Source organism: Ostrea edulis, chromosome 1, assembly GCF_947568905.1.
Source record: "Ostrea edulis chromosome 1, xbOstEdul1.1, whole genome shotgun sequence".
Lineage (NCBI taxonomy): Eukaryota > Metazoa > Mollusca > Bivalvia > Ostreida > Ostreidae > Ostrea > Ostrea edulis.
In genome coordinates, this window is record NC_079164.1 from 84658696 (window position 1) to 84765825 (window position 107130).

At 34.7% G+C, this 107130-nt stretch overlaps 6 protein-coding genes across 14 annotated transcripts in view; 5 read left to right on the forward strand and 1 right to left on the reverse strand.

Moving 5' to 3' along the window:
• Positions 1-16973: 16973 nt before the first annotated feature.
• Positions 16974-72936, forward strand: LOC125677673 (ephrin type-B receptor 1-B-like). 9 transcript variants are annotated; one of them, XM_048915795.2, is made up of 19 exons: positions 16974-17259; positions 28805-28887; positions 44299-44971; positions 50955-51110; positions 52959-53136; positions 53358-53703; positions 58630-58705; positions 58925-58957; positions 61646-61763; positions 62051-62118; positions 63053-63094; positions 64377-64520; positions 64702-64887; positions 65137-65198; positions 67345-67443; positions 68461-68574; positions 69492-69686; positions 69946-70088; positions 70566-72936. In XM_048915795.2, exons 1-19 carry the CDS (start codon positions 17172-17174, stop codon positions 70864-70866), a joined length of 3105 nt encoding a protein of 1034 aa, XP_048771752.2. In that variant the 5' UTR covers positions 16974-17171; the 3' UTR covers positions 70867-72936. The 9 variants fall into 9 exon arrangements, with proteins under 9 accessions (XP_048771752.2, XP_048771759.2, XP_048771777.2 ...); XM_048915802.2 differs by having other exon boundaries at positions 17128-17259; positions 62051-62112; XM_048915852.2 differs by lacking the exon at positions 16974-17259 and adding an exon at positions 27441-27454.
• Positions 72937-73430: 494 nt separating this feature from the next.
• On the forward strand, positions 73431-75360 carry LOC125677833 (putative defense protein Hdd11-like). Its single transcript, XM_048915952.2, has 4 exons — positions 73431-74391; positions 74493-74715; positions 74806-74879; positions 75023-75360. Exons 1-4 carry the CDS (start codon positions 74166-74168, stop codon positions 75343-75345), a joined length of 846 nt encoding a protein of 281 aa, XP_048771909.2. The 5' UTR covers positions 73431-74165; the 3' UTR covers positions 75346-75360.
• A 551-nt stretch (positions 75361-75911) lies between these two features.
• On the forward strand, positions 75912-83100 carry LOC125677710 (AT-rich interactive domain-containing protein 1B-like). The gene is made up of 4 exons (XM_048915863.2): positions 75912-76457; positions 80035-80278; positions 80376-80452; positions 80535-83100. Exons 1-4 carry the CDS (start codon positions 76241-76243, stop codon positions 82904-82906), a joined length of 2910 nt encoding a protein of 969 aa, XP_048771820.2. The 5' UTR covers positions 75912-76240; the 3' UTR covers positions 82907-83100.
• A 2885-nt stretch (positions 83101-85985) lies between these two features.
• On the reverse strand, positions 85986-91937 carry LOC125677838 (N-alpha-acetyltransferase 38, NatC auxiliary subunit-like). Its single transcript, XM_048915964.2, has 4 exons — positions 91891-91937; positions 88847-88952; positions 88670-88741; positions 85986-86331 (listed from the first exon to the last, which is right to left on the reverse strand). The coding sequence occupies exons 1-4, from the start codon at positions 91906-91908 to the stop codon at positions 86219-86221; spliced, it is 309 nt and encodes a 102-aa protein (XP_048771921.1). The 5' UTR covers positions 91909-91937; the 3' UTR covers positions 85986-86218.
• A 195-nt stretch (positions 91938-92132) lies between these two features.
• LOC125664822 (cytochrome b5 domain-containing protein 1-like) lies at positions 92133-93777 on the forward strand. Its single transcript, XM_048897626.2, has 4 exons — positions 92133-92310; positions 92607-92683; positions 93000-93218; positions 93468-93777. Exons 1-4 carry the CDS (start codon positions 92190-92192, stop codon positions 93696-93698), a joined length of 648 nt encoding a protein of 215 aa, XP_048753583.1. The 5' UTR covers positions 92133-92189; the 3' UTR covers positions 93699-93777.
• Positions 93778-104082: 10305 nt separating this feature from the next.
• Positions 104083-107130, forward strand: part of LOC125677648 (uncharacterized) — a 4757-nt gene continuing 1709 nt past the window's right edge. The window contains exons 1-2 of the mRNA XM_048915788.2: positions 104083-104777; positions 105057-105332. Of these exons, the coding sequence (XP_048771745.1) occupies positions 104702-104777; positions 105057-105332 (352 nt within the window). The 5' untranslated portion in view covers positions 104083-104701. The remainder of the gene's footprint in view (positions 104778-105056; positions 105333-107130) is intronic.

The window sequence follows — 107130 nt, forward strand, 5'->3', positions numbered from 1 at the left end:
ATAACTATCTAGTTCGTCGATACAACCTATCGTTGGGTCAAATGCTGTCTTACGTGTTTCATACCGATTGTTAGGTTGTTCTTGGTACACTGGTTTTGACTACGGATAACTCCGTTTACCTGAACAGGATATAGGGCTTACGGCGGGTGTGACCGGTCGACAGGGGATGCTCACTCCTCCTAGGCACCTGATCCCACCTCTGGTGTGTCCAAAGGTCCGTGTTTGTCCAACTATGTATTTTGTATTGCTTATAGAAGTTATGAGATTGATCACTGTTCGTTATCTTCACCTCTCATACAGGACAGACAAGTATAAAATGATATTCATCTTCAGTCAGCAGCACATGCTTGGCAAAACATGTTGGTTCTTGAGATATTTTATGTCTACCTGTTTCAATACAAAAATCATGTGAGTTTTAATATTGATTTTTCCAAATAGTCCTATAAACAAAAATTATCAACTAGGTGTTTGTAAGTGTAACATTTATGTTCACGTTGTATTTTGCTTTGTAAGAACTCAATAAAATTATTGTCATGTATTTATTAGTCGTATGCTTGGCCGGAATAGACTTTGGCTTTAAGGACTTTTGGATTAATCAAAAAATCGAAAAACATATGCCACAGATTTTACAACAAAGAATTTTGGATCAAGCTAAGGAAGATATTTTTTCAAAGATCGAAAATTCAAGAAAATGTTCATTTTACAATTAGTTAATTGATAAATTATGTCTTCAATGTTATCTTAGAAAACCGACACCCGTAAAGTTACTAAAGTGTGTGTCCAAAATGCTACTATCCTCGCACCATTTAGCTATAGGAGCAGATAGTTCTGATACAATCAGAACAAATAGATGTTGTACTTTTTGTGTGAATAATATTGAAGATGAATACCATTTTATGTTAGCTTGCCCTGTATATACAGAATTACGAAAAATTATATTGCGGAATATTACTACAAAAGACCATCAATGTTTAAATTAATACAATTGTTTAACACGGGAAAATTCAAAGATCTTTGTAACCTTGAAAAATATATATCCAGTAGCATGATACTAGAAGAAAGTTGTAAATCCGTGATTTTAATATTTATATATATATTTATATATAAAATATACATATATATATATATATATTCCAGTAAATGTAGCACCGCCATGTTTATATTGTTTACAATATTGTACCGATAAGCTGTAAAGTCATAAAGAGAACTTAATTGACAGGTAGATTAATATTACTTTGACAGCTCCATACCTGTAATGTAGTTGTTCACTTGATAAAACAAACTCAGTTTGGAATACAATACAAACAATCATATGCTGTTCTTAATATACCATTTCCAGACCAACCAAGATTTGAAAACTACGAGCAAGATACAAAGGCAGTGGTTCTGTCTCAATTGGACTATTATTGCCGTGTTACATCACAAAGCCCTGCAGCCAATCATGTTCAGATAAAGAGGAGACGGTTGTCCTAAGGCCGTTATATCATGTTGACTGAGGAGAACGGAATCCCCGTAATTAAAGGGACACTTTCATAGCCATTCAAAATAATAATGAAATAAAATTCATTTAGTATAATATGATATGCCGTGCTTGTTGAACAGAAAACCGCGTGTTAGGTCGCTTGGTGAACGGAGAACATATCAGCGGGAAGAGGTCCATGTGCCATATCGTTCACATGAGCACTGCATCTTCCGTTAGTGGCTTTGTAATTGATATGTTAAGTTTTCAGAAAACAACATGTATCAGTATGTTTGCATAACAATTTAGGAATGTGTACTGTTGGGGGGGGGGGGGGTTGATTTTAATGTCTCTCTGTAATCCGATGTTTGTAATCCTATCCTTGTTTTGAACATATTTTATTGAGCAATCAAAAGGATTGGGAACATGTTCTAAACGTTTGCATTTTTGAATTCTTGATAACTACTATTCCAATACTTTTTCTGGTTTGAAGCATCTATGGGACAAGGGGGACATAATCTGTAAATTACAGAACTCCTGCACCCCTGGGCCTTAGGGATGGGGCAATATTTGCCACAACTTGACCAATTTTCAAAACCCTTCTTTTCTACAACTGCACATCTGTATAAAGAATTAAATGTATGGTCATGTAGAGCAGGGGGACCTCTACCAAAATTGTAAATTTCACGATCCACGGGGTTCTGACTCCAGAACAGGGCAAAGTGTAATTCATAATGTTTATGTGTAAAACATCTTTTCAATGCTCTTGATACTAGATTAAAACTAAAAATATAGATACAGTACATTTAAAAGGAGCAGGTAGTCCTAATTTTATACAATCAGATGAAGGAATTTTTTTTTGGTTCCAGGGTCAAAGGTAGCATAGTGGTTATTGTCTTCTAGCACTGTAAATACTTCTTTAATTTTGCTGATACTGTATAAAAACTAAATGCATATTTAGAAAAAGCAGAAATTAAGGAATGTGCCAAAATTGTGAATTTCGCAGCCGCGGGTTTCTGATTGTAGAGTGGGTACAAAATTGGCACTTTCGGGGGAATATGTGTTTTAGGAACATTATGTTTTATACTGCTGATGATTAATCAGATGCAGAACAGGAAAATCATTATAGATTTCATAGCGCTTGGAGTTAATGATCATTATAGATTTCATAGCGCTTGGGGCTAATGATACAATGTACATTTACTAATACTCAGGTGATCGATAAACCTGTGGGGCTCTGATTTTAAGAAAAATGTGGGTGTTCGTTTCGGAAATACTTGGAAAATTCTGTTCTCCTGACCCTTTAGCTGCCGAAAATATTCCAGTTTTTAAGAATATGTAATTTTGAAAAAGGCTCATGTACATTGTTTTTTTCTCTCTCTTACTTTCTTGGCAAAAACTCTGTTTGACCCCTCCCCCCTTTCTCCCTTATGCGTGTATTTGTAAAAAAAAATTTTAAAAATTCTGCACCTCATGCATTACATATGCGTGATTTGCATGTTATAAATTAATTCGAACATAACAAGCCTTCAAAATATAACTATCAGACTGTCTTACTTTAAACCGGTATTTAACTATTATTTTCACAATTAGTGGGCGTCTACCCAATTCACAATAGATAAAATTATTTATAGTTTTCTGGTATATACCTAGGGGTTTCTTATGAAACTTTTTGTGTACTGCCTCGATGTCTTTAGTCTGATGCCAACTCCATATACCCGTGACACTCAGGACTACACTACTTACAGAAGCACCGAACACAAGTACTTCAGTTTCTACATTAAATACATGATACTTTAAAGAATTAATTTGAAATAAAAATGGCTTTTCTTCCCGGCTCAGCAGCGTTCTTTGGATTTCTTATATTTTCCATTGTAATCAAATAGTATTCCAAGGTACATGTATTTGAATTCATCATTTAACGATTTTAATTTGTTCATAATGATTATCTTACATGTACATGTATTTTCATCCGAATGTATAAATTCATATTACCATTTCTAAATACAACAATCTTTGTTTTAGATAAATTTCTGAAATGTGATTTGAGTGTAATATGACATGATATTAAAGAATATTTCTTAATGCATATAACATTTGTGGTAAACCTCTTGTTGTTTTGAAAAAAAAAATCATCATGCCATCGGCATACATCAATAATCAAAGTACTGCAAGTACTGGGAAGCGCTAGGTTTGGTTTGTTATTATAGTTCTACTAGCATGATAAAACATAATTTTCAATAATTTGCTGTATTTGCCAAGTAATGGAAAGAATAAAATACGGGAACACCTTTCTAAGCAATTATAAATGCATGTTATACTAGTATTTAAGATGAAAATGAAATGATTTTTTTTTTATGAAATGGAAGAATTAATGAAACGATTTTATATCTTCTAAATGAACAATTCATGTCGTTGTAAGAATGACTGATAACGGGACCGCATTTTACAGTTATATACATATCATGCTTAAAACATTTTGTTGGAATAAATACAAACTCGTTTTGATATGTGAAAAACACATCTTTTTATTAAATAACATTAAAGAAGAATAATGCTTGGTTTTTCCTCAATGGTGTCACACAATACCACTCAGAACTAATATACCGGTCGTGGTAGCTCAGTGGTAGAGCGTTCGCTTCGTTATCGAAAGGCCGTGAGCTTGAGCCCGTTCGTGTCATGACCGCTTCAAACATAAGACGTTAAAATAGATAGTGATTGCTTCTTCGCCAAACGCTCGGCATTTAGAAGTGAGAATCACAGGCCTTTCGGATATGACCTTAAAATGGAGGCCCCGTGTCGTAACAGGCGTTGACACGGTAAAGAAACCTCACTGCTACGGCTGCAAGCTCTATGCATAGGTCTAAATCTTTTAAAAGTACTTCACCTACTGCTGGTGACGTCTCAATCTCGACGGGACGTAAAACAAACAATCAAAACAAAACCAATAAGCACCGCAAAAAGTAAAAAAAAAACACAATTAAAACTGTATTTTAAGTATATCTCTCAATAATCTCGTGGACGTTATCAAATGATTCCAAAGAAAATTCTCATTCACCTGAAAAAATGTCAGAAATATGTATCATCATATCATCTCCAAACTTCAGGGTATTTCACAGTAACTGCTGTGAAGGAGAAACCTCAAACGCACTGTGCGACTACATATGCCAAAAGTGGTGTAAATCAAAGGCGGATTTTTAAAAAAAATATCTTAAAACCTTTCAGTGAATTTGAAATCACAAAACTTTTCTCAAATCAACATCAAAACGATTGACTTTTACACAACCATTCCTCACGATACATTTAAGAATAGACTTTTTGATATCATGGAAAGTTGCCTTTTCAATAAAAATGGAAAAAGGAAATATCCATATATTGTGATCAGTCATTCAGAAAGTTACTTTGTTAAACACCACTCTTATTCTATGCATAGGTATTCTGAAATTGATATTTTAAAAAATGCTGGGGATCCTCATTGACAATATCTTCGTAGTCTTTGGTGATCAGTCCTTCCAACAATCAGGGGTTTAAACAATCTCGTTTAAAGTCAGTGTTTCGCAAATTTTATAACGATTTAATTTACCAATGCAACCTGTCATTGGGTAAAATGCTGTCTGACAAAAAATAAAGATTTGCATAACTCCAAACCTCAAAACAAAGATAAATAAATGAATAAATAAAAGGCCTAGATCTATATGATTTTGAATGTTTTTCAAATGATTCCAAAACAATATTGTGATTCTCCTTAATTATTATATAAACTTATCTCTTCTCAATTTACTTGAACAAAGAAAAACTGTCTAAATTTTTTATTGGTCTTGTACGTTGCATTAAATCACATTAAGCTATCTCTAAAGGTTTGGGTCTAAATATGATTACTTAGTATAAAACAAGTAACATTTATGTACCTGGCCTGGAGGTTATAAAACTTTTGTGAGCACGTTTTCATACTCAAACTCCGTGCTCTAAATCGTACTCATATTTAAAGGTGAAGGTTATAAAACTTCCGATAAAATCATTCTCATTTTCAAATGGAGTACATTCTTAAGATTTGTCGAGTATGCTTCGGAGCTTGTTCAGAGTTGTACTCAAAACAAACATGTCTCAGTTTAAGTTTGAGTATGGTATAAGTTTTATAACCTCCAGGCCAGAACACACTTTGAACAAAAGTTTGATATACACAAAGTCCACAGGCCCCATGACTATTTTCTTTTTCTTACCAATACAGTGAATACATGTATGTACAGTACGCTGATAATGTGACATATCAACAGAAGTAGATACATTTCAAGTACAGTCAACAACTGATAACATATTAAATAGCGATCTTTAGTACATCATTTCATACAAATCATAGGTAGACTACTCGGTCTGATGATTTATCCGCCCACCGGTATTTGTTTACAAACTCCCAAACCCCGCGACCTCTTCCAACCCATGCGATCTTCATAACCAGCGTTACGTGTTTCAAAATGTGTCACAGAATATTTGCATGCCACCATAACACAAGAACATTTAAGAAAAAAGTACTTTAGGGAAATATATTATACTGTGTCGTTACTTTGATAGATTGAATATTGTTTTACGTTCCTCTCGAGAATATTTCATTCATATGGAGACGTCACCACTGCCGATGAAGGACTGCAAAATTTAGGCCTATGCTCGACACTTATCCCGTGGGGATCCGGGTTAGATCAAAGGATCTTTATCGTGCACCTGCTGTGACACGGGACCTCGGTTTTTGCGGTCTCATCCGACGGATCGTCCCATTTAGTCGCCTCTTACGACAAGCAAGGGGGTACTGAGGACCTATTCTAACCCGGATCCCCAAGGGATGAATCGACATATGAATGAAACTTATTGTTAATAGATAAAATGTTGTCGATATATCAAAACGTCGAATTGAAGGCCACGACAAGAGATTTTTTTCTTCTTACGTGGAAGTTTTTTAAAAATAAATTCTGCTTCATATGAGTATAAAAACAGTTCAGCTAACAAAGGAGCATAATTCGTGCCCATGGGAATTACAACAGACTGTTGGAAGACTTGATCACCAAAGACCACGAAGATAAATGTCAATGGGGAACTCCAGCATATTTTTTATTTCAACTTCAGAGTACTTGTGCGTGGAATTAGAGTGGTGTTGAAGAATGTTATTTTTGGATGACTGATCACGGAATATGAATATTTCCGTTTTCCATTTTTGTTGAAGAAACAACTGTCTATGATGTCAAAAAGTCTAGTCTTGTATATATCGTGTGGAATGGTCGTGTAAAGTGTTGAAAAGTCATACGTTTTGGATTTTTTGATTTGCGATTTCAAATTTACTTAAAGTTCTTTAGAATTTTATAGAATCCACATTTGATTTACACCACTCCTGACATGTAGTCGCACAGTACGTTTGAAGTTTCTCCTTCACAACTGTTAATATTTTCGTGAGGAACAAAGAGAGGGCCGTGGTAAAACCTTTACTGGTTCCAGCAATGTACATGTATCTTTGCTTGTAAGGGTTTTTATGACGTTTCGGAATCCATTATGGGTTCGGTAAATGATATCCATCCGACCCATTGACTGGGATATTAAATGTGTCTAAAACTGAAGCATGGTTTTGAAGAATTTCATCTTTTGAAAGGGCAGTTGGAGTACAATTATCAAAAGTGGAATTAATGCCAAGTTCGTTTAAAATACAGTTGTAATAATGAGCATTACAAACAAAGACAATGTTGTTACCAGCTTTGTCAGCTGGAACCAAAACATTCCTCATGTAACCTATCCACTTCTTTTGTCACTTCTGGTTTTCTAAACACAGAAGGATAGATGGTACATACTTTTGTTTTGATGCGTTTAATACGGGATTTCAGTGGCGTAGCTTCCATTGAGGCAACCGAGGCAGGTGCCTCGGTAAAAAACAACCACCTTTTACGTTGTTAAAATGTCGATAGCTTCTGTGGGGCGCAGCCCCTCAGACCCCCTGCCTCGGTAATATTCGAACCCAAGCTACGCCTATGGATTTTAATATGCCTCTTAATATACTTTTAATCCATTCTGACAATGTATTAAGTTCTTTTTCATACTTAGAACAAACTTAGATCCCCATTACCGTCGACTGCCTCGTGTCAAGTTTGGTTGAAACTGGTCCTGTGGTCATGGAAAGTTACAGACAGACATACAGACAGATGGTACAACTTATCAGGAAACCTCGGGTGAGCTGATCACACTGATTGTATGTAACTATTTTTTTATTACACGCGTCCATATTCATGTCGAACATTCTCTCACTTATCGCTACAGAGTTATTTCTCTTCAGGAGTAGATCCAATTATATCCAAAATCAAATTTCTTAACAACCAAATGAAAATGAAATTTCGATTATTCTAGTAAAATGAATTGCCGAAGGTCAATCCACCGTTTGTGTTCATGAATTCTTTAATAATCTACCTTCCCCAAGGGCATCTGTCTAAGCTATCATATATTTTTTGTCGTTATTTGGTGAGGTAATCGTTGGATTCTACGAATTGAAATGATGAAAAAGGGAGTTGAACATATGTACCTATGTAATTGCGGGAATTACAGGCTTAGGACCTTCCTGAACAGGCGGTATCGGGGTGATTTTTTTCTTTCTTTGTTTCTTTGAGCCAACTAGTTCATCAGAGCAACAATCGAACACAGTGATAATTGTAGGTAATTCAGAGAGAGAAAGAGAGTGATTCTAGAGAAAATGGTGATTGTAATGACACGGTGGGGGAGGGGGGGGGGGGTCCTGGGTTCGATCCCCGCCTTGGCCGCGTCAAACCTAAGACGTAAGGATAGAATGCTTCTTCGCCAAACGCTCGGCATTTGTGGATTTTTTTGGATGAGACGTTAAAAATCACAGACACTCTACGTTTTATATATATACAGTATCTATAATTAAGAAAAAAATGTCTTCCTATAAACAAACTATTCACGAGAATATTGTTTATAGGAAGGCAATTTTGTTTATTATAGATATTTAAAACGTCGAGTGTCTGTGATAAAAAAAAAATGGAAAAAAAATGGAGGTCTTGTGTCGCTCTATCTTGAGCGCCATGCATCTAAATCAAACTTTCAATCAGTGTGAGAGGGTAGTATATGTATGTATATATGTGACAAAAATCAAATAAATTATATAAAAAAAAAAAAGTATTTAAAAAATTTGTGGCACTTCGCCTGCAGCTGGTGACGGAGCACACCCGAAGGAATGTAAATCAAACCTTTAGTCTGAGGACACTGGATATCCCGAAATAAGTTTTTAAAACAATAAAATTTACAAAATAATACTGAATTTAAGCATTGTATTATTTAACCAAGAACTTTTATTTTTTTTTATTATTTTTTTTTTACATGTTCACCTCTCCTGTGCTACAGTAAATCATCAGTCTATTTCTTTATGTATTGACCAGATTTGTATCTTTTGAATTATATGAATTTAAGTCCTTATTTAAAAGTATGAATATATCATATGACTTTCTTTTTCTCTACCTTTCTCTAAATAAATACTGCAAGGCGGACAACCATAATTCAGAGGGGCAGGGTGGTACTTTGAAAAGGGGCAAAGTGTTGATTTTCAAATACATGTACCATAAAGCCAACGTATTCTTTAAAATGTAAACACCACAATCAAAATTGAAAGTACTAACTCTTTCAAACATTAAACAGATGATATCTGTGCTTATATAAATGTATTAATTAAAATATTACTCTGAAACGATTCTGTTGACCATTTGGATGTAAAGCCCCCCCCCCCCCCCCCTGTTTTAGTTCGAATTGTGAAAATCTTGAAATCGAGTATGTCGAGAGGAGGTCAAATGTAAGATTGTCTATTTTAGATATGTTTAAACATATGATATTCATAATAATATATGCCCCAAAAAGGTTCTAATCCCCACCCCTAATCAAACAGTCGTTTCCATGCGGCATATCAAAGAAGTGCATATTCTAGCATATACTTGAGGACTTTGGTAACATTTTGTTTATGGTGTATTCATCGAAGCATTCTTTAAAAAAAAAAAACCTACATGAATATTAGACTAGACAAAATAACTTGAAAAACAGAATTATGGGTTGGAGGATATTTAAAGAAATAATTGACCGCATTTAAACCTGAAACTTTCATCCATTAACCTGTGGCAGACATGCGGATACTGCGCCTCATGCAACCAGTTCTGTATATCATTTCTAATGAAATCATATGTGGATAATATTCCTCATAAAACATTCTCTTGGCAATTTTATGATGGAATCGAAACTCAAATATCACTAATATTTTGCATTTTTATTGTAATCGTAGAACATCGCTAGCACAGGAGTGATGTCGAACATTCTTGGCGCATTTGAAATAGATTACGTCAGTGGAGCAAGACAAAGAATAACAGCTCAACCAAATTTGATTACCCTAAAGTACAGTGATTATTAAAGAATTGTATCTGTTTAATCGCCAACCAGATTTAAATAGTCATATGTGTACACTGAAGTCACATCTCTTTTTGAGGGTTTTGTTTAAAAAAAGGTAACTGGGTGTGCGTAATTTCAACTACTTGCAATATCCGGCTGATTGGTTTTAAGAATTAAATCAAGAAAGTCAATGGCGCAGAGTAGCCTGCGGTCAGAAGACTTGATTACATTGTGAGGGGTGAGATGGGTGGTGACGAATTATGTACTCTGACACGTTCCAAAAAGCATTGCACTTATTGATCTATTGTAGGATGTTAATATAATTAAGCAAACACGGAAAAATACACTCAATATTATTTCATATAATTTCTTTTCATGTCTTTAAATTCAATTTCAATGCTCTCAAATTTATTTTAAGTATTATATTTCGGTTAGCGAACTTTGCCGAAATTCTGATACATGATTAAATTCGTCACCAGCTGAAGTTCGAGTAATTATTGTTTTGAATAATCCATTTTCTTCGTGTCATATGTTAACATGGTCAATGTTTGGCCCTAATGAGCAATTTACGCTTGAATTCATTTGGTGTTTATTATGGAAAAAAATCAACAATTGGGGAAATCGAAAAATTATTAAGCAATGTGTGTGCAGGACATAAAAAAAAAACCCGGGTCTCTGTCCCACGACTAAAACCTGGTCTTGGGTCCCGGTCCCAGATTTTTTTATTCGGTAAAAAAGACTATATCGGAATATATGAGCCCTATTTTTCATTAATTTAGATATGATAATTTCATGCGTGTACTATGAGAGTTAATTGGTCATATTATTTTCTCCCTTTGTATAATATGTGAGAGCTCCGGGACCAGTGAGACCGACCAATAACAACCTTTTCATTAAAATTTACTAATATTCAAAAATCTCCAATTATATATATATATATACATGTATATAGTCTCTTTTTTTTTCGAATTAAAATTTAATAAAAAAAAAAAAAAACTAAACTCCAAACACTTTCTGTAAACACGACTGAAGAAGATCGGTAACACGATCGAAATATTTCTAGAAAGTGTTTAGAATTTATATATATGATTTGTGCTAATTGTACATGGCATTATAACTATGTGTCAGTTTGAATGATTTTTTCACTTGTAAGCATTTTGTTTTTCTCTGTAACCTGTTCCTGATTGGAAATAAATCATCTTAAAAAACAGATAGGTAGCTAAGTAGGTGGGTGGATAAGTGGAAAGGTAAGAATGGGGGATAAAGATACTAGTATTTGAATTCCACAAATGTGCTCACAAGTGACACAGTTGCTAAAACTTGTGAGCACACCTCTCTCTCTCTCTCTCTCTCTCCAGAGGTGCCTCATATGTTCTTGTGAGCCCATTTGTGGAATACTGGACAATATTTTAGAGCTATTTGACGATTGATTCACAATTAAAAATATTTACCACTTTATTTATTTTTTTAAAAGCCATGCATGTGAATGTACATAAAAGACAGGCATTAGGATATGTAATCAATTCTACAAGAAATTGAATAGACAGACTAAGGATATCATTTAAAGTATGCTGTATACTATCATAAGAATGATGTAATACCACATATACTAGTACACAATTTCAGGTGGTCTCCAGCCCCTTTTTATCAATTTTAGTTTATTTGTACATCCAGTGTCCTGGAAATTTGGGGGAAGAAAAAAAACCCGGCAACGAGCATGTGAGTATGGCGATGCAGCATTAGACAAGAAAAAAAAAGCATCACTTTTCATCAAGTTTCTCGTTATTTATGGCCCGTTATGAGAAATAGAGTGTAAACAGGCCAACACGAATACTAACAACGAAACCCCCGAAATCCTTCTCACATGTTTGAAAATCCATCCCGTAACAGCAGCTTGTTGAGAGGCACAAGGCAGCTGGCCATAATTTTTCAATCGGACATTGCAATGCTTTGATGACTGGTAGATTGGTGTTGAAAAATTTGAGTAAATATGATAAATTTCTAATTAATGGTTCCCAACTGTTGGGAAGAAGGCACAGGCTCGCGGACTAATGCTTTCTAGAAGAAACGTCTGTTTAACCATGATTCATATTCAAATTTTGTTTATTCACGTTTTTTTCCTGGTTGTGGAAGCTGATATTCAACAGTTTCAAAGAGTTGATGCCTACCACCTTGAAACTTCGTTCTTTGTTCTCGCGCAAACTTTGATATTTTAGATACTGTAAATATTCAAATGAAAATTGAATCATCATCAGCAGTTGTCGGAATATCTCCAGATTTATTCATTATCCAAACAAAAGGTGGGATACCGTAACATTTTAATTCACTAAAATTGCGCTAATCTGACGCGGGAAGTTGCGGGATCGCTTTTCACAACAATTGATTTCTGCGCAGTATATGGCATTGTCAACACGTTGGTCGGTCTTTGTTATCCCGGGTAGCGGTCACAGACGGACGGTTCGGCCATTCAGATGAGATAATCACGGTGTAACTGGATAGTCTGACATCATGTCTTCTGTCAGGCATTGGGATCAGTTGCCTCTTCTTATAAGACATTTTTGTTGGTCCATTGTCAACTGAACTGTAAAAAACATACGTTGGCGGATGAAACCACTATAAAGTTCAATTAAGGACTTTTGTTCAGAAACTGATATCATGTATAGTTCAATCCAATTACTTTTTCTTCTTTTTGTGTGAAATCTTCTTTCGCGATACGTATTAATATTGTTGGGTGTTACTAGTATCAAATATCTAAGGAAAAATCACCCGGGAAGCTAGAAATGCGTGTCTTTTGTGACCCGGATGACGAAAAACACCACTTTTACTTCAGACTTTGTCATTGTTTGTGTTACCTTGGATTCTTGTTCAAATAAAGATTGCATGTCAACTAATAGGGGAGGGGGATGCTTTCGTTTTCTACATTTTTGAGATTCTATGAGTAAATACATACCAAAATGGTCCTATACATTTTTTTTTAAATTATAATTATTTGTTTAGAATTCTGGCGTCTATTTTCTCTATATGTCAAAAGTAAGTTTTAGTATCAGATTATGTATGACGATTTGCACTTCAGTTAGAGGATGCAAAATAAAATGTACGCGTGACGAAATTTGTTGGGTTTTTTTTTTATATCAATGTTCAACATTTATCTAATTAACAAAACATTGATCACAGGGATTTCCTCTACTGATGCATCTGTCACAAGGTGTAATTTCTGCACAGTAGAGAGATTTGTAATTAAACAAGTAAACGTTTCTCAAATGAAAGAGAGAAGAAAAACGTAAAAGTGTGAAATATTTTGTGGTAACATGAAGGGTCCACTAATTCCCAGGACAAGGAGACATGTTTTTGTGTTTTAACACCAAGTACTCCTATCTTTTCATCACGGGCTGCAGTGGCAAAATCCATTTCCATAAATCACCAACTTAGCTACTTCAGTGCACCAGAAAATTTCATGGCAATGTCCAGCTGACCAAGAAATGGCCACAGCACGGATGCATTAAATCTCGACTTTATCACCCGGACGACTGACGGTCCAACGGCAAAAATGTGAAGCAAGTCATAAAAATCGACAGTTCTGTACGATTTATGACCCAAAAGAAAATTCTGTCTTCGATTCTTTTCCGTAAAATTTTTGATACAGAATATGTTATATCCGGGAAGGACCCTATCAATAGATCAAACGCACTTGGTTATTTTCTCACAAGGATACATGTAAATTATTATTAATTATGAAAAAGTTCCGTTCTCAAGATACTGTTTTTATAAATTTTCTGTTGACATCGGAGTATTCTATGAAATATAGCAAGAAATTTTTTTTGATCCAGTTTATAAAAAATCAATTATTGTTTACTGGAAATGGTACACATATATTTTAAATAACGAAATTCATATGAGAATACTATTATCAGGATTAATCTATTGCCTGGAATGGGTCGAGACACCATTACAATCAATTCCATCCAGTTCAGCATTATCGAATACAATCAGAACGGGAAGGGGCAATACCAATGTCTAGGATCAACCATGCGTGAAAATCTCGATTTTCACGGCACGTGATAAACCTTGATGAGACACGAGAACGGTGCTGTAATAGCCCCGCGTCTAAGAATGATGCACGTGATAAGAAAGCGAGTTATCCTCGTTAAAAATCGTCTGATCTATGAATCAATTGATCTGCCATTGACCTCTTGATCACAGATTAACGTTTCCTTTTGCCCCAAGCTGTCCCAAATACTGGATGTAAGATTTGACCATATTTTAAAATACGGTCACCAAGAAATTTAAGCAGGAAGGGCATCTCATTTATATATATTATATATACATGTATATATATAAGATATATATATCCCTTATCTTATATTAGTCTGGCGGTAACACTACATTGTATTTCCGATGAAACAGCTTGATATCATGCTTTACATGCCTAAAAACATTCATAAATCAGATTTTTTTCTTTTCTAAAACGTATCCGATCTAAGATTATGATAAATCAAACAGAATATTTTTTGTTGTTGAAGAATTATAAATTTTGATGGGTGTGTGCTCGAACACTTAAGTCATACCACCTGCCATTTTATCAGCGGTATGGTATTATGCCAATTTAGCTGCAACATCGATGCTTGCAATTAATAGCATACGTGTATTCTAAATGGTTATCCGTAATCGGTATCAAGTTATAATATATGGACATTTACAAGAATTTGATTCTATGAAATGAAGATAAGTTATTTAAAACACACACACACACACACACACAACTTGAATTATAAGCCTATTGTAAAGGATGCTGTATGAGTGAATTTCGTAACTATCGCGTAACTGGCTGGGGTACAATTACACACCAATACATACAATGTTTCTTTGAATGAAATGGGATATAGGGTTGAACAGTAGTCCTGTTGTATATCTACATACATAGATATAAATGGTTCAGTTTACTTTAATTCATGTAGAAGAGATATAAAATGTGCATGTACACAAATACATGTTTATATTAATCAAATAAACAAAATATGTATGTTTTTCACCCGCCTCTTCGATCGACCGAAGTAAAAAATATTAAATTGTAATGATATAGATATATATAATTATATTTATTTAATACTTTATAAGACATATAACAACAAAAATTCATACGCTATTTATGTTATATAATCTGAACAAGAGCTTATTCTGTCTATTCTCATACCATGTTGGTGAAAAGCATAGGTGTTGTATGTCGTGAGGCCCTACTTTGGAAAATAAAGAATTCTATTCTATATACATATGATTAACAACTCATGAAGTATTACCACTTCACAGTTCCAATAAAGAGACTATTTTTCCTACCTACCTACCTATCTACTTACCTACCTACCTATCCATAAGTCGAACTGGCGGTCAGAAAGCAAACAAAATTTTAATCTGGACATCACACATAGGATAAACAGTATCAACAGAAGAGCAAACCAAGGACTAACCCGAGATTCCCGGAACTTACCTCACAACGGTCCACTCGTGGTCGTGGGGTTCCGGGTGGACTCGGGACTCCTGGCGTTGTGATGCATGCATATAGATCTACCATTAGAATATTAGTTCAAAGAAATTGTTTTAGTTTTAGTTAGTTTAGTATTCCATCTCCCCTGTAACAAAAAATAAGATGCGCAAATTGCTGAAAGATTTTATTCTGAATATAGCAAAATGAAATTTAGCTCGTATAAACATTGTTACTTCTTTGAGTACAAACTTCGTATGCCCATCTAATTAGTTAAATAGATTGAACTGAATGAATACTGATATGTACACCGATTGAAACGTATTCTCTTTAGAGAAGTCGAGAGGCATAACCATCATCGATGGCTATGCCTCTCGACTTCTCTAAAGAGTAGGTTACAAGCACTGCTAGCGGTCACTCGGATGGACACTGTGAGGTAATGGTTTGATTTGTTTTTCTATTCCGATCAAGTCCAGTGTACATACGGTATTGTTCATTGGTGTTGTACCTTAATTTCAATGTATGTCTAGGTAGATCGAGCTGATGGACACGTTAACCCCCACCCACCCACCACCACTCCTCGGCAATTCTTATTATTTGTAACATTTGTGTGAACTGTATAGACTGTATAGGACAAGGTTAAATATTTGACATATCAATTATAACTGGTTCATCTATATATATGATAATTAATTTCAATAAATAATTATAATAATAATATAAAAAAAGAAGAAAATAATAATGATACATGCAAGATTTTGTCACTCATATTTACATACTGAATATTGTAGGAAATAGCATTTAATTAATTTCTACAGGTAGCTCCTGTCTAACACTATATTATGACGTATTTTTATCTTTTTTCATAAATATATTCAATCAATTTAAATTTCAAATATGTAAATGATGATCTCTCTCTCTCTCTCTCTCTCTCTCACTTCAATTTCCGTAGATAGTAAAAGTCTAATAGATTTTAATGTGTTATCAGAATGTTGAATTAAAAAAATATATATATAGGCTAAATTCTTACAATTTCAAATAATTATGCCAAAAAAACTTTAAATGCGTTCCACTGCATTATTGGTAGGAATTATACGTCATAGAGGTAGGTAGCTAGAAATCCGTGTGATGGATTCAATATAGTGCAATCACTAATACCTGTTTTATCGAATTAAACATTATCTATAAAAGTAATATATATATATATATAATTATATATATTGTACTTCGAAGAAGATATACATTGAAATTAAATATTTTTGGAAAGTTTGGGTGAAACTGCACGGTACAATAGTTACCATCTCATTAGAAAGATATGTATTTTCAAAATGTAACCAATTTAGTAATTTTATAAAATTCCAGAATATAAAGATCAATTATTCAGATTAGACCTAGGCCTATATTTTATGCACAAGACTCAGTTACCAATGAAATTGATTTAAAACAGATAAATGTGATGTAACTAGTAGTATCGAAAATTCGGCGAATTGTTGTTGTTAATACAAGGTTTCAAATATATCACTCCTGATGAAAAAAAATCTACCCTAAGGAAAGTAGTATTTCATTTTCACACCTTTTGCACAGGTGTGGAAGGGAGGTTACTCCAGCAACATTCTTTAGACTGTTAGTGTTGTAAAGATGCACCGAATTGATCGTTCAATTTCGACAGATCTTGTAAAATCACAAACAATGTCAATACGTAAAATTTGATTTGATACCGAATACGCTTGAATTCGGTAAAGAAATAATCGGAGGTGTTGCACTTCAATCCTATGTATACAAATACAAGTGCGCATGCGCCACGTTAGTAGCAGAAAGTGAAACATGGCGAGGAGACGGACGGTTTTTTCAGTGGCTCCGTATTTTATTGTTTTAATTTGTTTTTCTACCGTAGGAATATGCTCTAGAGAAGGTTAGTAAATTGTTTGAACATACACGTAATGCTTGGCACAAGATAACTTATCGTTAAATTACAGGGCTTTCAATTATTTTGTATTGAATTAAGAATCTCGGTACACAGGTTTTCGGCAATGAGACTTGTCGAATGAGCTCTCTCTAATCTTTGCTGAGAGATATCAGAAGACGTATATTTAGAAAATAAAATGAAAATGACCATTAATTAATTATAAGATGAGTGTGAAGTTTTGAAGGAGTAGATGGTGACTGTTTCATATTTGGTATGCCATTCCTACGGACTGTGTTTTTGGTTGTCGGCTTTCGGGATTTGTTGACAGAAGGGATTTACTCAACTCGAAAGAATTCCTATATTAAAACCTTTCATGCGAAACTTATAAGGATTTATTCCAGTATTCAGTAACACATACTGAACTGTGTTTTTCTTTGGGATAAATTTTATCAAATCACACAAATTTGACCACTACCCAATAAATCACACCGGATTTTTAGATAAAACGATCTTAACGAGAAACTAATTTCAAAGGACTTTTTTAGGAATCAATGATAAATAATTTTTTAAAAAAAGATATCATAGTTTTTTTCAGTCAGTACACATGCAGTGCATTTAAACAAACAAAAAAAACCCCCGAAAATATCTTATGATTCTGAGTTTCTAGAAAATAACAAACAATTGATATTTTGAAATATTTGAAGAATTTAAATATTATCTTAGAATACTCCAGGGAATATCCTTTTTGCAAATTATATTATTTTTTCCATCGCAATGTTCTTATTATTTATATTGTAAGATCTTGTAATAAGGGAAAATGGACATGATGCTCGCATATGTTTCTTGGCAACTTGTGTCAGTTTAGGCAGTTTCATGATAAATTGTCTTACAAAATTTGTAAATAAGACTTTATTTTGATAGAGATATATTTATGAAGTAAATTGATATAAAATGGACTTTGAGCAGATGAAACTAATTTCTGTGCATATTACAATGTAAACAAATGCAAATGTAGTGGAACTTACGAGATAGGTAAAGCTATATAATTTAAATTTCTCTAAATATGATGTCCCTTGTAAATTTCGTGTTGGTGTAAGTAGCAATTTCATAATTCAGTTGTCAGTGCCTGCAATTACTGAATAAACAAGAGTAGACAATGTACCCTAATTATGGTAATTATCCTTCTTTAAATGCACCAAGAATTGTAGCCCTGTGTTCTAAATTCAGTCAAGGCATTATTCCACATGAGTGCTAGAACACATAACAGGCCTTGATGCACCCAGTGGACTACAACATGAAACTGGAATTCATGATGGTCTTTTAACTGCTTTTGTGTGGTGATAGCTCCATTACTAATAGAAAACTTTCATAGGAAATGAATTGAAAAACTATTGTATTCTATTGAAAAATACAGTGTATCTCAAATTCCAGAAAACTTTGTAGGTGGTTTGTCACCATCATTTTGAGGAATTTTCACTAGAATGAAATTAGATTATCTCTCTATTTTTGTGAGAGTGGAATAATAACATCAATAAGAATGCTAGAGAATTAATCATTTTGACAGAGGTCTAGGTCCAGCTGATTTTTCACTATGCCAGGGGTCAACCTCCATCAGGAGTAGGCCTAGATAGCAGTCTATCGTTCTTACTGAATTGTTTCTTGATTGCCATGGCATCAAGAGAATTCCCCTTATTCCCTTCTGAGAAATTTAAGATGTGCTGGATGCATAATGAACTCCATTAGGAAAGGGCATTTGGTCATTGTTGATACTGGACGACATGGTCAAAATAAAGTGTAACACTCTGATTACAATTATATTTCAAAATAAAAACAAGACAATTACTGAAAACGATGTTGATAACTGGAGAAGGTGACCCTCTTCTGATTTCACTTGCACACCAGCAAGTAATGTGAACACACAGATTTCTTTGTTATTGTTGATAAGTAAGAACCTGCGTCAATGTTAGATACTTGATCAAAAACTGCGTGTGGCAGAAAGTTAAATTATGAATTAAACCAAAGCTGAAATAGATTTTGATATTAAGGTGTTAATAGGTTTCCTGTTTATTTTCTTGGCCAATTAATGTATCTATAAGCAATGGTTGATGCCTTCTTGCATGCAAATCCCTTGTTTATTAAATATTTTTGGAGGAGTTCACTAAGTGAAATGGACCACAGAGATATCCTCACTTGTTGTGGATATGGGCATTCTGGGGCCTGGGGCAGCTTGGTGAAATGACATTGACCAGCATAAATTACCTGGCTGTTAGGAGGTGGAAAGTAGTGGGCACTGAGGCGGAGTTCAGAGGCCATTAGTTTTGTCCATTCAATTGGAAAATTGAGTGAAAATTGAGATGTTGAAAACAGAGGAAGCCATTAAAATGGAGTTCAGTTCCTGTGCTGAATGTAAGGTGGAGTACAAGAGTAGATCTATATAGCTAATATTGATGATGTGTATGCTTGTATAACCACAGAGATTATAAAATGGATCATAAACAAGGAAAGAAGAGTAACAGCTATTGATGTCCTAACTGTGTTCCTTCAAGTAAATTTTTGACATGGCATTTATGATACACAATATATTTTGAAGTGATCAATCATGGTGGATTTTGTTTGGCTGTTCTGCATTTTAAGTGGGGTATACACCTTAGTATCTTATAACTTTATAACCTCTTCCACACTCAGAATATTCACAGTTGTCACAGAAGTTATACAAATATGAAGCAGTTGGCATTTGCACATTCAGTCACTTTTGTCATCTTACATTATACTAGGTTATCAACATGTGCCTTTGTATTTGGTTTTATTAGATTTTAGAATCTGATAATCTGTTTATATGTTATTGAGCAGTTTGGAGTGATGTTCTTTGTCAAGAAACATTGCATAATTAGTTGGATATTGGTAATATCACCTGATAGTATGAGGGTAGATAAGGCACTTATTTATAGTGGGACAGATAAGTGTTTGCCATTGTCCAGCCTGTCCACCAGATAACAAGTACTGTTAGTTAGGCCTTAGTCAACTTTATGGTAGATTTAGCAGTCTCATGGGAGGTCTCTTTCAATCTGATTTACAGTCCAGTGTTTCTCCAAGTAGTCCACACCATCTTTTGTTAATCTCCTATATTGCCTATTGCCCAATTATATTGCTATGCAGCACTTTTCCAAGTTTGAAAAGAGGGAAAGTTTAAAACTCCATCCCCACATTTTATTTTTTATATATATATATATATATATATATATATATACACACACACACATACATGTTCTTAATATATCAAGTGTTGATATTCCTGTCAAAGTGTTAATGCACAGTCTTAGATACCACCACTAGTTTGTTATTCTAGCTTGTGGTGTAGATTTGCCGTCTGGAGAGGTAACCACTAAGATGGCTGCATTACTGAAAGGAAATACCTTCGTACTGATATTTATCATTTGCTTTAGAAGTGGTAGCTTTCTGATGGTATTGCACTCTCCTCTCAAGTGTAGTCATTATTTCTCTGAAGTACCAGTACTTGTATGTCTAAGACAAGCAGGATGGCCAGTGCATCTTAAACAATGGAGTCCGATAACATACAAAACACAATATAACTAAAAGGAAGGAAATTTGTTCTCTATATGGATTGGGGATTGAAGGAATATTTTTCTCTTCAGATTTTGATATATTTCTCCAGTCGGGGGTTTTAGACTTCACATTTGGAATAATTGAATTCTAAATTTTAGGCCTAAATTGTTTGTTTGGTTAACATGGATATGAGAATTAGTGTTCCTTGTTTTAGTTGGTAAATAAATAAGGAATATTGTATCTATTATGCTATACAACCAATTAAGAATGGAGTGCCAATGAATATGAGAAAGAAACCAACTTTACAATATCAAATGACTTGAGCATGGCGAGTCCCTTACAATTGATTTTATTTTGGACTGACATAAGATGTCATTTAATGATGGAGAAGTATTTTGATTTCCAATGTTTTTGCCTTTAAATATAGTACAATTTCATTTTGAGAGTAGGTATGAACTACATATGTACAATGCTTTGACGCTGCCTTACTTTTCATGAAGCACTGCAACACACTACCTACCCTCATGTATTTTCAAAACTGAAATTTATTTCTTAAATAACACACTGACACAAATCTATGGACCAAAAGTATGTCAGTGTTAGCTATTGCCTCCCCCCCCCCCCCCCCCCCCCCCCTCCTTTAAGGCAAGGATTCAAGTCTGGTAGGAGTTTGAATCTTTTTCTGAATGACTTCTTATGAAATTTGCATTTTCTGCTACACAATGCAAAATTTCTATTATCAGAATATTTTTACAAATAACTTGCACTTTTCATTCATGACGATGTTAATAGGTGTGTTGTTCCTCTTTGGAGAAATACCGGCTGTGTGTCAGAATCTGAATGAATTTTATGTTCTTGAACATGATAGAAAGACGCCAAATGAAGTTGTAAATCGGCCCCAAGTAAAATTTCATTATGTAATATAGGGAGAAAACAAACTGTTTACAAGTGCTTCCCCTCCAAAGTTCCAGGATGAATGAATTAGAAAGTACTTTTGACGAATGAACAAAGTATTGAAAATAGTTTTGAAGTGTTACAGCAACTTTTTCTTAAGCATTTCCCATTCACTCTGCCAAATGTAAATAAATTACAGATGACAAACAAAAGTTTCTATTGATCACTTCAGAAGTTTTTGTATGTATAGTATGTGTTTCAGAATGAATGTGATAGGTAGGAAAGATGTGAATTCTAAATAAACCACACTTGCTTAAATAACAATACAAACAGATCAAAAACTGAACTAAGCAAGGCCGTGTGCTTAGTATTTGAATACGTATCTATATAATGTTACACAGTCAACAATGAAAATAGAAATTATGGAAGAATAGATGTACAGAAATTATTTTTTAAAACTTTGACGACACAGTAGAATGGATCAATTAGTATATACTAAATGGAGAAGTGTGTGGGCTTGGTGGTACTTGGAAAGTTGAGACTAAGATGAGATTTTTGTTTTGAAGAGTAAGTTACTAAAATACACAATTAGATCACAGTATAACAAAGAAACTAGATCTTTGACAAGGAGTGGTTCGCAAAACAATACTCATGCAATGAAGCATGGTGGGAAAAATGCTGGTCTTTACTTTTGACGACTCTGACAGGCACAAGAAACTTAATATTACCATTTAGTTATCAGGGTGGAAATAAAAATCAAAGCTAACGTCACACGTCGGCTTTCTTCTTCTTGTAAATGTATTTATCTGACATTATGGTTGATTAGAGGTAACATTTCAAAGCAATATGTCATTTAAACGCAATCTGTTGCATCAAAACACGAATCCTCTATTGCGTTTTTGAAAGTTGATAATTACAACATTCAAGGTCTAAATATCACCTGTGAAAATTTTCTTTCTAAAAAGTTGAAGAAGAAGAAAAAAAAACTCCAGTAGATTGGCACCTATATGTGTTGTAGTTAGCCATGCTGTTATATGTGTCATTAAAAGATTGCCAGATTATAATGGTATCTTCAACCAATTCAGTGTAATTATCTGTTGAATATATTTGCAAACACAAAATCTGTAGTAAGTGATGAATAATTTAATACTCTATATTGACAAAATTTACTGCATGTCCATTTAACACAGTGTTCAATGTAGCCATCACAATGGGCTATAGAATGAAACTGAAGCATTGTTTCAGATGCAGAGCATTCCAGGAGATATTGAAAAGTCGATGTTGGGTAAATTCTTGATACAGAATGAAAAAGTTTTATAGACAAGTTGCTGAATACAACAAATCTCGTACATCAGACCAGCAACAACGAAGTTATCTTTGTGTGAGGTTGTGGTGTAACAGGTGATAACATTGGCTAGCAACAGTTCGGTCCCGGTATCCTATCAACAGACTCTGGCATTCTCTCTTGTGTATGAGCGTGTTCCATAATCCCGGTGTCTATTGACTTGAGGACTATTTATTCTAAATTCAAATATAACAAATTAATTATTTTGATAAAAGATCCATATCCTTTAAGACTCACATTTAGTAGGTAGATATGCAACAGAGTTTTAAGAGTGAAGAAATATTTATTTTCAGAGGAAAATAGCGATCCACTGGAGACAAATATATGAAGCGCTGTTTGAACCACTATACAATGTTTATGGTTATTTTTATTGCAGGCCTGAGCATTCTTAGTCTTAGCTTCACTAGGTGTTTCAGTAAAAAGAAAATTAGGTTATGGAAGGAAGCAACATTCACTGTGAGAGTAATTGTGAACCTTGTGCAACAAGTTGATTTATTAATATAATTCACTACTGCAGTTAAGTGCTGAAAACTGGGAAGGCTAACAAAAATGAGGTGTTCTGTTAGAATACTTGCTATAAAATTTGATTCATGTCAGCAGTTTAATGTGCTCATTTCTAGTGATGTAATCAATTTAGAACATTTTCCCTATTTGGGAGGCTTAACTGTTTTGACAATTATTTGGTTAATGGTGAAAATTGGGTTGAGATGGAAGGGACCCCCATAACCTCTGGGGTAACATCAAGCCGGGCAGGTTGTCAAAAGGTGCGTAATTTGCCCTTCGTATTTCCAAACCCATTCAGTCCAATCAAATTTTTATGCAGTGAGAGTGTTAAAATAGCTTTTAAACTTGGATTTTATCTGATTGATAATTTTAAAGTATATTCATTGAAAATAAGCTGTAGAAATGAAAATGAAGGACATCCACGCACATCACTAAGTTTCTTTTAAGTCTGGTGGAATGAAAGCTTGTTTTCTAAGTCATGTAATAAGATGAATGGTTGTATACAGTTCACATATCTTTCAACTTAATCTCATGTTCAGATCCACAAGGTTTTTATTCTTCCCATGCTCTAGTCCAGTATTCTAGGATTTTGATTATATTTCTTGTCTTTTCCCTTGGTGTTCCTGGCATTCATCCCCCACTATTCACTAAAAAATTTCCCTTCCATGTTTTTGAATAAATAATCTGAAAGATGACGAGGATGCATTATGCTCTTGGTCTCGGCTTCTAATTTGCATTTGACAACTCTTGTCTTTTCCAGGCAACTTTGCAGAAAGTCTTTCATTTACCTCTTTGCTTCATTTCACTTCAATGGATAAAAAAGAATTTCAGAGACTGAAATCTTCACATAAATTGCAAGGATGTTTATTTCTTATTCAAAGGCTCTTTAGAGTTTTGTCTATAGGATAAATCCAGCCAACCATAAGTGATGCTTCATTGACAAGCAAGATGATTGCTTCTTTCAATGGAAATAAAGTTTAATATCAAACGGCTTACATTTCTGGAGGGACAATTGTTATATAGTCAGTTTTCAGCATTATAGTTCCACCTAAATTTTTCAGTGTGACATTTTTGATACATGACGATCTTCAAGTAAGGTTAACATTAAAAAGTGAAATTGTTACTGTATATTAAATTTATGAAATTAAAGAAATATTGGGGGGTCCGGGGGCATGTACAGGTTATATATATGCATAATATATGCAACCTGTGACATTGACAAATTCGAGTTTATCAGAGTCTTCATTAAAACTTATGTCTTTAGATTGGATGCTGCTTTCAGACATGCTAAAGCTGCTTAAAAACACTCAAGTAATTAATTTGGACTCATTATTAAGATTACACAAATTGTTTTTGAAATGTACATATGGGATGTCAAAAAAGAAATGTGTTTCATTCCAGTAAATCTTTTTGTGCCATCAACTGCTGTAACAGAAGGCTATAAAACTGGTAATGTTAATTCTTTTTCATCTCTCTCTAATTTTTTGGAGAATGGATAGTTTATATGATGGCATTTATCCTTTTTCTGGAATCTGCTGTATGTTAACTGTCAAACAAGATCCTATTTGCATTGATTTTCCTTCTGTTGAATGTTTCTAGTTTAAGAGATTTCAATGTGTTTAGTTGAATTTGGGTGTCTAAGTATTTGTTATTTGAAAGATCTGAATGATGTATGTAGTCATTGAAGATTTCTTATTCCACAAATAGTATTAACTTGACATTAACCTTAGACTCTTTATAGAATAATCAATTGGGTAGAAAAGTGTACATGTTCGATATCACGAGCAACATGGATATAAAATTTGTAAAATTCAACATATTGGTAGACAATAAGTTTCTAGATTAAAAAGTGTCTTACAAAGTCTATTTCCATGTGAAAGGGAGATATTTTTGGAAGAAATGAAATCTTTTGCTCTATTCCCATGCAAGTGCTAACTAAATGTTCATCTCTCTCGGCATTGAAGAGAAACTAGATTGCATGTTTGATTTTACTAACATTTTAGGTACTTTTTTGGGTGCATGCAAATTGTGAAATATTGCCTTTTCAACAAAGTGGTAAATTGTCATTGAAGTTTTCATCTCTTAGCAGAAATCTTACCAAAGTGAAAATTGACGATTGTCCACAATCAAATCTGTTTGCACAGACCCATTAAATTGGGTTGTATTTCAACTTTCTATTGACAAGGGCTGAACACAAGTGGATTTCACAGTACCATGTTTGGCACATCCAGCAGTACATTTTATTGTTTTCCACCCTCTTTTTTGGGCATAATTTCTCATTTGAGTGCCTTTGACACCTAGGAACGACCTTTCTCTCATTTTGTCTTCCCCTTGGGAAATCCGAAACTGGTGGTTTTCTTGAAGTAAAGTTGAATTAGTATTTGTTGATTGGCAACTGGAAGAAGCCTCTCATTGCATAATCTCTGACTAAGTCTTTAATTCAAATGCAGAATTTATAAGGCATTTTCTGAATTTTAAATTTCTATTTATTACTGTTAATTTTTTTTTAGAGACTCAAGAACTATAAAACTATCACCCACCTGTACAGAAGAAAATAAGGCACAAGAGTAAACAGTCTAATTAGTAATTACACTTTACATATTTAACATAGATACCAGGATTTACATAATACCATGTTTAGCAGGCTTATTCAAGCAGCCAATTTTGACAATGACATATCACAATAATTCTCAGGAAAATTTATCTTTCAACCAGCATGTTTGAAATATATAAATGTGTAATGTTTCATATGGAACAAAATGGAACCATTTATTATGTCAAGAACTCACAAACAAGTTTTTGGTTTTATGGTCAAGTATAAGCCTAAAGGTAATTGACTTGCATTGTTTCACTTTCTACTGAATTACACCTACATTTTTCACTCTATATTTTTCAAGTGCATGTTTCATATCAACAAAAATGTTTTCAAGGAGATCGCTAGTTAGGAGTCTGCATCGGGTTGCTGTTTAAATACAGATTATTTTATCTTAAGTCAGCCTCCAACTTAGATACCAACAGAGCGCCCAATGGGACAAAACTATCAAAGATCGGCAATATCAGAAAGTCTTAAGGGTGCCAATAACAATCATTTACATGTATAATCCCTTGGTGTTATTTGTATAATGAACATATCATTTGAAAATAGGTTTTAGCGAGGAGATTGTTTTGCTTCACAGATATGCATCGAGTTTGTAAATATTTTGCAGAATCTGCCAATGAGAAGCAGATGTGGGGTATGAAATGCATTGTATGGCTGTTGATGATGGTGGATGGCTATTTTGGTTAGAACAGATATGTTTCAGTTTGTAAAAAAGAGGCCCAGATGATAACACATGTAGGATAGCTGTGTGTTGGAAGAATCACACCTGATCAGTGTTAATCACGCTAATTATCAGGAACCTGCTTGTAAAAAGGGCTTAGGTACATCAGAGATACACCTCTGTACTTCATCACCCGGAGATGTGTGAAAACTCTCATGGTGAATCAAGTGTACACTTCTCATACCCTAGAAATGACACTTTTAGGGGCATCCTTCAGAGGTTTTGTTAAGTCATATTTGAAGAGAGTGAAACTCTTTTCTTGAATCTTCTCACATAGTCTGAGGTTATGTGGTTTATTTTGATGGTTTGTTATGATATGTTAGTTTAATGATAATATTCATGTATCAACCCTATAGCCACACGTGTTTTGCTGGTGGACTGTATTTGTGAGTCATGTGACATTAGTATGCTTTATTTTGTGATTAAGTCAGGTTGATCTAAGTACATGACCAATAACTAGATTGTATCAGATCTTACATACATATAGAGAATTATGTGTCTGTAGTTAAAGTGTGTAGATATGCATTTTATAAATTATCTTTTATGTTGTTTGCAGATTATCCATTTTATGAGAGTATGTACTTTGCGTAGACACTGCTTTTTGATTCTGAGTATTGTGCAGAAATGATACATATAAATTGTTGATGTTTATTTGATTGACTAGCTTGGACACTTAGAGGAGTGGAATTAGCCACATCGGTAGCTCTGTGATTATGCTAATAACCACTACTGGTCACTCACAGAAACTAAAATCGATCATATGTGTTTATTATGTAGTGTTGTGTTACAGTCCAGTAATTTTATAGCCAGGGCAAGTGATTCTATGACTGCCCATGACTGCTGTTGTGTGCGATTTCTCCTAATGTGCTGCTTAATCATATCTATAAACATAATTCTAACACTTTACAGTGTATTGAAATTAGTGCAAACATTTTAAGGTGTGATTTTATCCAATAGAAAACTCATTTGGCTGGGGGAAAAAATAAGAAACACAAAGTGAAAGTTGTTTGCAGGTGCACATTAAAAAAGAACGTCTGTGATGCTGCTATTTATGACCAATTAAAAGTGGAAAGATATTAGATCTTTGTGATAAGACTTGTAATTTATGTAAAAGTCTAGGCTTAGCCCAAGAATCTCTTTAATGGCGCTTTTGAGTGAGTAAGATTGACGGCAGCATTCAGTGTCGGCTGGTGACAGCTTAATCCTAAGAATGTTGGTGGATACAGGTACATGCAGGCGGACAAAACAATACTTACACCTGTACCTGGAGAATGTGTGGCATTTACTAATATCCATGTTTCCTGTAGCAGTTGACCAAGGTCCTACAGGCCCAAGGGTCACCAGACTCCGAATTCATCAGCCATGTGTGCAGTGTGTGAACCTTTAGTTCATACATTAAATTCATCACTGGTATCAGCTGTACTGAATTTCACACCCTATTACATATTTATTTTATAGGAAAAGATTACTTAGTCCCCTCTTGTGAAATTAAATGTGCATTAAAAGAAATGGTGATGAATGCTGTGTGTGTGTTTTATCAGACAAAAATCTTATCTTGTAGATGAAGTGTGCAGAGCCAAGTTGTTTAGAAGCTATAATATTTTTAATTGCTTCTATTAAATATTCATTTAGCTGTAAAATTCTGGAGAAATAGTTTGATTTCATTTAAATGTGTTTTGTGCTACTTTTAATATTATCACTTGCCTTTTGGACTGTTGTTGTAGAATATATGTGCTAATTGTTAGATCTTTTTATGAAAACATCAAAGAGGAATTCATTTCAAATAAATCACATAAATTCAATATTTTTATATGAACTTCAGTGCCAGATATGCATAATAAAGAGAACAAGATCATAATTGAAATTCCATCCATGACTGTGCAGTATGTTTTTAAATGGAACTCTTTTTCTTTTCTTTTTTCAGTTGTTTTATTAGATTCATCAAAATTCCCAAACCTTAAGAACTGGACAACACACATAAATGGACAATCAGATTCCAACACAGGGGTAAGTAGTAGTTTGCAATTGATCTTGGAAAACTGTGAAAAGTGTGGGCAAATGTAAAGGATATCTGTACCCAGAGAGTCTCAGATAGTCAAAGAATTAAGTTCTGTACCCAGAGAGTCTCAGATAGTCAAAGAATCAAGTTCTGTACCCAAAGAGTCTCAGATAGTCAAAGAATTAAATTCTGTACCCAGAGAGTCTCAGACAGTCAAAGAATTAAGTTCTGTACCCAGATAGTCTCAGATAGTCAAAGAATAAAGTTCTATACCCAGAGAGTCTCGGATAGTCAAAGAATAAAGTTCTATACCCAGAGAGTCTCGGATAGTCAAAGAATAAAGTTCTATACCGAGAGAGTCTCAGATAGTCAAAGAATTAAGTTCTGTATCCAGAGAGTCTCAGATAGTCAAAGAATCAAGTTCTGTACCCAGAGAGTCTCAGACAGTCAAAGAATTAAGTTTTGTACCCAGAGAGTCTCAGACAGTCAAAGAATTAAGTTCTGTACCCAGAGAGTCTCGGATAGTCAAATAATAAAGTTCTATACCCAGAGAGTCGCGGATAGTCAAAGAATAAAGTTCTATACCCAGAGAGTCTCAGATAGTCAAAGAATTAAGTTCTGTATCCAGAGAGTCTCAGATAGTCAAAGAATTAAGTTCTGTACCCAGAGATTCTCAGATAGTCAAAGAATTAAGTTCTGTACCCAGAGAGTCTCGGATAGTCAAATAATAAAGTTCTATACCCAGAGAGTCGCGGATAGTCAAAGAATAAAGTTCTATACCCAGAGAGTCTCAGATAGTCAAAGAATTAAGTTCTGTATCCAGAGAGTCTCAGATAGTCAAAGAATTAAGTTCTGTACCCAGAGAGTCTCAGATAGTCAAAGAATTAAGTTCTGTACCCAGAGAGTCTCAGATAGTCAAAGAATAAAGTTTTGTACCCAGAGATTCTCAGATAGTCAAAGAATAAAGTTCTGTACCCAGCGATTCTCAGATAGTCAAAGAATAAAGTTCTGTACCCAGAGATTCTCAGATAGTCAAACAATTAAGTTCTGTACCCAGAGAGTCTTGGATAGTCAGAGAATTAATTTCTGTACCCAGAGAGTCTCAGATAGTCAAAGAATTAAGTTCTGTACCCAGAGAGTCCCGGATAGTCAAAGAATGAAGACAGCTCTCTTGTTGTAGGCACTAGACATTCCATAAGTTCATTGATGCTGATATTGGAGAAAATTGGCGATCAGGATTTACTCTGTTGAATTATGTGATTCTTATTTTCCTCAGAAACAATATTCAGGAACGCAAATTATTCAAAGGAACTTTCTCATAGTCATTTATTGCCATTTTATTGCAACTACTTTTAAAAATAATTACCAATAATTGGTACCAAACATGAGACATAACCCTATTCCTATGACATTACCCTAAAGATGTGTAGTAATATATATGGCAAGATATATTCCTAATTTCTTATTTCCATAGGGTAAATGCCCACCCTGTAATCAAATGTTAAGACTCCCTCTCTTGGTGAAAGTTATTGATTACAGCTATACGAAAGACTTAAAATGACAAGATAAAACCTCTATCATGTATAGCACCAACTCCTGTCACTTGCCTAACATAAAACAACAGTATTAATTAAATTCCTAAGCCTGTGATATCTCCATTTGAAAGGTATACCCTCAGCACCAAATTGCAAAATTGGTCACAATTTAAGGAGGTACTCTACATCATCATAATGGCTGACTTCCTTTTAAAACATGGATGAAAATATGAATATCAGCAATATTTGTCTATCCATTTCAAAAGTCATCGCCTAGCTGTGTAGATCAGTAGGTGAGCACGTCGACTACTGAACTGTAGATTGGGGGTTCGAGTCCAACAGGGGTTTTAAATTTTTTTTTAGATTGCTTTCTACTGAAACTGCATTTTTTGACTAAATAAGCTTTCAATTTCAAAATATTGTTGCACAAATCCTCCACTTTTCATCCATATCAAATTTCTCTGGTGTAGCATACCTCCTTAATTTGATGAACAGTTTTGAAAAGTCTGGGTATTATAGTGATTATGGTGATGACGAACGTAGCTTAGTAATTTCATTTTTGGGAGACCTGTGATTCTTGACTATCAATTGATTTGAACAGAAAAAACACTTCTTTGTTATACCTATGAGGGAAAAGTAAACAGAATTGGAAATGCAAACATTAGAGTGCTTTGGGTGCATCAAATAGAATATATGTGTATTGTTAAAATGATTTTTAAATGATTGAAAAGATGAAAGGGACCTAAATTATCTTCATAAGGAAAGGGGGTGTATCAATCAATGAAAGCCAGTAAAAATGTTCCCAAACTGTAGGTTTAAACTGAATTGACACAACAGTATTCAGGTGTTTGCATCTGCCGGTGTAGTTGGAATTTCAGCAGGTACCCATTTTTCTTGTTGACCCACTGTGCCTTTCTAAGATTGACAAAGCCCATTGTTAGGAAACTGAAGGGGAAAATTAATAGGGAAACTCCTCACAATAAAAAAAGCTGTAGCTTGGGTCTCGATTGGTGTACAAATGAAATTTTGTATTGAAATGCTTCTTACTAAATATGGGGGAAAGTTAACTGTCACTTGCATAAAGTATAGCAATAATATTAGATAATGAGAAATGAAATTGTGTAGGTTGTCTTAATGTTGAAAAAAGATGGTATTTTGCGGTCTTTGCATGATGATGACATATAATATAACGTGTAATAGTTCATTATATAAGAGGGCCAAATAAAACTTGTTGCAGTCTAGAAATGCAGTGATTTGTCCTTGCATAGCCTTAATTACTATAAAATTATACTGTAATCTTTGTAAAGTACTATAAGGATAAGTATACAGATATACACCCTACACAGCTGTGTTAATTGGGGATAATCTCATTAATCACTGTCAAAATCAGATTAGTTAGGATTATGGTTTATTGCCCATAGAAAGGGTTATTTGAGGAGATGAATATATGCATGAGAAACATTTTAAAGTGAAATTGTTCACCCAGTTCTTAGGATTGAATTCTAGAATAATAAAAGGCCATGAACAATTGACATTGTGGATTTGATTCTTTGTGATTCTTAGATGCAAATTGTACAAAATGAACATAAAGCTGAAGTTTCTTACATTTGGATTACAAAAAAAAGAATAATGGACCGTATTTCATATTATCCTGTAATGTCTTACACAAGCAGTTAACAGCCACAAGAATTTCTTTTAGTAATGGCCAAGATCAGATTCACATAGAGAAATAGGGTTTTTTCCCTCTATATTTATACTACCAAAGTTATGAATCTGCTAGCACTGAAAAGTCTTACTCAGTATGGAAATCAAGCACTATAGGGTAATAAATCTTATATCTTACTTGTAAACTTGTATCTTGCAAAACCATTTTAGCAAAATGTATACTCCTAAAATCATTAGCAAACTTCTATAATTCCATATTTGATTAGGTTTTTTTTTTTAAAAGTTGAATTTCTTTTGTTACAAGCAGTTTATTGTAAAGAAAATAATTGCTATTGGAGAGTAATGGCATGTTGTACCCACTGAAAAATTGATGGTTCCATTTAAAGGACCAATTTTTAAAGAGTTCAAAGGTTATGTATGTCACAAAAGAATAGATTGTAAGACTTGTGGAACTTTTATTTGTAGGCAATTGAAGAACGGTTTTTTAATTACAGCCAGTTAGAGTGGTTATTGGCACTCCCTTTCAGGGATGTTTGTTAATGCATGGAGGTGTTTTTGTGAGCACCATGAGAAAAATCATTTATCAAACAATGCCCACATATTTTATAACTTTATCATTGATATCTTGATCAAGCCAAGAAAAAAATGAAAATAAAGGAGACCACAGGTAAATTTTTGAAACTAATCAATTCCTGTGTTGTTAGAAAACAATCAACTTCAAATTTATAAACAGATTTTTAACAAAGTCATCCTGGAAAACAAACAAAATATAGCTGGTTGGATTGCCACACAGAGAAGAAGACTTGCAGAGATTTCGTCTGATTCATCTGATAGCTCACCCCCACACTTTGTTCTCAACATAATTTTAAAAGACTTTCAAGATACTAGAATACTTGAGGAATTATATTTGAAGAATTTAGTGTGTACTTTTGATGATGTTGATTGAACTTAAAAATCATTAATTTTCAAGGGGAAGGGGACTTATATTCCATGCATTATACTGTTAACATTAACTCCTCATCCATAAAATAAAAAATTATTTAAAAAACTCTCAAACATGATTATTTTTGCTAAAAACCATGAAAATTTGGTTTTACAAAGATATCTGATTTTACTACATGTATGTATGTATTACTTTCTAAATATTTCTCATTTTGATTTAAGGTATTTGTTTGCTTGTAATCTTCTATTATCAGGGCTATTTAAACCCGCAAAAGAGTTTCTGTCCAAGTTTTAAGTATCTGAAATAATGATCATGTCATTCAGTGGGTAGAAGAAGAGAACAAAGATCCTGTAGAGGTTTGTGACCATCACTGGACATTTCACTGGCCTATCAGAAATAGTTTATTTTCCTTTGAAGTCAAGCTTGAAACCAAAATCAGGGAAAGGAACAGGCACAATAGATAAATTTTCTTTTTACCTTAATTCCTTTTAAAAAGGAATGAATACATAATACTGTTGGCATTTATAGGCTGGTTTGAAAAATTTATGGTTCCAGTGACTCATTTCCCAGCTAAAGGTTATGTACCAAGATTTTTGATGAATTATATTTTTACTCAATTCTTCATTTTGACCTATCATTTCAAAGGATAGAATGTGCTGAAAAATATGTATTCCATCATACAGTTGTCAACAATATTATATCTAGCTTGCTGCAAAAAAGACAGAAAGATAATTCATTTTGAGGTTCTGAGGGATCATTAGCCTTGATGTCATGTCTGATGCAGATGTGATGGATTTTACACATTGTTCATACCATTGGTCCATATAATGTCATTCAGCCTGGTCCATTGGTCCATATAATGTCATTCAGCCTGGTCCATTGGTCCATATAATGTCGTTCAGCCTGGTCCATTGGTCCATATAATGTCGTTCAGTGTGGTCCATTGGTCCATACTGTTCCATTGGTCCATACTGTTCCATTGGTCCATATAATGTCATTCAGCCTGGTCCATTGGTCCAATATGTAATGTCGTTGGTCCTTGTAATATCATTCAGCCTATTCCATAATGTCATCTAGTTGTATCTAAAAATTGAATTGACCCCAGGCTTTAAACTCAATTCCAGTACAATGTTAAATGTGAGCAGTGTCACTTAGGATGTGATATTTGTAAAATGTCAAGCACCTGCGAGATCATGATTGAGCTGGCTGGTGAAACAGACATTGCCTGTCAACACCTTGTCCATTTGGCTACAAGTCCCAGACCTGGATTATTTATATTAGACTCCAGTGTTGTGGTGATTCATTAACACTCTAATCTACACCTTGGAAGAGGAACTTTGAGCTTTTTTCTAAATTGATAGATGCAAATTTTTGGATAGTTTTTCCACACTAATTTCAAATATCAGTTACTTTGGTACCAAAATTTCCAAGACAGTTTTAGAATGGGGTAACAGGAGAGAGAGAAGAGTTTCGGGTCATTTTCTTGACATCTACCATGTATAACAGTGCCTCAATCTTAAGATTGTTAGCAGTCTAATTTTCAGTGAGTTTTATTTTAGTTTTTGTTGATTTTGCCCAGAAATAAATCTATGAAATTCTATTGAAACATTTTTTTATTATGCTTTAATAGCATAATAGGATTGGGGAGTAGACAGAGCCTGTATAAGTCGGTCTCCTGAGGTACAAGGTCAATACCTACATATTATAAATACACTTAGTTGTAGTAATCAAAGTGTAACAGAGGTATTAGTAGGGAAAAAAGATGACTAGGAAACTGTATAATTTAGACGTAGAGATATGATTGCAAATTTTAAAAAGAATTTAGATAGTATATTTACATTCTACTTTCATTTCTGTCCAAATTCTTTACTGTTGAAATAGACCTACTATATTTATCAAATAGTTCGATGTATTCATGCACATATTGTTTACAAAATTTTGCAGCACGTTCATGAGGAAATGTCTATCGTTACAACTTGTAAAGTCATCAAAGGCAAAAACACTGGACATGTAAATATATATACAAGTACGAACATATCAGTTATCTTTGATTTACATGTAATGATGAAAAAATATACTAGTAAAATAAATCCATGAAATTAAAACTGCATAGTATTTCATTGATATGAAAATGAAATTTCAGAGAAAGTGAAAATAATTTATGTAGAAAAAGTGAAAAAAATTCTATGCAGCTGTATCCAGTATTTGGCAAAGTACTTGTCCATTACGTTGCACTGTTTGATATAGATTCATATCCGCTAGGACTTCTCAAATTATTTGTGTCGTTGGTCATATCGGTGCTTTATATACACACACACACACACACACACACAATGAAAATGAGCAGAATGACACGTCATTCCAAAAAAACCATTATGATTACATGTACTGCTAATGCCTTTTGCATTAACTCCCAACAGAAATGTCAACTACTGCTCACTATATATATATATTTTTTATATATATATATATATATATATATATATATATATATACACACACACACACACACACACACACACACACACACACACACACAATTTAATCCAGTAATAGAGAAATCTACACAAGTTGTAGTATAATAAAAAAATATATATATATCACAAAGCAGATACTCTGAGTATATACTCGACTATAAGTTTCCTCAATTCTTCAGGAGTGTAAGATATAAGGTATAAGATATACTCCTAAAGAATTGCAGAAACTAGTCTAGTATACGCGATCAGCTTTGTGATTTTTTATATATACATGTATATATATAGTGAGAAGTAGTTGTTGTACCACTCCACCATGTTGACATTTCTGTTGGGAGTTGATGCAAAAGGCAGGAAAATACCTGATGGAGAGGTGTTAGTAGAACTAATTAATCAGACATTGTAGGGCCCCCAAAAGGAATTGACTTTGATGTAATTAGTATATTCATTATTAAACACATTTTGCACATAATTCTTTGTAAGTGCTAACAACTGCTGGATGTAAATCACAAAATCCTCCCCAGGGTATCTCTGTACATGGAGTCTAGTTGATCCAGAAAGGTGAGGAAACAGCCATTAGTGTGAAACAGACGGACAGGTGGTCAGATAGAGCTAATAAAGCAAAGTCACAGCTCTTCAACACTTCAGGTGAAAATGAGGCCCAGATTTAAAGCAATATCCTGATCCACGTTTTACGTATAATAATTGTGTCCACAAAATTCAGATTTTTAATCTGGGGCTGAGCAGTCAGCTTGGAATAGCAAGAGGATAAATAAATGTTTACCTTACAGATCTATTGTCATTGCAAATATTGTTTTTACCTGTGAAAGGTGTGTTTGATAGGAGATCTGGGCCACTACCAGTATTGTAATTTATCCAGGTGTACATTTGCCCTCAGGAAATTTGTTTCAAAAGTCTGGATTCCCACACTTTTTTTTAACAATTCAAAATTCATATATAAAATGACATGTATTATTTTGTTATTTATTTTTAATAATAAAAAAACGTTTCATTTCCTGCTATAAAACCATAAATATATTTCTAAACTTTTACCTTATTTACCATTTAATGACGGGTTATGAGAGAAATTTGAAAATATATAAAGCCTATTTGTCGATCAATCTTATAATTACAGGGTAACAGACATAAGCAGGCAAAAGGTATTATTCCTTGGTCTGCATTTGTGCATATAATTGAAAATGGATAAATCTTTTCACAAAAAATCTCATCAGTCATTAGCTTAATATTGTATGGTATTTAAAGCTTGTCAGATTTTCATAGCCACAAATGAGACAGATTATGCAATAAAGAAAAAACTCTGGCTGTTCACCATTATATGGTAAAATTGGAGTAATTGTGGAAGCTCCTTGTGTACCCTGAGTTGATGATGCTTAAGGTGAAAACATATTGATTTCAAGTAGCGCCACTTCAGACTTTTTGAAACACCCTGGATTCCAGGAATGAAGTGTAGAGGGCTTTGTCTGGACTTTGTCTTTGGCAGATCTCTATTATTAAAAAAATTACTTGACGCATATTTGTAGCCCTATTTGCTAATGTATCATTGTAGAATCTATTAATATGGAAGTGTTCGAGACAATGTCTTGGTTTCCATGCAACACGGAAACGCAAACTTGTTGAGGGTATCTTGTTGATCTGACCAGATAAGGATATGTCATAGACACTCTTTGCCTGAAGTGCACATATAAATACCATTCAGTCAGCAGACTGAATATGGTAATCCCCTCCCAAACCAAGGTTTTGTCATTTCTCATTGATCTCGCCTTACCAAAGAAGTGAAATGGATTTTTGGGACTCCAAATGTTGATTGATTGACATGTTTAGTCGATAAGTGTACTGAAGTGAAATTAAAAAGTTGTCTTTGATGATGGAGCTTTTATTCACAGTAATGTTCATTTTATGACATATTTTTTCATTTCCTTCGAGTTTAATGGGACTCTTGTTAATTGCTTTTTAAGATGAGTATTAAAAATGATAAATGATGCAATGGGTAAATTCATTAACTCTGGTCATGCTATTGACATGCTGGATGCAGATTAATATACCAGTACATATTTAGTAAAGGCTCTTTCTGCATAAAATTTCATTTTAGAATCTCTTTTATGGATGATTAATGGTATTTATTAACCTGTATTAAGAGTAAGCCATCTGTATCTCAGGGTTATGTAATCTATTTTAAAAGTTAAGAGATGAACACTATGTCGGTAGAAGGTTGTGTTTACTGCATTCAGGAGAAGAAAGCAGATTCTAGATGTTCGTGCTTAAAATGAGTTCTTTGCCAGAGGTGTCATGATACCAGCTCATAACAAGTGCCTAAGAAATCTTAAGTATCTGGCCAATGTTTAATCTCCACAGATTTTTATGACTTATTGATGAATTTTCAGACAAGTTAAGACAAATTTTCAGAGATCCTGAATTTGGGGTGTCTTGCAAAGCATGTGAATATGCAGTTTAAGACTTTCAATACCACGTAGTACCAATACTGACATATTACAAGAGAGCGTGGAATTAGTTTTGTCCTGACCACAATTTTCTTTTTACGCTCGAGACAGTTCTTTTCTTACGATATATCAGAATCATTTAATGTCTCCTGCCATTAGGCATTATTAGAATAAGGATTACCTCTGACAGAGTAAAAGAAGATAAGCATTCTGAACACTGATCTACAATTAGCCTACAGTCATAAAAACAGGCACTTGCATTATAGCGATTTCAGTCTCGCACCATGGTATTCATACTGACATTTATCATAGTCTTGCATCAACATCCCTATATGTTTCATGCAGTGACTGCTAGGCTTAGACAATAAAATTCAATGGTGGTATACAATTCAATGTGTTTGAATTTTTTCATATGCCAGGAAACAGTATCAAATAACGGACTCCTGCTCAATTTATGACTGTTTTTGATTACTTTTGGTGCCAAATCATTGTGTGGGACTCGAAGTTTTGAATATATGAAGGAGTACTTTAAGCAATTTTATAACCTAGACTGCAGAAGCAACATGTTTTTTTACTTAATTTTTTGGACACAACAAAATATTAAATTTCAGTAACCAGAAATATATTTGTATAATACATAATGCATTGTGGGTGTCGACTGAAAAGGAATGTGCTTTTGCTTTTGCATATTACGTGACGGATGACGTCGACGTACAGAAGTTCTAATCAGTGGCTGTGTAAGAACTACTCTGTCATAATGACCTGTCATTGGGCAGGGTTATTATCAGAACTGCCTTTCCTACAACGAATACCATCTCTATGTAAGGTTATCTGGGGTCAGAAGTCCTGAAACACATCATTTTGTAGATAGCAAAATCCTATCTCACCGTAGATTAAGTTGTCCTGCATTCCTAGCAAACTGACTGCTACCTGGGGTAGCTTTACACAAAATGTTCAGGATATCTGCTCCCCTTTACTAAGTATGTTCACAAATACAGAGATACAGTGTTCAATAACTCAGTTATCTGCATATGGCTTGCTGAGAAGGGTACTGACTTTGTTGAGATAGACCTGGCATTTTATCGTTTGTTGTTACTCCAAGTGTTTAAACAGTTTTATGTTAGATTTGCCCTATCTATTGTTATCCAGGTCTTCCTTTTCCCAATTTACTAGTAAAGCATCATGGGAATGGCGCCTAGGTGTTTCAAGTTTGTCTTGTATTGACTCAGTGTTCTGGACACCTACTGTTTTCTGAAGTAAAGTGACGTTTTTCTGGATTAGAAAATCATTAAACACACAAGTATGATCTTTGTGCAATTTCCTTGATGAGACACTGAATACTTCAAATTTCTGTATACCTGTCCCTCCTTTTTCATAATTTGCACTGGGCTCAAGGGCATTATGAAAGGATGTCCACAAAAAGAGTGTCTGAACATGGACGATTGTCGTAGACAATATCGAGAATATTTGATTTTAACCGTCAAAGCCTTTTGTAGTAAAAGAAAAACTTTTGGTGAGATATAAGTTGTTTAAATATGGGAAGTTCCTCATGCAAGGCTCTGTGGTTGAAAGGTGTTGTGATGACGATATTTGTTATGATTATGACAAGGGTAGATTGTTCCATGTCGAACAGCCAGTCATAGGTATGGAAATTCGACACCCAATTCACCCTTCACCCTACTTAATAAATGGCTGAAGATGTTTGAACTGTCACACATTTGAGTATTTGAAAAGGATGAATTCAGGTGCTATCTGGACTGGAAGAAAGGGGGGATTATTTGGTTTGAGTTTATGATTTATTCTAATCAAGGGGCCATGAAGGCTAGAGTCGTTGTACAATGATTCAATATAGAATTAAACAAGTAAACATTGAACAAAAGATGTATGAATTTATTGGGGAAAAAATAAAAATTGTCCCCCCCCCCCCTACACACACACTCATTGATTTTTTAAAGTTTAATAAACTTAATGATAATTCTTTTTCTGTATTGTGAAGGGGATAATTATTGAACCAAATTGCAAATGAAATTTTTACTATATGTATGATTGGCATTGCTATATGTGCATAGTGTATTTCAAAAGCGAAAAGGAAAATTCTTGCGAAGAACAATCCAAGCAGATGTGAAAATTGAAAAATTGATTGAAATTACAAAATAACCCTTGATTGAAAATTGCACTAGGTTTTAAAGCGGTAACATTTTAAAACACAAATGGATGGAAAATTAGTTATTCCTAAGGCAACTAATTCAATCAATTGCAAATTTCTTCTCCCTCTTCACAAACCTTTGGCAGTAAAATTGGAGAAAACCGTCCCTTGAGAGAAGGGGGAACATCATAGCTAATGGAACCTCACCAAATCCGGAGTAAAAAACTGAGTCAACATCTTTAAAATTTACAGAAACAATTTAGGCAGCTATGAAAGAAGATTTGATGTATTATATTTACTATTTTTTTGTTTTTGACTGAATATTGATATTAGATGATTGATCTCTTCTGCTGTCGGGGAAATTTTGGAAGGAATGTCATAGGTCTGGCTTCATGACATTGATGTATATGTTGTATGACATAATACTTTCCGTTAATTAGCGCTTCAGTAATTATAAGGTAAGATAAGTTCCATTGTTTAGGATTAATCAGAGTTCACTGTCTTCCTTCCTGTGTTATGGTGTTGACGTGTAATTTCACACCTATGTTGCTTCCTGAAATGATTAATAACACACCAATTGCATGTCAAGTCTACACATTTTTGTGGGTATTGGGGGAGGGATGTGAAACCAATATAAATAAGGGCATGAAAGAATTCAGGTATTAAAGCTATACTCTTACAGAGTTGTAAAAATTATTCCGAGAGGAATTTTCAAAGCCTTCTCACTCATGCTATACACTTGGAATAAATGTTATTTTACACGTGAATGATGAGCGACAGTTCATTATGATAGATATGGTTAATTATATAGTGTAGATCCGCTGAGGGTAAACTTTTTTTCTAATGTTGATTGTCTAAGTCATTTTCTTGGTAAACAATACACATCATCTTGAGCTCTCAATCATCAGCAGATGGATTTTTCATTTCCATTACATTCCCTCTAGTGTAAGGTCTAGGGATTCCATTTGAAAAGACATTACATGCCTGAGCGGATGGATCTCATTAATCAAATATCCCTTGGTCACCTTCAATACATCACGCAAAGGTCATTGGTGTAGGTATAGGCTGTAATGTAATGAAAAATGACCATCAGATTGCAAACCTCATTGCAGCATCTTAAGCCTGTAACTGCTGATACCTAGCTGTAGTCCATAAATATAAATACTATGTCATTAATTATACTGATTGATTTGACATCTAATTACAGTGTTAGGTACTAGCTGCTATCAACTGGTCTTCGTTTTTATCTGATTTTATATATATATTGCAATGTTCTGGATTTTTGTGTTAAAAACAACACATTATGTAATGGAGAGTAAGTTGTGAGTGAACACTGACATGTTATTTAGGGGGTTACAAGGGAATCAATAGTGATAAATTTGTATAGAATTGATGAAGCTGCCTGTGTAATTGGTCTCTTGTTGGGATTCATTTGATATCTGTATATTGATAATTGAATTTGCCAGGGATGATAGTATCCCATATAGGATTTATAATGTACCATTCCTAAGCAGGAATTCAACGAAATCTCTAGTTATCTGCAAACAAGTGAAATGGACTGGTTAAACAAATTGGTAGGGGTGTTTTGTTACTGTTAAAATGCATGAAGTCAGACTCTTTTGCCCAAATGTTCTATTTTTTATGCAAGAAATTGGAGAATTATTTGGAAGATTTACCTACATAGAGCTCTGTGATTAATTTGCACTTGAAATAAATTATTCCTTTGGAGTGTTTCTGAGCCACACCATTTTCATTTTTGGTGCAAAGAAGTTGTATGTCACATAGCCACTCAACACAGCAAAAACATTGTTGCTGCTTTATTTTTTCAAAAGTATTATAAGTTCATCTCCAGGCAGGAGGTATTGATACACTTTCAATAGACTAGAAGTTGAAGGGTCATTATTAGTGCTGAGACTAAAGCAATTGGCCTTTCATCTTGGACAACCAGTAGGTTTGATTTTCCCATCATAGTTCTGGCGTGTTTTGTAAATGGATTGGGGTATTGAATATTGGCAAAGGAACTGTCAATATATGGCATGCACAGTTAGAACAATATTGACTTCTCAGTAACAAGTTTTCCTGCTCTCTGCCTGTTTTTGTTAGGTATTTATCCAAGAGCATAAATACACTTAGGACCCCATTTTAGAGAGGTTAATACGGAAAGTTTCCAACCCATTCCCCAGAACAAGTCTTTATCGAGTCTATAAGGCAGATGTGATGGACTGCTTTTAATTTTCAAACCTGATTTTTGTATGCAGCCTGCATACCTTGCTAAAATATCTCTCCTCTATTGGACAAGTTACTGTCAGGGGGATTAAGATACACAACACTTGCATCAAAGAAATACCAAGGTATCTCAGTTGCATTTGTTGTATCAGTATGCGATAGGGGCTCTGACAGTGACAAAGTAGTATTTGAATTCCCTGGCCTTTGCCAAAACCTATCCATGTCCAAAAGATAGAAGGTGTTTACATTATAACAGTAATCTTATCCTACATGTGAGGATGTTGATAGCATTTCATCCATAAAAGGGTGTTTGAAGTTTGCCTTCTGACTGGGGCCCTTTATGGTATAAGAATTAATTAAGGTGTGAGAATTGACTTGTGTCTTCATTTTGGTTGGATCAGGGGGAATTTGAGCCTAAATTGCTTGTGTGGCATTTGTAGATGCAAAATGATTTCCATGACATTTATTAGACAAAGCTGTAGACATTTGTCTGGCTAGGTCAATCCAGCTGCTAATTTCTAGAGACTCGATCCTGACTTTAGCTTGCCTGAGCTTTAAGTTTGATTTTTTAAATGAAGGGGCAAGCCCTTCTAAAAGGATAACAAAATCAGGTTGTGGCATGTATTTAAAAAAATAAGTTTTCTCAAGATCCTCTTGACATACTGTAAACCACAGGCAATTATATCGCTTGGGTTCGAATTTACTACAAGTGTATTACAGTGCTGTAAACATAAAAGTTTGCATTGTCCAAAGCCATGAGACAGAGTGGGGCCACAGCAATGGTTTACTAGTAAGTTTAGCATGATTTCTTCTCAACAGCTACATAGAACAAGGGTTCACATTTTCAAATAACTATGCAAGTATGCTCATGCAGTGTAGATTCAGTTTTATTCAAACCAATTCCCCAGTGGGTCCATAGTAGGGTCACAATAGGGTTCAGTTTTACTTAAGGAATATACAGCAAAAAGTCATTTGCTCTATAGAACTACAAGGGTCACTGATATGCAAATATTCTGATACAGTGTAGATTTGAGTTAGTAAGTCAAACCATGGTCTCCATGGGTAGGCTGGGGCCAGTCAACAGGGGAAGTGAAATTTATGTGAAGTTTTACAGGAAAATCTTTTTAAAAGGTTTTCTCTCGAATCACATAAGCTACATTTTGTCAAATTGATGTCCATATACTAATGTATTGTGGATTGTTCAAACCCTGATTCCTGGGCCACAGGAGGAGTTTTAAGCCTTTGATTTTACATGTATGTAGGAAAATTTATATATCTTCATCTCAAAAATCACAGAGGTGCATGCACTGTTGTCAAATTGATATGCAAGCTTTCTGATAGTGTTAATTTAATTTTCTTTATCTTATGACCCCTGTGGAAATGATTCAGCCACATTAGAGGTTTAAAGTTATACATGGGGTGTAGAGGTAAAATCTGTAAATAGAACTTCAATATCTTCCAAGGAAGAACCACCATAGTGAAATTTGTCAAATTATGTAAGCAATCAATCTTCTTGCTGCATGGGTAGATTAAATTTTATCATACCATGACCCAGGGGCTAGTCTCGGCAGAGTCTCAGCTGGGGTTTAAAGTTTTAGACTATTATTTTCCCAAACTATGTGTGACATGCACGAGCAGGGTGATTCAAGTGGGCTGGTCATTGTTTTTGTTGTTGTTTTCATTTACCCTTAATGTCTGTGAAGTTTATGACAAAATATGCAATGCGTAATTGCAAACGAAAAAATATCAACCAAACCAAAAAGAAAAAAGAAAAACCTAAACATATATATTAAGACATTCTGAAGCAAATTATTTTTGTCATGTACAATACTAAACTGCTATTCACTGGCTCAGTCTGTTTAACTGTTAGTCTTTCACCGCAGGCAGCTACATTATATGTTTGTTGGAACACTAGTTGAAAAATTTAAGATTTGATATATATTAATAAAAGTTATTTGTTATATTTTTTAGTGGAAAGAAGGAAGTTTTATGGACAGTGGAAAGATTATCCGAATCTTCTCTTCCTGTTCCGTCAGTAGTTCTGATGTGGACAACTGGTTAAGAACTCCCTACATTCCCCGGCGAGGAGCCAACAGTCTACGCATAGAAATCCGATTTTCCATGCGGAGATGTGTTCGACATTCAGATCCAACCACCATTAAACAATGCAAAGAAACTTTCAATTTGTACTACTACGAAGCCGACACAGACATTGCAAATGCTCATATGCCAACATGGGATTCAGTGTCATACTCTCATATTGACAAAATAGCAGCAGACAACTTGTATGACTCGAACACAGACATCTTGCTGAACACTGAAGTTCGGGATATATCCTTAACCCCAGGAATGGGGGGTGTGTACATTGCATTTCAGGATCGTGGAGCATGTGTTACTCTGATCTCGATAAAAGTTTCCTACGTAATGTGTCCGAATGTTACGATCAATTATGCGTTCTTCCAAGAGACACCTGTTGGTCGAGTAAACCCAGGATTTGAGGAACACTTTGGTAAATGTGTACCAAATGCTGCAGAGAAGACACGACCCAAGTATCTCTGCCAGAGTGATGGAGTATGGACCTATCCTACAGGGGGCTGTCAGTGTTTGTCTGGCTATGAGGGACAAGGAGGAACTGCTTGTGTGGGTGAGTATCAGCGTGATAGAAAATGAGTACCGGATATGTCGTCAAGATTTGTCAAATAATTGCAGACTGTATTCTTATTCAGATGATGAGCATCATTGTCAACACTGGCTCAAGTCAAATGAAACATTTTTAAAATTTTAGAGTAAATATTTATTATTTTAAGGCCCTGCATCAAAGATACGAGAGCCTGATAATTATCCTCTGTGTCCATCAAACTACAAATTTTTATATTCAGTAGTGATGAAACGATCGTCGCTGACAATCGATTGTCGATCGTTTTTGGCTCTTTGATTCTGATTATCGATTGTATTTTTCATAATCGATTGTCTCCTGTACACTAATTAATATCTAATCCAAGATTCATCTGACTGTTAATCCCGCTTTTATATCGAGACGTGTGCGGGGGAGTGTCGGGAGTGGACTCCACATTGAAAAGTGGGAATTCAGTAACACCAGCTAGTGTATATGCTGCACATGTCCATAAAACTAAATAGAAATAACCCCAAAAATAATAAACATTTATTAACAACATGTAAATACCGATTATCGATTATGAATTTTTTTTCGATTTTTCAACACTAATATTCAGTAGTCAGTACTTGCGTGGAAAATTGTCTTGAGTATGACATCTATACATTTAGAGATCAAAAGATCACGGTCATAATGAGATAATGTAAGATTTTGTGTCACATAGATTATTCATTTTTCATCAGACTCGCATTCTTAACTAGACAACAATCAAAGATCAGAGGTCAAATACAGAAAATTTCTCCTAGATTGTTATTTTCAGACTCAAACTATTTCAATCCGTAATAGTTCAATGTAAAAGAAAAACACTTGGGCCAGAAGGTCAAAGGACAAGGTCAAAGTAGATTTTTACCTGAGCTTATAAAGAAGGGTCACTACATGATTGTCAATTTTTCAGTTTCCCTACATATCACTTATCAGACTTCTTACCCACTTAAGATAGAAAAATAAAATTACACAGGCAGTATTATTATGCCAATAAAATGTGTTGGGTTGTATGCTGGTAGAGGGCTTTTAGTGTTTAAAAATAATTGGGCACACATTAGGTTAATTGTTTCTATTGTTATCAATACAACCTAGACTACAACCATAGGGAGCTGCGTGATTAAAGGTTACACTTTTTCTTGCTGGAACATGTGTCTACGTCAGTATGAAGTTATTAAGACAGCATAGTGTCATAAAATTTGTGCAGTTGGCATTATCAGTGAACAGTTGCCTCTATTTTTTCAAACCAGAATTTCGATGTCGGTGTAAAATACATTTTCACATCAACAAAGCAATTTTTTGTAGGCTTTATATCTGTGTTTGCCACAAAAATAGTTTTTGTCGACCAAAAAAACAATCACTTACTACCACACATGAGGTAATGCTGAAGGTTTCCGTGTTTAATAGTTATAACAGAGTTAGAGAGCATTAGATATTAAGAATTTGTGGATCATTTATTTTTTGTGCATTATATAATGTTAAAAACATTGTTGAAAATGATTACAAGCCTCGAATTAGGATACTCTCTGACAACTGGTAGACAAATCATTACGGAGAATGAAAGAAAAGAACCCAAATTGCTTTCTGAGGGGGCCAGAGATGAGCAATGATTTGTACCACAAACTGGCAAACATGATTTAGATGAGAAGTGCCATTGATAAGAAAAGGATAGATCTTAACTTGCAGCAAAAGTGTCAGGGTTTCATTTACTTCTCTCTGAAAGTGCTAGACATCTCGGGTCTGTCCTGAGTGGTCAATGTCTATAGGGCTTTAGCACTTTTCCTGAAGAATGCATTACTTAAATAGTCTGATCAAGTGAACTCTTTTATCCAGTTCCAGTTTTATGTAGTTGTACTTCATTGAAATGTGAATATTGCCCTCTCCTTAAATAACATAGACAAGGAAAAATTTCTTTTAAAAATTGTAGATCTAAGGCACTTGTAGATTATAAGGCATTGTTAGATGCAAAGCCAGGATTTCACAGTGATTGCAGATTCTAGTGCTGACACGTCCATGATCAGCTTTCACTTAAATTCAATTTACCATACAGCTTCTTATGGAGTAATGGCTATTTGATGTCTGTGAAGTCCCCAGGGGTCCCTGATAGCTGACCTATTGGTAACCTTACACTCTCATAATCAGCAGTTTACGGTAATGTGTACTAGGCTAAACACCATAGCCCTGTATACTGATGTCCATGTTAGTCAAGGTGTGATCCTCGGATTGTACATTGTGTATTACAATAAAAAATTATTTAAGTTTCAGGGTGACCAGGCTTAATAACAATGATGCTATTTTTAGAAATAAAAGATGATTATATGATGAGAATTTTTTTAAAATGATTATCACGATGCAAAATGATGACATCCTTTTAATTTCTTGAGCTATAGCCTATATAGATCATTAATATAGATCTGCATTGTTGTAGTTTTTTTCTTATGAACTAGCTGTGAAAAAAAAACCCACCAATCCATCAAATAATGAGACTGTCTATGTACCATGTCTTGGTGTTATTACTGCTTCACTCTGTTGATAATCTGTTCCTGGGGGTTGAGGAGTTTTGATTAAAGTTTGCCTATAGATTATACAGATATTAATCTTCAGATTTGCAATTTGGAGAGAAAGTGCAAAAAAGGGATTATCTTAAAATAGACTTTTCTAACATATGTAAATTAGGGCTCACTGATTTAATGTGCCCTTTTTAATGGAAGGAGATCCAGATAAAAGAAGACCTGAACTTGCTACTAATTTGAAGACTCATAAATCAGGGTATTATATTTTTATGTTAGTTTTTTTTTTTACCAGCTTGATGTTTTCATCAAAGAAAAGGATTTCTGAGCATAGATAAAAGATGGCAGGGGACAAAATATTAATCAAAATTGTAGCAGAGTACATGTGGATGTGTCGGACGTGCAGGGCAGATTGCTGCCAAGTTTTGATCTCTGGATTAGGGGTATCATACTATTAATACCAGAGGCAACTGTTGCAATTTCCCTTACAGTAGTGCTTAAAGAGGCCCAACAGTCAACATTGCTGGTCCAATCTTAATTTGACTTTTGTCATAATGACAGATTTCAGTTGCTAAATTGATGTCCCCATCCATTACACATTGTTCTGGTTGACAAAGCCACCACTAAGGTGATCCGACACAGGTAATAAAGGTACATTTTTCTTTCCTGTCTGCTTTGTTGCTATGGCAAGGACACAGGATCCAGAAGAGATGCATGAATTGCACTGGACAATTTAGAGAATACAGGATGCCAATTTAAGAGTAGTTCAAGCGGTCAAGCAGCTTGTTAGAATCCCCTCTAATTTCCAGGGTTCCTGTCAAGGTGTAACCATATGTTGAACTCCATTCTTTTCTTTTCTTACTTGGAGTACACTGTATAACATTGTATGAGGTTGCAGCTTCAGGGATACCACATATAATTTTTAAAAATACAGACATATTGTATTCAAAATGCACATGTCCACAATATTTTGATGAATGCCCGTTGGTAATAGATGTATTTTCTCTCAGTAGATACTACTTTTTACAGATAAAAGGCCTTAAATATCCATTAAAATCTTGTATGTCAGCCATGAAAGATGTTTTCTCTTGCATGACTTTCCTCGCTGCTGGAGTGCTTCTTTATTATAAATAACCGCACAGCTTTGTCTGGTAGATTGTGTTTTCCACAAATTTGATTCATGAAGGAATTATTGTAAAGTAATTGGGGTCAAATGGGCCAGATTCTGGGCATTTAAATGATTTTGACCACAAATTATTGTTCATCCAGACTACTTGGGTACCAGTTTCTAGAGAGAGGAGCAATTTCAGATTTGAAGGGATATTGTCCGATTGGGAAGAGAATTAAATGGTGATTGCTGTGGTCTGCCCCTGTATAGGTGTAGCAACAAAAGACCTGTCAACAGGGGGAAATGTGTGTAAACGTGATGAACAACTGAAATTTAAGGACGAAAGGAAAGAGAAATTTACATCATTATAGCATCAACACAAGGCATTGACATGCTGTTCAACCCAAATTGCCAGAGACCCCAATGTTTGAAAACTTTAAAATTTCAAATTCTATGCTCAGGAAGCAAGGAATTTTTATAATCAGTTGCTTGAAATGAATTTCATGAACAATTTGATTAGTTTTTTAAAATTTTATACAAAAATCATTAATATCATTTTGCTTATCTGGTATCTTTGACAATCATTTAATTTTAATAAAATTATTGATGGTGATGTTCTCCTGTTTAATATTTATTTAATTATGAATGATCATCTTTATGGTGCAGTACAACTCAGGATGCAGGGCAGTGGAAAAGTTTTATGAGAAAATTACATCACTCTGAAAGTAAATGATTTTAGCGAGAGAATTGAAAAACTCCTATCTCTCCATGTAAACTCTATGGCAGCAAATTTTATGATGGCAATGAAATATCTAGTGTTTTACGCTTTACTTTCCATTTTATATTCAGCAACAATTAGTGAAAGGCAGTTAATTACCTCATGATGCCATCAGGAAACCCCGATAATGTATCTATCAAATTGCAGTGGTTTGATGGGCAGATAACTTCATTTGAACAGAGTGTTTAAACTCTCCCACTGGACTCAAGTAAAAATTTTATTCATGTAATTTAGATTCTGATTGTCGATACAGCCTCATGTCATTGTAGTTGCAGAAACACTTAGTGCATCCTGAACTGTATCTAGTCCAGGATCATGGTTAAAAAATTTGTAATGGCACGATTTTTTTTTCAAATCAAGGGAAGCAATTCTTTTTGTGATTTGTAGGTTTATGTAGAGCACATGCTTCAGTGAAGATAATTATTATTACTTTATTGAATGTGTGATGGGTGTTGTATAGAATTTATAATTCCGTGGAGAAATTGTTTTATTAGGGACTTTACTCTGAAAAAAAGTTCATATTGGTTCTGGTGTTAGTTAAAGCAAATAATTTAATTTGATACCATGGGAACTTCAATCAGGCATTGTTTTTAATCTTTTGTTTGATTATCTGTTGACTATTGTTATTTCTATTAACAAGTAATCCGGATAGTTGTAAGTGAAGGAATTTGTTACAATTTTTCATTGAGGCCATGAGAAATGTGACACAGTTGAACTGGTTTGAAAAAAGGCAGAACAGTTTGGCTATGGTGGGGCAGTTCATAAAAGATGGCTATCTTATGTAATAGAATATATGTTACATTGAATTTGTTTATCACGTATTTTGTACAGAAGCGTGTTTTTTGTCAGAAATTTGTAACATCATGATGGAAGACCAATATTTGTAACATATTGCAATCCAATGGATTAAAGTTTCAGCCACAGCATATACAGTAGATTGTTTGGTCATGTAAATATCCATAAGCTGGTTGCCTTTACAAAAACTGTGATGAAATTGTATCTTCTGATGTCTGACTAAGTCAGGGGAGATCAGTTTTCAAATAATTTCCGTAAGAGATTGCTTTTAGTTTCCTTTTGTTGCTAAGTATCATATTTAATGTCAGAGTGATTGCTGCATTTAAAAAACATAAAATTGAGACATAAAATGTGTCATTTTATGGCATTCATTGAAATTTTCACAACTTGGACTTATAAGAAATGAAGGTTAAGTAATTTCGGAAGCATTTTAATTATTAGGTTAAGCAATACGGATAGGAAGACATAAAATTTGTTATTAAATTTTGCATCATTTTGTTGAATTTAAATGAAGAGTGCAGTTGGTACACGGCCATATGTGACTTGTGTATTTGGTATGTGGATCTGCGAAGGTTTTAAACTCAGAACAAAGGTAGATCACACTATTGAAATAAAACCTGCTCGCTCGTTCTAATGGTCCATGAACCCGTGCTGCTGATATGTTGAACAATTTTACAAAATGAAATACTTCTGTACACTTTGCATAGTTATTTTACACTTTGCTAATCAATCATAGAAAAAGTAGCGATTGAGTGATGAAATGACTTGATGAAATTTCAGAATGCCGACCAGGTTTCTTCAAGTGGCTCCTAGGTAACACGCCCTGCAGTACATGCCCGCCAAACAGCTACACCAACCTCCCGCGATCTGTGGAGTGTTCGTGTGCAGATGGGTACTACCGCAACCCCAGAGACAGCAAAAACTCGTCCTGTACTCGTAAGTGTCACTTCTCATAGACGAAGGCATTTCTACTCAATTGTAGTCGTGAATATTGGAAAGCATTTTCTCACAAGTTTGTTTAAATGTGAAAGACTTACAGACTTAAAAAAAATAAGAAACAAATACAAGCTTTCATTTGATATATCATTAGTCTAAGAACTGATTTTACCCCATAGGAGATGAAATAAAAGACCAAACCACAGAAAATATTGCTTTTATATCAATATTTCTAAAATGAACATCTCTGGTATGCACTCATTTGATAAATTCATAAAAAGAAGCCAGTTATTTCCAAATTAACACAAAATGCTTTTCACAGCTATGTACACATAAGTTGGGAAATTCCATGGTGGAGATTATATTTCATATTGGCCTCAGTTACGACGGCATATATGAGAGTGATTCTTGTATGTTACAGGAACTTTGAACACGCAAGCTTAACAAAAGAGTGCAATTTCAGTGACTTTAGCGAGGGTAATAAAAGGTTTCTAGCTGGGGTACTACACCTTTTTAATGTAATTCTGATTTATGTCGACAAAAATAACACCAGCATGCACATATCTTGATTTAAAATCGCATGTCAGAGACACATTTAAAGAAATCCATGTTCATTTTTTTTAATATTTCTGAGTAATGGGGTATGTAGTGTGATCATTTACCTCTTTAAAGAGCCAGTCTGGAGTCAACTTTAGAATTAAGGAAAACCATGATTTTTGTATTAAATGAATGGAGACTTAGGTCTCCCTTAGTCAAGGTTTAAACAGATAGACGATATTTCTCTGCAGTAGTTATTACTTTCAGCATTGACATGATAATTTATCGTGTAAATTTTGATATCTTTGTTTGGAATTATGATAAAAAGAGTGAAATGTCATAATAATGGGTGAAGCAATTTCCAGCTCAAATACAGATAGTCATGCTTCTGTGAGCATGAGTTTAAAGCACACAGAAAGCTCTGATATTTTGCACATTGCCACACATAGAAAGTTTTAAGATTTTATCAACTTGGCGTAAACACCTGTAGTGTATTGAATTTGATAAGGGAGGTAATCTTGAAAAAAATACTGGTATATCCATTTGTATATACTTGCAACTAATTGAATTTTTCCCTACGTATGTAAAACACTTTAATCCGAGTTTCAAAGCTAGAGGATGAGCAATCATGAATGGAATTGCTGCCATATGTCAGAATCATTTTGTTTCACATGATTATGTTTTATCATAATTCTTTGCTCATTAATCTACTTTTTGAATACATGTAATTTTTGAATGCACATCTGATTTTTAAATGTAACAAAAATGTTCAGATGAAATTTATGTATTTGCATTGACCTATAAAACCTTTGCTGTTTCATTGTTTTCATTTTCTTATTGTAGAAGGGTGTGATTTCCCCTCTTTTCAGAGGAAATCCTCTGATTGGCTCAATTTTTGGGAAAAAAATGAAACATTCTGGGTTTGATCTGAAGTGACAGAAAATGATATTTTTGCTGGTAGGAAGAGGTGTTTTCCTCTGATTTCTGAGGAATTCAGTCACAGCCCTGATTGTAGGCACTATAAAGTGCAAGTAACCCTTACATAGAAAACTTTATCACAAAAAAAAAGAAGTAATTGTTATTGGAAATATAAAAATAATGGAAGCATGGTGTAATATCTGCACTTCCATTGTATTCATCCCTAAGATACATACAACCTAGACATTTCTAAAACATTCAGAAAATATGCTTAAATTTTTATTACATTAAGAACAGTTACATGTCCTCATCTGAGTGATGTTGGACAATCAGTAGCTATATTATCTGTCTCTGAAAATTTTAGGGTAAATATTTTTGATTACTTTCTTGCAGAACCACCATCCAAGCCGCGGAATTTAGTAGCTGAGGAGATTACCCATAATTCCATCACCTTATCCTGGATTTCGCCAGTGTCAGACGGAGGTAGAAAGGACGTCCAGTATAGGGTGGCTTGTAATCCATGCGAGAGTGTGTCCTTCCACCCAGGCTGGGAAAACATTAATCGGACAAGGTAAAGAATCATTTAAATCTACCTGGAAAGAGGGAATATTACCCCCTACAATCAATGGACCCCCCCCCCCCCCTTCCCCAGGAGGTGGATTTAAGTAAAACTGTTCTGAGGATACTGTGAATTGATGTTGATGTATTCTTGTCAGGATACAACAGTGAAATAACAGTTTATTGGGTACTGATACGTAAACTATCACCAGAATTTGACCTTGTGTTTTTCAGAGTTTCAATAACTGGACTGACTTCCAGTACTAAGTACAGTATTAGGGTCTCGGCTGTGAATGGAGTCAGCAACATTAGTAACATTCCAGTGGAGTTCGAGGAGGGTCAGTACACCACCAAAGCCAGCACCCAAACTATCCTCAACTTCCAGATCAGCAGTCGCAGCCAGACCGAGATCACCATCACCTGGGACATTGTCTCCAGCGTCAGGAACCAGGTCATGTTTTACCAAGTCCGAAGTGCACCCAGACTGGGATATGGAGACGTCTTGCTAAAGAATATCTCGGCCAACCATCAGAATTACACATTCAAAAATCTCAATCTGGGCTCCGAGTACAGCCTGCAGGTAATTTATCACTAATTTAGATGTGATATCAGAGTTTGCAAGTTCAATGAAGTAATTTATCAGTTTTCAGTGAGCTGATACAGGTGTGCCAAAGTACAGATCTCAGGTGCATATTGCGTACAGGAAAATCTAGACAGAGTGTACTCGTATCATTCAATGATAATACTGTATTTCATGATTACATTCTTATTCATTAAAAGCTGAAACATCAGTCTTGGTATGAATTGCAAATATATTCCACATATTTCTGCAGATATGTACATTTGTTTTGCTGAGCCACTTTCAGAGCAAAAGGGTTGTTTAAAATAACGTACTTCACCTCATGACTTGTTCAGACTTCACTCACTGGAACATACCATTATTTCTACAATGTGCAGTAATGTTTTAAGTGGAAAAGTTTATGTTCAAAGTAAATTTGCTTCAATAATAAGGCATATAAAATCTGTTTGTAGCTTTTTAGAGGGAGTTGGGTTATTTATTGAGGGATTTCATCTCCAAATTGGAAAAAAAAGTATTCTTATTGATGAGGATACATAAAGAGTTGTCTTAAAGAGCATTACAAACAAAATTATCGAATGGTTTGTCAGATGAAAGAAGGTCTATAAAATATCATATGCTACACTGAAATCACAAAAGTATTAATATTTTGGTTTTAATACAAGTTCTAATCCAACTGAAGGACTGCGCAGGGAGTGCCATAATTGAGTTACTAAGGCATTTACAAAATTCTTGACAGTTTATTGAAGTTCCCATGTTTGTTAGCCATACACAATTTTGATGAAGAAATTGTCTTAACGTCAACTTTAGGGATAACGTTGCTGCATTCTGCTTAATCTTCTGCAGGTCGATTACATCAAAGTACTAGACAAACTCATTGTATCCTCCAACTCACTTAAGGAAAACCATTTCCCTGAAAATTTGGATCTTAACAAAACTGTTGTGATCTTTAATTTATACAAGATATGCTATAAAAACTGCATCTAGACTTATGTAATATTTCAAACATCTTTTCAAGAGATGGCTTATGTATACTGAAGATGAAATGCCCTCTGTTACTGCAAGATAGGATGATAAAATACAAAAAACAGATTGGATGAGTGGAAGTTGCTGTAAAGAGAATTTATTTGAAATATTATTGATATTCACTCCAGTATTGTAGTCTAAGGATAGATATTATTTTGGGAACATTAGAATTAAAACATGTAATGATACATCGCCAATACTATAGTTTCTAAATTTATTGCTCAAGTATTTCATTATCTAATATAAAGTAATGAAGTATTGGGATTCAACATCTATTGTCATGTTTAGAATTAAATAATTTGAAAAAGGCTGAGTTATATTTCAATGGAGTTTACAAACATTTGAAATAGTTTTATTTAAGAAAGATTGAGGTCAGTTGTAGATAATTCAATGAGTGAGGTGTGAAACCATGCATCTTCTATAACTTGTCCCATCCCACCCTCCACTGCTACCCACTTCTGCTAATGCCTTGTAGTTCATCTATATGAAAACATAGCCTAGTTGTGGTGAGTTGATTGTATAGTTGATTGTTGTGATCAGCACCCTTTATTGGGGAAACATAAAACAGAAAAGGTGAATTCAGAAGATTCACCCTGCGTGTTGCAAATGTATGTTTGGGGAATAGCCTGGCTTTCCTGAACGCTATGAAGTGGATTGATTGGTAGCACAAAATTGAACCATTTTATGGTCCTGTCCATTCATGTTGAACCATTTTTATGTTCCATTTCTTTTAATCAGATGTTGCCATTGGTACCCTGTACCTGAAAAACAACTGAATTGTAAAGCTTACCGCCTGTAATTACATCTTATTTCTTTAGGAAGTTTGCATTTTTTCCTCTCTTTTTTTAGCAAAGTAATTTTGAACATATCAATTAATGAAAAGGTTTTCCTCTATGTGAGATGGCCAAATCATAATAAAATTTCCACGCTTGCATAATCTGATAAAAATCAAAGCTAGTGCTGAACTTTTTAGCATTACTTTTTAATGCAGCTATGGCAGATAAGCCAGCATATAAAATGTGGATATAACGGCAGATTACCTCAACATATAAAATGTACTTAGGGCAACATTCATATCCTGCATATTTATGGGTATTATAGTTGGGTTTTTTTGTCACTGAAGTGTTCTGAACTTCCTCTGGTGTTCTTGGGAATAAGTTTTAGGTACGCATATATTTCAAATTTATTTTTTTGGAGCTGTGAACAATATGGGACAATATGATGTGCAACACACTAAGGTAAAGTGGGGGGGGGGGGGATTGTCTTCAGAAAAAGATGTGGCAATGTCCATGCTCTGTGTCAGAAGATAGCCCAGTGGGAATGCTAAGTCTGAATTATTAGGCTTCATAAGACCTACAAGAGCACCGGAATAATGTCAGTGCTGCATGGAACAAATTCATTTCTCTAATATGTGCAAAAGGACAACAAATATGTTCAATGAAATGAAGAGACTTTACAGCTCAGTAAACTAGATTCAGCAGGCTACAACTCAATATCTTTATTGATGTTGTTTAAGAGGGTGAAAAACATTCGGCAAAATCAGGCTGTGCGGAAGAACTTTGGTGCCATAGTGAATATGTCGTGCGGAATAGGGGTTGAGTCCAGCAAGGAGCCTTTCACTTTTGTCACTGTAGAGGACAAAACATATGGTTCAATGATTTAATCAACGGAGACATGCAAAAATGACTGCCGAAGGAGTATCAGTTTTCTTTTTTTCCTTCAAATTTTGATCATCTTTTCAATTAAGTCACTTTTAAGTGATTTTATTGTTCCCATAGAATTTGAAGGATTTCATCTATTGAAAAGATTTGTTATCACTATTTATGATCTTGTATTTCTATGATGCATGATTCAGACGTTTTGAAAAGATTACAATTTTCCCTAAAACAAAGAATAATGATTTGGAGAAACCAGAATCGGGAATAAACACTTGATTTTACAATTTATTGTCCTTTATCGACCAGAGTAGTCTGCCCTGATTAGCGATCAGTGTTTTGGGAAAAACAAGATAACGTTTGTCATGCAGAAGGTGAATTTTTTTCTTCCTATTGATAAAAGGGAAATTTTACACCTCTGAGTGTGATTCAGTAATCTAATTCATCAAATTTATCACAGGAGATGATACTGAAAAATCTTATCTCTCATGGTTCAAATACTTAAGTCAGAATTTAGGCTAAAATACCAAATTAAATGCACTGCAGAAGGTGCAATATTGCAAGGAAGATGATGGTTTTCAGAGCTTCAGTTATGTAATGGAAGCAATAATTACAAGGCTGCTCATCAGGAGATGTCGGAATTTGTTTTGAGATAAGAATGACAACTATTTTTGTTTATGAATCTGGAAATATGTGTGAAGGGCAACTCCAAATCAGTGGTATTGTGTCTTGAGCTAAGGGTTAAGTTTTCATATCTCCATCTCATGTTGGGCGGTCCTTAATCATGGAGCTTATTACTTAAATGCACACAATTAGAAGATAAAAAATTGTGCAATTTTATGCTACCAAGGTGAAAATCCACCAAACTTGTGATTAATCAGATCGTGAACTTGTGCTTTTTGCACGTGATAAATGCTACAAGAAGGCTAAGCTTCTGTGTTGTTCTAATAAAAATCTTGATACTTGTCTGACTGGCAGACTATTATGTTTATGTAAGGCTTTCCAGAGAAAGCTGTCGCCAGGAGGCTGAAATAATTTGTGAATTGCAGTCACAGATGAGTGCTTAGTTTTTTAAACGACCACATTTTGGTTGAGATTGAAGCAAGGCTCCTATAATTTTTAGATTTAATTGCAAAATTAATGTGTGTTATGCAGGTTAAATATTTAAGTTTTTTCTTTTTTCAGCAAAGGAAATTAGGAAATAAATAGATAGTCAAAGCCTATCTTCAATCAGGAGACTTAAGAAAAGATCAGTTTTTATAAAAATACGGTGAATTATTCTTTTGTACAAAACTTCCTTTTTCATCCCATCATTTGAAGAATTTTGAATCAAAGTTTACTAAAATAGAGAAAATGTTCAATTGTTGCAACATTTTTTAAATACATATTTAACAGGTTAAACATACAGATATATAGTTAACCAGTGGTTTTAAATCAAGGGTATAAGCTAAGATTATTTTTTCTGTAATAGAGGAAATATTATCTAGTGCTGTGATTTCCTTCTTGTGGCAGTAGATTAGTTTCCATGCTTCTCTACTAATTAGGAGTCTGTGGCAGCTAAACAAGGCATCACAGAGATTGAGAACAAAACCTCAAAGACTGAGGCAATGAAAAGCTGGTATTCTTAAAAGCTAGTTTTTTTTGTGTTAATTGATAAAGTGGTCAGAAGGAGAAGTGTAGGAATTGTAGCAGCCATTTCTTGGAAGTGTGTAGTGCTTTGTCATTTAATTTCCACCTAAAATCCAATAATTCTATACCTCTCCTGATTGTGGAGAAATGTATTGTACTCTTCTATTGGTGTGAACGATGAGCAATTAAATTTCCCTGCCACTTTCCTATTTCAAACTTCATCAGCAATGCTATTTTATACATTGTGGGAGTTAATATTTGATATGAAGGTGTTTCTCTGCAGGCTGTTTTACAAGGATAGATCTCTAACTAATGCTCTTTAAGGAAAGTCCACAGGCAGACTTCAGCCATCATTAACAATCTTGCATTAATTCTGAAGAGTACTGGACTATTATTGAAAAAAAAATTATGTAAAGGCCCCATATGTGGATTGCATTTATAGCCTCTGCATATTTTTCATTTTATACTGTTGTACTCATTTAAGTTTGTCAAGAACTGATGTTTAGATTGAGTGAGGTTCATGTACTAGAACTAGGCTCTTTAGTGTACTTTGCAGCAAAAAAAAACAAAACAAAACCAAAAAAAACTAATTACTTGCATATTGTGATTTTTGTTTTAGGTAAGGTGCTATCTTGTAGAGAAAGGATGGGGTGACTTCACACAGCCAATAAACGTCATTCCAGGAGAACCAATCGGTAAGCTAATTAAAGTTGAAGTATAAGAAGTCCAAATTGGCTACCTTGTCTAAACAGTAAGGAATTGCATTTCATCAGCAGTTAAATGCATGATCTGTTAATTAGTATTGCTAAGAATCAGATGAATAGATGCACAATGTTTGCTGTTGAATAAGTTGCTCAGAATTTTTTTTTCTGAAATGTAAATGTCTTGAACACTAGTGTCCAACATTAAAACAGGTAGATGGGGTGGTATGTCCAAGCCAGAGAGAGGTTGTAACATTTAAATGGCATAATTATGCTGTTATATTCACAGAATTGCATGGCTTTGTTTGCATGAACATTTTTGAAAAGACTTCTAATGCTCGAGTCATGTATTTTATGATATGATGGTTTGATGCACACAAAAAAATCATTAAATGAAATCATTTTCCATATACTTCAAGGATATATTCAAATATGTTATATGAGAAACTCAACGTTATAATATTGGCTGCCACTGTCCTGCCTATCCTTCAGTCTGCTCTTGATATTAAACTTTGAATACTTGGATGAGCTGTGATATTCTTAAGGTCTCTATACCTATCCTGCTGAATGAATATATCAAATGATGAATTATATAGAAACTCCTGAATTACATTATCAATAATGCTAACTTAAAACACAATTTTCACAGATGTCAGCTCATCTGTGATGCAGATACTTTAGTACTTGAACGCGTGGGTAGGAACATGGTTTGTACATACAGTATATATTGGTTATATTAGTGGGTAGGAACAGGGTTTGTACATACAGTATATATTGGTTATATTAGTGGGTAGGAACAGGGTTTGTACATACAGTATATATTGGTTATATTAGATGAGGAAGATAGTTATGAAAACATGATTTTTGTCCTGTAGTGTACGTATCAAGAAGAAATTGTTTTATTTGGTCTATTAAATTATGTGATTGTTATTCATGTCCACTTTGACACTATCGATACTTTTTAACAATGAAAGACCATGAAGTTGATGTTTGTCTGAGCTATTTTATCCTCCAGTCTCCAGTACTCGTGAACTTTCTAAATTTACACTTGAATACAGTTCAGAGGGTTGCATGATAGCTGTTTGGTCATTCTATAGGCAATATATGAATATCACAATAAACATCATTTACCGCTTTTATACGAAATGTCTTGCGTCTTGCCGCACCTAAAAATTCAACTAAGGGAAACAACTCTTGCATAACTTGGAAATTGCAAATATATATTGTCCATGATTGGATTTTATCAGTTGGAACTAAATCTTCTAAAATATGTATATCTAATACATGGATTTATATCATCACAACCCAAGTATTGGGTTAAACCCTTCATTGGAGATAGACATAAGATATTGCATTCATTGTGACAGTATCATGACAAATAAGTGGCTTTTATGATTAGGTGAATAATAGTATTCGTTACGTGTTTTAAAGGAGTCTCGATGCTCGGTCGTTCCATCATAACATCACAATCAGTAATTTTAGTATTGTTGTTTAGTGTTTTTATCATGATAAGATGTGTAAATATAATAACCTATAGTCTCTTCTTAACATTTGGTTACAAACATGCATTCACAGATTTTGTTTTACATAAATTTGATAGTCGCTTATGCATCTAAGTACATACACTGTAGATAAATCTGTTTACATTTATAACAGTGTACAATTATAATGTACATGTATTGTAACAGTGTAATTGAAAAAATGAAAACATTTGCAGACAAAAATGTGGAAGTTTATACAAAAGCGTCATCTATATATATTACTTTAAATGAGGAGAAAAAATTATCAGCATGTAAAATTCATTCATTAGACAATGAGTTTAAAAGTACAAGGTTACGTAAACTGCCCAAAGCAAATCATTATATATGATATAAATTGATAGAGTTAATTTCATTCGTTGAGATAGATACATCTTTATTTTCATATAGAAAATTGTATTTCTGATGATATTTGATAGAATGAATATTGCACATTCTTGCAACATTAGAATGAATTTTCTCTGCTTCTATCTATTTGCCAATCGATTGATGGATAATTTTTATGCAAAGTTCTGATTTCATAAAGATTCAGTAAGGGAGTTGATTAAATGATTCTGAAAAAAAGGTTTCCTAATTATGATTTCAAAGTGGTGCAAACTTGTGGCATTTAGAATTCTTTATCTAACCAGGGGCATGCTTATTCACAAGCTCTGATTCAGCAAATTACTTTAAATGTCTATTAGGAAATTACTTTTCTCTTCTTTTTTATAATGGAAATTTATGTAACAAAAATATTGATTCGTAAATTCTTTAGAAAATAAAATCTTCACCCACAGTTTATTCTTGACCTGCATTTTTCCAGCATGAAATCCATGTTAATCTTTGTTCAGTTTTAGTGTGGATAAAGGACTTTGTACAATAACAGCCTTTATGGGCTAGCTCCCTTAAAACTCTAAATTTTGAAACTTTTAAGAAAGAATAAATTGTCCTTTATTTCATAAAACAGATTGTGTCAATACAGTTTCATTTATTTAAAACTATTGTGAGTATAAAACATCAATTAGGACAATTTCTCAATTTTACCAAAATCTAGATAAAATGCTGAATATTTGTGATTAGTTTTTTTAAACTTTGGAGGAACAAATTTTTGTTTTATCACATATGTAAACTTGATAAATAAGTCTATGGAACAAATATAAAGTTACTCCAAACATGCACTCCTACAAACGTTTAGATGAAGCAGGTTACGACAGTTCACAGTTATGGAATGTATGACTTTTGCTTGACTTTGAAACATTTATAGAAAACCACACAGCCTCAATGCATAATTGTCTACTAATATAGTTTGAGTATTGAGACACCAAACATACAGTTTTATATTGTTGATGTAATTTGATAATTAAATGATGTTGAAAGATGAGTATAGGATATTTTACTAGTTTTATTGTTTGAACAGGAAAAGAAGAGATAGATCCACCCCAGAAGATGTCTGTTGGAATTATCATCGCGGCAGCCCTGGCAGTTGTCGTCTGTATGGTCATAGCAACAGGGATGATTGTCATTCTCATCAAGAGGCAAGTCTGAGAACACAAAATAAGATCGTGGAATTTGTAGCATGTAATTCACAGCAAATGAAGGCTTTGATGAAATAAGTTGCCGGCAAATTATTGAAGAAATTTATTAAATTATGATTGATAAATTAAGCATATGAAATTAATGACATAGCCGTGTGGATGTCATTGATGGGGGAAAGATGGGAACTAGTTATGATTGCATTAGAGACTTTGCACAGTGCTGAGATAGATGCAGAGTGGATAAAAAGTCAGACTCGTCATTCATATGAGAATTTGTTTTGTTACAGAAATCAACGTGAATGTCAAAATGACAAAGGCGGCGGAGAGTACGACCCACCATACAATCCCGGTGAGGGTATGCACGTTTTGCACGTACTAATCAGAATTATAGGCGTAGTAAGAGCTAGTGACAGAATATAGAGATCAGTTGATCGGTTGCTATCAACTGTGTGTGTTTGTGTGTGTTGTTTTGAGACTTGATTAACTCTGTGTCACTCTAGGCATTTTGATTGCATTTGGTAAGGAATGTGAATTTGCATCTCCCAAATTTGAAGTTTTTTTTATACACGAGACAAGTATAGCAAGCTAGCATATTAAAGCAACCCTTTAATACTAACATTGTTCTTGCAATATTTTCCTATGCACAGATCTGCATATTATTGCATGATATATTGTAATTATATTTGGTAAAGTTGAATCCCTTTGTCAAAAGAAAAATTTGTCGAGTGCTTTTTTGTCTGTTTTTCTGTTTGTCTGCCTGTTTTTCTATGTGTCTGAGTAGATATTGTTGAACTTGATCTTTAAAAAATTAGTGAGCATGTATGCATTTTGTTATCTTTCAATTTTACGAATTTAGAATTGAAGTAGGACTTTTCAGTCATGTTTAACATTTTTTGTGAACAATTATAAGGAATGGTGAAGGGTGTAGATAGAAGATAGATATTGCATTAAAGTTAAAAAGTACATCAATCTGCAACTGACTAACGCATGGCTGACTCTTAATGATGTACGTTTGTGCATGAATATCTACATGCTTGTGGAACGATAAGAAATGTTTATTTTATAGTTGGAAAACTGAAGAAAGCTAGCAGATGAAAACCAGCACTTTTTTAAACAAACTTGAGCAAAAAGTTAACAAAAAAAAAAAAAAAAGAAAGAAAGAATTCATGAATTTGCCATTGTGTTATTTCCAAGAAAAAATGTATTGGCCATTGAAATCTCAATTCTTGGCTTATGCTTGATTATGTTTTTGATTTTACTGCTTTACTCATTAATTTTTATTCCTGTAGTTCTCCATTGTCCCCAATTGGAGCCCCATATGAATGGTGGATGTAAGTAGTGTGTAAACTTGTAATACCGTAGTTAGACTTAGTGTTATAGGCTCTAATGAAGGCCACACTTGGGGAAGAACATTTGGTATTGAACACCCTTTTCTTAATGATCTCTTTTTAATTCTGTACATCTCCACACAGTTTTCATTCTTAGCTCAGACACTAATATTGATGTATATGTGTGTCATCTGTCACTGTAAGACTTTTCTAATCCTTTGTTGCTATTAGGTGCACTTGCAATAGACCTGACAGAGCACTGCACTATATTAGCCTGTGTTCGCTTGCCTATCTTCAACAGCACTTTTCCTGTGAAATTCTTTTTTTCTTGATATCACTAAAATTTTCACATCAATGAACTTTAGCACCTATTTTCTGTTATTGTCATAAGTGACGTTTTTAATTTCTGGGGTAATTGAAAAACAGTTTCATTTGATAGACAGAAAATGATTGGATTTGTAAACAGAAAGAATTGGTAAAATGATCTTCAGAGGGTATTGATAAAAGAGGTGGGGTTTATCAGTTGATAATTAATATATACTATCACATACAAACAAGGAAGGGACTTCAAACTTGGAATTGTTATGTAACCAAAATCTTGGTGTATCAAAGTGCTTGTGAAACAAGCAGTGAGATTTAATGCTTCAATTTAAAAGATAAGATGAAAGCAGAAAATGCTAATAATACTCTTGTTTTTTCATTTCACTGATAGCCATAAAACTGGAGGATTGGGGGGAGCTCTAGAGTTGTACGTTGTGGCAGATTCTTTTAAATTTACATTTTCAATCAATAATGGTGCTATTTTTTCTCCAGAAAATTCATTTTTGATGTGAAAATTATAAGGTGCTTGCAAAACTTGCTTTCAATGGGCTGGTCTGTAAAACATGATTGGCTCAATATAAAATAATCTAATTGCATTAATGGAAGATTATCCATTGACATGCAAATGACACAACGAGAACTAATTCAGATATTGTGACACTTCACATTCCTTACCAGTTGTTCAAACAATTGTTGTAATCAAAGATGACTGGTCCCTCCCTTTTCTTAATTGAACGATGCAAATCCAGCTTTGTTTTTTAGATAGTATGCATTGTTAGATTTGTTCTTCGTCCCAAACTACTGATATGACCACATCTGTCAAATTGATTCTTCATGCATATTTTTTCTTTTAACAGAAATACATTTAAATATGATACAAGAAAAGTATATTTTTTTATGAAACGAGTCATGGGTTGGTTTTTTTTCCCTCCTTGTTTTACTGCACTGACTCAATATGTTACAGTGACTATGCCACTCTTTCCACCGGCTGACTGTGTGAAGTCTTATGTTGATCCCCATACTTATGAAGACCCAAATCAAGCAGTTCGAGAGTTCACACGAGAAATTGATGCATCTCACATCACCATTGAATCAGTCATTGGAGGAGGTCAGTGACCATAAATTTTTCCAGTCAAAATTCATTTTTTTTTTTCCCCATAGTTTCATTTATACTACTTTTCGAACCTTTCATGATACTATTCCAAATTTTCATTGCAATGTAAGGAATATTTGCAAGCAAATATATCTTAGTTTTAATCATTCTGTTTCCAAATATATATATATATTAGGAGAGTTTGGTGACGTCTGCAAAGGAAAACTACGCAATCCAGTAAAACCTGAAATGTCAGTAGCTATAAAGACGCTGAAGCCTGGCGCAACAGACAAAAACCGTTTAGATTTCCTGACGGAAGCCAGCATAATGGGACAGTTTGATGACCAAAATGTTATATTTCTGGAAGGAGTTGTCACAAAAAGTAATTCTGAGATTTTTGTCACCATCTCTTAATCAATTTTTTTCTTTCTTTTGAAATGTCATGAAGAGAATTCGTGGAGTTTGTTCACTGTCAGTTTTTTCTTATTGCAAATTCTGGTCATCACTGAGACTAGTTATTGTATTAATTTCTGTTGGTATCAGATCTGTTCTATTGTGAATTTTCAATATATACAGATAAAAAATGGCTTTTCTTTGGATAGAGTATTTGATATTATGATTCATTTTGCAGGCCATCCTATTATGATTGTCACAGAATATATGGAAAATGGGTCGCTCGACACATTTTTACGAGTAAGTTAATCTTGCCCATTCAAAAAATTATAAAATCGTTTTCAATATTGCAGCATGTTTTTCAGATTTAATGCTTTTTTTTGTTCTTAAACTGCTTTGCTAATGTTGATGATGATTGAAATTAATCTAACACTGCAAGAGTGAAAGTAGGCATCATGGTAATGCAATATTATTCAATTACTGGCCTCCTTCTTTTATGGGGGGATGATTGTTTACCCAGACAGATGACGGGGAGATGGAAATTGGCCTTCTCTTTTTTCCACCCTGATGTGCCATAGATTTCCTGAAGTAATCAAGAAAAATATTCTTATTGATGAGTTAATGTTAGTTGATATTCTAGTCTTGTCATAAAATATCTTGGCACATCCAAATAAAAGGACTCATAAAATTCCTTCTGATTAACTAAGAAGTGTAATAACTCATTCTATGGTCCAGTCCTGTAATGCTTTAGAATAATTAATCAAGTTTGGCTGGTAATCCGGATGGTGCAGATGAACATCCAATAGCAGTGTTAGGGGGCCAACATTTCAGATGAAGAACTTGGAAACAAAGGGACATAAATATCAATTAGTCCCTTCTAACCATCAACACCTGGTCCTAGGCTGCAGGGTTTGTCAAATATAGCACTCATCTTTTTTGTCTGGCTCAGTGACAGTGCCGCACTAGCAGGCACTACTTGACAAATCTGCTGCAGGGGGAAAATAATCACCAATTTGGGAAATAATCTACGGAAGTTCTTGCATATTTCAAGACCCATTTGTCTTTAAATTTTCTTTTCCCCTTTAAGTTTGCAGTTATTAGGTTTCTTTTAGAGACGTAAGAGCTCTCCTGCTATTTTCCATGGTGGTAACTACTTGGTTTAAATACGGAAAATTATGTTGCAGGAAATTAATTGGTAAAAAACAATTTTTTGAGCTTTCTGTTAATCAGTGGGTCGTTATGCTACAACTTCAAATAAAGGAAATGAGATTGAATAAAATATTGTGTGAATGAATGAGGTCAGTATTTTTAATTGAACGAATGAATAAAAAAGAAAGAAAGGAAGGAAAAAAGAATGATTATGTAATACTACATATCTGGTATAAAAAGGGAGTCCTTTAGAGCTTGATAGTGATAAGTGAAAATAATTTCCTATGTAAGCAAAGTCTGGACAAACCTATACTGAATTACTTATTTGGTATTCAAATTTGGGACAGAAAAGAGAAAAGAAATGAAAGATCTAAGTAGATTTTCTATTGAATGACAAAACCAGATTAATTTGAAATCACAATTGTAATTTAAGACTTTTATTGAATGTTTGTGTGTTATGCTTTAAGGAAAATAAATGAGTAGAGGAAGAGTTCGTTGGAAAGACGGGAAGTTGACTGGGTTTTGATGAGTGGCTTGAATGCAATCAGGGCTGCTCTGTCCCCTCTAAGTCATTTTTCATGACATTTGTTGTCAGTTCTTGCAAACACCATCAAACATCCATTAATCTTCTCACCCATATAAGGGAAAACTAGTAATTTATACTCACACCAAAAACCTTAATGCAGACAAAAGTATCTAAGTCAATGCAGAACAGAGAAAAAGACATTCTATATGGACAAATTATCAATTATGTTGTGATGAAGGACATGGGGATTACAGAAGGGGGAGAAAATGAGTGATGGACTGAAAGGAATTCAGAATCTTGTTATGTGGGCAGTTTTTATGCATGTCTGCCCATGTTATTTCCTCATTGCAAAAACCAACTCTGGAGCCTCAGTAAGCTGATTTTCATCAAGGGAGTCTTCAGTCTAAGTCTAATTTATTGTCTCCCATCTTATCTGACAAAGGACGTACATTCCATTGTTATAATTCCCAAGCTGATGGATTTTCCAGACGCTGTATTGTTGGTATAATCCACCCTTACGACCACATTGGCATCTTTAAGAGTATAAATAAAACACCCAATGTCCGTAATTCCTCTACATGGCCCAGTGAGATATTGTATAAATGTCATCATTTATGACAAGCTACATGCTTGTTACCAGACAAGTCAACCTTCAATTTCCATAATACTAATTCTGATTACTTCACAAATCACCTGAATTTGACAGTCAACAAGTCGGTGTGTTTGTTTCAACTCTCCATGTAGTAATTTATGATTTCCAATATTTTTCAGAATAACGATGGGAAATTCACAATTATACAGCTGGTAGGAATGATGAGAGGAATTGCATCAGGGATGAGATATCTCTCTAACATGGGATACATACACAGAGTAAGAAATTTATTTTCCACTACCTAGTTTCTCCATTTGACATTAAATAAGACTTTTCCCTCCTCCGGATGTACTGTAAATCACGTTTTATTCATGAGAACTTTATTTACGTGTCATTTTGTGAGAATAGCCATTTACGAAAATTTAGTTCTTTCGAATAAACTGTTACATGTTAAAGACTTGGGCATTAAATGATGATTCGAGTGTCGTGAATAAATGCATTATTGCATCCACGTGAAAAGAAGATCTCGTGAACTGAAAGTGATCTACAGTAATATCAAGTGCTCAAGTTTACAGGTTCAGGTTTATTAGCTTAAGGAAATTTTTCTCCTTAGGAAATTTTAATGATAAATAATTTTCAAAGTTCATTAATAGAAATTAAAAATTGCCATTTTTGTAAGACTCTGAGTAGCATAGTGTTTTTCATATCTGGATATCACATGGTGGTCATAAAGGTCATATAGATCCTAGCTCTCATACTTTTGTTTTAATGTACTGGTACTCAATTGAAGGATAAAACAGTAAAAGGGTAAGCTGTCAATGGAATTAAAGCAAAAACTTTCAAATTCTGAAATCTGGTTAAAATGCTGGAATATGTTTGAAATGAGGACAAATGATTTTCTCAGTTGAAAAATATGAGCTTTCATTGAATTTGTGTGTATTATGTAAAATTTCTGGATAATATATTTTCTATCCACATACAGAAATGTTTTACTCATTGTTTCTATATAAACTAAAAAAAAATTATGTCAAAATTTGAAGAAACAGCTACAGGATGTTTAAATTTTGATATGTCATTGGTGCCATATAATATAAAGCTGTTTTTAGTCAGTAAGAATTAGGAAACATGACTTTATCAGTTAATGCCTCTTTCAGAAGTCATTGCTTGTTCAGTCGTAACAATGAAGTTGTGGCTTTCAAACAACATATCACTTGTACGATAATGTTCTTATTTAAACTGCATTGCAAACTTGGAATGCATAGCTTATTATGTAAACCCTCTTGTGATTGTTTCAGGACTTAGCTGCCCGGAATATACTGATTAATGGGAATCTGGTTTGTAAAGTGGCAGACTTTGGATTGTCCAGGGAAATTGACATAGACACAACTGATGGCGCTTACACAACAAAGGTACAAAATCACCAACATATTAATGCATTCCTGTATCAAGTACATTTCATTTTGTTTTTCTTTAAAGGTTAAACCAGATTTAGATAATGCACTAGTCTGCAAAAGCAGCATATTGAACCAGTTTTGGATGATATAGAGGTTTTATTTGGAGTGCCTTATGACTTAACAAGTTGATCAGTCGGTTTTGTATGCAGAATTTGTTTTTGATAATTGTACGAAATAATTGGAGTTTTAGTTGTGTATTTAAGTATACATATATCCTGAATTAAAACAGACTACATGAGTATGATGTTAAGTATAAAAAAAAAGTCAAATGTGAATTTGTGTTTGATCCAAGAACAAATCAGTCGCTGTGAGCACAAACACATTGTTAAAGATTTTGCTTTTTTATGCCCCCGAGATCGAAGATTGGGGGGCATATTGTTTTTGTCCTGTCTGTAATTCTGTCATTCTGTCATTTGAACAGTAAGTGATAGAGCTTTGATATTTCACATGAGTATTCCTTGTGACAAGACCTTTTCATGGGTACCAACATTTTTGACCCTGTGACCTTGACCTTGGAATTTGACCTACTTTTTGAAAACTTTAACCTTGCTAATAACTTTTGAACAGTAAGAGATAGAGCTTTGATATTTCACATGAGTATTCCTTGTTACAAGACCTTTCCGTTGGTATTGAACCTTTTGACCTTGACATTTGACCTACTTTTAATTTTTTTTTTTTACATTGGTCATAACTTCTAAATGGTAAATATTAGAGCTTTCATATTGTACATGAGCATTTCTTTTGACAAGATCTTTCTACTGGTACCAAGATATTTGCCCTTTTCACCTTGGCCATCTTCGGAATTGGCCATTATCGGGGCATTTGTGTTTCACAAACACATCTTGTTAAGCATCATTTGTACTTGAACACAGGGAGGAAAAATTCCAGTAAGGTGGACAGCCCCGGAAGCCATTGCCTTCCGTAAGTTTACATCAGCCAGTGACGTTTGGAGTTATGGGGTTGTGATGTGGGAGGTGGTTTCTTATGGTGAGAGGCCATATTGGAACTGGTCCAATCAAGACGTCATCCGAGCTGTGGATCGTGGATACAGACTTCCCCCACCTATGGTGAGAAAAAAGGCATATTTATTTATATTAAGGAAATGATTTAAAATTTCCACCCCTTAATAAATGTATTGGTGATGCTTTTATTTTTTCATTATTTTTGTTGTTGAAAAGTTGGGAGATTTTGCCAGGTTTCTCTCAAGCCAATTCCAATATAGGACCTGAATGTGAAATTCATGTTCAGTAAATTGCCATTATTGGTTAAGAGTGGTCAGCATAAAATAGATTAATACAACTGATTGTGTTATCTTGGATTTGATAGGACTGTCCAGAAGCTATTCATCAGCTGATGTTAGACTGTTGGCAGAAAGAGAGAGGAAATCGACCAAAGTTTGACATCATTGTGAAAAGTCTGGATAAATTTATCAGAGCTCCAGAAATGTTAAGGAAGATTGCAAAGCCTAGGTATGTATGAATTCTGCCAGGAAAACTAGTACATGTACTCCCATCACAAGTACTCCATGACATCTTGAAATACTGGCTGAAATTGATATAACTTATTAAGGAGTTTATTTTATTTATAAATTGGCCTCTTAATTTCCCATATAAATAAAAGTCAGTGTTTTCCCAATATTTAGGATTATATAAAATAGAAACTTTATCCATTAATAAAATTCCAGGCATTTCTTAAATGGAATTTGTTGAAGTACAGGACTTTCAATATTGAAAAATTCTTTATTAAAAGTACTAGATTTTGACAAGATGACAAAGAATATGAGCATAATTCACAATCCAAAAAATACTACTATGATCCAAAAGGTTTTATTTTGATATCAAAGATTGGAAATGATATTCAATAACGCTTTAGTGAAAAACATTTTTTCTTTTACTAGAAACGTTTTGAAAAGGGACACTGATTGTTTGTAATTTTTTCCTTTACAGACCAGAATTTCTGATGGACACAAATCGTACATTACCCATGAATCGCCAAGGGGAAGTCTCCAATTTTACAAATGTTGAAGGCTGGCTTATATCCATCAAAATGGAGAAATACATTGACAATTTTCTGAACTGTGGTTATAGGACAATGGACCAAGTGTTGAAAATTACTCAACATGAACTAGAACAGAGAGTGGGGGTCACATTAATAGGACATCAAAAGAAAATCATGAACAGTATCCAAACTCTGCGTACACAACGATTCGGACAATTCCATCAAGTTTCGGAAGGATTCCTTGTATAGTCCTGTGTTTGGTCGCTCTCCTTGTGTGCTTGATACTACCAATATTCTTAAGTTGTGATGATGAGATCTTGTGCAATTTTTTTTCTGACCCAGGTTAGAAATTGTCCTGTAAGTTCAATCAAAAAATACTACAACAAATGGGAAGTCCAAAGGTCCGATGCTCGTGTATCAAAATACTGCAACAAATCGGGAATCCAAGGTCCGATACCTGTACAAGTTGTCCATCCTATACAGCAAAAAGATCGCCAGTTTTGTCACATTTTGCATAATGACTATATAACTATCGTCCTAAGGATGATGATGTGTGTTTGCCAGTATGAATGATTTAAACAAGTGGTTGTAGAAACGTTCGAGGTTGTTTTAGGTTTACTAGTGAGTACGTGCTAGAGATTATTTTGCTAGTTGACAATTTTTTTTTTATCACGCTACGACAGTATGCAATGTAATTGGCTGTCTTACTAGCAAAAAAAATTGAAACTGTCATTGGACAGTTTGAACTGTGTGTGTTTGCTTGTATGTGTAAGGTACCAGTGTAACTGGAAAGTGTTTCACTATTATTTAAGTCAAAAAACTGTGTATCAGTATTTATATCATTATATGTCTTAATTTTGAAACACTGAGAATTACAACATATGTCTCATTATTTGATATGTGTACTTTTTAAAACTTTCTCATTTTTACTTCAAAATTTCCATGTAAAAGTTGATATGACATGTTTTTTTAAAGTACTTGTGAAAGTGTTTTGTTTTGTTTTTTTCATTCTGTGAAGACATTAGTACATTTTAGTGGGTGTTCATTTTATTCTTTTAAGGTGCTTAGTAGACGTCAAGATATTTTATGTTTGGTTTCTATGCAACATTTGAACCATTCCATTGAAAAGATATTCCCACTTCTGCCAACATGATTTATTCACAGAGAAAATTTTGCATGCCATGTTTACCTGTTGCATACGTGATTTTTTTCAAATAGTATTGAGTTGTTTTTCCTCCAGAAGTGATTATACATCTTAGACAAGTGTAAGCTAATGGCACATATCAACATCATAAAGATTATACTAAGTATATATGAATTCAGATATTGATGATTTTTTTTTTTATACACACTAATTCTTTACACAGATCTATTAGTTAAAATCTTTTCAGACCCCAAATATGTGTCTGTGGATCCATTCCTCATTTTTCATTATGATTGTCACCTGAATACTGTGTATGGCTTACTGTCACCACCCCACTCATCATTTTGTACAATAATCTCTGTAGTTCATTACTTGTAGATCATTTGATTATTTTTGACAGTGTATATAATTTGTAAATTCTTATAGTGCTGTATATAAATACGCAAAGTTTATACTTGATGATGCTGAATAAGAGACAAATCTCAACACGAGTGGTTGCTTTCGTACAATAGAATTGTCTTTTGTGTACCCCCTTTTGTTTGTGTCTCTTTTTAGTTGCGAAGTCACCAGGTATACCTTTCTTCTGTATATTTTTCGAATTTGAATGTTTAAAAACTGCCTTTTAAAGTTTGTGGCTATCAATTTACTTTGTTTCAGAGAAATCCTTACTTGTTACAGTTTCATTTCAGTTTTAGAAATCCTGATCCCAATGTATATGACAAATTCAATAAAGCGGAAATTGGATTGTTTTAAGTCCAGCAAAAGGAGACTTGCTCAGAATTTGAAATACCCGTTTGGTAGTAATTTTTGTAGATGTGTTGGGTATCAAGTGATAACATCATTTGCAAATCATTGCTTCTATGAAATCATATCTGAAATGAAGTTGGTGCTGAATTTACGAGTTAGTGTATACATGTATATTTGATATTGGTAACGAATCCTCCACAATTTTACCTCTTTTAGTCTGTGTTAATCTTTTCTAGCTTCTTTTTCTGTTCATATGTACTAATGTAAGAAACACTTTGAGGATGAAGAGCCACAAAGTAAAAAATTTGAATACATGAATGATTTATCTTGCTTACACTCGATTCAGTCGTTTTAAAGCAATATGGTTCCATGACTGCTAGGTGTTCAGAAGTACACAAGATATCACAATAAATATGTATAAAATCTGATTTTGGTTTGGGTTTTTTTTTTCTTCTTTTTTATTAGAAAGGCAGTTGCATTTGATTTATATGGCAGGCGCCACTTAATCTCTTGTTACTGCCAAAATGAAAATATATATAAGATTAGATTAGTACACACGTCAGGCACATACTGTTTTTTCGGAGGAGGGTGTTCAAACTTGCAATTTTTCCATTTACTACTACTATATAATAAAGGGGGGAGGGGATAAACCCGTTATCATACTTTTCGTGTGGATATTACAATCTTTGCATGTAAAAGTAGCGGGAAAACGATGTCATGAAAAGGGACACCCCCGTACGTGCCTGGTACGTTGGTATATTTAGTACATGTTGATATTTTCTTGTGTGCACATCTATCTGTCGACATTTGATATGATGAACAATCATAATATCGGTGGCGGATTTAGAACCTCCTCCCCTCACTTTTCTTGACCAAAAAACATAACGGCAGAAGTATTCGGTCACCGTCGGAAACCCACGGCCGTTCGCTCTCCGTTCACAGGTAAACGTAGAGCGAACGACCGTGGGTTTCCGACGATGGTATTCGGTTTGACATTTTATATATATATAGAGAGAGAGAACTTTGATATTTCACATGAGTATTCCTTGTGACAAGACCTTTCCATGGGTACTAAACTTTTTGACCTTGGCATTTGACCTACTTTTAAAAGATTTGACATTGGTCATAACTTCTAAATGGTAAATATTACAGCTTTCATAATACACATGAGCATTTCTTGTGACAAGATCTTTTTACTGGTACCAAGATATTTGTCCTTGTGACCTCGGCCATCTTCGGAATCGGGGGTATTTGTGTTTCACAAACACATCTTGTTATACATGAAATACTACTTTGGTACAATTATAAGAACTTTCGAGAGAAAAGAATCCCGCAAAATTAAGAATAGTTCAATACAGGAACGAACTGTGCATGACTATAGTGCATCAGTAAAAACACGTGATTTGATAATCCTGCATGGTAGAAATACATATTTGGATAACTTTTACGTTTTGAGAAACAAGGTTTTGTGAGTTTGATGATGACGCGTAGCGGGCGGACAATCCTGAGGATTGATGATTAGACGCTTTATCTAACTCGTCAGTATTGATGTTCATACCTCGGTATGAATCATTTCACCATGTTTACGAGCACAGCGTAACACATATACCCCAAGGCTTCAAGACTTATCAACAGGTTACATTTTGTACTGACGATAATGGTAGGAAGATATCATGTCGTATTTTTATCCTTTTGGTTTGTGATTCTGTGTGCTAAAATGGTAGACGCATTCGGTTCAGGTGCGCCGCCTATGACGTCAGTTTGTGAGCAACGTCAGCCCCTTCATCAGTCTGATGGGAAAATAATTCAACCACAAATTGATAACCCCCCTGTCTCCATAGCAACGAATGTTAGCATGGCAATAGGAGATGACGTCATCGAAGGTGTGTCATTTCCCCCCTTTTTGTGGTGGTGGTGGGGGATCAAATTCATTTGAGTGCTCTAACATGAACATATATTTTTCATTATCTCTCGTCTTTTTCAGTTATAGTGAACTCCAAGCTGAAAAATATTAAAGGCTTTCTAGTAGAAGCTATGACGGAAACCAAGGGGCTTTTTTCGGGTGGAGAATTTCTGCCATCCAATGAAGCGAAACGGGTCCAATGTTCCAGGAAACAAAGGATGGTGACACATACTTCATCTTCTCCAAAGCGAGACATCACATTGTTTTTCCGAGTGCCAAATATCACTGCCAATTATCGGTTCAGGTAATGACTTTAGAAAATAACGTACGCTGAAAAAGCAGAAGGTTGATATTTCTATAAACATACCGATGGTATTTCTTTGTATCATTTTAGTGCAACAGTACTGCAATCATACCGGGTTTACTGGGTGAATGTAACATCCTCATCAGTTTCAGTGACGCCATCAAGTTAGTATCCAATGATAAATAACTAGTAACTATGTACAGCACACGACCAACTCAAACCATATACATGTACATTGTGTGAGTTTAATTGTTTAATCACTGGAAGATTTAAAAGTGTAGGCATGCTTCCTTGCATATTTTCATAGATTCTACAAAAAGCAGCTCGGATTTATCAAGAAAGTGGCTGAAGAGTGTTGTTCAAACTGCAAAAACCACGAACCGTGGAGCAGAGCAACTAAAGAGCAACATCCGTTCCAGATTTTCTATGGGCTTCGATGGCGTAATGAACAAAGAAAATGTAATGGCCTCTAAAGAAATACTCACCTCTTTACCATATACAATGGCCGAGAGACCGCTTAAGGAGAATCACTCCGAGCAAGATCAGTCACAAAGTATGGAGAGAGCGATTGCGAATTTCCTTCGTGGAAACCTAAATTACACAGACACAGTAGATACCTTCCTTCAATAAAATTTTATTAGATCACTTGTTGTTTCGTGTGTGTTGTTTTTTTCCCCACGGATTTTTGCTATAATGGTAGAAATAAAAGAGAGAGAGAGAGAGAGATTGAGATTGGTTACTTACAGTGCTCCCTTGATATTCCGAAATACTCATTACTGATTGAAATTAAGTCTTAATTGACAATTATCGCGTCTTGTAACACATTGTGTAACCATTCGTGTGTGTTTTTGTAATGACACCCACTTTGTATGAGTTCGGTGTTTTCTTAATATAGCGAAATACTCAGCGTATTGTAACATACATGACCATGTGTATTTTATTCGTGATGACACCCACCGTGTATGCGGTCACAGTGCGCCAAATTGTCCGAAGTTAGTCATATTTGTTTGTGTATTCCCCGTGAGATTTAGATACATCATGTAAGGTTTAGTCTATAGGGTACGCTCAATGAAATCTAACCAATGACCGCTCCTGCTGCAACACGAATTGCCTCTGGGTATCTCCAGACGGAAGTTGTTGCCGATCAAGAATATGTCAGTCAGTATATATCGAGCTGTACCCGTCAATCACTTCTTATACCATGAAATAATTGAGGCCCTACAACACCAGTGCAATGTCCATTCCATATATATTATTGACAGTTACAATGGATAACTTTCCTAAGAAGTGATTGACTGTGTGTTTTCCTCCAATTACAGCTTTAAGTTTTAATTTATTCTCAGAGTATTTTACCAAAGATTTTATTTTTGAATTTTGATCCTTCCGGTACCTCTGTTACGTCAGAATATCGTGGAAGCAATCAAAGCGTTTATTTTCGACTTTTCGTTTGTGTCAAGGGCTGGACCCTTGCTACGTAACTTAAGTGTGTTCTTTTAATGACAAAAGGATTTATACCCTTTTAGACATGTATACATTTTATTTATTGTGTATTTCTGTGACGTTGTGGACTTGCGTGTCTTGTTATCCCACGGGTGCTCCGCTGAACGGATACGGGTGCCATGGACATGTTCGGCATTATAAGGAGGGAAGTTCAACGGAGATTTATCCCCCTCAATACACAACCTCACCGTACAAAATTCTTGTAAATACAACTCATGTCCACAAAGGAGATATTGTTGAAGGTAACAATTTTGTAGAATGTAATTCACCATTTTAAGCAACTGTAAATACTGTTTGTCTATTCCTCCGGCAAGCATTTGTTGAAAGCAATTGTATTTTATAAAATTGAATTGTGGTGTTGTTTAGTAATTTGGATGTGCATTCATATGAAGAATTCTGGGGAAAGTATAGTTCCTTGCCGCAACCCAATAATTGGCCAGTATATTGTCACACTGTACCGAGTCTCATAATAAGTATGAATAACAGTTACTGAAAGAAAGAAAAAGCATAAGGATGATTTGTTAAAACATGATTTTAAAGTTATAGCAATGAAACAAGCCAGCCCGAGGAGATATACATTGATTATACTAATAAACGTAACGTCCTCTTTGTACCACAGAAACGTCATGCCTTAGTCTAGTAAAGGTAAAGTGTTTGCAACAGAAACAAACATGTTGCGATATTACTGTCGGTAAAGTGGCAATCGACAAAACCATTGATTGTTCTTAACTTTAGTAGAGATAATGATTGCTAAGGGAAGTTTATCTGGCTGGTACATTCTCATGGCGATAATGAAAATAATAAAAATTATTTTATAGCGCCCTATATGATACAAATTATTTCCCTGGGCGATGAACAAATGAAATGAATGAACAAATAAAAATGTGTACTGACAATAAATAACAGTGATTAGTCATTCATTAAAATAGTACGAAAATGAGTTGAGATGTAGTTAACAATTACAATTAGAGTAAAAAAAAATTAAAGAATAGATACACTGTAATTTAGATATAGTGGGGGGTGGGTAGTTATACATACTTTTCAAACTTCCTTTTATTGTATTAAAAAGCTTTAAAACAATCTCTACCCAGAGTTATCGTTCCTTACACTTACAAATACCTCTGTTAACGTCTCAAAATAAGCAATGTTATTCCACATATAAATCCACTTTTTTTTTTACGGCTAATAAAACTAAGAACTACTTTATCAAATATTGGGAAAATGTAGGACAAGAAACTATTTGTAGATTTTTTTTCTATTACTATATATTCTTCATGTACCTATTTGGGAGAGGGCCTACATAGGCTATGCCTGTTGCCCAATCCTGTTGAGTTTGTCAATAAAATATGTTTAAATTAAATGTATTCACGTTTCAACCCAAATCAATGCGTCTTGTGTCACAAAAAGACTTGACATCTGCTCAATATTTATTTATTTACGTATATTTTTGTAACTGAAGTCAAACCATACTTTATTTGAGCATAAGTGCCATTTTACAAAAATCTTGTAAAACCCTTGAGACGTTGACAGAGGTGTAAGTGAGATCAAGGAACGAAAACTCTTGGTAGAGATTGGCTTTAAAAGTGACTTGGAATAACAGCTGTTGGTAACCTTTTGGATCCGGGTTAGAATTGGTCCTCATTACCCCCCTCCCCGGGAGATCGGGTTAGAATAGGCCCTTAGTATCGCTTGCTTGTCATAAAGGCCTTTGGATGATACCTCAAAAACTAAGGTCCAGTGTCACAGCAGGTGTAACACGATAAAGATATCTCTCTGCTCAAAGGCGGTAAGCGCCGAGCATAGGCCTAAATTTTGCAGCCCTTCACTGGCGTGACGTTTCCATATGAGTAAACAATTTCCTAGCAGAACGTTAAACAATATAGTATAACAGCCGTTTGGTAAGGATACCAGTAGTAATTCAATATTATTTAGTATTAAATTATAGACAATTGACTTACTGTACACTGCACTTCTATCAGGAGGCCGGGTTCGATTCGAATTCTGGACGCCGCGCCAAACATAAAACGTTCAATACAGTTGGTGACTGTTCCTTCGTCAAGCACCCGGCGTTAATAGAAGTAAAAGTCACAGGTCTTTCAAACTGGATGTCCTGTGTTACGGTTGGTGTTGACACGACAAGGAAAGTTCTACAATAATGTAACTATCACTCCTCAAGTTTCTCTGTTTTCCACTTTTTACAACTAATACCACGAGAAATTCAAGAATTATTAGATTAAATAAATCTATACGAACTTAATTATGTTCTGTTTCCATAAAGGTAAAAATAAGTTTTGGAATAATGGTAGATCTTTTAACATGGGGTATTTAGTCCACTGATTCCACGCACAGGTACTCTGAAGTTGAAATAAGAAATATGCTAGAGTCCTCTTGGACAATATCTCCGTGGTCTTCGGTGATCAGGTCTACCAATAGTCTGTTGGAATTCCCAAAGACACGAATTGTGATCCTTTGTTAGCTGACTTGTTTTTATATTCATATGAAGTAGAATTTATTCAAAGACATCTACGTGAGAAGGAAAAAAAATCTCTTGCTGTGGCCTTCAGTTCGACATTTAGATGTATCGACGTGGTTTTATCTATTAACAATAATAACTTTCATTCATATGTCGATTTGATATATCCCTGTGAGCTAGAAATAAAAGACACCAAAGAATCGTCCACTTCTGCTTCATACTTAGATATTTTATTTAAAGTGGATATTAACGGCAAATTAACGACTCAACTTTATGACAAACGGGATGATTTCAGCTTCTCCATCGTCAACTTCCCATATTTATGTAGCAATATTCCATTATCACCTGGATATGGTGTTTATATCTCTCAACTGATTCGATATGCAAGAGCTTGTTCTGTGTATGATCAGTTGTTAAATCGAGACAGGCAACTGACAAACAAGTTGATGGTGCAAGGGTTTCAACGGTCTCGTTTAAAGATACATTGTAGCATTTCGCAAATTCTATGGTCGTTATAACGATCTAGTTTGTCGATACAACTTATCATTGGGTCAGATGCTGTCTGGTGTATACCGGTTATACCGTTCTTGGCACAGATTTTGACTACGGCAGATAACTCCGTTTACCTGATCAAGATATAGGGCTCACGGCGGGTGTGACCAGTCGACAGAGGATGCTAACTCCTCCAAGGCATCTGATCCCACCTATGGTATATCCAGGGGTCCGTATTTGCCCATCTTAAAGGAGTTATGACATTGGACACTGTTCGTTATCTTCACCTTTCATATTATGTAAAGCACAAAAAGTACCAACGACACGAACAATTAGATTGGAAAATTATCGGGACGATTTGTCCCTTCCTCGGGACAAATGGAAAAGGGTGAAAAAATCAGAAGAAAAATAGCAATTTACAGTGCAAATACACATGTCCTACTTATCAGAGATTTCCGAAAAGGGGGGGTGAGTGGGGGGGGGGGGGGGGGGGGGCACGGGGCACATTTGAACGTCAAGTATTAGCCAAAAACTCAGCCATTTTGGTTGCCATATCTTGAATTTATTATTGTGGCGAAAAAAGGGGGTAGACTCCTTTAAATCTGCCACTGGTTCTATTGCTAGTTTTTTTGTACACCTTTTACTATCTTTAGCTATCATTTTGTTTGTTCTGGGAAAGGTCATCCCGAAAAATTGAAACAATCTAATGGTAATGTTAGTGTTTTATATGTGTGTGTGCATGCGTGTTCTTATTAATTTATCTACCTCTATATGGTTGGGGGCATAGGCTCGCCTCACATATAATACTCTTTCTGATACAAAAATGTCCTATTAATTGTGCTCTGTTATTTCAGTAACACTGTATGGACAGGGAAAGTTCGATTTCTTCAAAGGATTTATTGTGCAGGCTTTTCCTGCCGATGTATTTGGAGACAACCCTAGGCCAGAGGGAACATGGATGCTTCGGGGCAGGTCCTCGAAAACTATGGGGTGCCATCATAATGCCGACACGGTCACCCATACCAATAATCAATTTAAGGCAAATCTGACGATGCTGTGGCGGGCTCCGGTGGAAAATCTAAAGGATTTCCGAATAAGGTAATGGTTGTTAAAACTCCTGACTTTAGATGATTTTTTTTTTGTCCTCTTCGCGTTAAATCAAAAGTGTGTACAATCAGATATTTATATTTTTCAGAGCAACAATTGTTAAAGATGCCAAAACACATTGGGAAGGAATCATGTCCCCCATTATTACAGTAGAAGCTCATAAAGGTATGTAAAATAGTGATTTCGATATCATTTTGTAGTGCTCCATTAACTAAAATACTGACTAATTGACGTCTAATCATTTCAGATATACCAATTCCTAAACCTAACCGTAGACCCAATTTAGTGACATTCATCACACCAGCACCGACCACAAAGCCAGATAAATCACAGGGCAAAGAAAGTGAGAAGAAAGCTCTTCTGGACCAGCTAGCAAAAGAAGTTGGAGCTGATAGTGCATCCGAACTCTTAGAATTGTTAAAAGCAAAAGTCAAAGAAAAAGATGCAGAAGACAGTGGTGTGCCAGTTGTTACCGTTCCCCCGGTAAAGAAAGAGGAGGAAATTAAGAAGATTGCAAAGGATGACCCAGTGAAAGAGCAGAAAGTTGAGAAAATGTTGGAAGACACTAGTTTGTTGGGAAAAGTAAAAAGCATTTTCGGGGGTGGAGGATCTGGGATATTAGGAAAGGTGACGGGGCTCTTGGGTGGGGGGAGTGGAATAAGTGGAATGATGAAATTTGTGCCACTCATGATGGGCATGAAAAATTTGGCTGGAGGAGGAGGAGGTTTAGGTGGAATGTTAGGCAATTTGATGGGAGGAGGAGGAGGAGGAGGAGGTGGACCAATGGGATTACTTGGGGGATTACTTGGAGGGGGAGGAGGAGGAGGAGGGGGTTTAGGTGGTTTGTTAGGAGGAGGAGGAGGATCATCAAATCCTATGGCAGGCTTACTTGGTGGAGGAAGAAGTGATCCACTCTCTGGTCTTCTTGGTGGAGGTGGTGGGGGAAGCAATCCCCTTGCTGGTCTATTAGGTGGAGCAGGTGGTGGTGGTGGTCGTGGAGATCCTCTGAGTGGTCTTTTAGGAGGTCTTGGTGGTGGACCATCTGGAGGTGGAGGGGGATTAGGAGGGTTACTTGGTGGACTTGGAGGAGGAGGTGGTGGCAGTTCTGCTGGAGGTCTTGGTGGGATGCTAGGGGCTTTAGGTGGAGCTGCAGGAGCAGGGGGTGCATTAAGTGGGCTTCTTGGAGGAGGAGGAGGTGGTGGAAACTTAGGCACAGCAACATCCTTAACACAGGGTTCTGGTAGAAACAATGGACTGGCTGCAATGCTTGGTATTGATCCTGCTGCAACACCAAACCAAGCACCCAGACCTGAGTTAGTAGAAGGAACTCAATCAAGAGCTCAGCCCATTGACCCATTGTCATCTATGATAAAAAGTTTGAGTGGTAATGGTGGGCTTTCAGGAATTCTTGGAAACTTAGGGGGTGGAAAAAGTGCTCCCAGTCAACAATTTATGGGAGGACAAATGGGAGGTTTTGGACAAAATAATATGGGACAAATGGGTAGTCCCGCAGGTTTCGGTCAAAATTCATTCATGGGAAATGGCATGGGAGGGCCACAATACAATCCTCAATACCAGGTAATGCAACAGCCTAATTATGCAACAAATCAAATGGGATTCCAACAACCCTCATCTGGATTTGGGCAGAATAATCTTGGACAAAATGGAAATTTCAGACAAGTTAATCCAAATAATGGCATGAATCCAAACCAGTTCAGGGGTTCAGGTCAGAACAATCAACCACAAAACTGGCAAGGACAAAATAATGTTCCTCAGAATCAGAATAACTTCCAACAAAACCCAAACAATTTTCAACAAAATCCCAACATCCAACAGAATGGAAACTTTCGTCAACAACAAAATATGGGTCAAAACCTGAACAACCAGTTTAATCCTAATATTGGTTCTCCTGCCAACAACTTTGGTCAAAATGGAAACAATTTCAATCCAAATCAAAACAATTTTAGACCAACACCAACAAGTGGTCAAAATCAACCACCATCTAGAAATATCAACATGGGACCAAATCCAAGTGTAGGACCCAACACCATCAATCCACAATTCCCACCAAACAATTTACAAGGACCACCTCAGGTCAACCCCAATTCTGTACCCGTAAATCCAAATCCACAGCGACCTGCTCCTCAACCTAACCCAAATCCTCAAGTACAACCACAGCCCTCAGCACCAACACCTGCACCAGATGACCTAAACCTCAACAGCATATTTGGCGGTGGTGGTGACCCTCCTGACCTTAGCAGTATATTGGCTGGAATAGGAGGTGGACCTACAAATAGTGATGGCAGCAGTGGTGGCCCTGCAAATGGAATGCCAGATTTATCTGGGCTTCTTGGAGGGAAAGACATCTCCAAAATAATGGGCGATAAGGGAATCGACATGAACCAGGTGACTGGCATGATGAATAGTCCACAGGGTCAACAAATGATGTCCAAAGTAAAGGACATGATGAATGGTCCCCAAGGTGGTCAACTGATGAATGCTGCTATGGGAATGCTGCAGAATGGGGGTGGTTTAGATGGCATTTTGTCGGGGCTAGGTGGGGGTGGGGGAGGAGGAGGGGGACTAGGAGCTCTAGCAGGGTTATTAGGTAAAAAATAAAATTTAGCTACAAAATGTTATCTCAAAAATATTGTGCCAACACATAAATTTCTGTGCTATTAATTATTGTTTAAATGACACTTCTACTCCTTCCTTCTGTAATTCAAAATTACTTCTACATATAAAAATTACTTCTGTATATTTACTTCTTTATGAGAATGTGAAATAAAAATTGGAAAAAAAAACCTACTAAACTGTGTTTTTTCATTGACAATTACCATTGTAACAAGTGAAAAGTGTTAAACTCCCTCATTTTCAAACTCGTTGGTGTCGAAAAATTTTGTTGCAAAATTGTGATTTACTATTTCAATGACAGAAAAAAAGGTTTATAAAACTTTTGTCATTAATATTTGAGTTAGGAAACCTATCCAGGAGCTCAGAATGAAGCAAAATTACATTACTGTCTTTCCGTACAAAAAATTATTTCTATGTACATGTGCAATATATATTCAATAGAAATCTTTATTTTGATAAAATCTTGAATTTATTTTTAATTTTATCAATGACTATGGTGAAAATTAAATACAAAACTATCATAGTACTAAGCACATTTTTACAACAAAATAAAATTTTCAGATTTAGAGTTACGATTACTTTAAAACACGATTCATTGTCACTAGTCTGTACTAGCACAGTGAAAGACACGTGTATAATGACTACAGATCTGGAAACATTTGAGAGGCCTTCATTTTGCCTAAATTCACGAGAGGACATGTACTGGTCATGACAATATTTTATGCTGTTTATAAGAACAAAACCCATTGATTGGTTTAAAAAAAAAGGGTTCTTGTTTATAAATCAATCATACTTAAGTCCCATGAAAATGTTCAGACCTTATCTCTGGCACATTTCTGCACTATAGACTTTTATCATTCAGATACATGGAAATGTTGCACTTTCTGCTAGTTTAAATTGTATTAGAATGAAACTTGACTGTGATGCACAGAAACAATTGTGCATAACACTTTGGTTTGGACAAAATCGTTTTTATCATGATTTTCTGCAATATAACATGAATTCTGGTAGTTACTTTGATATACAGGGGCATTTCTGAGAGCAGTGGTTGCTACTTTTAAATCAGAATAACAGGAAAATTTACTGAAATGTTTACAAGAGGCCTGGGAAGTATAAAGATTGTGATTGGATTAGGGGTATATTTTTGCATTAAAAATTGGCACTAGTCTGCACTTGGCACAACACACATATTCTGGATCAAATAATAATTTAGAGTAACAATTATATTGTATGATTAATTCCCATCAAAGTGCACATCCATTTATTTCCAATGGGATCAATTGTTTTAAAAAATTAATAAAACATTCTACACTACACATGAAAAGTATTTAAAGGGTGTAGGTTTTTTATTTGACAGCAATACTTGTACTTTATCAAAATATTTACTAATTGTAAAGACATTAAAAAGCCTAAATATAGGTAATGTTAGTATTTGTCAGAGAAAACAAGAGTGGTGGTTAAATGAGGAGCAATTCTTAAAGAAGAAAACTGGAATAGTAGTGTCCAGAGTAATCTGCCTTTGGATAATGTACAATGAGATGAAATGCACGTGCACTAATACAAGTGAATTAATACATCTACTCCTCCAGTCATCATTTTTTGGGTTTGGTAAAAGGTGGGAAATTAATGTAGTGTAGCCTAGGCTAAGAATACTATCATTCACCTCTTTATTGCAATTCACCTTTGAATTAGAACGCTTTACTCGATATAGTATTGCGTTGTGTGACGACGCAATTGAATGAGACGATTGAACAATTTGAATGACATGTTTGATGTAATACAACAAGAGTTTTCATAGGCCGATTACAGCCCGCCCACTTTCTCGAGCGGATTCAGTGTAGCTGGAGAACTGTAGCTCTCTAAAAAGATCCACCTCTTATAAAAACCTTCCGTTTACGGGTCACAAAAAGCTGCAGACGGTTGAGGCCTGATATCGGTGTATTCTTGTGTTGCTGTCTCATAAACCCAATATAAAAAAATCTTAACATATTTTCCTACTATATACTTGTGTCCAAACATACCTTTAAATATTCATTAAAGCCACACACGACCCGAAAACTCACAGCTTCAAATGATTTCGTTTGTTGACGTAGCCATGTTAGGTAGCCGGTCAATTCGAACTCTTGCTATTGGTATCTATTCATAAAATTGGTTGTAAGTTATGTATTCGCTCTTCATTTATTATCAACACTAACAATTAATAGAAATTAAAACATTTTTTGTACCAGTTTTTGTAAAGATAGAATAAGCTCTTGATTAACGAAAATGCTACATAAGCTCATTAGATGGAGACCGGCCGGCGCGGCCGCCCTTGACTAATGAAAGCCGCATCGCCGTGAGTTTAGTTATTTGAATAATTATCATTTAATAGGACTGGGGTACGTGGTATATTATTTAAACTATTTAGCTAAAATATTTGTGGGCTATTAGTACACATCTAGACGTTACTGTACCAGTATGGAAATGAACCGGGATTAGAATTGACTGGCTACCTAACATGGCTACGTCTACGAATGAAATCATCAAAAGCTGTGATCAAGTTTTTGGGTCGTATGGGGCTTTAATAAATATTTGAAGGTATGTTTAGACACAAGTATAGTAGGAAAATATGTAAGGAATTTTTTTTTATATTAAATTTATGAGACCACAACACAAGAATACAACTTTTTCTCTTTCTTCCTTTGAAGTTTTTTTTTCCATCTAGCATCTGGCCGACATGTTTTCAAATGCTGACTACTCCCGTATAAGGGAATTTGGGCGGACTTATACATATGGACCAATGAAAGTTTCTGTTGCATTTCGCAATTGTATTACAAACAGATTCAATTGTGTCGTCACACAACGCAATACTATATCGGCCAAAGCGTTCTAATTCAAAGGTGAATTGCGATAACTCTAAAGAATACATTATTCCAGTTTAAAAAATTAATTCTGATTTCTATATAGAGGTTCCTGGAATACTTAAAAAAAAAATACTTTTTTTGTAAAACTGTTTTATATTGTCCTCTTCAATCTGTGATATTGATAATCTTGTTGACGATGTTTTCAGAATTAGACAATACAGTTTTCAATATTTATCATTTATTAGTTTTTAAACTGAAACAACAACAGTAAAGAAGTTGTATGTCAGCTGTTTGGAGAAATACTCTTGGAATATGAGCTAATTTGATGTTTCCTTTTTGCTTTCTGTAAACTGATGTTCACCGTTAGTTTTTCATAATGGGGCCAGCAATTTCACCGCCAACTGGCCCTGAGTCACCTCCTGCACATTGTACCACGCAGGTTTTCCACATTTCCTCATTGAATTTCTGTATCCTCGAGCTGGGATTTATCAATGGAGATGCTGATAATGTGGTGACCTGGAATCATCGCTAATCCCAGTATACGGGGCTCCTCCTTTTCTTTACTCTCTAAAATAGAAACTTTCTATTTTGTAATTTTTGCTTTGAATGCACATCCATTAGAAATCTTTCATCTCCATAGGATTTTTTTAAGAACAAGGTACGATTGCGTACATAAAAAGGCCCAAAAAATTTCTCTGTTTAAAATGTATCTTGAATAAATCTGTGTTTTTAAAAGTAGGTTAAATATATGCCAAGTATACTTCACAACTTAAACAAAAGGTACTGTGAGCAATGCTCACTAAGAATACCCCCTGCTTACCCCACTCTCCCAAAGGGTGTTGGTAATAGGTAAAACTTCAGTATTATGATCCAAAAGGTATCTAGGAACACTGCATCTCCATGCGATGAAAAAAGCCATTAAAGAATTTAAATGGAAACCATATTGCTACTTCGATGTCCAGTGCGTGTGACCTTTGACCTTTTGACCCCAAAATCGATAGGGAACATCTTCATCCCATGGGTAGTCCATATGTATGATATGGTGACTGTAGGTGGAAAGGATAATGCTTTAGAGCCCGGAAACCATATTGCTACTTCAATGTCCAGTGCGCTTGACCTTTGACCTTTTGACCCCAAAATCAATAGGGAACATCTTCATCCCATGGGTAGTCCATATATATGATATGGTGACGGTAGGTGGAAAGGATAATGCTTTAGAGCCCGGAAACCATTGCGTCTACAGACAGACGGACAACCCGATTCCAGTATACCCCCCACCCCCCCCACCCCCACAACTTGTTGCGGGGGGTATAATTAAAGTTGCTTATTTGATACCATTATTATGTCATAAATAGGACCCCCCCCCCTGCTTTTTTTCTTTCAAAAAAAGCTTGATAACTGTTAATTTCATCCAGATTATTGTTTAGGAAAAGGTGAGCCCATTTGTCAAGCAAAATGAAAAATGAAATTAATATATATTGTGTATTAATAGAAGATGAAAAATGTATTTGAATATGAACTTGACCGACACATGGGCTGTATGTATTCTGAAAGGAATACCCCTTGAATTTATGAATTTACGAAGCAATTTTGGACAATCTGATTAAAATCAGATCCTATGATCCACTCACTAGTGTAGCAATCTAAGTGAGCGGATCATAGGATCTGATTTTAATCAGATTGCAATATTGGATCAAATAAAATGTAGTTTGGATTTGCCTACACATTCCTTATTTGAATGCTAGATTTTGGGACTCCAACTGAAATCATCTATTTTTGGGTCAGATGACTGTAGAAACTGTACCTGCTTCTTTCACTTTATTTCACTGCTTGATGATATGTGCATGTATTTTGTCTAGCACTAAACCTATTCTGTTTCGATGTATTTTATTTCTCTGACAATAAAAGCACTGACTTTTCGACCTGACATCAAAACTTATATACATGTATTACAAAATATAAATACATGTAAGAGGAATAAATGCCAAGGTTGTTTGTATTATGAGAGAAATAAAAATATTGAAAGCATGTGGTGATATCTAGATAATTGGCATAGCCGATTATGCAAATTACTCTATGCTTCCATTGTTTATATACCCCCATAAAACATACAACTTTGATACAGATTCCTTCTGTATCTGAAAATTGAAGGGAAAAAAAAGGGGGGGGGGTGTCTTCTGCCTAATCCAAGTATTATGTATACATGTAGAATTTATGATAAACTTAACTTATTACATGCCATAGAAAGTCCTGGTAAATGGACAAAGTAATTACTACAGGACACCCACTACATGCATGTGGTGGGATCCTGTGAAACTTTACACACAACCTGAAAGTTTGGTCAAACTGAAGAATGCTATTAATTCACAAAACAATTTTCAACAAAATCCAGCCAAAATGGGATTACCAGCACATAATTCTGATTATTTACATGCATTGTTTGTGTACAGGTACCTAATTCTGATTATTTACATGCATTGTTTGTGTACAGGTACCTAATTCTGATTATTTACATGTATTATTTGTGTACAGGTACCTAATTCTGATTATTTACATGCATTGTTTGTGTACAGGTACCTAATTCTGATTATTTACATGCATTGTTTGTGTACATGTACCTAATTCTGATTATTTACATGCATTGTTTGTGTACAGGTACCTAATTCTGATTATTTACATGCATTGTTTGTGTACAGGTACCTAATTCTGATTATTTACATGCATTGTTTGTGTACAGGTACCTAATTCTGATTATTTACATGCATTGTTTGTGTACAGGTACCTAATTCTGATTATTTACATGCATTGTTTGTGTACAGGTACCTAGTTCTGATTATTTACATGCATTGTTTATGTACAGGTACCTAGTTCTGATTATTTACATGCATTATTTGTGTATATGTACCTGGAGGCCTGAGATATTCTTCACAAGAACCCAGAATAACATTCCTCTCCCTGTCTGTACAAAGGAATATACCTAAAATTGAAGAGTTAAAATGGGATTATTTCCCTGAAAAATACAGTTTTTATGATGTACAATGAATTGAATAGTAAAACTTGTCATATTTATAACTCAACCTACCAATTAGAGTTCTTCCATCTGTCATTCTGACCTTCATACTTTTGTTGAGCCAACTTGACAATTTCTTCTTTCCTTCACCTGCATCTTTATCACTATCTTGTTTTTCCTATTATATGAAAAAACTATTATCAGTATACACTAATTAAGGTAGCTCATCGTATCAAAATTTTATTGAATGGCTTGTTAAAACACTTCTAATGAAGTATGATTTCACCATCGAAAGAGTGATACAAGCTCTCATTTATTTTACATGAATTTTTTCCAGTAATAAGAGATTCTAGAGTCCAAATTTTGTTGTAATTTGATGCATGATATGATTACAAATATCTAATAAAACATGCCTAAACGACTCAGATAGATATCCTAATCTTTTTAAAATAAAAATATATTCATGAAAATTGAAAACGTTATCTGCCCATATTTTTTAAATCTATGAATAAAATCTTTAAAAAAAAAACAAAAAAAAAAACACATGTCAATTACAAAAACATATACATGTATTGAAACACCTTTTTTATCATTCCAGAAAAAATCACAAAAACATAAAATAGAATAATTGAGAGCTGAGTATTACTTTTTTGATGGTAAAATCATGCTTCATACAAGGTGCTTAAACAAGACTTGCTTTGTGTAGCCATATGTCCCCCATTGCCACAAAAAAGTTAGTGCAAAAGTCCCATAACTCCTGTAACATTTGTAGAATCAAAATTGCAGTGTAATATGATCTAATACATATTGTGACTAACAATCCTACAAAATTTGAACAAAATCTTTTGAGCGGTTTCTGAGGAGTTGTGTCCACAAAGTGTTCCTATAGTGTGGCATGTACAAATTAAACAGAGTCCCACAACTCCTGTAAAACTTGTAGAATCAAAATGGTGGTACAATATGATCCAACTACATATGAAGACTAACAATCCTACAAAATTTGAACAAAATCCGTAGAGCGGTTTTGGAGGAGTAGCATCCACAAAGTCAAATGGGACGCATAGATAATGGTATTTCTATGTCCTCTTTCACGTTGTGGCGGGGAACAAAAAAGAAAGAAAAAGACTTTTGAACTACAGGCATTTGTTTCAATTGGTTGAGCACGAGCAAACAAACAGCACATGATTTTTCTTACTGATTGAGTCAAGAGAGTGCAAAGAAAGATATATCTATAGGTGGTCTCATATGAAGTGGGAATTCATTTTTCAGATAAAGACAGTCATGAGCCCATGATGAGAACTTTCTCTGTCAGTCTATCATGTCAATACAGTACAAAATAACTTGTGATCAATAAAGTCATAATACCAAACATCAAAACTATCATCATGTCTGTGATATATAAGGACATGGATTCTTGGAACCAAAGAAAAATGTTGATTATGGTCAGAGGATTTCCAGCATATCCTGAACCAATAAGTCAGATCCATACCATCCTATGTACTCGTATGTCGAGCAACTTGACAAGGTATTACTATCATCAATGAAAGAATTCTATATACTGTACAGAAGGGATGCAGATAATCACTTGCCCACTCAAAAATGCAAGTATTTTATTTGTGATCAACCAAAATGAAATTATGAAAATCCTCATGTCCGCATGACGAGTAAAAGTCTACCGGAACTTTACTGGAATCTGGTTTGACTCGACTTATAAATGCACTTTTGTTTTCACTGTTTCATTATCGATAAAACACTTTATAAATCTTGAAGCAAGTCAACGTTATACGGTCACTGGAAACCCATTGTCACAAACCACAGATATGGCACGCCAAATTCACAAAAATGAGCTAAACATAGTTTCACAGTTGATAAACAAGGTTTATCGAGTGTAAATTATAGTTTACGGACCGTAAACTATAGTTAACGATGTTAATCTATATTTCACATCTGTAAACCATAGTTAACAGATAATCTATGTTTCACAAGCGTAAACTATAATTAACAATGAAAACAATCATTAGCGATTGCAAAACATAGTTTATCTGATAAATACGGTTTCACGATTGTAAACTACGGTTTACAAGTCATAGTTTATCTGATAAATATTTATAATATAGTATCACAATTTGTGAAACTAGGATTAACAATTGTGAACTATAGTTAACGAATGTAAATTATAGTTTACAAATGTGATTCTGTATTTATCAGCAAAATCTATTGACATTTGTTAACGTTTATTTAAAGACAGATAAACTTGGATTAGCATTTGTAAACTATAGTTTACAACCGTTAAATATAGTTTTATGGATGAAAACTATAGTTAACGAATCGTTAACTATAGTTTACAGTTCGTAAACCATAGTTTACAGTCGATAAACCTAGTTTATCAACTGTGAAACTATGTTTAGCTCATTTTCGTGAATTTAGCGTGCCATACACAGATTATTGTTAAATTTCAAAAATGTTTGTGGAATAGAATGAAACAATAACCCGTGGTTTGCGATGATGCTGGAAAGCATACAAGTGGAAGTTCAATGGTGTCTAACCCTACTGAAAAACACAGAGATTATTTCTCCAACTATTAAAGAAACAAAATTACGCAGAGAATATTCAATATGGTAGATGAAAGTGCTGAAAAAGATAATGAAAGTACACAGATCGAAAGTGTAGAGTGTAGGAGTGAGACTGATAGTGAGGGACAGTGTATGAGAGCTTGAATGACAGAATAATTCAGAGAATTGAAATAAAACAACATGTTATTGTTCTATTTTTTTTATTCTAGTTCTATTTTTTGCATGTTATATGCAACTTTTGGCCCCAAAATATTTGCGTGGGCAAATGTTACTAAAGTTGAGGGCCCACATGGACCATAAAGTTTTGAAACCCTGCACAGCTGATGATCTGAACTATAAACACATGCGAAGGTTGTTACCAAGTTTGTCAACTTTATGAAAGGACGTCTTTAATATAATCTTGGTAGCTTCAAACATGAATGAATGCCGTCAAAGTATGATATTGATGTACAAGAAAGATCAGCTATGTTTGAAATATGGATCTACTGTGTGAATATAGGCTTTAAAATAAGCAATTTTAAACAGTTGAATGTCGATTCTTACCACCACTTCGCCTGCCATTGTGGTTAGTTCCAGTACGAGAACCAGTTTAATAGATGATTTTTTTTTTCAAAAAAGAAAAATTAGTAAAACTTTTTTACAAAATTCTTTTAGCATTTTGTATGTTAAACTATACTAAAATCATAAATTGAAAAATACCTAAATATTCTAATATTGTAAAGTTACAAAAATATTGTTAATTTATTCCTTGAATTCTTTTTCGTTTTGTTTATTGTCCTATTCTTATAGATTGTTTATTTCGTTGTCAAGTTGATATTGACGACTTCAGAATATTGGGCAAAATGGGAAGACCGAAGTACTTCACGCCAAACGAAGTATCAGTTCATAACACAGCCGATGATTTATGGGTTTCATTTTTGGGAAAAGTCTACAATTTAACACCTCTATGTGAAAAATACAAAGGTAAAGCGGTAAACTCATGTAGGCCTACGTATCATAAAATTCAGTTACTTTTTAAGAGAATTTAATCATAATTTTTTTCCGTAAGATTTGTGTCTTAAAACTTTGGCAAAGAGCAGACTATACAAGTATCATCCCATCATCCTAACTACAACAATTTTATTAGAAAGGAGAGTGCTTCTGGTTTGATACCCATGTGATCAAATGTATATGAATTTGTAAACGTGTAATTTTTATCTCATTCACATATATGTCAGATTAAAATCAAACTGGTGCAATTATGAATTCTTTATTACTAGGTGATGTTTTATTGAAGCCAATCATACAGTCAGCAGGAAAAGATATATCACACTGGTTCAATCCCAAGACGAAAGAGGTAATTAGCTAGAATTATAAGTGTATTTTTATAATAAATATATGTTTTAGTGAGATTCACATTATAGTGTCTTTAGTGATCGTGATAGAGCAACAGCTTGAAAATCTTTATCAATCCATTAATCCATTATGATCATACTTCAAAATGAAGAAGCACTAAATCATGATAATTAATGCCAGTAGTGCATGAATATGTTTCTTGATATCATTTACCGGACTGAGGTTAGAATCATAAAACATAGTATACTCAGTACGTCACTTTTAAAAACCATATTACAAATGTGCTCACAGTATCATATAAATCCATTGAATTCCAGATTCGCACTCATGTAGACCCACAGACAGGCTGTGTCATTCCATATTGTCCAAATGGGAGGTTCATCCACATTGCTCCCCCTTTTCCAGATTCAGACTGGGCTAATGATTTTGGACGCCCTTGGTGGAGAGATGAAGGATACCTTGTGGGAATTTTGTCCAAGAAAACCCGAAATATTAAAATAATCAACACTTTGACATCACAGGAGCAAGTTATTGAGGTAAATGTCTTATTCTTCATGAACGAAGTAGTAGAACAGAGCTAAGAAATGAGAACACTATGCCTTCTTTTTAAATCAGCAAAAATTCGTTATGTATTTTGAACAGCATTCTCTGTTTAAAAATTCATCAAATTAAAACCAACATTAGTTGGTGAATTGACTGGAAATAGTTATGTAATCAGCACGAATCATATGGTATTGAATTATAGTTTTACCACAGCTGATATAAATGTTTCTTTTTATTTAAAGGTGTGTTCAGAAGAAATAATGACAGAGATTTTGGCCCGTTACCTTCGTTACAATGCGCATGCTGCCAGCTACACATGGAAATATGATGGCAGAAACTTGGATATGGACAAGACATTAGAAGAAAATGGCATACCAGATGAGGACGAAGAGTTCTATAAACTAAGCATGAACGATGACACTTTTCTCCAAGCAATCCATTTGTACTTCAATGATGACTTAACAGAGGCATAAACATGCCATATGTTTATTGTTTTTGTATATATATGTGTAAATAGACTCTTATTGTAAAATATTATTTTTTAAAAACCAATGTAAAACTTGGAATTTTACTTCAAGGGAGCATACATGAAGTACATGAGTGTACACGAGAGGTGAAGATAATGAGCAGTAATCGATCTCATAACTCTTATAAGGAATATGAAATAGAGAGTTGAGCAAACACGGATCCCTGGATATACCAGAGGTGGGATCAGGTGTCTAGGAGGAGTAAGCATCCCCTGTCAACTAGTCACACCCATATGGTCATTACAGTCTCCTGGAATGCCAAAAAAAAGTGTAGCATGAGACATCACACCCCTACACCCCTAGCTTCCTAATCATAGCATATAGCATTATGATTTCAGTAGTCATCTCTTATGTCTTAGTGAATTAAACAAATTAAAAAGGTACAATATTGTCCATTGTTCTGGTCTCTATAGGAGTTTTTATAGGCAATATGGTAAGATGTAATGAAGGAATCAACCTTTATAGGAAAGATGGTATTAGGCATGATGTCCTGGGGTCTACCTTTACAGAAAAGACGGTAATATATGAAATGGGATCTATACCTTGATACAAAATATGGTAATAAGTACCGCATAAGTGGGATTTTTAGTGAGTTTTCTATAAACATTGGTATCATAATATATATATATATATATATATATATATATAGTGAAAGCTAATTTTAGAGAATTTATAATTCCAGAAAAGGTATATATATTACCTCCGATATGAAATAAATTGTTAGTGGTATTCTATTTTAGTGATCTCATCACTCGCGCTATAATAATGCTGAAATGAAATCCTTGCTAAAAATTCTGCTTCTACGGGTATAATGAAGGAGTCTACATTTACAGGAAAAATGATAACATGTGAAGAAGGTGTCTACCTTTATAATGAAGCAAAGATGGGAAAAACCTCAGAATTATTCTGTCTTTACAGGGGGAAAATGGCAATAGATATGATGGTTATAAATATGATGGGGTCTATCTTTACAGGAAATTTGGTAATAGCTAGACACTTTGAAATAGTTTATACCTTTACAGGAAAAATGGTTTTAGATATGATGAAGGACTCGACCTTTATGATGAAGGAAAGATAGTAATGAATTGATGAAGTAATGGAAAAGATTGTGATACTTAATATGAAGGAAAGACAGTTATGAATATGGTGGAGTCTACCTGAAAGGAAATATGGTAATAGATATATTGAAGGAGTCTACTATTGTAAAAAAAAAAATTATTCGTTGGTTGTAAATGTATATTGTTCAACGTCTCACTTGAGAATTTTTCACTCGTATGGAGCCATCACCATTGTCGGTGAAGGGCTGCAAAATTTAAGCCTATGCTCAGTGCTTACAACCTTTAATATCTTTATCATGTCACACCTGCTATGAAACGGGACCTCAGTTTTTGCGATCTCATCCGAAGGACCACGTACCCCATTTTAGTTGCCCCTTACAACAAGTAAGGGGTACTGAGGACCTAGTATAATTACTCAGCTCCCCTTGGGATTACAAAAGAAAGTAAAGACTCTAATAGGAATGATGAGTGTGGGGTTTATGTGAGACTCTCTGAGTAAAATCTACTGTTTCATCTATCTAGCAATAACAACTATAGTATAAAATTATGTTATGTTCTACTTTGTTACACTCAACCGAACATAAATAATTTATACTATGAATAAACACAGTGTGTAGGTACAGAAGTGCTCTCAAGAGTGCAGTTTATTGATGTCAAAAATCAAATATTATACATGTATATAATAACATCTTCTTAGAAAAAATACATCTTCTGTTCTCTACAATGAGAAAATAAGATCAGTAATAAAACAATTCATAAATGCTTTGTGGGTGGGTGGGTGCCATGTCAAAACGCACAGGAAGAGAGCCTTCGAATGGGGCCAATTCCTTACTTGCAAAATCACGAGAAACCGTGCTTCTCTAATTTAAATACCTGTATAACAGGTAACAGAAACTTAAATAGATTAAACCAATGAAATTTGGTTTCCGGTAAATATATAAACAAAACACGTGTTCGATATACACACGTGTAACTATAGCTACAATAAATACACATGTCATGGTAACATACAGTAGTTCACACCATTATACTTTAGATATGGATTTAAGAATGATCTAACATTAATATTTCCACCTCTCATAGAAAGGACTTATGGAGTAACAATGATCAGAATGACACTGTGATAACAATTATTAGAAATTGAGATACTAGGATGGCAATCATTAATGAGATACTAGTTTGATGATGAGAGTGAGATACTGGTTTGATGATGATTAGTGAGATACTGGTTTGTTGATGATTAGTGAGATACTAGTTTGATGATGATTAGTGAGATAGTGTTTTAATGAGGATTAGTGAGATACTGGTTTGATGATGATTAGTGAGATAGTAGTTTGATGAGGATTAGTGAGATAGTGGTTTGATGAGGATTAGTGAGATACTGGTCTGATGATGATTAGTTAGATACTGGTTGAAGATGATTAAATGAAATACTGGTTTGTTGATGATTTGTGAGGTACTGGATTATTGATGATTAGTGAGATACTAGATTGATGATGATTAGTGAGATACTAGTTTGATGATGATTAGTGATATACTGGTTTGATGGTGATTAGTGAGATACTGGTTTGATGATGATTAGTGAGATACTGATTTGATGATGATTAGTGAGATAGTGGTTTGATAAAGAATAGTGAGGTAGTGGTTTGATGATGATTAGTGAGATACTAGTTTGATGATGATTTGTGAGATACTGGTCTGATAATGATTAGTGAGATACTGGTTTGATGATATTAGTCACTGGTTTGATGAGGATTAGTGAGGTACTGGTTTGATGAGGATTAGTGAGATAGTAGTTTGATAAGGATTAGTGAGATACTGGTTTGATGATATTAGTCACTGGTTTGATGAGGATTAGTGAGGTATTGGTTTGATGAGGATTAGTGAGATACTCGTCTGATGATGATTTGTGAGATACTGGTTTGATGAGGATTAGTGAGATACTGGTTTGATGAGGATTAGTGGTGAGATACTGGTTTGTTGAGGATTAGTGAAATACTGGTTTGATGAGGATTAGTGGTGAGATACTGGTTTGTTGATGATTTGTGAGGTACTGGTTTGATGAGGATTAGTGAGAGACTGGTTTGATGAGGATTAGTGGTGAGATTCTGGTTTGTTGATGATTTGTGAGATACTGGTCTGATGAGGATTAGTGCGAGACTGGTTTGTTGATGATTTGTGAGATACTGGTTTGATGAGGATGAGTGAGATACTGGTTTGTTGATGATTTGTGAGATACTGGTCTGATGATTATTTGTGAGATACTGGTATGATGAGGATTAGTGAGATACTGGTTTGTTGATGATTTGTGAGATACTGGTCTGATGATGATTTGTGAGAGACTGGTCTGATGATTATTTGTGAGATACTAGTTTGATAATGATTAGTCACTGGTTTGATATGATTAGTGAGATACTGGTTTGATGAGGATTAGTGAGATACTGGTTTGATGAGGATTAGTGAGATACTGGTTTGATATGGATTAGTGGTGAGATACTGGGTTTACAATGATTAATAAGATGCTGAGGGTGATAATTAGCGAGATACTGTTGTACCAAAAGTTGTAGAATAATGAGATGCTGGAATAAGAATGGATAGTGAGAAACTGTGATGACAATGGTTAGTGAGATACTGGGATGACAATGGTTAGTGAGATACTGGGATGACAATGATTAGTGATATACTAGGATGTGAATAGTTAGTGAGATACTGGGATGACACTGATTAATGAGATAATGTGATGACAATGGTAATTGAGATACTGTGATGACAATGGTTAGTGAGATACTGGAATGACAATGGTTAGTGAGTGACTGTGATGAGAATGTTTAGTGAGATGCTGGGATGACAATGGATGGTTAGTGATGTGCTTAGATGACAATGGTTAGTGAGATACTGGGATGACAATGGTTAGTGAGATACTGGGATGACAATGCTTAGTGAGATACTGGGATGACAATGCATAGTGAGGTACTGGATGATAATGGTTAGTGAGATATTGTGATGACAATGGTTAGTGAGATACTGGTTTGTTGATGATTTGTGAAATACTGGTCTGATGATGATCTGTGAGATACTGGTTTGATGAGGATTAGTGAGATACTGGTTTGATGATTATTTGTGAGATAGTGGTTTGATGAGGATTAGTGAGTTACTGGTTTGATAATGAATAGTGAGATACTGGTTTGATGAGGATGAGTGAGATACTGGTTTGATGAGGACGAGTGAGATACTGGTTTGATTAGGATTAGTGAGATTCTGGTTTGATAAGGATTAGTGGTGAGACACTGGGTTTACAATGATTAATAAGATGCTGAGGGTGATAATCAGCGAGATACTGTGGTACCGATGGTTGTAGAATAATGAGTTGCTGGAATAAGAATGGATAGTGAGAAACTGTGATGACAATGGTTAGTGAGATACTGGGATGACAATGGTTAATGAGATACTGGGATGACAATGGTTAGTGAGATACTGGGGTGACAATGATTAGTGAGATACTAGGATGTGAATAGTTAGTGAGATACTGGGATGACAATGGATGGTTAGTGATGTGCTTAGATGACAATGGTTAGTGAGATACTGGGATGACAATGGTTAGTGAGATACTGGGGTGACAATGATTAGTGAGATACTAGGATGTGAATAGTTAGTGAGATACTGGGATGACAATGGATGGTTAGTGATGTGATTAGATGACAATGGTTAGTGAAATACTAGATGACAATGGTTAGTGAGATACTGGGATGATAATGATTAGTGAGATACTGGGATGATAATGATTAGTGAGATACTAGGATGTGAATAGTTAGTGGGATACTGGGATGACACTGATTAATGAGATAGTGTGATGACAATGGTAATTGAGCTACTGTGATGATAATGGTAATTGGGATACTGTGATGACAATGGTTAGTGAGATACTGTGATGACAATGGTTAGTGAGATACTGGAATGGCAATGGTTAGTGAGTGACTGTGATGAGAATGTTTAGTGAGATGCTGGGATGACAATGGATGGTTAGTGATGTGCTTAGATGACAATAGTTGCAATTAACGACTGAAAAATCATTAATTTATTCTAGTTTTGTGAATAATCTTGATTAATATATCCTTACAACAACAGTGGAGAGTAGCTTAAATATGTTGCAATTTTATTCAATAATTATATGCGAATGCTGAAATATTTCATCATTGTGTTACAACTAGGATTATGTACACTGTACAATATTATAAAAATTGTTCTAATTTTCTCTTTTGGAACATACCATTGCTACAATGGTTAGTGAGATACTGAATGACAATGGTTAGTGAGATACTGGGGTGACAATGGTTAGTGAGATACTGGATGGCAATGGTTAGTGAGATACTGTGATGACAATGGTTAGTGAGATATTGTGATGACAAAGGTTGGTGAGATACTGGGATGACAATGGTTAGTGAGATACTGTGATGACAATGATTATTGAGACACTATGATGTCGATGATTTGTGAGATAATGTGATGACAATGGTTTGTGAGATTTTGGATGACAATGGTTAGTGAGATACTGGATGCCAATGGTTAGTGAGACACTGTGATGAGAATGGTTAATGTGATAATGTGATGGCAATGGTTAGTGAGATACTGTTATGACAATGGTTAGTGAGATACTGTGGTGCCAATGATTAGTGAGATACTGGGGTGAAAATGATTAGTGATATATCAATGTGACAATAATTAATGAGATAATATGTGACAAGGATTGGTGAGATATCGATGTGGCAATGATTAATGAGATACTGGGGTGACAAACATTGCTGAGATATCAATGTGACAATGATTAATGAGATACTGGGGTGACAAACATTGGTGAGATATCGATGTGACAATGATTAATGAGATACTGGGTGACAATGATTGGTAAATTTATGTAAGTAGTTAATCCTAGGAAGTATTTTTATTTGCTTGTGATTCAGAAAACAAATTTACAAAGTTACTTAGCAACCAAATATATTTGTTTGTTAAAAGAATTGATTAATTTGATTGCATTTTTGTAGTATTTTAAAAAGACACATCATCTCATACCTATAGAATTTCCTATTTTTGACTCTAAACTAGTGAGAGAGGTCGTGTATATATATATATATATATATATATATATATATATATATATATATATATATTCAGAGTAAAAAGATTGCAAAATGTGCACTTATGAGACCTTTGACCCCGTAAACTTCTTTGAGGTCATGGGATACCAAATATTCAAGGAGGTTCTGCATGGTCTTCTCTGGCTGGTTCCCATCAAAGCGTTATAAGACTTATTTTCTTGATTTGGTGACCTACCCCCCCCCCTTTTTTTTAAGGGTTGTTTTCGACAGCAACAGCTATCATATGATTCTAGCTTGAATCATTTAAACATTAAAAAAAGATAGAGGTTGTGGTTTGAACACAATACACATTGAAATCTGATGCCACAATCACCAGTGGTGAACACTCCTTTCCCTGCCAGGTAGGGCAGAGCGGGGGCCACTATAGGAATGTCACGTTTTCAAGAACCACAAAGTACATATAGTTTTATTTGTTAAGACACAGTGTGAAGTAGCTATGTCCTGACTGATTGACTGTTAAGTTTAATATTCAGATGCAATTAAAACGGTTAAACGATTATAATAATTGTGACACCCCCCCCCCCCCATGTTCTTCCTTTTATGGAGCATCTTTGAAACGAATTATATATAATGAAGGATAATTTTTTTTAGGTAATTAGTCTTAGATTCAATTTGAAATTGCTTGTCTAAATAGTGTAGTCAATTACATGTAGCTTAAAAGTACTGATAATTATTTTAAAGAATCATTTAAATTCAACTTTAGTTTTTTAAAAACCCTTAAAATTGCCGCAACTTGACATATCCCCCTGCACTGAGCGCCTCCGTGTAACTCTGTGCCGTGTGAGAAGACGGCGGGGGATAGACTGTCTATCTAATAAAGATATAAAACAACACCCGTGCTCTGTCGCATCATGTGGAAAGGAGGTGCCGGAATCTGATGCTGGTATCTGCAGACAACAGTATCATATATACAGAGAAATTATAACACAAGATAACTGCTTAAAACTACTGTCAGGGTACACCCCCCCCCCCCATTTTTTGAATAGAATTCTACAAAACTATTTGTACATGTTTTAAGATTTATAGAAACCCATATTTACCACAAAATTTTCCTATGAAACTGCCTTTTTATTTTTGCATTATTAACAAAACTTTACTTGAAAATTCACCCTGATATTGAAATCCCTCGAACGTCTTTTTATCGGTCATGCATATCATGTACTAATGACCGATTTACATTTTTTCGTCAACTAATAGAAAATCCTACATAAACCAACCAAAATCATACTTCATTTGATGAGGCCCAAATCTGAGTATATATATGGCTCTTGTACTAATCATAAAATGGACTCTGTATCAGCAATGTGTCAGATTTAAAATCCAGCAAACATTATCAAAACATGGCTGCAAGTGGAAATAAAACATTACAATTTTGAAGAGTCTTAAAAAAAGAAAAGAAACAAACATGGAATATTGTTGCAGTGTGTGGGACCCCCATCCTTCAGAACATCAACAGAAATTAAGAATAGTTCAAAGGTGTGCTGCTCGTTATGTAGACAATAAGTATAAACCAAGCATTAGTGCCACAAACATAATCACTACCCTTCAATGACCTACTCCTCGCAGAGCGCCGTCTTAAATCCAGACGTGTAGTGATTTCAAATGAAGTAATCCATTTTTTTTTAAATAGCAGAACCTTCCGATTTCCACAAACCTACTAACAGCAATAACAGACAGCCCCACTCACAATCAAACTTCTAAAGATGCATGTACATTGTATATACACGTGCGGATCTAGGAATAAAAAATAATAATAACAAAAAGGGGGTCCGAATTTTTGGTAAAAAACACACCAAAAAACTTCTTAAAATGAGTATCTAAGCTTTATGGACCAATGACCATTAAAGCAGCTGAAATACCTACACAACATACATTTATGCTACAACTTTCTAACTTTACATCATGCATGATAAAAGGTGTTATTTATCGAAAGTGACCATTCTGATTAAAATCCTATCCTTTGATCGCTATACATGGATGACTTGTGTAGCGATCTACATGATCCGATTGCTAGGGAGACTTATTTGAAATAATCTTCGGTTTCCCTGCCTGATAAAATGATTCTTTATTGCAATTTTTTTTTCGGTCAATAAATTTCTAATGATGAAAGAAGTTATAAGTGACAATCCAAACTGTACCCAAGTCAGGGACTTTATGACATATTTATAGGTATGGTATGTGTTTGTGAAGAACAGTGGATTCTGCATAATACATAAATGACCCAGACTTCTGCCGACTATGCAGACATTATCCCTACTTGCATTGTTTTTAGATTCCCCCAAAACGACCTTGACATTCGCGCCGTATGTTCATATGCATACATGTATATTGTAATATTTATTGTTTTAAATGTCAAGTTAAAAGGTCAGGGAAAGGTATTTTACTAACAGGTCATTGGTAAATATGAATATGAGGTAATGGAAACAAGTTATGTTAAATTTTATATATGCACGCGCCTCTTTAACCTTTATATTGAATTAGGCAAAATTTGCGTCAATATTAGATATCTTGTGTTCAGAATATTCTAAATTTCTGTGCTTTATCTAATGTCTGGAAACAACAAAAACGTTCGCCCCATATAAAATGAATATATCTGTTACTGATAACCAAAACCTAATCACTAGTTGGTTATGAAAAAAAATGACAGTGATGTAAATGATTATTTTATATAGAAATATTCTAAACAGGACTTTGGGAGTGAACAATAAATGGATGACTTAGAAACAAATCACAATGGACACGTACCAGATTTTTTAAAAATTGGATAGAGTCGTACCTTAAGAAGTGAGACACCCCCCCCCCCCCCCCCCCGGAAAAAAACCAACATCTGATTTATCAATATATCACTTTTAGTTGGTCTTTTCATACATCTTTTTTTGGGTCGCATACACACACCCTGAGTCACTCGGGTGACCTACCTTTGCTATTGGTCTTCGTCCGCCGTGGTCCGTGGTCCGTTAACAATAGAACATATGCAAGTTCTTGATAACTACCATTCAAATTCTTTAAAATTTTGGTATGAAGCATCTTTAGGACAAAGGGGACATAAATTGTAAATTTCAGGACTCCTGCACTCCTGCAGGGCAAAAACTGCACCAGAAAGACTAATTTTCAAAAATCTTCTTCTCTACAACCACACATTTGTAAGGAAAGCTAAATGCATAGTCATGTAGGACAGGAAGGTCTCTACCAATACTGTAAATTTTATGATCCCCAGGGTAGGGGTTCTGACTCCAGAGTGGAGCCAATCTTGACATGGTGTTTATGTTTAAAACAATGAAATAACATTTTCTTTAATGGCATTGATACTAAATTGAAACTAAATGGGTATTTAGAAAGAGCAGATATAGGCTTTTTACAAAAATAACAAATTTCATCATCTCAGGGGTGGGGAATTTGGTACCAGGATGGAGCCAAATGGTCACAGTGATTAACTGTTTTTATCATTTGAAACACTTTTTTAAAATTCTCTCATTTTCCTAATTCAAGATATAAAAATTTAATGCATATGCATATACATGAATAGGAAAAGCAGAAAGCAGGCGCATAGGATCAAGGGGGAGGGGGTATCCATTCTTTTTTATAATTTTATCATTATTTGTTATTTTGTAATGTAGATAAAAGATAAATTGGGTGTCTGCCTCTCTATTTTTATGACTGTAGTAATGAATGAAATGAAAGTAAGCTTGAAAGTTGTGAGTAAAAAGTATCTAGCGAAGTATGAGCTTTGATAATAAATACAAAAACTGCCACCCCCCAACGATTTAAGGAAATGGAAGTTTGGTGGGGGGAAATTTTAGACAGTCATGGTAACATGGTAGAAGAACACCCCATTCTCCCCACGAAAATGAACTTAAGGGAAATCATGGGGAGAGTGTAGACATTGAAGATCCCCCACGAGTTAGGATTATGAAGATTTGGCTAAATGGGATGTACCAAAATTGGGAATTCTGCAACTCCAGGGTTCTGACTCTAAGGTGGCTTCATAATAGTCATATAGTGCTAATATAACATATTTTACACAATGTCTTTCGTCAATATGTACATTTTCGGGGACATTGGAAGAACACATATCTTGTGGGGTTTTGTTGTTGTTGTTTTTTGTTGTTGTTGTTTTTTTTTTTTTTTTTTACTGCTGCTAAATATTAGAATTTAGATTAGATGTGCAGAACAGGAAAATCATTATGAATTTCGTAGTCCATGAGGCTAGTGATTCTTTTTACTAATTACGTGTACTCAGGTGACCGAAAAGGCCTGTGGACCTCTTGTTGAATTATCAACATACTCATTCTCAACTTCAGTTGCTTAGATTGGTAACTGTCGACTGCTGATGTATAGGTCATGGGTTCCAATCTAGCAGGGGTTTTCATCCCCCCTTCCAAATTACTTTCTGATAAAAAACAAAAACCCACCAAAAACATTTTTAGCTACTGGCAAATAAGGTAAATTGAAACCTTTCAAAATATCTTTTACTTTCCATCCAAATGAGAATTCCATAGGGTGTTACATGTACTCTGCCTTAATTTTTAATAAAAGCAAATCAGAAGTAATGGTTTACAAGCTGTGCAATAGGCTATTGAATGCAAATAAATTAGACACCGCCAGACATGACAAAAACACCTGGCCAACGTTTACACGCTTGTCAAAGTTGTCGTTCTTACAAATTCCAGATTAAAATGGCCGCGTACACACCGTGCAGGTGTGCCAGGTAGAATAAAATCGGATTTATTGTTTATAGATGATTCCAATTCTAAACAATATGAATTTCGTTTACGTGGTCGCCTTTCTGTGGGTTGGATTTCCCATTTGTACGGGTGAGTAACAATCTATTGAATTGTGTATGTCGGTATCACGGTAAATTGTATAATCAATATATTTCCGCATTCATTCTACTTTTACAACGGCTGTATAAAATGATACCCCCCCCCCCCCCAAACAAATACTGCATGTGAAGTCCCTAGCTTTCAATCTCCAAAAGCACGTATGAAATTGTTGAATATTTTACTACTACCTGGAGAGAGAGAGAGAGAGAGAGAGAGAGAGAGAGAGAGAGAGAGAGAATACACTAGTAAACATTTCTCGTTTATTTCCAGCTCTTCTATGTTCCCAGTGCTATTCAATGACAGTTAGAAATCACACCAACATGGAAAGATGGTTCCATTCCATGGTACCCAATCTTTACGATCCTCAGTGCGGCATTGCGTACCATAACACGCGATCGCGAACCACTACCCCGGTGCCACAAATTCGTAACCAGCAGCCCGTTCTGCCCACTTCCTGTCAAATCAGTGCAGTAGCTGGGACTAATACGGAAATCCGATGTGGCTTTTACACAGGATACATTGAAACAGTTACTCACAATGGAGTGGGTAGGTTTCTTTCTCGGACCCCAATAATCTGAAAATTCGAATATCTTTGTTCAAATCCCTTAATATTCTTATTATATAAATTGAAGTCTTTCTGTCATAAATCAATATATTCATGAGCCTTTTAGCTCACCTGGGCCTTTTTGATCAAAACTTTCCGTTGTCGTTTGCATCGTATTGTAAACTTTTCACATTTATCTTCTTCTCCAGAACCAATGGGTCAATTTCAATCAAACTTGGTACACATCATCCATGGGTGAAGGGCATTTAAGTTTGTTCAAATGAAGGGCCATGTACATGTCCCTTCAAAGAGAGATAATCACAAAAATGCCAAAATATGGTGGGGTTATTTTAAAAATCTTCTCAAGAACCATTGGGCCAGAAAAGTTTAAATTTGCATGAAAGCTTCCTGACATAGTGCAGATTCAAGATTGTTCATATCATGACCCCCAGAGGTAGGGTGTGCCCACAATAGGGGATCAAATTTTACATGCAAGTATAAGAAAAATCTATTAAAATCTTCTTCTTAAAAAAACTCACTGGGCCAGAAAAGTTCAAGTTTATATGAAAGCTTGCTGAAACAGTGCAAATTTAAGTTTGTTAAAATTATATAGGGTGGGGCCTCAATAAGGGATCAAAGTTTTACATTGGAATATATAGAGGGGAAATCTTTAGAAATCTTCTCAAAAACCACTGGGCTAGAAAAATTTCCACAAAAGCTTCATGACATAGTGCAAATTCAAGTGTATTCAAATCATGGCCCCTGTGGGTAGAGTTGGGCCACAATAGGGGATCAAAGTTTTACATTAAAGTATATATATATATAAGGAAAAACTTTAAAAATCTTCTCAAAAACCACTGGGCCTGAAATGTTGAATTTTACATGGAAGCTACCTGACGTAGAGTAGATTCAAGTTTGTACAATTCATGGTCCCTGGGGTTAGGGTGTGACCACAATGAGGGATCAAAGTGTTATACCGGTATACTAATATGGGGAAAATATCACTTGAACTATTTAAGCTAGGCTAGGGCTTTCATATTTTGTATATACATTTTTTATGGAAAGACCTTTCATGTGATGCAAGTGTGTGATCTTGTGACCTTGACCTGGAAGTTTAACCTACTTTTAACAAAAATCTGACCAATTCAATTTGTCCTGAACTCTATAAGGTAGATGTTTATGAATTTCTTAAAGCAAGACCTCTCATTTCATATCATCATCATGGCCTTAATTTCAAAGTTTGGTATACTAAGTTTAAGAAAACATAACTAATCAAATATTTTGGGAACTATTTTATATATATCAGATTCTTTATGGCAAGACCTTGTACACAATGGTGTTTGATCTTATGATCTACTTTTTAAAAACATCCTTGATCAATATATTCAATATCCCCTGAACTATTTAAGGTAGGGCTTTCATATTATATATATATGTTCTTCATGGCAAGACCTTATTATTGTGTGAGGCTTGACCTTGTGACCTTGACCTGGAAGTTTGACCTACTTTTAATAAAAATATTACATATTTTATATCTCCTGAACTATTTAAGATGGAGCTTTCATATTGTATATAGATTTCTGAGTATGGTACGATCTTTATATCATACCATGATCAATGACTTTGTGATATTGGTCTTATCCACAACAGCAAAATCATGTTAGTCATATTCTAGGTGTTGAGGCATCTCAGTGTTATGTGAATTAATTTTCAGTTATGTTGTCCCGTGGGGATCCAGGTTAGAATAGGTCCTCAGTACCCCTTGCTTGTCGTAAGAGGCAAGTAAATGGGGTGGTCCTT

Excerpts from the sequence above, each read along its gene's own strand:
- LOC125677673 (XM_048915795.2), top strand. The coding sequence starts at position 17,172 with ATGGCGAGGAGACGGACGGTTTTTTCAGTGGCTCCGTATTTTATTGTT. Across the intron at positions 51,111-52,958 it reads CAAAAACTCGTCCTGTACTC|AACCACCATCCAAGCCGCGG; the intron begins GTAAGTGTCACT and ends ACTTTCTTGCAG. Across the intron at positions 53,704-58,629 it reads GCTCCGAGTACAGCCTGCAG|GTAAGGTGCTATCTTGTAGA; the intron begins GTAATTTATCAC and ends TTTTTGTTTTAG.
- LOC125677833 (XM_048915952.2), top strand. The coding sequence starts at position 74,166 with ATGGTAGGAAGATATCATGTCGTATTTTTATCCTTTTGGTTTGTGATT. Across the intron at positions 74,392-74,492 it reads AGGAGATGACGTCATCGAAG|TTATAGTGAACTCCAAGCTG; the intron begins GTGTGTCATTTC and ends CGTCTTTTTCAG. Across the intron at positions 74,880-75,022 it reads AGTTTCAGTGACGCCATCAA|ATTCTACAAAAAGCAGCTCG; the intron begins GTTAGTATCCAA and ends ATATTTTCATAG.
- LOC125677710 (XM_048915863.2), top strand. The coding sequence starts at position 76,241 with ATGTATACATTTTATTTATTGTGTATTTCTGTGACGTTGTGGACTTGC. Across the intron at positions 80,279-80,375 it reads CTAAAGGATTTCCGAATAAG|AGCAACAATTGTTAAAGATG; the intron begins GTAATGGTTGTT and ends TATATTTTTCAG. Across the intron at positions 80,453-80,534 it reads TACAGTAGAAGCTCATAAAG|ATATACCAATTCCTAAACCT; the intron begins GTATGTAAAATA and ends TAATCATTTCAG.
- LOC125677838 (XM_048915964.2), bottom strand. Across the intron at positions 88,742-88,846 it reads AGATGGAAGAACTCTAATTG|GTATATTCCTTTGTACAGAC; the intron begins GTAGGTTGAGTT and ends CTTCAATTTTAG. Across the intron at positions 86,332-88,669 it reads AGAATATCTCAGGCCTCCAG|AGAGTAAAGAAAAGGAGGAG; the intron begins GTACATATACAC and ends TTTCTATTTTAG.
- LOC125664822 (XM_048897626.2), top strand. The coding sequence starts at position 92,190 with ATGGGAAGACCGAAGTACTTCACGCCAAACGAAGTATCAGTTCATAAC. Across the intron at positions 92,311-92,606 it reads TCTATGTGAAAAATACAAAG|GTGATGTTTTATTGAAGCCA; the intron begins GTAAAGCGGTAA and ends CTTTATTACTAG. Across the intron at positions 93,219-93,467 it reads CACAGGAGCAAGTTATTGAG|GTGTGTTCAGAAGAAATAAT; the intron begins GTAAATGTCTTA and ends TTTTATTTAAAG.